Here is a 144179-nt window from a genome sequence, read left to right as displayed (position 1 = left end):
TATAGTGCTAGTTCAACTCTAGTCTAAAATTATTTGTACAAGCTTATAGAGCTAGTTCAACTCTAGTGTAAAATTGTTTGAACTAGCTAATAGAGCTAGTTCAACTGTAGTCTAAAATTATTTGTACTAGGCTATAGAGCTAGGTCAACTCTAGTGTAAAATTATTTGAACTAGCTTATATAGCTAGTTCAACTCTAGTGTAAAATTATTAGTACAAGCTTATAGAGCTAGTTCACCTCTAGTGTAAAATTACTTGTACTAGGCTATAGAGCTAGTTCAACTCTAGTGTAAAATTATTTGACCTAGCTTATAGTGCTAGTTCAACTCTAGTGTAAATTATTTGAACTAGCTTATAGAGCTAGTTCAACTCTAGTCTAAAATTATTTGTACTAGGTTATAGAGCTAGGTCAACTCTAGTGTAAAATTATTTGAACTAGCTTATAGAGCTAGTTCAACTCTAGTCTAAAATTATTTGTACAAGCTTATAGAGCTAGTTCAACTCTAGTGTAAAATTATTTGTACTAGACTATAGAGATAGTCAACTCTAGTGTGAAATTATTTGAACTAGCTTATAGAGCTAGTTCAACTCTAGTCTAAAATTATTTGTACAAGCTTATAGAGCTAGTTCAACGCTAGTGTAAAATTGTTTGAACTAGCTTATAGAGCTAGTTCAACTCTAGTCTAAAATTATTTGTACTAGGCTATAGAGCTAGGTCAACTCTACTGTAAAATTATTTGAACTAGCTTATAGAGATAGTTCAACTCTAGTGTAAATTATTAGTACAAGCTTATAGAGCTAGTTCAACTCTAGTGTAAAATTACTTGTACTAGGCTATAGAGCTAGTTCAACTCCAGTGTAAGAGTATTTGAACTAGCTTATAGAGCTAGTTCAACTCTACTGTAAAATTATTTGTACTAGGCTATAGAGCTAGTTCAACTCTAGTGTAAAATTATTTGAACTAGCTTATAGAGCTAGTTCAAATCTAGTGTAAAATTATTTGACCTAGCTTATAGTGCTAGTTCAACTCTAGTGTAAAATTATTTGAACTAGCTTATACAGCTAGTTCAACTCTAGTCTAAAATTATTTGTACACGCTTATAGAGCTAGTTAAACTCAAGTGTAAAATTATTTGTACTAGGCTATAGGGCTAGTTCAACTGTAGTGTAAAATTATTTGATCTAGCTTATAGAGATAGTTCAACTCTAGTGTAAAATTATTTGTACTAGGATATAGAGCTAGTTCAACTCTAGTGTAAAATTAATTGAACTAGCTAATAGAACTAGTTCAACTCTAGTGTAAAATTATTTGTACTAGACTATAGAGGTAGTTCAACTCCAGTGTAAATTTATATGTACAAGCTTATAGAGCTAATTCAACTCTAGTGTAAAAAATTTTGAACTAGCTTATAGAGCTAGTTCAACTCTAGTCTAAAATTATTTGTACTAGGCTATAGAGCTAGGTCAACTCTAGTGTAAAATTATTTGAACTAGCTTATAGAGCTAGTTCAACTCTATTATAAAATTATTAGTACAAGCTTATAGAGCTAGTTCAACTCTAGTGTAAAATTACTTGTACTAGGCTATAGAGCTAGTTCAACTCCAGTGTAAGAGTATTTGAACTAGCTTATAGAGCTAGTTCAATTCTAGTGTAAAATTATTTGTACTAGGCTATAGAGCTAGTTCAACTCTAGTGTAAAATTATTTGAACTAGCTTATAGAGCTAGTTCAACTCTAGTGTAAAATTATTTGACCTAGCTTATAGTGCTAGTTCAACTCTAGTGTAAAATTATTTGAACTAGCTTATAGAGATAGTTCAACTCTAGTGTAAAATTATTTGTACTAGGATATAGAGCTAGTTCAACTCTAGTGTAAAATTAATTGAACTAGCTAATAGAACTAGTTCAACTCTAGTGTAAAATTATTTGTACTAGACTATAGAGGTAGTTCAACTCCAGTGTAAAATTATATGTACAAGCTCATAGAGCTAGTTCAACTCTAGTGCAAAATTATTTGTAATAGGCTATAGAGCTAGTTCAACTATAGTGTAAAATTATTTGTACTAGACTATAGAGCTAGTTCAACTCTAGTGTAAAATTATTTGTACAAGCTTATAAAGGTAGTTCAACTCTAGTGTAAAATTAGTTGTAATAGGCTATAGATCTAGTTCAACTCTAGTGTAAAATTATTTGAACTAGCTTATAGAGCTAGTTCAACTCTAGTGTGAAATTATTTGAACAAGCTTCTAGAGCTAGTTCAACTCTAGTGTAAAATTATTTGAACTAGCTTATAGAGCTAGTTCAACTCTAGTGTAAAATTATTTGTACTAGGCTATACAGCTAGTTCAACTCTAGTTTAAAATTATTTGTACAAGCTTATAGAGCGAGTTCAACTCTATTGTAAAATTATTTGTACAAGCTTATAGTGCTAGTTCAACTCTAGTGTAAAATTGTTTGAACTAGCTTATAGAGCTAGTTCAACTCTAGTCTAAAATTATTTGTACAAGCTTATAGAGCTTGTTCAACTCTAGTGTAAAATTATTTGTACTAGACTATAGAGCTAGTCAACTCTAGTGTGAACTTATTTGAACTAGCTTATAGAGCTAGTTCAACTCTAGTCTAAAATTATTTGTACAAGCTTATAGAGCTAGTTCAACTCTAGTGTAAAAAATTTTGAACTAGCTTATAGAGCTAGTTCAACTCTAGTCTAAAATTATTTGTACTAGGCTAGAGAGCTAGGTCAACTCTAGTGTAAAATTTTTTGAACTAGCTTATATAGCTAGTTCAACTCTAGTATAAAATTATTAGTACAAGCTTATAGAGCTAGTTCAACTCTAGTGTAAAATTACTTGTACTAGGCTATAGAGCTAGTTCAACTCCAGTGTAAGAGTATTTGAACTAGCTTATAGAGCTAGTTCAATTCTAGTGTAAAATTATTTGTACTAGGCTATAGAGCTAGTTCAACTCTAGTGTAAAATTATTTGAACTAGCTTATAGAGCTAGTTCAACTCTAGTGTAAAATTATTTGACCTAGCTTATAGTGCTAGTTCAACTCTAGTGTAAAATTATTTGAACTAGCTTATAGAGCTAGTTCAACTCTAGTCTAAAATTATTTGTACAAGCTTATAGAGCTAGTTCAACTCAAGTGTAAAATTATTTGTACTAGGCTATAGAGCTAGTTCAACTGTAGTGTAAAATTATTTGAACTAGCTTATAGAGATAGTTCAACTCCAGTGTAAAATTATTTGTACTAGGCTATAGACCTAGTTCAACTCTAGTGTAAAATCATTTGAACTAGCTTATAGAGCTAGTTCAACTCTAGTGTAAAATTATTTGACCTAGCTTATAGTGCTAGTTCAACTCTAGTCTAAAATTATTTGTACAAGCTTATAGAGCTAGTTCAACTCTAGTGTAAAATTGTTTGAACTAGCTAATAGAGCTAGTTCAACTGTAGTCTAAAATTATTTGTACTAGGCTATAGAGCTAGGTCAACTCTAGTGTAAAATTATTTGAACTAGTTTATATAGCTAGTTCAACTCTAGTGTAAAATTATTAGTACAAGCTTATAGAGCTAGTTCACCTCTAGTGTAAAATTACTTGTACTAGGCTATAGAGCTAGTTCAACTCTAGTGTAAAATTATTTGACCTAGCTTATAGTGCTAGTTCAACTCTAGTGTAAATTATTTGAACTAGCTTATAGAGCTAGTTCAACTCTAGTCTAAAATTATTTGTACTAGGTTATAGAGCTAGGTCAACTCTAGTGTAAAATTATTTGAACTAGCTTATAGAGCTAGTTCAACTCTAGTCTAAAATTATTTGTACAAGCTTATAGAGCTAGTTCAACTCTAGTGTAAAATTATTTGTACTAGACTATAGAGATAGTCAACTCTAGTGTGAAATTATTTGAACTAGCTTATAGAGCTAGTTCAACTCTAGTCTAAAATTATTTGTACAAGCTTATAGAGCTAGTTCAACGCTAGTGTAAAATTGTTTGAACTAGCTTATAGAGCTAGTTCAACTCTAGTCTAAAATTATTTGTACTAGGCTATAGAGCTAGGTCAACTCTACTGTAAAATTATTTGAACTAGCTTATAGAGATAGTTCAACTCTAGTGTAAATTATTAGTACAAGCTTATATAGCTAGTTCAACTCTAGTGTAAAATTACTTGTACTAGGCTATAGAGCTAGTTCAACTCGAGTGTAAGAGTATTTGAACTAGCTTATAGAGCTAGTTCAACTCTAGTGTAAAATTATTTGTACTAGGCTATAGAGCTAGTTCAACTCTAGTGTAAAATTATTTGAACTAGCTTATAGAGCTAGTTCAAATCTAGTGTAAAATTATTTGACCTAGCTTATAGTGCTAGTTCAACTCTAGTGTAAAATTATTTGAACTAGCTTATACAGCTAGTTCAACTCTAGTCTAAAATTATTTGTACACGCTTATAGAGCTAGTTAAACTCAAGTGTAAAATTATTTGTACTAGGCTATAGGGCTAGTTCAACTATAGTGTAAAATTATTTGATCTAGCTTATAGAGATAGTTCAACTCTAGTGTAAATTACTTGTACTAGGATATAGAGCTAGTTCAACTCTAGTGTAAAATTAATTGAACTAGCTAATAGAACTAGTTCAACTCTAGTGTAAAATTATTTGTACTAGACTATAGAGGTAGTTCAACTCCAGTGTAAAATTATATGTACAAGCTTATAGAGCTAATTCAACTCTAGTGTAAAAATTTTTGAACTAGCTTATAGAGCTAGTTCAACTCTAGTCTAAAATTATTTGTACTAGGCTATAGAGCTAGGTCAACTCTAGTGTAAAATTATTTGAACTAGCTTATAGAGCTAGTTCAACTCTAGTATAAAATTATTAGTACAAGCTTATAGAGCTAGTTCAACTCTAGTGTAAAATTACTTGTACTAGGCTATAGAGCTAGTTCAACTACAGTGTAAGAGTATTTGAACTAGCTTATAGAGCTAGTTCAATTCTAGTGTAAAATTATTTGTAATAGGCTATAGAGCTAGTTCAACTCTAGTGTAAAATTATTTGAACTAGCTTATAGAGCTAGTTCAACTCTAGTGTAAAATTATTTGACCTAGCTTATAGTGCTAGTTCAACTCTAGTGTAAAATTATTTGAACTAGCTTATAGAGCTAGTTCAACTCTAGTCTAAAATTATTTGTACAAGCTTATAGAGCTAGTTCAACTCAAGTGTAAAATTATTTGTACTAGGCTATAGAGCTAGTTCAACTGTAGTGTAAAATTATTTGAACTAGCTTATGGAGATAGTTCAACTCCAGTGTAAAATTATTTGTACTAGGCTATAGACCTAGTTCAACTCTAGTGTAAAATTATTTGAACTAGCTTATAGAGCTAGTTCAACTCTAGTGTAAAATTATTTGACCTAGCTTATAGTGCTAGTTCAACTCTAGTCTAAAATTATTTGTACAAGCTTATAGAGCTAGTTCAACTCTAGTGTAAAATTGTTTGAACTAGCTAATAGAGCTAGTTCAACTCTAGTCTAAAATTATTTGTACTAGGCTATAGAGCTAGGTCAACTCTAGTGTAAAATTATTTGAACTAGCTTATATAGCTAGTTCAACTCTAGTGTAAAATTATTAGTACAAGCTGATAGAGCTAGTTCACCTCTAGTGTAAAATTACTTGTACTAGGCTATAGAGCTAGTTCAACTCTAGTGTAAAATTATTTGACCTAGCTTATAGTGCTAGTTCAACTCTAGTGTAAAATTATTTGAACTAGCTTATAGAGCTAGTTCACCTCTAGTGTAAAATTACTTGTACTAGGCTATAAAGCTAGTTCAACTCTAGTGTAAAATTATTTGACCTATCTTATAGTGCTAGTTCAACTCTAGTGTAAAATTATTTGAACTAGCTTATAGAGCTAGTTCAACTCTAGTCTAAAATTATTTGTACAAGCTTATAGAGCTAGTTCAACTCAAGTGTAAAATTATTTGTACTAGGCTATAGAGCTAGTAGAACTGTAGTGTAAAATTATTTGAGCTAGCTTATAGAGCTAGTTCAACTCTAGTGTAAAATTATATGTACTAGACTATAGAGGTAGTTCAACTCCAGTGTAAAATTATATGTACAAGCTTATAGAGCTAGTTCAACTCTAGTGTAAAATTATTTGTACTAGGCTATAGAGCTAGTTCAACTGTAGTGTAAAATTATTTGTACTAGACTATAGAGCTAGTTCAACTCTAGTGTAAAATTATTTGTACAAGCTTATAGAGGTAGTTCAACTCTAGTGTAAAATTTTTTGTAATAGGCTATAGATCTAGTTCAACTCTAGTGTAAAATTATTTGAATTAGCTTGTAGAGCTAGTTTAACTCTAGTGTAAAATTATTTGAACAAGCTTATAGAGCTAGTTCAACTCTAGAGTAAAATTATTTGAACTAGCTTATAGAGCTAGTTCAACTCTAGTCTAAAATTATTGGTACAAGCTTAGAGAGCTAGTTCAACTCTAGTGTAAAATTATTTGAACTAGCTTATAGAGCTAGTTCAACTCTAGTCTAAAATTATTTGTACAAGCTTATAGAGCTAGTTCAACTCTAGTGTAAAATTATTTGTACTAGACTATAGAGCTAGTCAACTCTAGTGTAAAATTATTTGAACTAGCTTATAGAGCTAGTTCAACTCTAGTATAAAATCATTTGTACAATCTTATAGAGCTAGTTCAACTCTAGTGTAAAATTGTTTGAACTAGCTTATAGAGCTAGTTCAACTCTAGTCTAAAATTATTTGTACTAGGCTATAGAGCTAGGTCAACTCTAGTGTAAAATTATTTGAACTAGCTTATAGAGCTACTTCAACTCTAGTGTAAAATTATTAGTACAAGCTTATAGAGCTAGTTCACCTCTAGTGTAAAATTACTTGTACTATGCTATAGAGCTAGTTCAACTCTAGTGTAAAATTATTTGAACTAGCTTACAGAGCTAGTTCAACTCTAGTCTAAAATTATTTGTACAAGCTTATATATCTAGTTCAACTCTAGTGTAAAATTATTTGCACTAGGCTATAGAGCTAGTTCAACTCTAGTGTAAAATTATTTGAACTAGCTTATAGAGCTAGTTTAACTCTAGTGTAAAATTATTTGAACAAGCTTATAGAGCTAGTTCAACTCTAGTCTAAAATTATTTGTACTAGCTTATAGAGCTAGTTCAACTCTAGTCTAAAATTATTGGTAGATGCTTATACAGCTAGTTCAACTCTAGTGTAAAATTATTTGTACTAGGCTATAGAGCTAGTTCAACTGTAGTGTAAAATGATTTGAACTAGCTAATAGAGCTAGTTCAACTCTAGTCTAAAATTATTTGTACAAGCTTATAGAGCTAGTTCAACTCCAGTGTAAGAGTATTTGAACTAGCTTATAGAGCTAGTTCAACTCTAGTGTAAAATTATTTGTACTAGGCTATAGAGCTAGTTCAACCCTAGTGTAAAATTATTTGAACTAGCTTATAGAGCTAGTTCAACTCTAGTCTAAAATTATTTGTACAAGCTTATAGAGCTAGTTCAACTCAAGTGTAAAATTATTGGTACTAGGCTATAGAGCTAGTTCAACTGTAGTGTAAAATTATTTGAACTAGCTTATAGAGATAGTTCAACTCTAGTGTAAAATTATTTGTACTAGGCTATAGAGCTAGTTCAACTCTAGTGTAAAATTAATTGAACTAGCTTATAGAGCTAGTTCAACTCTAGTGTATACTTATTTGTACTAGACTATAGAGGTAGGCTATAGCATAGTTCAACTCTAGTGTAAAATTATTTGTAACTAGCTTATACAACTAGTCCAACTCTAGTCTAAAATTAATGGTACAAGCTTATACAACTAGTTCAACTCTAGTGTAAAATTATTTGTACTAGGCTATAGAGCTAGTTCAACTGTAGTGTAAAATGATTTGAACTAGCTAGTAGAGCTAGTTCAACTCTAGTCTAAAATTATTTCTACAAGCTTATAGAGCTAGTTCAACTCCAGTGTAAGAGTATTTGAACTAGCTTATAGAGCTAGTTCAACTCTAGTGTAAAATTATTTGAACTAGCTTATAGAGATAGTTCAACTCTAGTGTAAAATTATTTGGACTAGGCTATAGAGCTAGTTCAACTCTAGTGTAAAATTATTCGAACTAGCTCATAGAGCTAGTTCAACTCTAGTGTAAAATTATTTGTACTAGGCTATAGAGCTAGTACAACCCTAGTGTAAAATTATTAGAACTAGCTTATAGAGGTAGTTCAACTCTAGTGTAAAATTATTTGTAATAGGCTTATAGAGCTAGTTCCACTCTAGTGTAAAATTATTTGACCTAGCTTATAGTTTTAGTTCAACTCTAGTGTAAAATTATTCGAACTAGCTTATAGAGCTAGTTCAACTCTAGCTAGTCTAAAATTATTTGTACAAGCTTATAGAGCTAGGTCAACTCAAGTGTAAAATTATTTGTACTAGGCTATAGAGCTAGTTCAACTGTAGTGTAAAATTATTTGAACTAGCTTATAGAGATAGTTCAACTCTAGTGTAAAATTATTTGAACTAGCTTATAGAGATAGTTCAACTCTAGTGTAAAATTAATTGAACTAGCTTATGGAGCTAGTTCAACTCTAGTGTAAACTTATTTGTACTAGACTATAGAGGTAGTTCAACTCCAGTGTAAAATTATATGTACAAGCTTATAGAGCTAGTTCAACTCTAGTCTAAAATTATTTGTACAAGCTTATAGAGCTAGTTCAACGCTAGTGTAAAATTGTTTGAACTAGCTTATAGAGCTAGTTCAACTCTAGTCTAAAATTATTTGTACTAGGCTATAGAGCTAGGTCAACTCTACTGTAAAATTATTTGAACTAGCTTATAGAGATAGTTCAACTCTAGTGTAAATTATTAGTACAAGCTTATATAGCTAGTTCAACTCTAGTGTAAAATTACTTGTACTAGGCTATAGAGCTAGTTCAACTCCAGTGTAAGAGTATTTGAACTAGCTTATAGAGCTAGTTCAACTCTAGTGTAAAATTATTTGTACTAGGCTATAGAGCTAGTTCAACTCTAGTGTAAAATTATTTGAACTAGCTTATAGAGCTAGTTCAAATCTAGTGTAAAATTATTTGACCTACCTTATAGTGCTAGTTCAACTCTAGTGTAAAATTATTTGAACTAGCTTATACAGCTAGTTCAACTCTAGTCTAAAATTATTTGTACACGCTTATAGAGCTAGTTAAACTCAAGTGTAAAATTATTTGTACTAGGCTATAGGGCTAGTTCAACTATAGTGTAAAATTATTTGATCTAGCTTATAGAGATAGTTCAACTCTAGTGTAAAATTACTTGTACTAGGATATAGAGCTAGTTCAACTCTAGTGTAAAATTAATTGAACTAGCTAATAGAACTAGTTCAACTCTAGTGTAAAATTATTTGTACTAGACTATAGAGGTAGTTCAACTCCAGTGTAAAATTATATGTACAAGCTTATAGAGCTAATTCAACTCTAGTGTAAAAATTTTTGAACTAGCTTATAGAGCTAGTTCAACTCTAGTCTAAAATTATTTGTACTAGGCTATAGAGCTAGGTCAACTCTAGTGTAAAATTATTTGAACTAGCTTATAGAGCTAGTTCAACTCTAGTATAAAATTATTAGTACAAGCTTATAGAGCTAGTTCAACTCTAGTGTAAAATTACTTGTACTAGGCTATAGAGCTAGTTCAACTACAGTGTAAGAGTATTTGAACTAGCTTATAGAGCTAGTTCAATTCTAGTGTAAAATTATTTGTAATAGGCTATAGAGCTAGTTCAACTCTAGTGTAAAATTATTTGAACTAGCTTATAGAGCTAGTTCAACTCTAGTGTAAAATTATTTGACCTAGCTTATAGTGCTAGTTCAACTCTAGTGTAAAATTATTTGAACTAGCTTATAGAGCTAGTTCAACTCTAGTCTAAAATTATTTGTACAAGCTTATAGAGCTAGTTCAACTCAAGTGTAAAATTATTTGTACTAGGCTATAGAGCTAGTTCAACTGTAGTGTAAAATTATTTGAACTAGCTTATGGAGATAGTTCAACTCCAGTGTAAAATTATTTGTACTAGGCTATAGACCTAGTTCAACTCTAGTGTAAAATTATTTGAACTAGCTTATAGAGCTAGTTCAACTCTAGTGTAAAATTATTTGACCTAGCTTATAGTGCTAGTTCAACTCTAGTCTAAAATTATTTGTACAAGCTTATAGAGCTAGTTCAACTCTAGTGTAAAATTGTTTGAACTAGCTAATAGAGCTAGTTCAACTCTAGTCTAAAATTATTTGTACTAGGCTATAGAGCTAGGTCAACTCTAGTGTAAAATTATTTGAACTAGCTTATATAGCTAGTTCAACTCTAGTGTAAAATTATTAGTACAAGCTGATAGAGCTAGTTCACCTCTAGTGTAAAATTACTTGTACTAGGCTATAGAGCTAGTTCAACTCTAGTGTAAAATTATTTGACCTAGCTTATAGTGCTAGTTCAACTCTAGTGTAAAATTATTTGAACTAGCTTATAGAGCTAGTTCACCTCTAGTGTAAAATTACTTGTACTAGGCTATAAAGCTAGTTCAACTCTAGTGTAAAATTATTTGACCTATCTTATAGTGCTAGTTCAACTCTAGTGTAAAATTATTTGAACTAGCTTATAGAGCTAGTTCAACTCTAGTCTAAAATTATTTGTACAAGCTTATAGAGCTAGTTCAACTCAAGTGTAAAATTATTTGTACTAGGCTATAGAGCTAGTAGAACTGTAGTGTAAAATTATTTGAGCTAGCTTATAGAGCTAGTTCAACTCTAGTGTAAAATTATATGTACTAGACTATAGAGGTAGTTCAACTCCAGTGTAAAATTATATGTACAAGCTTATAGAGCTAGTTCAACTCTAGTGTAAAATTATTTGTACTAGGCTATAGAGCTAGTTCAACTGTAGTGTAAAATTATTTGTACTAGACTATAGAGCTAGTTCAACTCTAGTGTAAAATTATTTGTACAAGCTTATAGAGGTAGTTCAACTCTAGTGTAAAATTTTTTGTAATAGGCTATAGATCTAGTTCAACTCTAGTGTAAAATTATTTGAATTAGCTTGTAGAGCTAGTTTAACTCTAGTGTAAAATTATTTGAACAAGCTTATAGAGCTAGTTCAACTCTAGAGTAAAATTATTTGAACTAGCTTATAGAGCTAGTTCAACTCTAGTCTAAAATTATTGGTACAAGCTTAGAGAGCTAGTTCAACTCTAGTGTAAAATTATTTGAACTAGCTTATAGAGCTAGTTCAACTCTAGTCTAAAATTATTTGTACAAGCTTATAGAGCTAGTTCAACTCTAGTGTAAAATTATTTGTACTAGACTATAGAGCTAGTCAACTCTAGTGTAAAATTATTTGAACTAGCTTATAGAGCTAGTTCAACTCTAGTATAAAATCATTTGTACAATCTTATAGAGCTAGTTCAACTCTAGTGTAAAATTGTTTGAACTAGCTTATAGAGCTAGTTCAACTCTAGTCTAAAATTATTTGTACTAGGCTATAGAGCTAGGTCAACTCTAGTGTAAAATTATTTGAACTAGCTTATAGAGCTACTTCAACTCTAGTGTAAAATTATTAGTACAAGCTTATAGAGCTAGTTCACCTCTAGTGTAAAATTACTTGTACTATGCTATAGAGCTAGTTCAACTCTAGTGTAAAATTATTTGAACTAGCTTACAGAGCTAGTTCAACTCTAGTCTAAAATTATTTGTACAAGCTTATATATCTAGTTCAACTCTAGTGTAAAATTATTTGCACTAGGCTATAGAGCTAGTTCAACTCTAGTGTAAAATTATTTGAACTAGCTTATAGAGCTAGTTTAACTCTAGTGTAAAATTATTTGAACAAGCTTATAGAGCTAGTTCAACTCTAGTCTAAAATTATTTGTACTAGCTTATAGAGCTAGTTCAACTCTAGTCTAAAATTATTGGTAGATGCTTATACAGCTAGTTCAACTCTAGTGTAAAATTATTTGTACTAGGCTATAGAGCTAGTTCAACTGTAGTGTAAAATGATTTGAACTAGCTAATAGAGCTAGTTCAACTCTAGTCTAAAATTATTTGTACAAGCTTATAGAGCTAGTTCAACTCCAGTGTAAGAGTATTTGAACTAGCTTATAGAGCTAGTTCAACTCTAGTGTAAAATTATTTGTACTAGGCTATAGAGCTAGTTCAACCCTAGTGTAAAATTATTTGAACTAGCTTATAGAGCTAGTTCAACTCTAGTCTAAAATTATTTGTACAAGCTTATAGAGCTAGTTCAACTCAAGTGTAAAATTATTGGTACTAGGCTATAGAGCTAGTTCAACTGTAGTGTAAAATTATTTGAACTAGCTTATAGAGATAGTTCAACTCTAGTGTAAAATTATTTGTACTAGGCTATAGAGCTAGTTCAACTCTAGTGTAAAATTAATTGAACTAGCTTATAGAGCTAGTTCAACTCTAGTGTATACTTATTTGTACTAGACTATAGAGGTAGGCTATAGCATAGTTCAACTCTAGTGTAAAATTATTTGTAACTAGCTTATACAACTAGTCCAACTCTAGTCTAAAATTAATGGTACAAGCTTATACAACTAGTTCAACTCTAGTGTAAAATTATTTGTACTAGGCTATAGAGCTAGTTCAACTGTAGTGTAAAATGATTTGAACTAGCTAGTAGAGCTAGTTCAACTCTAGTCTAAAATTATTTCTACAAGCTTATAGAGCTAGTTCAACTCCAGTGTAAGAGTATTTGAACTAGCTTATAGAGCTAGTTCAACTCTAGTGTAAAATTATTTGAACTAGCTTATAGAGATAGTTCAACTCTAGTGTAAAATTATTTGGACTAGGCTATAGAGCTAGTTCAACTCTAGTGTAAAATTATTCGAACTAGCTCATAGAGCTAGTTCAACTCTAGTGTAAAATTATTTGTACTAGGCTATAGAGCTAGTACAACCCTAGTGTAAAATTATTAGAACTAGCTTATAGAGGTAGTTCAACTCTAGTGTAAAATTATTTGTAATAGGCTTATAGAGCTAGTTCCACTCTAGTGTAAAATTATTTGACCTAGCTTATAGTTTTAGTTCAACTCTAGTGTAAAATTATTCGAACTAGCTTATAGAGCTAGTTCAACTCTAGCTAGTCTAAAATTATTTGTACAAGCTTATAGAGCTAGGTCAACTCAAGTGTAAAATTATTTGTACTAGGCTATAGAGCTAGTTCAACTGTAGTGTAAAATTATTTGAACTAGCTTATAGAGATAGTTCAACTCTAGTGTAAAATTATTTGTACTAGGCTATAGAGCTAGTTCAACTCTAGTGTAAAATTAATTGAACTAGCTTATGGAGCTAGTTCAACTCTAGTGTAAACTTATTTGTACTAGACTATAGAGGTAGTTCAACTCCAGTGTAAAATTATATGTACAAGCTTATAGAGCTAGTTCAACTCTAGTGTAAAATTATTTGCACTAGGCTATAGAGCTAGTTCAACTATAGTGTAAAATTATTTGTACTAGACTATAGAGCTAGTTCAACTCTAGTGTAAAATTATTTGTACAAGCTTATAGAGGTAGTTCAACTCTAGTGTAAAATTATTTGTAATAAGCTATAGAGCTAGTTCAACTCTAGTGTAAAATTATTTGAACTAGCTTATAGAGCTAGTTTAACTCTAGTGTAAAATTATTTGAACAAGCTTAGAGAGCTAGTTCAACTCTAGTCTAAAATTATTTGTACTAGCTTATAGAGCTAGTTCAACTCTAGTCTAAAATTATTGGTACAATCTTATACAGCTAGTTCAACTCTAGTGTAAAATTATTTGTACTAGGCTATAGAGCTAGTTCAACTGTAGTGTAAAATGATTTGAACTAGCTAATAGAGCTAGTTCAACTCTAGTCTAAAATTATTTCTACAAGCTTATAGAGCTAGTTCAACTCCAGTGTAAGAGTATTTGAACTAGCTTATAGAGCTAGTTCAACTCTAGTGTAAAATTATTTGTACTAGGCTATAGAGCTAGTTCAACCCTAGTGTAAAATTATTTGAACTAGCTTATAGAGCTAGTTCAACTCTAGTGTAAAATTATTTGACCTAGCTTATAGTTTTAGTTCAACTCTAGTGTAAAATTATTCGAACTAGCTTATAGAGCTAGTTCAACTCTAGTCTAAAATTATTTGTACAAGCTTATAGAGCTAGTTCAACTCAAGTGTAAAATTATTGGTACTAGGCTATAGAGCTAGTTCAACTGTAGTGTAAAATTATTTGAACTAGCTTATAGAGATAGTTCAACTCTAGTGTAAAATTATTTGTACTAGGCTATAGAGCTAGTTCAACTCTAGTGTAAAATTAATTGAACTAGCTTATAGAGCTAGTTCAACTCTAGTGTAAAATTATTTCTACTAGGCTATAGAGCTAGTTCAACTGTAGTGTAAAATTATTTAAACTAGCTTATAGAGATAGTTCAACTCTAGTGTAAAATTATTTGTACTAGGCTATAGAGCTAGCTCAACTCTAGTGTAAAATTATTCGAACTAGCTCATAGAGCTAGTTCAACTCCAGTGTAAAATTATTTGTACTAGGCTATAGAGCTAGTTCAACCCTAGTGTAAAATTATTAGAACTATCTTATAGAGGTAGTTCAACTCTAGTGTAAAATTATTTGTAATAGGCTTATAGAGCTAGTTCAACTCTAGTGTAAAATTATTTGACCTAGCTTATACTGTTAGTTCAACTCTAGTGTTAAATTATTCGAACTAGCTTATAGAGCTAGTTCAACTCTAGCTAGTCTAAAATTATTTGTACAAGCTTATAGAGCTAGTTCAACTCAAGTGTAAAATTATTTGTACTAGGCTATAGAGCTAGTTCAACTGTAGTGTAAAATTATTTGAACTAGCTTATAGAGATAGTTCAACTCTAGTGTAAAATTATTTGTACTAGGCTATAGAGCTAGTTCAACTCTACTGTAAAATTAATTGAACTAGCTTATGGAGCTAGTTCAACTCTAGTGTAAACTTATTTATACTAGACTATAGAGGTAGTTCAACTCCAGTGTAAAATTATATGTACAAGCTTATAGAGCTAGTTCAACTCTAGTGTAAAATTATTTGCACTAGGCTACAGAGCTAGTTCAACTGTAGTGTAAAATTATTCGTACTAGACTATAGAGCTAGTTCAACTCTAGTGTAAAATTATTTGTACAAGCTTATAGAGGTAGTTCAACTCTAGTGTAAAATTATTTGTAATAGGCTATAGAGCTAGTTCAACTCTAGTGTAAAATTATTTGAACTAGCTTATAGAGCTAGTTTAACTCTAGTGTAAAATTATTTGAACAAGCTTAGAGAGCTAGTCCAACTCTAGTCTAAAATTATTTGTACTAGCTTATAGAGCTAGTTCAACTCTAGTCTAAAATTATTGGTACAAGCTTATACAGCTAGTTCAACTCTAGTGTAAAATTATTTGTACTAGGCTATAGAGCTAGTTCAACTGTAGTGTAAAATGATTTGAACTAGCTAATAGAGCTAGTTCAACTCTAGTCTAAAATTATTTGTACAAGCTTATAGAGCTAGTTCAACTCCAGTGTAAGAGTATTTGAACTAGCTTATAGAGCTAGTTCAACTCTAGTGTAAAATTATTTGTACTAGGCTATAGAGCTAGTTCAACCCTAGTGTAAAATTATTTGAACTAGCTTATAGAGCTAGTTCAACTCTAGTGTAAAATTATTTGACCTAGCTTATAGTGTTAGTTCAACTCTTGTGTAAAATTATTCAAACTAGCTTATAGAGCTAGTTCAACTCTAGTCTAAAATTATTTGTACAAGCTTAATGAGCTAGTTCAACTCAAGTGTAAAATTATTTGTACTAGGCTATAGAGCTAGTTCAACTGTAGTGTAAAATTATTTGAACTAGCTTATAAAGATAGTTCAACTCTAGTGTAAAATTATTTGTACTAGGCTATAGAGCTAGTTCAACTCTAGTGTAAAATTAATTGAACTAGCTTATAGAGCTAGTTCAACTCTAGTGTAAACTTATTTGTACTAGACTATAGAGGTAGTTCAACTCCAGTGTAAAATTATATGTACAAGCTTATAGAGCTAGTTCAACTCTAGTGTAAAATTATTTGTACTAGGCTATAGAGCTAGTTCAACTGTAGTGTAAAATTATTTGTACTAGACTACAGAGCTAGTTCAACTCTAGTGTAAAATTATTTGTACAAGCTTATAGAGGTAGTTCAACTCTAGTGTAAAATTATTTGTAATAGGCTATAGAGCTAGTTCAACTCTAGTGTAAAATTATTTGAACTAGCTTATAGAGCTAGTTTAAATCTAGTGTAAAATTATTTGAACAAGCTTATAGAGCTAGTTCAACTCTAGTCTAAAATTATTTGTACTAGCTTATACAGCTAGTTCAACTCTAGTCTAAAATTATTGGTACAAGCTTATACAGCTAGTTCAACTCTAGTGTAAAATTATTTGTACTAGGCTATAGAGCTAGTTCAACTGTAGTGTAAAATGATTTCAACTAGCTAATAGAGCTAGTTCAACTCTAGTCTAAAATTATTTCTACAAGCTTATAGAGCTAGTTCAACTCCAGTGTAAGAGTATTTGAACTAGCTTATAGAGCTAGTTCAACTCTAGTGTAAAATTATTTGTACTAGGCTATAGAGCTAGTTCAACCCTAGTGTAAAATTATTTGAACTAGCTTATAGAGCTAGTTCAACTCTAGTGTAAAATTATTTGACCTAGCTTATAGTTTTAGTTCAACTCTAGTGTAAAATTATTCGAACTAGCTTATAGAGCTAGTTCAACTCTAGTCTAAAATTATTTGTACAAGCTTATAGAGCTAGTTCAACTCAAGTGTAAAATTATTGGTACTAGGCTATAGAGCTAGTTCAACTGTAGTGTAAAATGATTTGAACTAGCTAATAGAGTTAGTTCAACTCTAGTCTAAAATTATTTGTACAAGCTTATAGAGCTAGTTCAACTCCAATGTAAGAGTATTTGAACTAGCTTATAGAGATAGTTCAACTCTAGTGTAAAATTATTTGTACTAGGCTATAGAGCTAGTTCAACTCTACTGTAAAATTAATTGAACTAGCTTATGGAGCTAGTTCAACTCTAGTGTAAACTTATTTGTACTAGACTATAGAGGTAGTTCAACTCCAGTGTAAAATTATATGTACAAGCTTATAGAGCTAGTTCAACTCTAGTGTAAAATTATTTGCACTAGGCTATAGAGCTAGTTCAACTGTAGTGTAAAATTATTCGTACTAGACTATAGAGCTAGTTCAACTCTAGTGTAAAATTATTTGTACAAGCTTATAGAGGTAGTTCAACTCTAGTGTAAAATTATTTGTAATAGGCTATAGAGCTAGTTCAACTCTAGTGTAAAATTATTTGAACTAGCTTATAGAGCTAGTTTAACTCTAGTGTAAAATTATTTGAACAAGCTTAGAGAGCTAGTTCAACTCTAGTCTAAAATTATTTGTACTAGCTTATAGAGCTAGTTCAACTCTAGTCTAAAATGATTGGTACAAGCTTATACAGCTAGTTCAACTCTAGTGTAAAATTATTTGTACTAGGCTATAGAGCTAGTTCAACTGTAGTGTAAAATGATTTGAACTAGCTAATAGAGCTAGTTCAACTCTAGTCTAAAATTATTTGTACAAGCTTATAGAGCTAGTTCAACTCCAGTGTAAGAGTATTTGAACTAGCTAGTAGAGCTAGTTCAACTCTAGTGTAAAATTATTTGTACTAGGCTATAGAGCTAGTTCAACCCTAGTGTAAAATTATTTGAACTAGCTTATAGAGCTAGTTCAACTGTAGTGTAAAATTATTTGAACTAGCTTATAGAGATAGTTCAACTCTAGTGTAAAATTATTTGTACTAGGCTATAGAGCTAGTTCAACTCTAGTGTAAAATTAATTGAACTAGCTTATAGAGCTAGTTCAACTCTAGTGTAAACTTATTTGTACTAGACTATAGAGGTAGTTCAACTCCAGTGTAAAATTATATGTACAAGCTTATAGAGCTAGTTCAACTCTAGTGTAAAATTATTTGTACTAGGCTATAGAGCTAGTTCAACTGTAGTGTAAAATTATTTGTACTAGACTATAGAGCTAGTTCAACTCTAGTGTAAAATTATTTGTACAAGCTTATAGAGGTAGTTCAACTCTAGTGTAAAATTATTTGTAATAGGCTATAGAGCTAGTTCAACTCTAGTGTAAAATTATTTGAACTAGCTTATAGAGCTAGTTTAACTCTAGTGTAAAATTATTTGAACAAGCTTATAGAGCTAGTTCAACTCTAGTCTAAAATTATTTGTACTAGCTTATACAGCTAGTTCAACTCTAGTCTAAAATTATTGGTACAAGCTTATACAGCTAGTTCAACTCTAGTGTAAAATTATTTGTACTAGGCTATAGAGCTAGTTCAACTATAGTGTAAAATGATTTGAACTAGCTAATAGAGCTAGTTCAACTCTAGTCTAAAATTATTTCAACAAGCTTATAGAGCTAGTTCAACTCCAGTGTAAGAGTATTTGAACTAGCTTATAGAGCTAGTTCAACTCTAGTGTAAAATTATTTGTACTAGGCTATAGAGCTAGTTCAACCCTAGTGTAAAATTATTTGAACTAGCTTATAGAGCTAGTTCAACTCTAGTGTAAAATTATTTGACCTAGCTTATAGTTTTAGTTCAACTCTAGTGTAAAATTATTCGAACTAGCTTATAGAGCTAGTTCAACTCTAGTCTAAAATTATTTGTTCACGCTTATAGAGCTAGTTCAACTCAAGTGTAAAATTATTGGTACTAGGCTATAGAGCTAGTTCAACTGTAGTGTAAAATGATTTGAACTAGCTAATAGAGTTAGTTCAACTCTAGTCTAAAATTATTTGTACAAGCTTATAGAGCTAGTTCAACTCCAGTGTAAGAGTATTTGAACTAGCTTATAGAGCTAGTTCAACTCTAGTGTAAAATTATTTGTACTAGGCTATAGAGCTAGTTCAACCCTAGTGTAAAATTATTTGAACTAGGTTATAGAGCTAGTTCAACTCTAGTGTAAAATTATTTGACCTAGCTTATAGTGTTAGTTCAACTCTAGTGTAAAATTATTCGAACTAGCTTATAGAGCTAGTTCAACTCTAGTCTAAAATTATTTGTTCACGCTTATAGAGCTAGTTCAACTCAAGTGTGAAATTATTTGTACTAGGCTATAGAGCTAGTTCAACTGTAGTGTAAAATTATTTGAACTAGCTTATAGAGATAGTTCAACTCTAGTGTAAAATTATTTGAACTAGCTTATAGAGATAGTTCAACTCTAGTGTAAAATTATTTGTACTAGGCTATAGAGCTAGTTCAACTCTAGTGTAAAATTAATTGAACTAGCTTATAGAGCTAGTTCAACTCTAGTGTATACTTATTTGTACTAGACTATAGAGGTAGTTCAACTCCAGTGTAAAATTATATGTACAAGCTTATAGAGCTAGTTCAACTCTAGTGTAAAATTATTTCTACTAGGCTATAGAGCTAGTTCAACTGTAGTGTAAAATTATTTAAACTAGCTTATAGAGATAGTTCAACTCTAGTGTAAAATTATTTGTACTAGGCTATAGAGCTAGTTCAACTCTAGTGTAAAATTATTCGAACTAGCTCATAGAGCTAGTTCAACTCTAGTGTAAAATTATTTGTACTAGGCTATAGAGCTAGTTCAACCCTAGTGTAAAATTATTTGAACTAGCTTATAGAGGTAGTTCAACTCTAGTGTAAAATTATTTGTAATAGGCTTATAGAGCTAGTTCAACTCTAGTGTAAAATTATTTGACCTAGCTTATAGTGTTAGTTCAACTCTAGTGTAAAATTATTCGAACTAGCTTATAGAGCTAGTTCAACTCTAGCTAGTCTAAAATTATTTGTACAAGCTTATAGAGCTAGTTCAACTCAAGTGTAAAATTATTTGTACTAGGCTATAGAGCTAGTTCAACTGTAGTGTAAAATTATTTGAACTAGCTTATAGAGATAGTTCAACTCTAGTGTAAAATTATTTGTACTAGGCTATAGAGCTAGTTCAACTCTACTGTAAAATTAATTGAACTAGCTTATGGAGCTAGTTCAACTCTAGTGTAAACTTATTTGTACTAGACTATAGAGGTAGTTCAACTCTAGTGTAAAATTATATGTACAAGCTTATAGAGCTAGTTCAACTCTAGTGTAAAATTATTTGCACTAGGCTATAGAGCTAGTTCAACTGTAGTGTAAAATTATTTGTACTAGACTATAGAGCTAGTTCAACTCTAGTGTAAAATTATTTGTACAAGCTTATAGAGGTAGTTCAACTCTAGTGTAAAATTATTTGTAATAGGCTATAGAGCTAGTTCAACTCTAGTGTAAAATTATTTGAACTAGCTTATAGAGCTAGTTTAACTCTAGTGTAAAATTATTTGAACAAGCTTAGAGAGCTAGTTCAACTCTAGTCTAAAATTATTTGTACTAGCTTATAGAGCTAGTTCAACTCTAGTCTAAAATTATTGGTACAAGCTTATACAGCTAGTTCAACTCTAGTGTAAAATTATTTGTACTAGGCTATAGAGCTAGTTCAACTGTAGTGTAAAATGATTTGAACTAGCTAATAGAGCTAGTTCAACTCTAGTCTAAAATTATTTGTACAAGCTTATAGAGCTAGTTCAACTCCAGTGTAAGAGTATTTGAACTAGCTTATAGAGCTAGTTCAACTCTAGTGTAAAATTATTTGTACTAGGCTATAGAGCTAGTTCAACCCTAGTGTAAAATTATTTGAACTAGCTTATGGAGCTAGTTCAACTCTAGTGTAAAATTATTTGACCTAGCTTATAGTGTTAGTTCAACTCTAGTGTAAAATTATTCGAACTAGCTTATAGAGCTAGTTCAACTCTAGTCTAAAATTATTTGTACAAGCTTATAGAGCTAGTTCAACTCAAGTGTAAAATTATTTGTACTAGGCTATAGAGCTAGTTCAACTGTAGTGTAAAATTATTTGAACTAGCTTATAGAGATAGTTCAACTCTAGTGTAAAATTATTTGTACTAGGCTATAGAGCTAGTTCAACTCTAGTGTAAAATTAATTGAACTAGCTTATAGAGCTAGTTCAACTCTAGTGTAAACTTATTTGTACTAGACTATAGAGGTAGTTCAACTCCAGTGTAAAATTATATGTACAAGCTTATAGAACTAGTTCAACTCTAGTGTAAAATTATTTGTACTAGGCTATAGAGCTAGTTCAACTGTAGTGTAAAATTATTTGTACTAGACTATAGAGCTAGTTCAACTCTAGTGTAAAATTATTTGTACTAGGCTATAGAGCTAGTTCAACTGTAGTGTAAAATGATTTGAACTAGCTAATAGAGCTAGTTCAACTCTAGTCTAAAATTATTTCTACAAGCTTATAGAGCTAGTTCAACTCCAGTGTAAGAGTATTTGAACTAGCTTATAGAGCTAGTTCAACTCTAGTGTAAAATTATTTGTACTAGGCTATAGAGCTAGTTCAACCCTAGTGTAAAATTATTTGAACTAGCTTATAGAGCTAGTTCAACTCTAGTGTAAAATTATTTGACCTAGCTTATAGTTTTAGTTCAACTCTAGTGTAAAATTATTCGAACTAGCTTATAGAGCTAGTTCAACTCTAGTCTAAAATTATTTGTACAAGCTTATAGAGCTAGTTCAACTCAAGTGTAAAATTATTGGTACTAGGCTATAGAGCTAGTTCAACTGTAGTGTAAAATGATTTGAACTAGCTAATAGAGCTAGTTCAACTCTAGTCTAAAATTATTTGTACAAGCTTATAGAGCTAGTTCAACTCCAGTGTAAGAGTATTTGAACTAGCTTATAGAGCTAGTTCAACTCTAGTGTAAAATTATTTGTACTAGGCTATAGAGCTAGTTCAACCCTAGTGTAAAAATATTTGAACTAGCTTATAGAGCTAGTTCAACTCTAGTGTAAAATTATTTGACCTAGCTTATAGTGTTAGTTCAACTCTAGTGTAAAATTATTCGAACTAGCTTATAGAGCTAGTTCAACTCTAGTCTAAAATTATTTGTACAAGCTTATAGAGCTAGTTCAACTCAAGTGTGAAATTATTTGTACTAGGCTATAGAGCTAGTTCAACTGTAGTGTAAAATTATTTGAACTAGCTTATAGAGATAGTTCAACTCTAGTGTAAAATTATTTGTACTAGGCTATAGAGCTAGTTCAACTCTAGTGTAAAATTAATTGAACTATCTTATAGAGCTAGTTCAACTCTAGTGTACACTTATTTGTACAAGACTATAGAGGTAGTTCAACTCCAGTGTAAAATTATATGTACAAGCTTATAGAGCTAGTTCAACTCTAGTGTAAAATTATTTGTACTAGGCTATAGAGCTAGTTCAACTGTAGTGTAAAATTATTTGTACTAGACTATAGAGCTAGTTCAACTCTAGTATAAAATTATTTGTACAAGCTTATAGAGGTAGTTCAACTGTAGTGTAAAATTATTTGTAATAGGCTATAGAGCTAGTTCAACTCTAGTGTAAAATTATTTGAACTAGCTTATAGAGCTAGTTTAACTCTAGTGTAAAATTATTTGAACAAGCTTATAGAGCTAGTTCAACTCGAGTCTAAAATTATTTGTACTAGCTTATACAGCTAGTTCAACTCTAGTCTAAAATTATTGGTACAAGTTTATACAGCTAGTTCAACTCTAGTGTAAAATTATTTGTACTAGGCTATAGAGCTAGTTCAACTGTAGTGTAAAATGATTTGAACTAGCTAATAGAGCTAGTTCAACTCTAGTCTAAAATTATTTCTACAAGCTTATAGAGCTAGTTCAACTCCAGTGTAAGAGTATTTGAACTAGCTTATAGAGCTAGTTCAACTCTAGTGTAAAATTATTTGTACTAAGCTATAGAGCTAGTTCAACCCTAGTGTAAAATTATTTGAACTAGCTTATAGAGCTATTTCAACTCTAGTGTAAAATTATTTGACCTAGCTTATAGTTTTAGTTCAACTCTAGTGTAAAATTATTCGAACTAGCTTATAGAGCTAGTTCAACTCTAGTCTAAAATTATTTGTACAAGCTTATAGAGCTAGTTCAACTCAAGTGTAAAATTATTGGTACTAGGCTATAGAGGTAGTTCAACTGTAGTGTAAAATTATTTGAACTAGCTTATAGAGATAGTTCAACTCTAGTGTAAAATTATTTGTACTAGGCTATAGAGCTAGTTCAACTCTAGTGTAAAATTAATTGAACTAGCTTATAGAGCTAGTTCAACTCTAGTGTATACGTATTTGTACTAGACTATAGAGGTAGTTCAACTCCAGTGTAAAATTATATGTACAAGCTTATAGAGCTAGTTCAACTCTAGTGTAAAATTATTTCTACAAGGCTATAGAGCTAGTTCAACTGTAGTGTAAAATTATTTAAACTAGCTTATAGAGATAGTTCAACTCTAGTGTAAAATTATTTGTACTAGGCTATAGAGCTAGTTCAACCCTAGTGTAAAATTATTAGAACTAGCTTATAGAGGTAGTTCAACTCTAGTGTAAAATTATTTGTAATAGGCTTATAGAGCTAGTTCAACTCTAGTGTAAAATTATTTGACCTAGCTTATAGTGTTAGTTCAACTCTAGTGTAAAATTATTCGAACTAGCTTATAGAGCTAGTTCAACTCTAGCTAGTCTAAAATTATTTGTACAAGCTTATAGAGCTAGTTCAACTCAAGTGTAAAATTATTTGTACTAGGCTATAGAGCTAGTTCAACTGTAGTGTAAAATTATTTGAACTAGCTTATAGAGATAGTTCAACTCTAGTGTAAAATTATTTGTACTAGGCTATAGAGCTAGTTCAACTCTAGTGTAAAATTAATTGAACTAGCTTATGGAGCTAGTTCAACTCTAGTGTAAACTTATTTGTACTAGACTATAGAGGTAGTTCAACTCCAGTGTAAAATTATATGTACAAGCTTATAGAGCTAGTTCAACTCTAGTGTAAAATTATTTGTACAAGCTTATAGAGGTAGTTCAACTCTAGTGTAAAATTATTTGTAATAGGCTATAGAGCTAGTTCAACTCTAGTGTAAAATTATTTGAACTAGCTTATAGAGCTAGTTTAACTCTAGTGTAAAATTATTTGAACAAGCTTAGAGAGCTAGTTCAACTCTAGTCTAAAATTATTTGTACTAGCTTATAGAGCTAGTTCAACTCTAGTCTAAAATTATTGGTACAAGCTTATACAGCTAGTTCAACTCTAGTGTAAAATTATTTGTACTAGGCTATAGAGCTAGTTCAACTGTAGTGTAAAATGATTTGAACTAGCTAATAGAGCTAGTTCAACTCTAGTCTAAAATTATTTGTACAAGCTTATACAGCTAGTTCAACTCTAGTGTAAAATTATTTGTACTAGGCTATAGAGCTAGTTCAACTGTAGTGTAAAATGATTTGAACTAGCTAATAGAGCTAGTTCAACTCTAGTCTAAAATTATTTGTACAAGCTTGTAGAGCTAGTTCAACTCCAGTGTAAGAGTATTTGAACTAGCTTATAGAGCTAGTTCAACTCTAGTGTAAAATTATTTGTACTAGGCTATAGAGCTAGTTCAACCCTAGTGTAAAATTATTTGAACTAGCTTATAGAGCTAGTTCAACTCTAGTGTAAAATTATTTGACCTAGCTTATAGTGTTAGTTCAACTCTAGTGTAAAAAATTTCGAACTAGCTTATAGAGCTAGTTCAACTCTAGTCTAAAATTATTTGTACAAGCTTATAGAGCTAGTTCAACTCAAGTGTAAAATTATTTGTACTAGGCTATAGAGCTAGTTCAACTGTAGTGTAAAATTATTTGAACTAGCTTATAAAGATAGTTCAACTCTAGTGTAAAATTATTTGTACTAGGCTATAGAGCTAGTTCAACTCTAGTGTAAAATTAATTGAACTAGCTTATAGAGCTAGTTCAACTCTAGTGTAAACTTATTTGTACTAGACTATAGAGGTAGTTCAACTCCAGTGTAAAATTATATGTACAAGCTTATAGAGCTAGTTCAACTCTAGTGTAAAATTATTTCTACTAGGCTATTGAGCTAGTTCAACTGTGGTGTAAAATTATTTGAACTAGCTTATAGAGATAGTTCAACTCTAGTGTAAAATTATTTGTACTAGGCTATAGAGCTAGTTCAACTCTAGTGTAAAATTATTTGAACTAGCTTATAGAGCTAGTTCAACTATAGTGTAAAATTATTTGTACTAGGCTATAGAGCTAGTTCAACCCTAGTGTAAAATTATTAGAACTAGCTTATAGAGGTAGTTCAACTCTAGTGTAAAATTATTTGTAATATGCTTATAGAGCTAGTTCAACTCTAGTGTAAAATTATTTGTACTAGGCTATAGAGCTAGTTCAACCCTAGTGTAAAATTATTAGAACTAGCTTATAGAGGTAGTTCAACTCTAGTGTAAAATTATTTGTAATAGGCTTATAGAGCTAGTTCAACTCTAGTGTAAAATTATTTGTACTAGGCTATAGAGCTAGTTCAACCCTAGTGTAAAATTATTAGAACTAGCTTATAGAGGTAGTTCAACTCTAGTGTAAAATTATTTGTAATAGGCTTATAGAGCTAGTTCAACTCTAGTGTAAACTTATTTGACCTAGCTTATAGTGTTAGTTCAACTCTAGTGTAAAATTATTCGAACTAGCTTATAGAGCTAGTTCAACTCTAGCTAGTCTAAAATTATTTGTACAAGCTTATAGAGCTAGTTCAACTCAAGTGTAAAATTATTTGTACTAGGCTATAGAGCTAGTTCAACTGTAGTGTAAAATTATTTGAACTAGCTTATAGAGATAGTTCAACTCTAGTGTAAAATTATTTGTACTAGGCTATAGAGCTAGTTCAACTCTAGTGTAAAATTAATTGAACTAGCTTGTGGAGCTAGTTCAACTCTAGTGTAAACTTATTTGTACTAGACTATAGAGGTAGTTCAACTCCAGTGTAAAATTATATGTACAAGCTTATAGATCTAGTTCAACTCTAGTGTAAAATTATTTGCACTAGGCTATAGAGCTAGTTCAACTGTAGTGTAAAATTATTTGTACTAGACTATAGAGCTAGTTCAACTCTAGTGTAAAATTATTTGTACAAGCTTATAGAGGTAGTTCAACTCTAGTGTAAATTTTTTTGTAATAGGCTATAGAGCTAGTTCAACTCTAGTGTAAAATTATTTGAACTAGCTTATAGAGCTAGTTTAACTCTAGTGTAAAATTATTTGAACAAGCTTAGAGAGCTAGTTCAACTCTAGTCTAAAATTATTTGTACTAGCTTATAGAGCTAGTTCAACTCTAGTCTAAAATTATTGGTACAAGCTTATACAGCTAGTTCAACTCTAGTGTAAAATTATTTGTACTAGGCTATAGAGCTAGTTCAACTGTAGTGTAAAATGATTTGAACTAGCTAATAGAGCTAGTTCAACTCTAGTCTAAAATTATTTGTACAAGCTTATAGAGGTAGTTCAACTCCAGTGTAAGAGTATTTGAACTAGCTTATAGAGCTAGTTCAACTCTAGTGTAAAATTATTTGTACTAGGCTATAGAGCTAGTTCAACCCTAGTGTAAAATTATTTGAACTAGCTTATAGAGCTAGTTCAACTTTAGTGTAAAATTATTTGACCTAGCTTATAGTGTTAGTTCAACTCTAGTGTAAAATTATTCGAACTAGCTTATAGAGCTAGTTCAACTCTAGTCTAAAATTATTTGTACAAGCTTATAGAGCTAGTTCAACTCAAGTGTAAAATTATTTGTACTAGGCTATAGAGCTAGTTCAACTGTAGTGTAAAATTATTTGAACTAGCTTATAGAGATAGTTCAACTCTAGTGTAAAATTATTTGTACTAGGCTATAGAGCTAGTTCAACTCTAGTGTAAAATTAATTGAACTAGCTTATAGAGCTAGTTCAACTCTAGTGTAAACTTATTTGTACTAGACTATAGAGGTAGTTCAACTCCAGTGTAAAATTATATGTACAAGCTTATAGAGCTAGTTCAACTCTAGTGTAAAATTATATCTACTAGGCTATAGAGCTAGTTCAACTGTGGTGTAAAATTATTTGAACTAGCTTATAGAGATAGTTCAACTCTAGTGTAAAATTATTTGTACTAGGCTATAGAGCTGGTTCAACTCTAGTGTAAAATTATTTGAACTAGCTTATAGAGCTAGTTCAACTCTAGTGTAAAATTATTTGTACTAGGCTATAGAGCTAGTTCAACCCTAGTGTAAAATTATTAGAACTAGCTTATAGAGGTAGTTCAACTCTAGTGTAAAATTATTTGTAATAGGCTTATAGAGCTAGTTCAACTCTAGTGTAAAATTATTTGTACTAGGCTATAGAGCTAGTTCAACCCTAGTGTAAAATTATTAGAACTAGCTTATAGAGGTAGTTCAACTCTAGTGTAAAATTATTTGTATTAGGCTTATAGTGCTAGTTCAACTCTAGTGTAAAATTATTTGACCTAGCTTATAGTGTTAGTTCAACTCTAGTGTAAAATTATTCGAACTAGCTTATAGAGCTAGTTCCACTCTAGCTAGTCTAAAATTATTTGTACAAGCTTATAGAGCTAGTTCAACTCAAGTGAAAAATTATTTGTACTAGGCTATAGAGCTAGTTCAACTGTAGTGTAAAATTATTTGAACTAGCTTATAGAGATAGTTCAACTCTAGTGTAAAATTATTTGTACTAGGCTATAGAGCTAGTTCAACTCTAGTGTAAAATTAATTGAACTAGCTTATGGAGCTAGTTCAACTCTAGTGTAAACTTATTTGTACTAGACTATAGAGGTAGTTCAACTCCAGTGTAAAATTATATGTACAAGCTTATAGAGCTAGTTCAACTCTAGTGTAAAATTATTTGCACTAGGCTATAGAGCTAGTTCAACTGTAGTGTAAAATTATTTGTACTAGACTATAGAGCTAGTTCAACTCTAGTGTAAAATTATTTGTACAAGCTTATAGAGGTAGTTCAACTCTAGTGTAAAATTATTTGTAATAGGCTATAGAGCTAGTTCAACTCTAGTGTAAAATTATTTGAACTAGCTTATAGAGCTAGTTTAACTCTAGTGTAAAATTATTTGAACAAGCTTAGAGAGCTAGTTCAACTCTAGTCTAAAATTATTTGTACTAGCTTATAGAGCTAGTTCAACTCTAGTCTAAAATTATTGGTACAAGCTTATACAGCTAGTTCAACTCTAGTGTAAAATTATTTGTACTAGGCTATAGAGCTAGTTCAACTGTAGTGTAAAATGATTTGAAGTAGCTAATAGAGCTAGTTCAACTCTAGTCTAAAATTAATTGTACAAACTTATAGAGGTAGTTCAACTCCAGTGTATGAGTATTTGAACTAGCTGATAGAGCTAGTTCAACTCTAGTGTAAAATTATTTGTACTAGGCTATAGAGCTAGTTCAACCCTAGTGTAAAATTATTTGAACTAGCTTATAGAGCTAGTTCAACTCTAGTGTAAAATTATTTGACCTAGCTTATAGTGTTAGTTCAACTCTAGTGTAAAATTATTCGAACTAGCTTATAGAGCTAGTTCAACTCTAGTCTAAAATTATTTGTACAAGCTTATAGAGCTAGTTCAACTCAAGTGTAAAATTATTTGTACTAGGCTATAGAGCTAGTTCAACTGTAGTGTAAAATTATTTGAACTAGCTTATAGAGATAGTTCAACTCTAGTGTAAAATTATTTGTACTAGGCTATAGAGCTAGTTCAACTCTAGTGTAAAATTAATTGAACTAGCTTATAGAGCTAGTTCAACTCTAGTGTAAACTTATTTGTACTAGACTATAGAGGTAGTTCAACTCCAGTGTAAAATTATATGTACAAGCTTATAGAGCTAGTTCAACTCTAGTGTAAAATTATTTCTACTAGGCTATAGAGCTAGTTCAACTGTAGTGTAAAATTATTTGAACTAGCTTATAGAGATAGTTCAACTCTAGTGTAAAATTATTTGTACTAGGCTATAGAGCTAGTTCAACTCTAGTGTAAAATTATTTGAACTAGCTTATAGAGCTAGTTCAACTCTAGTGTAAAATTATTTGTACTAGGCTATAGAGCTAGTTCAACCCTAGTGTATAATTATTAGAACTAGCTTATAGAGGTAGTTCAACTCTAGTGTAAAATTATTTGTAATAGGCTTATAGAGCTAGTTCAACTCTAGTGTAAAATTATTTGTACTAGGCTATAGAGCTAGTTCAACCCTAGTGTAAAATTATTAGAACTAGCTTATAGAGGTAGTTCAACTCTAGTGTAAAATTATTTGTAATAGGCTTATAGAGCTAGTTCAACTCTAGTGTAAAATTATTTGACCTAGCTTATAGTGTTAGTTCAACTCTAGTGTAAAATTATTCGAACTAGCTTATAGAGCTAGTTCAACTCTAGCTAGTCTAAAATTATTTGTACAAGCTTATAGAGCTAGTTCAACTCAAGTGTAAAATTATTTGTACTAGGCTATAGAGCTAGTTCAACTGTAGTGTAAAATTATTTGAACTAGCTTATAGAGATAGTTCAACTCTAGTGTAAAATTATTTGTACTAGGCTATAGAGCTAGTTCAACTCTAGTGTAAAATTAATTGAACTAGCTTATGGAGCTAGTTCAACTCTAGTGTAATCTTATTTTTACTAGACTATAGAGGCAGTTCAACTCTAGTGTAAAATTATATGTACAAGCTTATAGAGCTAGTTCAACTCTAGTGTAAAATTATTTGCACTAGGCTATAGAGCTAGTTCAACTGTAGTGTAAAATTATTTGTACTAGACTATAGAGCTAGTTCAACTCTAGTGTAAAATTATTTGTACAAGCTTATAGAGGTAGTTCAACTCTAGTGTAAAATTATTTGTAATAGGCTATAGAGCTAGTTCAACTCTAGTGTAAAATTATTTGAACTAGCTTATAGAGCTAGTTTAACTCTAGTGTAAAATTATTTGAACAAGCTTAGAGAGCTAGTTCAACTCTAGTCTAAAATTATTTGTACTAGCTTATAGAGCTAGTTCAACTCTAGTCTAAAATTATTGGTACAAGCTTATACAGCTAGTTCAACTCTAGTGTAAAATTATTTGTACTAGGCTATAGAGCTAGTTCAACTGTAGTGTAAAATGATTTGAACTAGCTAATAGAGCTAGTTCAACTCTAGTCTAAAATTGTTTGTACAAGCTTATAGAGGTAGTTCAACTCCAGTGTAAGAGTATTTGAACTAGCTTATAGAGCTAGTTCAACTCTAGTGTAAAATTATTTGTACTAGGCTAAAGAGCTAGTTCAACCCTAGTGTAAAATTATTTGAACTAGCTTATAGAGCTAGTTCAACTCTAGTGTAAAATTATTTGACCTAGCTTATAGTGTTAGTTCAACTCTAGTGTAAAATTATTCGAACTAGCTTATAGAGCTAGTTCAACTCTAGTCTAAAATTATTTGTACAAGCTTATAGAGCTAGTTCAACTCAAGTGTAAAATTATTTGTACTAGGCTATAGAGCTAGTTCAACTGTAGTGTAAAATTATTTGAACTAGCTTATAGAGATAGTTCAACTCTAGTGTAAAATTATTTGTACTAGGCTATAGAGCTAGTTCAACTCTAGTGTAAAATTAATTGAACTAGCTTATAGAGCTAGTTCAACTCTAGTGTAAACTTATTTGTACTAGACTATAGAGGTAGTTCAACTCCAGTGTAAAATTATATGTACAAGCTTATAGAGCTAGTTCAACTCTAGTGTAAAATTATTTCTACTAGGCTATAGAGCTAGTTCAACTGTAGTGTAAAATTATTTGAACTAGCTTATAGAGATAGTTCAACTCTAGTGTAAAATTATTTGTACTAGGCTATAGAGCTAGTTCAACTCTAGTGTAAAATTATTTGAACTAGCTTATAGAGCTAGTTCAACTCTAGTGTAAAATTATTTGTACTAGGCTATATAGCTAGTTCAACCCTAGTGTAAAATTATTAGAACTAGCTTACAGAGGTAGTTCAACTCTAGTGTAAAATTATTTGTAATAGGCTTATAGAGCTAGTTCAACTCTAGTGTAAAATTATTTGACCTAGCTTATAGTGTTAGTTCAACTCCAGTGTAAAATTATTCGAACTAACTTATAGAGCTAGTTCAACTCTAGTCTAAAATTATTTGTACACACTTATAGAGCTAGTTCAACTCAAGTGTAAAATTATTTGTACTAGGCTATAGAGCTAAATCAACTGTAGTGTAAAATTATTTGAACTAGCTTATAGAGATAGTTCAACTCTAGTGTAAAATTATTTGTAATAGGCTATAGAGCTAGTTCAACTCTAGTGTAAAATTAATTGAACTAGCTTATAGAGCTAGTTCAACTCTAGTGTAAACTTATTTGTACTAGACTATAGAGGTAGTTCAACTCCAGTGTAAAATTATATGTACAAGCTTATAGAGCTAGTTCAACTCTAGTGTAAAATTATTTCTACTAGGCTATAGAGCTAGTTCAACTGTAGTGTAAAATTATTTGAACTAGCTTATAGAGATAGTTCAACTCTAGTGTAAAATTATTTGTACTAGGCTATAGAGCTAGTTCAACTCTAGTGTAAAATTATTTGAACTAGCTTATAGAGCTAGTTCAACTCTAGTGTAAAATTATTTGTACTAGGCTATAGAGCTAGTTCAACCCTAGTGTAAAATTATTAGAACTAGCTTATAGAGATAGTTCAACTCTAGTGTAAAATTATGTGTAATAGGCTTATAGAGCTAGTTCAACTCTAGTGTAAAAAATTTTGACCTAGCTTATAGTGTTAGTTCAACTCTAGTGTAAAATTATTCGAACTAGCTTATAGAGCTAGTTCAACTCTAGTCTAAAATTATTTGTACAAGCTTATAGAGCTAGTTCAACTCAAGTGTAAAATTATTTGTACTAGGCTATAGAGCTAATTCAACTGTACTGTAAAATTATTTGAACTAGCTTATAGAGATAGTTCTACTCTTGTGTAAAATTATTTGTACTAGGCTATAGAGCTAGTTCAACTCTAGTGTAAAATTAATTGAACTAGCTTATAGAGCTAGTTCAACTCTAGTGTAAACTTATTTGTACTAGACTATAGAGGTAGTTCAACTCCAGTGTAAAATTATATGTACAAGCTTATAGAGCTAGTTCAACTCTAGTGTAAAATTATTTGTACTAGGCTATAGAGCTAGTTCAACTGTAGTGTAAAATTATTTGTACAACACTATAGAGCTAGTTCAACTCTAGTGTAAAATTATTTGTACAAGCTTGTAGAGGTAGTTCAACTCTAGTGTAAAATTATTTGTAATAGGGTATAGAGCTAGTTCAACTCTAGTGTAAAATTATTTGAACTAGCTTATAGAGCTAGTTTAACTCTAGTGTAAAATTATTTGAACAAGCTTATAGAGCTAGTTCAACTCTAGTCTAAAATTATTTGTACTAGCTTATAGAGCTAGTTCAACTCTAGTCTAAAATTATGGTACAAGCTTATACAGCTAGTTCAACTCTAGTGTAAAATTATTTGTACTAGGCTATAGAGCTAGTTCAACTGTAGTGTAAAATGATTTGAACTAGCTAATAGAGCTAGTTCAACTCTAGTCTAAAATTATTTGTACAAGCTTATAGAGCTAGTTCAACTCCAGTGTAAGAGTATTTGAACTAGCTTATAGAGCTAGTTCAACTCTAGTGTAAAATTATTTGTACTAGGCTATAGAGCTAGTTCAACCCTAGTGTAAAAATATTTGAACTAGCTTATAGAGCTAGTTCAACTCTAGTGTAAAATTATTTGACCTAGCTTATAGTGTTAGTTCAACTCTAGTGTAAAATTATTCGAACTAGCTTATAGAGCTAGTTCAACTTTAGTCTAAAATTATTTGTACAAGCTTATAGAGCTAGTTCAACTCAAGTGTAGAATTATTTGTACTAGGCTATAGAGCTAGTTCAACTGTAGTGTAAAATTATTTGAACTAGCTTATAGAGATAGTTCAACTCTAGTGTAAAATTATTTGTACTAGGCTATAGAGCTAGTTCAACTCTAGTGTAAAATTATTTGAACTAGCTTATAGAGATAGTTCAACTCTAGTGTAAAATTATATGTACAAGCTTATAGAGCTAGTTCAACTCTAGTGTAAAATTATTTCTACTAGGCTATAGAGCGAGTTCAACTGTAGTGTAAAATTATTTGAACTAGCTTATAGAGATAGTTCAACTCTAGTGTAAAATTATTTGTACTAGGATATAGAGCTAATTCAGCTCTAGTGTAAAATTATTTGAACTAGCTTATAGAGCTAGTTCAACTCTAGTGTAAAATTATTTGTACTAGGCTATAGATCTAGTTCAACCCTAGGGTAAAATTAATTGAACTAGCTTATAGAGCTAGTTCAACTCTAGTGTAAACTTATTTGTACTAGACTATACAGGTAGTACAACTCCAGTGTAAAATTATATGTACAAGCTTATAGAGCTAGTTCAACTCTAGTGTAAAATTATTTCTACTAGGCTATAGAGCTAGTTCAACTGTAGTGTAAAATTATATGAACTAGCTTATAGAGATAGTTCATTTCTAGTGTAAAATTATTTGTACTAGGCTATAGAGCTAGTTCAACTCTAGTGTAAAATTATTTGAACTAGCTTATAGAGCTTGTTCAACTCTAGTGTAAAATTATTTGTACTAGGCTATAGAGCTAGTTCAACCCTAGTGTAAAATTATTAGAACTAGCTTATAGAGGTAGTTCAACTGTAGTGTAAAATTATTTGTAATAGGCTTATAGAGCTAGTTCAACTCTAGTGTAAAATTATTTGACCTAGCTTATAGTGTTAGTTCAACTCTAGTGTAAAATTATTCGAACTAACTTATAGAGCTAGTTCAACTCTAGTCTAAAATTATTTGTACACGCTTATAGAGCTAGTTCAACTCAAGTGTAAAATTATTTGTACTAGGCTATAGAGCTAGTTCAACTGTAGTGTAAAATTATTTGAACTAGCTTATAGAGATAGTTCAACTCTAGTGTAAAATTATTTGTAATAGGCTATAGAGCTAGTTCAACTCTAGTGTAAAATTAATTGAACTAGCTTATAGAGCTAGTTCAACTCTAGTGTAAACTTATTTGTACTAGACTATAGAGGTAGTTCAACTCCAGTGTAAAATTATATGTACAAGCTTATAGAGCTAGTGCAACTCTAGTGTAAAATTATTTGTACTAGGCTATAGAGCTAGTTCAACTGTAGTGTAAAATTATTTGTACTAGACTATAGAGCTAGTTCAACTCTAGTGTAAAATTATTTGTACAAGCTTGTAGAGGTAGTTCAACTCTAGTGTAAAATTATTTGTAATAGGCTATAGAGCTAGTTCAACTCTAGTGTAAAATTATTTGAACTAGCTTATAGAGCTAGTTTAACTCTAGTGTAAAATTATTTGAACAAGCTTATAGAGCTAGTTCAACTCTAGTCTAAAATTATTTGTACTAGCTTATAGAGCTAGTTCAACTCTAGTCTAAAATTATGGTACAAGCTTATACAGCTAGTTCAACTCTAGTGTAAAATTATTTGTACTAGGCTATAGAGCTAGTTCAACTGTAGTGTAAAATGATTTGAACAAGCTAATAGAGCTAGTTCAACTCTAGTCTAAAATTATTTGTACAAGCTTATAGAGCTAGTTCAACTCCAGTGTAAGAGTATTTGAACTAGCTTATAGAGCTAGTTCAACTCTAGTGTAAAATTATTTGTACTAGGCTATAGAGCTAGTTAACCCTAGTGTAAAATTTTTTGAACTAGCTTATAGAGCTAGTTCAACTCTAGTGTAAAATTATTTAAACCTAGCTTATAGTGTTAGTTCAACTCTAGTGTAAAATTATTCGAACTAGCTTATAGAGCTAGTTCAACTTTAGTCTAAAATTATTTGTACAAGCTTATAGAGCTAGTTCAACTCAAGTGTAGAATTATTTGTACTAGGCTATAGAGCTAGTTCAACTGTAGTGTAAAATTATTTGAACTAGCTTATAGAGATAGTTCAACTCTAGTGTAAAATTATTTGTACTAGGCTATAGAGCTAGTTCAACTCTAGTGTAAAATTAATTGAACTAGCTTATAGAGCTAGTTCAACTCTAGTGTAAACTTATTTGTACTAGACTATAGAGGTAGTTCAACTCCAGTGTAAAATTATATGTACAAGCTTATAGAGCTAGTTCAACTCTAGTGTAAAATTATTTCTACTAGGCTATAGAGCGAGTTCAACTGTAGTGTAAAATTATTTGAACTAGCTTATAGATATAGTTCAACTCTAGTGTAAAATTATTTGTACTAGGATATAGAGCTAGTTCAGCTCTAGTGTAAAATTATTTGAACTAGCTTATAGAGCTAGTTCAACTCTAGTGTAAAATTATTTGTACTAGGCTATAGATCTAGTTCAACCCTAGGGTAAAATTAATTGAACTAGCTTATAGAGCTAGTTCAACTCTAGTGTAAACTTATTTGTACTAGACTATACAGGTAGTACAACTCCAGTGTAAAATTATATGTACAAGCTTATAGAGCTAGTTCAACTCTAGTGTAAAATTATTTCTACTAGGCTATAGAGCTAGTTCAACTGTAGTGTAAAATTATATGAACTAGCTTATAGAGATAGTTCAACTCTAGTGTAAAATTATTTGTACTAGGCTATAGAGCTAGTTCAACTCTAGTGTAAAATTATTTGAACTAGCTTATAGAGCTAGTTCAACTCTAGTGTAAAATTATTTGTACTAGGCTATAGAGCTAGTTCAACCCTAGTGTAAAATTATTAGAACTAGCTTATAGAGGTAGTTCAACTCTAGTGTAAAATTATTTGTAATAGGCTTATAGAGCTAGTTCAACTCTAGTGTAAAATTATTTGACCTAGCTTATAGTGTTAGTTCAACTCTAGTGTAAAATTATTCGAACTAACTTATAGAGCTAGTTCAACTCTAGTCTAAAATTATTTGTACACGCTTATAGAGCTAGTTCAACTCAAGTGTAAAATTATTTGTACTAGGCTATAGAGCTAGTTCAACTGTAGTGTAAAATTATTTGAACTAGCTTATAGAGATAGTTCAACTCTAGTGTAAAATTATTTGTAATAGGCTATAGAGCTAGTTCAACTCTAGTGTAAAATTAATTGAACTAGCTTATAGAGCTAGTTCAACTCTAGTGTAAACTTATTTGTACTAGACTATAGAGGTAGTTCAACTCCAGTGTAAAATTATATGTACAAGCTTATAGAGCTAGTGCAACTCTAGTGTAAAATTATTTGTACTAGGCTATAGAGCTAGTTCAACTGTAGTGTAAAATTATTTGTACTAGACTATAGAGCTAGTTCAACTCTAGTGTAAAATTATTTGTACAAGCTTGTAGAGGTAGTTCAACTCTAGTGTAAAATTATTTGTAATAGGCTATAGAGCTAGTTCAACTCTAGTGTAAAATTATTTGAACTAGCTTATAGAGCTAGTTTAACTCTAGTGTAAAATTATTTGAACAAGCTTATAGAGCTAGTTCAACTCTAGTCTAAAATTATTTGTACTAGCTTATAGAGCTAGTTCAACTCTAGTCTAAAATTATGGTACAAGCTTATACAGCTAGTTCAACTCTAGTGTAAAATTATTTGTACTAGGCTATAGAGCTAGTTCAACTGTAGTGTAAAATGATTTGAACTAGCTAATAGAGCTAGTTCAACTCCAGTCTAAAATTATTTGTACAAGCTTATAGAGCTAGTTCAACTCCAGTGTAAGAGTATTTGAACTAGCTTATAGAGCTAGTTCAACTCTAGTGTAAAATTATTTGAACTAGGCTATAGAGCTAGTTCAACCCTAGTGTAAAATTATTTGAACTAGCTTATAGAGCTAGTTCAACTCTAGTGTAAAATTATTTGACCTAGCTTATTGTGTTAGTTCAACTCTAGTGTAAAATTATTCGAACTAGCTTATAGGGCTAGTTCAACTTTAGTCTAAAATTATTTGTACAAGCTTATAGAGCTAGTTCAACTCAAGTGTAGAATTATTTGTACTAGGCTATAGAGCTAGTTCAACTGTAGTGTAAAATTATTTGAACTAGCTTATAGAGATAGTTCAACTCTAGTGTAAAATTATTTGTACTAGGCTATAGAGCTAGTTCAACTCTAGTGTAAAATTAATTGAACTAGCTGATAGAGCTAGTTCAACTCTAGTGTAAACTTATTTGTACTAGACTATAGAGGTAGTTCAACTCCAGTGTAAAATTATATGTACAAGCTTATAGAGCTAGTTCAACTCTAGTGTAAAATTATTTCTACTAGGCTATAGAGCGAGTTCAACTGTAGTGTAAAATTATTTGAACTAGCTTATAGAGATAGTTCAACTCTAGTGTAAAATTATTTGTACTAGGATATAGAGCTAGTTCAACTCTAGTGTAAAATTATTTGAACTAGCTTATAGAGCTAGTTCAACTCTAGTGTAAAATTATTTGTACTAGGCTATAGATCTAGTTCAACCCTAGTGTAAAATTAATTGAACTAGCTTATAGAGCTAGTTCAACTCTAGTGTAAACTTATTTGTACTAGACTATACAGGTAGTACAACTCCCGTGTAAAATTATATGTACAAGCTTATAGAGCTAGTTCAACTCTAGTGTAAAATTATTTCTACTAGGCTATAGAGCTAGTTCAACTGTAGTGTAAAATTATATGAACTAGCTTATAGAGATAGTTCAACTCTAGTGTAAAATTATTTGTACTAGGCTATAGAGCTAGTTCAACTCTAGTGTAAAATTATTTGAACTAGCTTATAGAGCTAGTTCAACTCTAGTGTAAAATTATTTGTACTAGGTTATAGAGCTAGTTCAACCCTAGTGTAAAATTATTAGAACTAGCTTATAGAGGTAGTTCAACTCTAGTGTAAAATTATTTGTAATAGGCTTATAGAGCTAGTTCAACTCTAGTGTAAAATTATTTGACCTAGCTTACAGTGTTAGTTCAACTCTAATGTAAAATTATTCGAACTAACTTATAGAGCTAGTTCAACTCTAGTCTAAAATTGTTTGTACACGCTTATAGAGCTAGTTCAACTCAAGTGTAAAATTATTTGTACTAGGCTATAGAGCTAGTTCAACTGTAGTGTAAAATTATTTGAACTAGCTTATAGAGATAGTTAAACTCTAGTGTAAAATTATTTGTAATAGGCTATAGAGCTAGTTCAACTCTAGTGTAAAATTAATTGAACTAGCTTATAGAGCTAGTTCAACTCTAGTGTAAACTTATTTGTACTAGACTATAGAGGTAGTTCAACTCCAGTGTAAAATTATATGTACAACCTTATAGAGCTAGTTCAACTCTAGTGTAAAATTATTTGTACAAGGCTATAGAGCTAGTTCAACTGTAATGTAAAATTATTTGTACTAGACTATAGAGCTAGTTCAACTCTAGTGTAAAATTATTTGTACAAGCTTGTAGAGGTAATTCAACTCTAGTGTAAAATTATTTGTAATAGGCTATAGAGCTAGTTCAACTCTAGTGTAAAATTATTTGAACTAGCTTATAGAGCTAGTTTAACTCTAGTGTAAAATTATTTGAACAAGCTTATAGTGTTAGTTCAACTCTAGTGTAAAATTATTCGAACTAACTTATAGAGCTAGTTCAACTCTAGTCTAAAATTATTTGTACACGCTTATAGAGCTAGTTCAACTCAAGTGTAAAATTATTGGTACTAGGCTATAGAGCTAGTTCAACTGTAGTGTAAAATTATTTGTACTAGACTATAGAGCTAGTTCAACTCTAGTGTAAAATTATTTGTACAAGCTTGTAGAGGTAGTTCAACTCTAGTGTAAAATTATTTGTAATAGGCTATAGAGCTAGTTCAACTCTAGTGTAAAATTATTTGAACTAGCTTATAGAGCTAGTTCAACTCTAGTGTAAAATTATTTGACCTAGCTTATAGTGTTAGTTCAACTCTAGTGTAAAATTATTCGAACTAACTTATAGAGCTAGTTCAACTCTAGTCTAAAATTATTTGTACACGCTTATAGAGCTAGTTCAACTCAAGTGTAAAATTATTTGTACTATGCTATAGAGCTAGTTCAACTGTAGTGTAAAATTATTTTAACTAGCTTATAGAGATAGTTCAACTCTAGTGTAAAATTATTTGTAATAGGCTATAGAGCTAGTTCAACTCTAGTGTAAAATTAATTGAACTAGCTTATAGAGCTAGTTCAACTCTAGTGTAAACTTATTTGTACTAGACTATAGAGGTAGTTCAACTCCAGTGTAAAATTATATGTACAAGCTTATAGAGCTAGTTCAACTCTAGTGTAAAATTATTTGTACTAGGCTATAGAGCTAGTTCAACTGTAGTGTAAAATTATTTGTACTAGACTATAGAGCTAGATCAACTCTAGTGTAAAATTATTTGTACAAGCTTGTAGAGGTAGTTCAACTCTAGTGTAAAATTATTTGTAATAGGCTATAGAGCTAGTTCAACTCTAGTGTAAAATTATTTAAACTAGCTTATAGAGCTAGTTTAACTCTAGTGTAAAATTATTTGAACAAGCTTATAGAGCTAGTTCAACTCTAGTCTAAAATTATTTGTACTAGCTTATAGAGCTAGTTCAACTCTAGTCTAAAATTATGGTACAAGCTTATACAGCTAGTTCAACTCTAGTGTAAAATTATTTGTACTAGGCTATAGAGCTAGTTCAACTGTAGTGTAAAATGATTTGAACTAGCTTATAGAGCTAGTTCAACTCTAGTGTAAGAGTATTTGAACTAGCTTATAGAGCTAGTTCAACTCTAGTGTAAAATTATTTGTACTTGGCTATAGAGCTAGTTCAACCCTAGTGTAAAATTATTTGAACTAGCTTATAGAGCTAGTTCAAATCTAGTGTAAAATTATTTGACCTAGCTTATAGTGTTAGTTCAACTCTAGTGTAAAATTATTCGAACTAGCTTATAGAGCTAGTTCAACTTTCGTCTAAAATTATTTGTACAAGCTTATAGAGCTAGTTCAACTCAAGTGTAGAATTATTTGTACTAGGCTATAGAGCTAGTTCAACTGTCGTGTAAAATTATTTGAACTAGCTTATAGAGATAGTTCAACTCTAGTGTAAAATTATTTGTACTAGGCTATAGAGCTAGTTCAACTCTAGTGTAAAATTAATTGAACTAGCTTATAGAGCTAGTTCAACTCTAGTGTAAAATTATTTGACCTAGACTATAGAGGTAGTTCAACTCCAGTGTAAAATTATTCGAACTAACTTATAGAGCTAGTTCAACTCTAGTCTAAAATTATTTGTACACGCTTATAGAGCTAGTTCAACTCAAGTGTAAAATTATTTGTACTAGGCTATAGAGCTAGTTCAACTGTAGTGTAAAATTATTTGAACTATCTTATAGAGATAGTTCAACTCTAGTGTAAAATTATTTGTAATAGGCTATAGAGCTAGTTCAACTCTAGTGTAAAATTAATTGAACTAGCTTATAGAGCTAGTTCAACTCTAGTGTAAACTTATTTGTACTAGACTATAGAGGTAGTTCAACTCCAGTGTAAAATTATATGTACAAGCTTATAGAGCTAGTTCAACTCTAGTGTAAAATTATTTGTACTAGGCTATAGAGCTAGTTCAACTGTAGTGTAAAATTATTTGTACTAGACTATAGAGCTAGTTCAACTCTAGTGTAAAATTATTTGTACAAGCTTGTAGAGGTAGTTCAACTCTAGTGTAAAATTATTTGTAATAGGCTATAGAGCTAGTTCAACTCTAGTGTAAAATTATTTGAACTAGCTTATAGAGCTAGTTTAACTCTAGTGTAAAATTATTTGAACAAGCTTATAGTGTTAGTTCAACTCTAGTGTAAAATTATTCGAACTAACTTATAGAGCTAGTTCAAGTCTAGTCAAAAATTATTTGTACACGCTTATAGAGCTAGTTCAACTCAAGTGTAAAATTATTTGTACTAGGCTATAGAGCTAGTTCAACTGTACTGTAAAATTATTTGTACTAGACTATAGAGCTAGTTCAACTCTAGTGTGAAATTATTTGTACAAGCTTGTAGAGGTAGTTCAACTCTAGTGTAAAATTATTTGTAATAGGCTATAGAGCTAGTTCAACTCTAGTGTAAAATTATTTGAACTAGCTTATAGAGCTAGTTCAACTCTAGTGTAAAATTATTGGACCTAGCTTATAGTGTTAGTTCAACTCTAGTGTAAAATTATTCGAACTAACTTATAGAGCTAGTTCAACTCTAGTCTAAAATTATTTGTACACGCTTATAGAGCTAGTTCAACTCAAGTGTAGAATTATTTGTACTAGGCTATAGAGCTAGTTCAACTGTAGTGTAAAATTATTTGAACTAGCTTATAGAGATAGTTCAACTCTAGTGTAAAATTATTTGTACTAGGCTATAGACCTAGTTCAATTCTAGTGTAAAATTAATTGAACTAGCTTATAGAGCTAGTTCAACTCTAGTGTAAACTTATTTGAACTAGACTATAGAGGTAGTTCAACTCCAGTGTAAAATTATATGTACAAGCTCATAGAGCTAGTTCAACTCTAGTGTAAAATTATTTCTACTAGGCTATAGAGCGAGTTCAACTGTAGTGTAAAATTATTTGAACTAGCTTATAGAGATAGTTCAACTCTAGTGTAAAATTATTTGTACTAGGATATAAAGCTAGTTCAACTCTAGTGTAAAATTATTTGAACTAGCTTATAGAGCTAGTTCAACTCTAGTGTAAAATTATTTGTACTAGGCTATAGATCTAGTTCAAGCCTAGTGTAAAATTAATTGAACTAGCTTATAGAGCTAGTTCAACTCTAGTGTAAACTTATTTGTACTAGACTATACAGGTTGTACAACTCCAGTGTAAAATTATATGTACAAGCTTATAGAGCTAGTTCAACTCTAGTGTAAAATTATTTCTACTAGGCTATAGAGCTAGTTCAACTGTAGTGTAAAATTATATGAACTAGCTTATAGAGATAGTTCAACTCTAGTGTAAAATTATTTGTACTAGGCTATAGAGCTAGTTCAACTCTAGTGTAAAATTATTTGAACTACCTTATAGAGCTAGTTCAACTCTAGTGTAAAATTATTTGTACTAGGCTATAGAGCTAGTTCAACCCTAGTGTAAAATTATTAGAACTAGCTTATAGAGGTAGTTCAACTCTAGTGTAAAATTATTTGTAATAGGCTTATAGAGCTAGTTCAACTCTAGTGTAAAATTATTTGACCTAGCTTATAGTGTTAGTTCAACTCTAGTGTAAAATTATTCGAACTAACTTATAGAGCTAGTTCAACTCTAGTCTAAAATTATTTGTACACGCTTATAGAGCTAGTTCAACTCAAGTGTAAAATTATTTGTACTAGGCTATAGAGCTAGTTCAACTGTAGTGTAAAATTATTTGAACTAGCTTATAGAGATAGTTCAACTCTAGTGTAAAATTATTTGTAATAGGCTATAGAGCTAGTTCAACTCTAGTGTAAAATTAATTGAACTAGCTTATAGAGCTAGTTCAACTCTAGTGTAAACTTATTTGAACTAGACTATAGAGGTAGTTCAACTCCAGTGTAAAATTATATGTACAAGCTTATAGAGCTAGTTCAACTCTAGTGTAAAATTATTTCTACTAGGCTATAGAGCTAGTTCAACTGTAGTGTAAAATTATTTGAACTAGCTTATAGAGATAGTTCAACTCTAGTGTTAAATTATTTGTACTAGGCTATAGAGCTAGTTCAACTCTAGTGTAAAATTATTTGAACTAGCTTATAGAGCTAGTTCAACTCTAGTGTAAAATTATTTGTACTAGGCTATAGAGCTAGTTCAACCCTAGTGTAAAATTATTAGAACTAGCTTATAGAGATAGTTCAACTCTAGTGTAAAATTATTTGTAATAGGCTATAGAGCTAGTTCAACTCTAGTGTAAAATTAATTGAACTAGCTTATAGAGCTAGTTCAACTCTAGTGTAAACTTATTTGTACTAGACTATAGAGGTAGTTCAACTCCAGTGTAAAATTATATGTACAAGCTTATAGAGCTAGTTCAACTCTAGTGTAAAATTATTTGTACTAGGCTATAGAGCTAGTTCAACTGTAGTGTAAAATTATTTGTACTAGACTATAGAGGTAGTTCAACTCTAGTGTAAAATTATTTGTACAAGCTTGTAGAGGTAGTTCAACTCTAGTGTAAAATTATTTGTAATAGGCTATAGAGCTAGTTCAACTCTAGTGTAAAATTATTTGAACTAGCTTATAGAGCTAGTTTAACTCTAGTGTAAAATTATTTGAACAAGCTTATAGAGCTAGTTCAACTCTAGTCTAAAATTATTTGTACTAGCTTATAGAGCTAGTTCAACTCTAGTCTAAAATTATGGTACAAGCTTATACAGCTAGTTCAACTCTAGTGTAAAATTATTTGTACTAGGCTATAGAGCTAGTTCAACTGTAGTGTAAAATGATTTGAACTAGCTAATAGAGCTAGTTCAACTCTAGTCTAAAATTATTTGTACAAGCTTATAGAGCTAGTTCAACTCCAGTGTAAGAGTATTTGAACTAGCTTATAGAGCTAGTTCAACTCTAGTGTAAAATTATTTGTACTAGGCTATAGAGCTAGTTCAACCCTAGTGTAAAATTATTTGAACTAGCTTATAGAGCTAGTTCAATTCTAGTGTAAAATTATTTGACCTAGCTTATAGTGTTAGTTCAACTCTAGTGTAAAATTATTCGAACTAGCTTATAGAGCTAGTTCAACTTTAGTCTAAAATTATTTGTACAAGCTTATAGAGCTAGTTCAACTCAAGTGTAGAATTATTTGTACTAGGCTATAGAGCTAGTTCAACTGTAGTGTAAAATTATTTGAACTAGCTTATAGAGATAGTTCAACTCTAGTGTAAAATTATTTGTACTAGGCTATAGAGCTAGTTCAACTCTAGTGTAAAATTAATTGAACTGGCTTATAGAGCTAGTTCAACTCTAGTGTAAACTTATTTGTACTAGACTATAGAGGTAGTTCAACTCCAGTGTAAAATTATATGTACAAGCTTATAGAGCTAGTTCAACTCTAGTGTAAAATTATTTCTACTAGGCTATAGAGCGAGTTCAACTGTAGTGTAAAATTATTTGAACTAGCTTATAGAGATAGTTCAACTCTAGTGTAAAATTATTTGTACTAGGATATAGAGCTAGTTCAACTCTAGTGTAAAATTATTTGAACTAGCTTATAGAGCTAGTTCAACTCTAGTGTAAAATTATTTGTACTAGGCTGTAGATCTAGTTCAACCCTAGTGTAAAATTAATTGAACTAGCTTATAGAGCTAGTTCAACTCTAGTGTAAACTTATTTGTACTAGACTATACAGGTAGTGCAACTCCAGTGTAAAATTATATGTACAAGCTTATAGAGCTAGTTCAACTCTAGTGTAAAATTATTTCTACTAGGCTATAGAGCTAGTTCAACTGTAGTGTAAAATTATATGAACTAGCTTATAGAGATAGTTCAACTCTAGTGTAAAATTATTTGTACTAGGCTATAGAGCTAGTTCAACTCTAGTGTAAAATTATTTGAACTAGCTTATAGAGCTAGTTCAACTCTAGTGTAAAATTATTTCTACTAGGCTGTAGAGCTTGTTCAACCCTAGTGTAAAATTATTAGAACTAGCTTATAGAGATAGTTCAACTCTAGTGTAAAATTATTTGTAATAGGCTTATAGAGCTAGTTCAACTCTAGTGTAAAATTATTTGACCTAGCTTATAGTGTTAGTTCAACTCTAGTGTAAAATTATTCGAACTAACTTATAAAGCTAGTTCAACTCTAGTCTAAAATTATTTGTACACACTTATAGAGCTAGTTCAACTCAAGTGTAAAATTATTTGTAATAGGCTATAGAGCTAGTTCAACTGTAGTGTAAAATTATTTGAACAAGCTTATAGAGATAGTTCAACTCTAGTGTAAAATTATTTGTAATAGGCTATAGAGCTAGTTCAACTCTAGTGTAAGATTATTCGACCTAGCTTATAGTGTTAGTTCAACTCTAGTGTAAAATTATTCGAACTAGCTTATAGAGCTAGTTCAACTCTAGTCTAAAATTATGTGTACAAGCTTATAGAGCTAGTTCAACTCAAGTGTAAAATTATTTGTACTAGGCTATAGAGCTAGTTCAACTGTAGTGTAAAATTATTTGAACTAGCTTATAGAGATAGTTCAACTCTAGTGTAAAATTATTTGTACTAGGCTATAGAGCTAGTTCAACTCTAGTGTAAAATTAATTGAACTAGCTTATGGAGCTAGTTCAACTCTAGTGTAAACTTATTTGTACTAGACTATAGAGGTAGTTCAACTCAAGTGTAAAATTATATGTACAAGCTTATAGAGCTAGTTCAACTCTAGTGTAAAATTATTTGTACTAGGCTATAGAGCTAGTTCAACTGTGGTGTAAAATTATTTGTACTAGACTATAGAGCTAGTTCAACTCTAGTGTAAAATTATTTGTACAAGCTTGTAGAGGTAGTTCAACAATAGTGTAAAATTATTTGTAATAGGCTATAGAGCTAGTTCAACTCTAGTGTAAAATTATTTGAACTAGCTTATAGAGCTAGTTTAACTCTAGTGTAAAATTATTTGAACAAGCTTATAGAGCTAGTTCAACTCTAGTCTAAAATTATTTGTACTAGCTTATAGATCAAGTTCAACTCTAGTCTAAAATTATTGGTACAAGCTTATACAGCTAGTTCAACTCTAGTGTAAAATTATTTGTACTAGGCTATAGAGCTAGTTCAATTGTAGTGTAAAATGATTTGAACTAGCTAATAGAGCTAGTTCAACTCTAGTCTAAAATTATTTGTACAAGCTTATAGAGCTAGTTCAACTCCAGTGTAAGAGTATTTGAACTAGCTTATAGAGCTAGTTCAACTGTAGTGTAAAATTATTTGAACTAGCTTATAGAGATAGTTCAACTCTAGTGTAAAATTATTTGTACTAGGGTATAGAGCTAGTTCAACTCTAGTGTAAAATTACTTGAACTAGCTTATAGAGCTAGTTCAACTCTAGTGTAAACTTATTTGTACTAGACTATAGAGGTAGTTCAACTCTAGTGTAAAATTATATGTACATGCTTATAGAGCTAGTTCAACTCTAGTGTAAAATTATTTCTACTAGGCTATAGAGCTAGTTCAACTGTAGTGTAAAATTATTTGAACTAGCTTATAGAGATAGTTCAACTCTAGTGTAAAATTATTTGTACTAGGCTATAGAGCTAGTTCAACTCTAGTGTAAAATTATTTGAACTAGCTTATAGAGCTAGTTCAACTCTAGTGTAAAATTATTTGTACTAGGCTATAGAGCTAGTTCAACCCTAGTGTAAAATTATTAGAACTAGCTTATAGAGGTAGTTCAACTCTAGTGTAAAATTATTTGTAATAGGCTTATAGAGCTAGTTCAACTCTAGTGTAAAATTATTTGACCTAGCTTATAGTGTTAGTTCAACTCTAGTGTAAAATTATTCGAACTAACTTATAGAGCTAGTTCAAATCTAGTCTAAAATTATTTGTACACGCTTATAGAGCTAGTTCAACTCAAGTGTAAAATTATTTGTACTAGGCTATAGAGCTAGTTCAACTGTAGTGTAAAATTATTTGAACTAGATTATAGAGATAGTTCAACTCTAGTGTAAAATTATTTGTAATAGGCTATAAAGCTAGTTCAACTCTAGTGTAAAATTAATTGAACTAGCTTATAGAGCTAGTTCAACTCTATTGTAAACTTATTTGTACTAGACTATAGAGATAGTTCAACTCCAGTGTAAAATTATATGTACAAGCTTATAGAGCTAGTTCAACTCTAGTGTAAAATTATTTGTACTAGGCTATATAGCTAGTTCAACTGTAGTGTAAAATTATTTGAACTAGCTTATAGAGATAGTTCAACTCTAGTGTAAAATTATTTGTACTAGGCTATAGAGCTAGTTCAACCCTAGTGTAAAATTATTAGAACTAGCTTATAGAGGTAGTTCAACTCTAGTGTAAAATTATTTGTAATAGGCTTATAGAGCTAGTTCAACTCTAGTGTAAAATTATTTGACCTAGCTTATAGTGTTAGTTCAACTCTAGTGTAAAATTATTCGGACTAGCTTATAGAGCTAGTTCAACTCTAGTCTAAAATTATGTGTACAAGCTTATAGAGCTAGTTCAACTCAAGTGTAAAATTTTTTGTACTAGGCCATAGAGCTAGTTCAACTGTAGTGTAAAATTATTTGAACTAGCTTATAGAGATAGTTCAACTCTAGTGTAAAATTATTTGTACTAGACTATAGAGGTAGTTCAACTCCAGTGTAAAATTATATGTACAAGCTTATAGAGCTAGTTCAACTCTAGTGTGAAATTATTTGTACTAGGCTATAGAGCTAGTTCAACTTTAGTGTAAAATTAATTGAACTAGCTTATAGAGCTAGTTCAACTCTAGTGTAAACTTATTTGTACTAGACTATAGAGGTAGTTCAACTCCAGTGTAAAATTATATGTACAAGCTTATAGAGCTAGTTCAACTCTAGTGTAAAATTATTTGTACTAGGCTATAGAGCTAGTTCAACTGTAGTGTAAAATTATTCGTACTAGACTATAGAGCTAGTTCAACTCTAGTGTAAAATTATTTGTACAAGCTTGTAGAGGTAGTTCAACTCTAGTGTAAAATTATTTATAATAGGCTATAGAGCTAGTTCAACTCTAGTGTAAAATTATTTGAACTAGCTTATAGAGCTAGTTTAACTCTAGTGTAAAATTATTTGAACAAGCTTATAGAGCTAGTTCAACTCTAGTCTAAAATTATTTGTACTAGCTTATAGATCAAGTTCAACTCTAGTCTAAAATTATTTGTACTAGGCTATAGAGCTAGTTCAACTGTAGTGTAAAATGATTTGAACTAGCTAATAGAGCTAGTTCAACTCTAGTCTAAAATTATTTGTACAAGCTTATAGAGCTAGTTCAACTCCAGTGTAAGAGTATTTGAACTAGCTTATAGAGCTAGTTCAACTGTAGTGTAAAATTATTTGAACTAGCTTATAGAGATAGTTCAACTCTAGTGTATAATTATTTGTACTAGGCTATAGAGCTAGTTCAACTCTAGGGTAAAATTAATTGAACTAGCTTATAGAGCTAGTTCAACTCTAGTGTAAACTTATTTGTACTAGACTATAGAGGTAGTTCAACTCCAGTGTAAAATTATATGTACAAGCTTATATAACTAGTTCAACTCTAGTGTAAAATTATTTCTACTAGGCTATAGAGCTAGTTCAACTGTAGTGTAAAATTATTTGAACTAGCTTATAGAGATAGTTCAACTCTAGTGTAAAATTATTTGTACTAGGCTATAGAGCTAGTTCAACTCTAGTGTAAAATTATTTGAACCAGCTTATAGAGCTAGTTCAACTCTAGTGTAAAATTATTTGTACTAGGCTATAGAGCTAGTTCAACCCTAGTGTAAAATTATTAGAACTAGCTTATAGAGGTAGTTCAACTCTAGTGTAAAATTATTTGTAATAGGCTGATCGAGCTAGTTCAACTCTAGTGTAAAATTATTTGACCTAGCTTATAGTGTTAGTTCAACTCTAGTGTAAAATTATTCGAACTAGCTTATAGAGCTAGTTCAACTCTAGTCTAATATTATTTGTACAAGCTTATAGAGCTAGTTCAACTCAAGTGTAAAATTATTTGTACTAGGCTATAGAGCTAGTTCAACTGTAGTGTAAAATTATTTGAACTAGCTTATAGAGATAGTTCAACTCTAGTGTAAAATTATTTGTAATAGGCTATAGAGCTAGTTCAACTCTAGTGTAAAATTAATTGAACTAGCTTATAGAGCTAGTTCAACTCTATTGTAAACTTATTTGTACTAGACTATAGAGGTAGTTCAACTCTAGTGTAAAATTATATGTACAAGCTTATAGAGCTAGTTCAACTCTAGTGTAAAATTATTTCTACTAGGCTATAGAGCTAGTTCAACTGTAGTGTAAAATTATTTGAACTAGCTTATAGTGATAGTTCAACTCTAGTGTAAAAGTATTTGTACTAGGCTATAGAGCTAGTTCAACTCTAGTGTAAAATTATTTGAACTAGCTTATAGAGCTAGTTCAACTCTAGTGTAAAATTATTTGTACTAGGCTATAGAGCTAGTTCAACCCTACTGTAAAATTATTAGAACTAACTTATAGAGGTAGTTCAACTCTAGTGTAAAATTATTTGTAATAGGCTTATAGAGCTAGTTCAACTCTAGTGTAAAATTATTTGACCTAGCTTATAGTGTTAGTTCAACTCTAGGGTAAAATTATTCGAACTAGCTTATAGAGCTAGTTCAACTCTAGTCTAAAATTATTTGTACAAGCTTATAGAGCTAGTTCAACTCAAGTGTAAAATTATTTGTACTAGGCTATAGAGCTAGTTCAACTGTAGTGTAAAATTATTTGACCTAGCTTATAGAGATAGTTCAACTCTAGTGTAAAATTATTTGTAATAGGCTATAGAGCTAGTTCAACTCTAGTGTAAAATTAATTGAACTAGCTTATAGAGCTAGTTCAACTCTAGTGTAAACTTATTTGTACTAGACTATAGAGGTAGTTCAACTCTAGTGTAAAATTATATGTACAAGCTTATAGAGCTAGTTCAACTCTAGTGTAAAATTATTTCTACTAGGCTATAGAGCTAGTTCAACTGTAGTGTAAAATTATTTGAACTAGCTTATAGAGATAGTTCAACTCTAGTGTAAAATTATTTGTACTAGGCTATAGAGCTAGTTCAACTCTAGTGTAAAATTATTTGAACTAGCTTATAGAGCTAGTTCAACTCTAGTGTAAAATTATTTGTACTAGGCTATTGAGCTAGTTCAACCCTAGTGTAAAATTATTAGAACTAGCTTATAGAGGTAGTTCAACTCTAGTGTAAAATTATTTGTAATAGGCTTATAGAGCTAGTTCAACTCTATTGTAAAATTATTTGACCTAGCTTATAGTGTTAGTTCAACTCTAGTGTAAAATTATTCGAACTAACTTATAGAGCTAGTTCAACTCTAGTCTAAAATTATTTGTACACGCTTATAGAGCTAGTTCAACTCAAGTGTAAAATTATTTGTACTAGGCTATAGAGCTAGTTCAACTGTAGTGTAAATTATTTGAACTAGCTTATAGAGATAGTACAACTCTAGTGTAAAATTATTTGTAATAGGCTATAGAGCTAGTTCAACTCTAGTGTAAAATTAATTGAACTAGCTTATAGAGCTAGTTCAACTCTAGTGTAAACTTATTTGTACTAGACTATAGAGGTAGTTCAACTCCAGTGTAAAATTATATGTACAAGCTTATAGAGCTAGTTCAACTCTAGTGTAAAATTATTTCTACTAGGCTATAGAGCTAGTTCAACTGTAGTGTAAAATTATTTGAACTAGCTTATAGAGATAGTTCAACTCTAGTGTCAAATTATTTGTACTAGGCTATAGAGCTAGTTCAACTCTAGTGTAAAATAATTTGAACTAGCTTATAGAGCTAGTTCAACTGTAGTGTAAAATTATTTGTACTAGGCTATAGAGCTAGTTCAACCCTAGTGTAAAGTTATTAGAACTAGCTTATAGAGATAGTTCAACTCTAGTGTAAAATTATTTGTAATAGGCTTATAGAGCTAGTACAACTCTAGTGTAAAATTATTTGACCTAGCTTATAGTGTTAGTTCAACTCTAGTGTAAAATTATTCGAACTAGCTTATAGAGCTAGTTCAACTCTAGTCTAAAATTATTTGTACAAGCTTATAGAGCAAGTTCAACTCAAGTGTAAAATTATTTGTACTAGGCTATAGAGCTAGTTCAACTGTAGTGTAAAATTATTTGAACTAGCTTATAGAGATAGTTCAACTCTAGTGTAAAATTATTTGTACTAGGCTATAGAGCTAGTTCAACTCTAGTGTAAAATTAGTTGAACTAGCTTATAGAGCTAGTTCAACTCTAGTGTAAACTTATTTGTACTAGACTATAGAGGTAGTTCAACTCCAGTGTAAAATTATATGTACAAGCTTATAGAGCTTGTTCAACTCTAGTGTAAAATTATTTGTACTAGGCTATAGAGCTAGTTCAACTGTAGTGTAAAATTATTTGTACTAGACTATAGCGCTAGTTCAACTCTAGTGTAAAATTATTTGTACAAGCTTGTAGAGGTAGTTCAACTCTAGTGTAAAATTATTTGTACTAGGCTATAGAGCTAGTTCAACCCTACTGTAAAATTATTAGAACTAACTTATAGAGGTAGTTCAACTCTAGTGTAAAATTATTTGTAATAGGCTTATAGAGCTAGTTCAACTCTAGTGTAAAATTATTTGACCTAGCTTATAGTGTTAGTTCAACTCTAGGGTAAAATTATTCGAACTAGCTTATAGAGCTAGTTCAACTCTAGTCTAAAATTATTTGTACAAGCTTATAGAGCTAGTTCAACTCAAGTGTAAAATTATTTGTACTAGGCTATAGAGCTAGTTCAACTGTAGTGTAAAATTATTTGAACTAGCTTATAGAGATAGTTCAACTCTAGTGTAAAATTATTTGTACTAGGCTATAGAGCTAGTTCAACTCTAGTGTAAAATTAATTGAACTAGCTTATAGAGCTAGTTCAACTCTAGTGTAAACTTATTTGTACTAGACTATACAGGTAGTACAACTCAAGTGTAAAATTATATGTACAAGCTTATAGAGCTAGTTCAACTCTAGTGTAAAATTATTTCTACAAGGCTATAGAGCTAGTTCAACTGTAGTGTAAAATTATTTGAATTAGCTTATAGAGATAGTTCAACTCTACTGTAAAATTATTTGTACTAGGCTATAGAGCTAGTTCAACTCTAGTGTAAAATTATTTGAACTAGCTTATAGAGCTAGTTCAACTCTAGTGTAAAATTATTTGTAGTAGGCTATTGAGCTAGTTCAACCCTAGTGTAAAATTATTAGAACTAGCTTATAGAGGTAGTTCAACTCTAGTGTAAAATTATTTGTAATAGGCTTATAGAGCTAGTTCAACTCTAGTGTAAAATTATTTGACCTAGCTTATAGTGTTAGTTCAACTCTAGTGTAAAATTATTCGAACTAACTTATAGAGCTAGTTCAACTCTAGTCTAAAATTATTTGTACACGCTTATAGAGCTAGTTCAACTCAAGTGTAAAATTATTTGTACTAGGCTATAGAGCTAGTTCAACTGTAGTGTAAATTATTTGAACTAGCTTATAGAGATAGTACAACTCTAGTGTAAAATTATTTGTAATAGGCTATAGAGCTAGTTCAACTCTAGTGTAAAATTAATTGAACTAGCTTATAGAGCTAGTTCAACTCTAGTGTAAACTTATTTGTACTAGACTATAGAGGTAGTTCAAATCCAGTGTAAAATTATATGTACAAGCTTATAGAGCTAGTTCAACTCTAGTGTAAAATTATTTCTACTAGGCTATAGAGCTAGTTCAACTTTAGTGTAAAATTATTTGAACTAGCTTATAGAGATAGTTCAACTCTAGTGTCAAATTATTTGTACTAGGCTATAGAGCTAGTTCAACTCTAGTGTAAAATAATTTGAACTAGCTTATAGAGCTAGTTCAACTCTAGTGTAAAATTATTTGTACTAGGCTATAGAGCTAGTTCAACCCTAGTGTAAAATTATTAGAACTAGCTTATAGAGATAGTTCAACTCTAGTGTAAAATTATTTGTAATAGGCTTATAGAGCTAGTACAACTCTAGTGTAAAATTATTTGACCTAGCTTATAGTGTTAGTTCAACTCTAGTGTAAAATTATTCGAACTAGCTTATAGAGCTAGTTCAACTCTAGTCTAAAATTATTTGTACAAGCTTATAGAGCTAGTTCAACTCAAGTGTAAAATTATTTGTACTAGGCTATAGAGCTAGTTCAACTGTAGTGTAAAATTATTTGAACTAGCTTATAGAGATAGTTCAACTCTAGTGTAAAATTATTTGTACTAGGCTATAGAGCTAGTTCAACTCTAGTGTAAAATTAATTGAACTAGCTTATAGACCTAGTTCAACTCTAGTGTAAACTTATTTGTACTAGACTATAGAGGTAGTTCAACTCCAGTGTAAAATTATATGTACAAGCTTATAGAGCTTGTTCAACTCTAGTGTAAAATTATTTGTACTAGGCTATAGAGCTAGTTCAACTGTAGTGTAAAATTATTTGTACTAGGCTATAGAGCTAGTTCAACTCTAGTGTAAAATTAATTGAACTAGCTTATAGAGCTAGTTCAACTCTAGTGTAAACTTATTTGTACTAGACTATACAGGTAGTACAACTCCAGTGTAAAATTATATGTACAAGCTTATAGAGCTAGTTCAACTCTAGTGTAAAATTATTTCTACAAGGCTATAGAGCTAGTTCAACTGTAGTGTAAAATTATTTGAATTAGCTTATAGAGATAGTTCAACTCTACTGTAAAATTATTTGTACTAGGCTATAGAGCTAGTTCAACTCTAGTGTAAAATTATTTGAACTAGCTTATAGAGCTAGTTCAACTCTAGTGTAAAATTATTTGTAGTAGGCTATTGAGCTAGTTCAACCCTAGTGTAAAATTATTAGAACTAGCTTATAGAGGTAGTTCAACTCTAGTGTAAAATTATTTGTAATAGGCTTATAGAGCTAGTTCAACTCTAGTGTAAAATTATTTGACCTAGCTTATAGTGTTAGTTCAACTCTAGTGTAAAATTATTCGAACTAACTTATAGAGCTAGTTCAACTCTAGTCTAAAATTATTTGTACACGCTTATAGAGCTAGTTCAACTCAAGTGTAAAATTATTTGTACTAGGCTATAGAGCTAGTTCAACTGTAGTGTAAATTATTTGAACTAGCTTATAGAGATAGTACAACTCTAGTGTAAAATTATTTGTAATAGGCTATAGAGCTAGTTCAACTCTAGTGTAAAATTAATTGAACTAGCTTATAGAGCTAGTTCAACTCTAGTGTAAACTTATTTGTACTAGACTATAGAGGTAGTTCAAATCCAGTGTAAAATTATATGTACAAGCTTATAGAGCTAGTTCAACTCTAGTGTAAAATTATTTCTACTAGGCTATAGAGCTAGTTCAACTTTAGTGTAAAATTATTTGAACTAGCTTATAGAGATAGTTCAACTCTAGTGTCAAATTATTTGTACTAGGCTATAGAGCTAGTTCAACTCTAGTGTAAAATAATTTGAACTAGCTTATAGAGCTAGTTCAACTCTAGTGTAAAATTATTTGTACTAGGCTATAGAGCTAGTTCAACCCTAGTGTAAAATTATTAGAACTAGCTTATAGAGATAGTTCAACTCTAGTGTAAAATTATTTGTAATAGGCTTATAGAGCTAGTACAACTCTAGTGTAAAATTATTTGACCTAGCTTATAGTGTTAGTTCAACTCTAGTGTAAAATTATTCGAACTAGCTTATAGAGCTAGTTCAACTCTAGTCTAAAATTATTTGTACAAGCTTATAGAGCTAGTTCAACTCAAGTGTAAAATTATTTGTACTAGGCTATAGAGCTAGTTCAACTGTAGTGTAAAATTATTTGAACTAGCTTATAGAGATAGTTCAACTCTAGTGTAAAATTATTTGTACTAGGCTATAGAGCTAGTTCAACTCTAGTGTAAAATTAATTGAACTAGCTTATAGAGCTAGTTCAACTCTAGTGTAAACTTATTTGTACTAGACTATAGAGGTAGTTCAACTCCAGTGTAAAATTATATGTACAAGCTTATAGAGCTTGTTCAACTCTAGTGTAAAATTATTTGTACTAGGCTATAGAGCTAGTTCAACTGTAGTGTAAAATTATTTGTACTAGACTATAGATCTAGTTCAACTCTAGTGTAAAATTATTTGTACAAGCTTGTAGAGGTAGTTCAACTCTAGTGTAAAATTATTTGTAATAGGCTATAGAGCTAGTTCAACTCTAGTGTAAAATTATTTGAACTAGCTTATAGAGCTAGTTTAACTCTAGTGTAAAATTATTTGAACAAGCTTATAGAGCTAGTTCAACTCTAGTCTAAAATTATTTGTACTAGCTTATAGAGCTAGTTCAACTCTAGTCTAAAATTATTGGTACAAGCTTATACAGCTAGTTCAACTCTAGTGTAAAATTATTTGTACTAGGCTATAGAGCTAGTTCAACTGTAGTGTAAAATGATTTGAACTAGCTAATAGAGCTAGTTCAACTCTAGTATAAAATTATTTGTACAAGCTTATAGAGCTAGTTCAACTCCAGTGTAAGAGTATTTGAACTAGCTTATAGAGCTAGTTCAACTCTAGTGTAAAATTTGATTGTACTAGGCTATAGAGCTAGTTCAACCCTAGTGTAAAATTATTTGAACTAGATTATAGAGCTAGTTCAACTCTAGTGTAAAATTATTTGACCTAGCTTATAGTGTTAGTTCAACTCTAGTGTAAAATTATTCGAACTAGCTTATAGAGCTAGTTCAACTTTAGTATAAAATTATTTGTACAAGCTTATAGAGCTAGTTCAACTCAAGTGTAGAATTATTTGTACTAGGCTATAGAGCTAGTTCAACTGTAGTGTAAAATTATTTGAACTAGCTTATAGAGATAGTTCAACTCTAGTGTAAAATTATTTGTACTAGGCTATAGAGCTAGTGCAACTCTAGTGTAAAATTAATTGAACTAGCTTATAGAGCTAGTTCAACTCTAGTGTAAACTTATTTGTACTAGACTATAGAGGTAGTTCAACTCCAGTGTAAAATTATATGTACAAGCTTATAGAGCTAGTTCAACTCTAGTGTAAAATTATTTCTACTAGGCTATAGAGCGAGTTCAACTGTAGTGTAAAATTATTTGAACTAGCTTATAGAGATAGTTCAACTCTAGTGTAAAATTATTTGTACTAGGATATAGAGCTAGTTCAACTCTAGTGTAAAATTATTTGAACTAGCTTATAGAGCTAGTTCAACTCTAGTGTAAAATTATTTGTACTAGGCTATAGATCTAGTTCAACCCTAGTGTAAAATTAATTGAACTAGCTTATAGAGCTAGTTCAACTCTAGTGTAAACTTATTTGTACTAGACTATACAGGTAGTACAACTCCAGTGTAAAATTATATGTACAAGCTTATAGAGCTAGTTCAACTCTAGTGTAAAATTATTTCTACTAGGCTATAGAGCTAGTTCAACTGTAGTGTAAAATTATTTGAACTAGCTTATAGAGATAGTTCAACTCTAGTGTAAAATTATTTGTAATAGGCTATAGAGCTAGTTCAACTCTAGTGTAAAATTATTTGAACTAGCTTATAGAGCTAGTTCAACTCTAGTGTAAAATTATTTGTACTAGGCTATAGAGCTAGTTCAACCCTAGTGTAAAATTATTAGAACTAGCTTATAGAGGTAGTTAACCTCTAGTGTAAAATTATTTGTAATAGGATTAAAGAGCTAGTTCAACTCTAGTGTAAAATTATTTGACCTAGCTTATAGTGTTAGTTCAACTCTAGTGTAAAATTATTCGAACTAACTTATAGAGCTAGTTCAACTATAGTCTAAAATTATCTGTACACGCTTATAGAGCTAGTTCAACTCAAGTGTAAAATTATTTGTACTAGGCTATAGAGCTAGTTCAACTATAGTGTAAAATTATTTGAACTAGCTTATAGAGATAGTTCAACTCTAGTGTAAAATTATTTGTACTAGGCTATAGAGCTAGTTCAACTCTAGTGTAAAATTAGTTGAACTAGCTTATAGAGCTAGTTCAACTCTAGTGTAAACTTATTTGTACTAGACTATAGAGGTAGTTCAACTCCAGTGTAAAATTATATGTACAAGCTTATAGAGCTTGTTCAACTCTAGTGTAAAATTATTTGTACTAGGCTATAGAGCTAGTTCAACTGTAGTGTAAAATTATTTGTACTAGACTATAGCGCTAGTTCAACTCTAGTGTAAAATTATTTGTACAAGCTTGTAGAGGTAGTTCAACTCTAGTGTAAAATTATTTGTACTAGGCTATAGAGCTAGTTCAACCCTACTGTAAAATTATTAGAACTAACTTATAGAGGTAGTTCAACTCTAGTGTAAAATTATTTGTAATAGGCTTATAGAGCAAGTTCAACTCTAGTGTAAAATTATTTGACCTAGCTTATAGTGTTAGTTCAACTCTAGGTTAAAATTATTCGAACTAGCTTATAGAGCTAGTTCAACTCTAGTCTAAAATTATTTGTACAAGCTTATAGAGCTAGTTCAACTCAAGTGTAAAATTATTTGTACTAGGCTATAGAGCTAGTTCAACTGTAGTGTAAAATTATTTGAACTAGCTTATAGAGATAGTTCAACTCTAGTGTAAAATTATTTGTACTAGGCTATAGAGCTAGTTCAACTCTAGTGTAAAATTAATTGAACTAGCTTATAGAGCTAGTTCAACTCTAGTGTAAACTTATTTGTACTAGACTATACAGGTAGTACAACTCCAGTGTAAAATTATATGTACAAGCTTATAGAGCTAGTTCAACTCTAGTGTAAAATTATTTCTACAAGGCTATAGAGCTAGTTCAACTGTAGTGTAAAATTATTTGAATTAGCTTATAGAGATAGTTCAACTCTACTGTAAAATTATTTGTACTAGGCTATAGAGCTAGTTCAACTCTAGTGTAAAATTATTTGAACTAGCTTATAGAGCTAGTTCAACTCTAGTGTAAAATTATTTGTAGTAGGCTATTGAGCTAGTTCAACCCTAGTGTAAAATTATTAGAACTAGCTTATAGAGGTAGTTCAACTCTAGTGTAAAATTATTTGTAATAGGCTTATAGAGCTAGTTCAACTCTAGTGTAAAATTATTTGACCTAGCTTATAGTGTTAGTTCAACTCTAGTGTAAAATTATTCGAACTAACTTATAGAGCTAGTTCAACTCTAGTCTAAAATTATTTGTACACGCTTATAGAGCTAGTTCAACTCAAGTGTAAAATTATTTGTACTAGGCTATAGAGCTAGTTCAACTGTAGTGTAAATTATTTGAACTAGCTTATAGAGATAGTACAACTCTAGTGTAAAATTATTTGTAATAGGCTATAGAGCTAGTTCAACTCTAGTGTAAAATTAATTGAACTAGCTTATAGAGCTAGTTCAACTCTAGTGTAAACTTATTTGTACTAGACTATAGAGGTAGTTCAAATCCAGTGTAAAATTATATGTACAAGCTTATAGAGCTAGTTCAACTCTAGTGTAAAATTATTTCTACTAGGCTATAGAGCTAGTTCAACTTTAGTGTAAAATTATTTGAACTAGCTTATAGAGATAGTTCAACTCTAGTGTCAAATTATTTGTACTAGGCTATAGAGCTAGTTCAACTCTAGTGTAAAATAATTTGAACTAGCTTATAGAGCTAGTTCAACTCTAGTGTAAAATTATTTGTACTAGGCTATAGAGCTAGTTCAACCCTAGTGTAAAATTATTAGAACTAGCTTATAGAGATAGTTCAACTCTAGTGTAAAATTATTTGTAATAGGCTTATAGAGCTAGTACAACTCTAGTGTAAAATTATTTGACCTAGCTTATAGTGTTAGTTCAACTCTAGTGTAAAATTATTCGAACTAGCTTATAGAGCTAGTTCAACTCTAGTCTAAAATTATTTGTACAAGCTTATAGAGCTAGTTCAACTCAAGTGTAAAATTATTTGTACTAGGCTATAGAGCTAGTTCAACTGTAGTGTAAAATTATTTGAACTAGCTTATAGAGATAGTTCAACTCTAGTGTAAAATTATTTGTACTAGGCTATAGAGCTAGTTCAACTCTAGTGTAAAATTAATTGAACTAGCTTATAGAGCTAGTTCAACTCTAGTGTAAACTTATTTGTACTAGACTATAGAGGTAGTTCAACTCCAGTGTAAAATTATATGTACAAGCTTATAGAGCTTGTTCAACTCTAGTGTAAAATTATTTGTACTAGGCTATAGAGCTAGTTCAACTGTAGTGTAAAATTATTTGTACTAGACTATAGAGCTAGTTCAACTCTAGTGTAAAATTATTTGTACAAGCTTGTAGAGGTAGTTCAACTCTAGTGTAAAATTATTTGTAATAGGCTATAGAGCTAGTTCAACTCTAGTGTAAAATTATTTGAACTAGCTTATAGAGCTAGTTTAACTCTAGTGTAAAATTATTTGAACAAGCTTATAGAGCTAGTTCAACTCTAGTCTAAAATTATTTGTACTAGCTTATAGAGCTAGTTCAACTCTAGTCTAAAATTATTGGTACAAGCTTATACAGCTAGTTCAACTCTAGTGTAAAATTATTTGTACTAGGCTATAGAGCTAGTTCAACTGTAGTGTAAAATGATTTGAACTAGCTAATAGAGCTAGTTCAACTCTAGTATAAAATTATTTGTACAAGCTTATAGAGCTAGTTCAACTCCAGTGTAAGAGTATTTGAACTAGCTTATAGAGCTAGTTCAACTCTAGTGTAAAATTATTTGTACTAGGCTATAGAGCTAGTTCAACCCTAGTGTAAAATTATTTGAACTAGATTATAGAGCTAGTTCAACTCTAGTGTAAAATTATTTGACCTAGCTTATAGTGTTAGTTCAACTCTAGTGTAAAATTATTCGAACTAGCTTATAGAGCTAGTTCAACTTTAGTATAAAATTATTTGTACAAGCTTATAGAGCTAGTTCAACTCAAGTGTAGAATTATTTGTACTAGGCTATAGAGCTAGTTCAACTGTAGTGTAAAATTATTTGAACTAGCTTATAGAGATAGTTCAACTCTAGTGTAAAATTATTTGTACTAGGCTATAGAGCTAGTGCAACTCTAGTGTAAAATTAATTGAACTAGCTTATAGAGCTAGTTCAACTCTAGTGTAAACTTATTTGTACTAGACTATAGAGGTAGTTCAACTCCAGTGTAAAATTATATGTACAAGCTTATAGAGCTAGTTCAACTCTAGTGTAAAATTATTTCTACTAGGCTATAGAGCGAGTTCAACTGTAGTGTAAAATTATTTGAACTAGCTTATAGAGATAGTTCAACTCTAGTGTAAAATTATTTGTACTAGGATATAGAGCTAGTTCAACTCTAGTGTAAAATTATTTGAACTAGCTTATAGAGCTAGTTCAACTCTAGTGTAAAATTATTTGTACTAGGCTATAGATCTAGTTCAACCCTAGTGTAAAACTAATTGAACTAGCTTATAGAGCTAGTTCAACTCTAGTGTAAACTTATTTGTACTAGACTATACAGGTAGTACAACTCCAGTGTAAAATTATATGTACAAGCTTATAGAGCTAGTTCAACTCTAGTGTAAAATTATTTCTACTAGGCTATAGAGCTAGTTCAACTGTAGTGTAAAATTATTTGAACTAGCTTATAGAGATAGTTCAACTCTAGTGTAAAATTATTTGTACTAGGCTATAGAGCTAGTTCAACTCTAGTGTAAAATTATTTGAACTAGCTTATAGAGCTAGTTCAACTCTAGTGTAAAATTATTTGTACTAGGCTATAGAGCTAGTTCAACCCTAGTGTAAAATTATTAGAACTAGCTTATAGAGGTAGTTAACCTCTAGTGTAAAATTATTTGTAATAGGATTAACGAGCTAGTTCAACTCTAGTGTAAAATTATTTGACCTAGCTTATAGTGTTAGTTCAACTCTAGTGTAAAATTATTCGAACTAACTTATAGAGCTAGTTCAACTCTAGTCTAAAATTATCTGTACACGCTTATAGAGCTAGTTCAACTCAAGTGTAAAATTATTTGTACTAGGCTATAGAGCTAGTTCAACTATAGTGTAAAATTATTTGAACTAGCTTATAGAGATAGTTCAACTCTAGTGTAAAATTATTTGTACTAGGCTATAGAGCTAGTTCAACTCTAGTGTAAAATTATTTGAACTAGCTTATAGAGCTAGTTCAACTCTAGTGTAAAATTATTTGTACTAGGCTATAGAGCTAGTTCAACCCTAGTGTAAAATTATTAGAACTAGCTTATAGAGGTAGTTAACCTCTAGTGTAAAATTATTTGTAATAGGATTAAAGAGCTAGTTCAACTCTAGTGTAAAATTATTTGACCTAGCTTATAGTGTTAGTTCAACTCTAGTGTAAAATTATTCGAACTAACTTATAGAGCTAGTTCAACTCTAGTCTAAAATTATCTGTACACGCTTATAGAGCTAGTTCAACTCAAGTGTAAAATTATTTGTACTAGGCTATAGAGCTAGTTCAACTATAGTGTAAAATTATTTGAACTAGCTTATAGAGATAGTTCAACTCTAGTGTAAAATTATTTGTAATAGGCTATAGAGCTAGTTCATCTCTAGTGTAAAATTAATTGAACTAGCTTATAGAGCTAGTTCAACTCTAGTGTAAACTTATTTGTACTAGACTATAGAGGTAGTTCAACTCCAGTGTAAAATTATATGTACAAGCTTATAGAGCTAGTTCAACTCTAGTGTAAAATTATTTCTACTAGGCTATAGAGCTAGTTCAACTGTAGTGTAAAATTATTTGAACTAGCTTATAGAGATAGTTCAACTCTAGTGTAAAATTATTTGTACTAGGCTATAGAGCTAGTTCAACTCTAGTGTAAAATTATTTGAACTAGCTTATAGAGCTAGTTCAACTCTAGTGTAAAATTATTTGTACTAGGCTATAGAGCTAGTTCAACCCTAGTGTAAAATTATTAGAACTAGCTTATAGAGATAGTTCAACTCTAGTGTAAAATTATTTGTAATAGGCTTATAGAGCTAGTTCAACTCTAGTGTAAAATTATTTGACCTAGCTTATAGTGTTAGTTCAACTCTAGTGTAAAATTATTCGAACTAGCTTATAGAGCTAGTTCAACTCTAGTCTAAAATTATTTGTACAAGCTTATAGAGCTAGTTCAACTCAAGTGTAAAATTATTTGTACTAGGCTATAGAGCTAGTTCAACTGTAGTGTAAAATTATTTAAACTAGCTTATAGAGATAGTTCAACTCTAGTGTATAATTATTTGTACTAGGCTATAGAGCTAGTTCAACTCTAGTGTAAAATTAATTGAACTAGCTTATAGAGCTAGTTCAACTCTAGTGTAAACTTATTTGTACTAGACTATAGAGGTAGTTCAACTCAAGTGTAAAATTATATGTACAAGCTTATAGAGCTAGTTCAACTCTAGTGTAAAATTATTTGTACTAGGCTATAGAGCTAGTTCAACTGTAGTGTAAAATTATTTGTACTAGACTATAGAGCTAGTTCAACTCTAGTGTAAAATTATTTGTACAAGCTTGTAGAGGTAGTTCAACTCTAGTGTAAAATTATTTGTCATAGGCTATAGAGCTAGTTCAACTCTAGTGTAAAATTATTTGAACTAGCTTATAGAGCTAACTCTAGTGTAAAATTATTTGAACAAGCTTATAGAGCTAGTTCAACTCTAGTCTAAAATTATTTGTACTAGCTTATAGAGCTAGTTCAACTCTAGTCTAAAATTATTGGTACAAGCTTATACAGCTAGTTCAACTCTAGTGTAAAATTATTTGCACTAGGCTATAGAGCTAGTTCAACTCTAGTGTAAAATGATTTGAACTAGCTAATAGAGCTAGTTCAACTCTAGTCTAAAATTATTTGTACAAGCTTATAGAGCTAGTTCAACTCCAGTGTAAGAGTATTTGAACTAGCTTGTAGAGCTAGTTCAACTCTAGTGTAAAATTATTTGTACTAGGCTATAGAGCTAGTTCAACCCTAGTGTAAAATTATTTGAACTAGCTTATAGAGCTAGTTCAACTCTAGTGTAAAATTATTTGACCTAGCTTATAGTGTTAGTTCAACTCTAGTGTAAAATTATTCGAACTAGCTTATAGAGCTAGTTCAACTCTAGTGTAAAATTATTTGTACTAGGATATAGAGCTAGTTCAACTCTAGTGTAAAATTATTTGAACTAGCTTATAGAGCTAGTACAACTCTAGTGTAAAATTATTTGTACTAGGCTATAGATCTAGTTCAACCCTAGTGTAAAATTAATTGAACTAGCTTATAGAGCTAGTTCAACTCTAGTGTAAACTTATTTGTACTAGACTATACAGGTAGTACAAATCCAGTGTAAAATTATATGTACAAGCTTATAGAGCTAGTTCAACTCTAGTGTAAAATTATTTCTACTAGGCTATAGAGCTAGTTCAACTGTAGTGTAAAATTATTTGAACTAGCTTATAGAGATAGTTCAAGTCTAGTGTAAAATTATTTGTACTAGGCTATAGAGCTAGTTAAACTCTAGTGTAAAATTATTTGAACTAGCTTATAGAGCTAGTTCAACTCTAGTGTAAAATTATTTGTACTAGGCTATAGAGCTAGTTCAACCCTAGTGTAAAATTATTAGAACTAGCTTATAGAGATGGTTCAACTCTAGTGTAAACTTATTTGTAATAGGCTTATAGAGCTAGTTCAACTCTAGTGTAAAATTATTTGACCTAGCTTATAGTGTTATTTCAACTCTAGTGTAAAATTATTCGAACTAGCTTATAGAACTAGTTCAACTCTAGTCTAAAATTATTTGTACAAGCTTATAGAGCTAGTTCAACTCAAGTGTAAAATTATTTGTACTAGGCTATAGAGCTAGTTCAACTGTAGTGTAAAATTATTTGAACTAGCTTATAGAGATAGTTCAACTCTAGTGTAAAATTATTTGTACTAGGCTATAGAGCTAGTTCAACTCTAGTCTAAAATTAATTGAACTAGCTTATAGAGCTAGTTCAACTCTAGTGTAAACTTATTTGTACTAGACTATAGAGGTAGTTCAACTCATGTGTAAAAATATATGTACAAGCTTATAGAGCTAGTTCAACTCTAGTGTAAAATTATTTCTACTAGGCTATAGAGCTAGTTCAACTGTAGTGTAAAATTATTTGTACTAGACTATAGAGCTAGTTCAACTCTAGTGTAAAATTATTTGTACAAGCTTGTAGAGGTAGTTCAACTCTAGTGTAAATTTTTTTGTCATAGGCTATAGAGCTAGTTCAACTCTAGTGTAAAATTATTTTAACTAGCTTATAGAGCTAGTTTAACTCTAGTGTAAAATTATTTGAACAAGCTTATAGAGCTAGTTCAACTCAAGTGTAAAATTATTTGTACTAGGCTATAGAGCTAGTTCAACTGTAGTGTAAAATTATTTGAACTAGCTTATAGAGATAGTTCAACTCTAGTGTAAAATTATTTGTACTAGGCTATAGAGCTAGTGCAACTCTAGTGTAAAATTAATTGAACTAGCTTATAGAGCTAGTTCAAATCTAGTGTAAACTTATTTGTACTAGACTATAGAGGTAGTTCAACTCAGTGTAAAATTATATGTACAAGCTTATAGAGCTAGTTCAACTCTAGTGTAAAATTATTTCTACTAGGCTATAGAGCGAGTTCAACTGTAGTGTAAAATTATTTGAACTAGCTTATAGAGATAGTTCAACGCTAGTGTAAAATTATTTGTACTAGGATATAGAGCTAGTTCAACTCTAGTGTAAAATTATTTGAACTAGCTTATAGAGCTAGTTCAACTCTAGTGTAAAATTATTTGTACTAGGCTATAGATCTAGTTCAACCCTAGTGTAGAATTAATTGAACTAGCTTATAGAGCTAGTTCAATTCTAGTGTAAACTTATTTGTACTAGACTATACAGGTAGTACAACTCCAGTGTAAAATTATATGTACAAGCTTATAGAGCTAGTTCAACTCTAGTGTAAAATTATTTCTACTAGGCTATAGAGCTAGTTCAACTGTAGTGTAAAATTATTTGAACTAGCTTATAGAGATAGTTCAACTCTAGTGTAAAATTATTTGTACTAGGCTAAAGAGCTAGTTCAACTCTAGTGTAAAATTATTTGAACTAGCTTATAGAGCTAGTTCAACTCTAGTGTAAAATTATTTGTACTAGGCTATAGAGCTAGTTCAACCCTAGTGTAAAATTATTAGAACTAGCTTATAGAGGTAGTTCAACTCTAGTGTAAAATTATTTGTAATAGGCTTATAGAGCTAGTTCAACTCTAGTGTAAAATTATTTGACCTAGCTTATAGTGTTAGTTCAACTCTAGTGTAAAATTATTCGAACTAGCTTATAGAGCTAGTTCAACTCTAGTCTAAAATTATTTGTACAAGCTTATAGAGCTAGTTCAACTCAAGTGTAAAATTATTTGTACTAGGCTATAGAGCTAGTTCAACTGTAGTGTAAAATTATTTGAACTAGCTTATAGAGATAGTTCAACTCTAGTGTAAAATTATTTGTACTAGGCTATAGAGCTAGTTCAACTCTAGTGTAAAATTAATTGAACTAGCTTATAGAGCTAGTTCAACTCTAGTGTAAACTTATTTGTACTAGACTATAGAGGTAGTTCAACTCAAGTGTAAAATTATATGTACAAGCTTATAGAGCTAGTTCAACTCTAGTGTAAAATTATTTGTACTAGGCTATAGATCAAGTTCAACCCTAGTGTAAAATTAATTGAACTAGCTTATAGAGCTAGTTCAACTCTAGTGTAAACTTATTTGTACTAGACTATACAGGTAGTACAACTCCAGTGTAAAATTATATGTACAAGCTTATAGAGCTAGTTCAACTCTAGTGTAAAATTATTTGTACTAGGCTATAGAGCTAGTTCAACCCTAGTGTAAAATTATTAGAACTAGCTTATAGAGATAGTTCAACTCTAGTGTAAAATTATTTGTAATAGGCTTATAGAGCTAGTTCAACTCTAGTGTAAAATTATTTGACCTAGCTTATAGTGTTAGTTCAACTCTAGTGTAAAATTATTCGAACTAGCTTATAGAGCTAGTTCAACTCTAGTCTAAAATTATTTGTACAAGCTTATAGAGCTAGTTCAACTCAAGTGTAAAATTATTTGTACTAGGCTATAGAGCTAGTTCAACTGTAGTGTAAAATTATTTGAACTAGCTTATAGAGATAGTTCAACTCTAGTGTAAAATTATTTGTACTAGGCTATAGAGCTAGTTCAACTCTAGTGTAAAATTAATTGAACTAGCTTATAGAGCTAGTTCAACTCTAGTGTAAACTTATTTGTACTAGACTATAGAGGTAGTTCAACTCAAGTGTAAAATTATATGTACAAGCTTATAGAGCTAGTTCAACTCTAGTGTAAAATTATTTGTACTAGGCTATAGATCAAGTTCAACCCTAGTGTAAAATTAATTGAACTAGCTTATAGAGCTAGTTCAACTCTAGTGTAAACTTATTTGTACTAGACTATACAGGTAGTACAACTCCAGTGTAAAATTATATGTACAAGCTTATAGAGCTAGTTCAACTCTAGTGTAAAATTATTTCTACTAGGCTATAGAGCTAGTTCAACTGTAGTGTAAAATTATTTGAACTAGCTTATAGAGATAGTTCAACTCTAGTGTAAAATTATTTGTACTAGGCTATAGAGCTAGTTCAACTCTAGTGTAAAATTATTTGTACTAGGCTATAGATCTAGTTCAACCCTAGTGTAAAATTAATTGAACTAGCTTATAGAGCTAGTTCAACTCTAGTGTAAACTTATTTGTACTAGACTATACAGGTAGTACAACTCAAGTGTAAAATTATATGTACAAGCTTATAGAGCTAGTTCAACTCTAGTGTAAAATTATTTCTACTAGGCTATAGAGCTAGTTCAACTGTAGTGTAAAATTATTTGATCTAGCTTATAGAGATAGTTCAACTCTAGTGTAAAATTATTTGTACTAGGCTATAGAGCTAGTTCAACTCTAGTGTAAAATTATTTGAACTAGCTTATAGAGCTAGTTCAACTCTAGTGTAAAATTATTTGTACTAGGCTATAGAGCTAGTTCAACCCTAGTGTAAAATTATTAGAACTAGCTTATAGAGGTAGTTCAACTCTAGTGTAAAATTATTTGTAATAGGATTATAGAGCTAGTTCAACTCTAGTGTAAAATTATTTGACCTAGCTTATAGTGTTAGTTCAACTCTAGTGTAAAATTATTCGAACTAACTTATAGAGCTAGTTCAACTCTAGTCTAAAATTATCTGTACACGCTTATAGAGCTAGTTCAACTCAAGTGTAAAATTATTTGTACTAGGCTATAGAGCTAGTTCAACTATAGTGTAAAATTATTTGAACTAGCTTATAGAGATAGTTCAACTCTAGTGTAAAATTATTTGTAATAGGCTATAGAGCTAGTTCAACTCTAGTGTAAAATTAATTGAACTAGCTTATAGAGCTAGTTCAACTCTAGTGTAAACTTATTTGTACTAGACTATAGAGGTAGTTCATCTCCAGTGTAAAATTATATGTACAAGCTTATAGAGCTAGTTCAAATCTAGTGTAAAATTATTTGAACTAGCTAATAGAGCTAGTTCAACTCTGGTGTAAAATTATTTGAACTAGCTTATAGAGATAGTTCAACTCTAGTGTAAAATTATTTGTACTAGGCTATAGAGCTAGTTCAACTCTAGTGTAAAATTATTTGAACTAGCTTATAGAGCTAGTTCAACTCTAGTGTAAAATTATTTGTACTAGGCTATAGAGCTAGTTCAACCCTAGTGTAAAATTATTAGAACTAGCTTATAGAGATAGTTCAACTCTAGTGTAAAATTATTTGTAATAGGCTTATAGAGCTAGTTCAACTCTAGTGTAAAATTATTTGACCTAGCTTATAGTGTTAGTTCAACTCTAGTGTAAAATTATTCGAACTAGCTTATAGAGCTAGTTCAACTCTAGTCTAAAATTATTTGTACAAGCTTATAGAGCTAGTTCAACTCAAGTGTAAAATTATTTGTACTAGGCTATAGAGCTAGTTCAACTGTAGTGTAAAATTATTTGAACTAGCTTATAGAGATAGTTCAACTCTAGTGTAAAATTATTTGCACTAGGCTATAGAGCTAGTTCAACTCTAGTGTAAAATTAATTGAACTAGCTTATAGAGCTAGTTCAACTCTAGTGTAAACTTATTTGTACTAGACTATAGATGTAGTTCAACTCAAGTGTAAAATTATATGTACAAGCTTATAGAGCTAGTTCAACTCTAGTGTAAAATTATTTGTACTAGGCTATAGATCTAGTTCAACCCTAGTGTAAAATTAATTGAACTAGCTTATAGAGCTAGTTCAACTCTAGTGTAAACTTCTTTGTACTAGACTATACAGGTAGTACAACTCCAGTGTAAAATTATATGTACAAGCTTATAGAGCTAGTTCAACTCTAGTGTAAAATTATTTCTACTAGGCTATAGAGCTAGTTCAACTGTAGTGTAAAATTATTTGAACTAGCTTATAGAGATAGTTCAACTCTAGTGTAAAATTATTTGTACTAGGCTATAGAGCTAGTTCAACTCTAGTGTAAAATTATTTGAACTAGCTTATAGAGCTAGTTCAACTCTAGTGTAAAATTATTTGTACTAGGCTATAGAGCTAGTTCAACCCTAGTGTAAAATTATTAGAACTAGCTTATAGAGGTAGTTCAACTCTAGTGTAAAATTATTTGTAATAGGATTATAGAGCTAGTTCAACTCTAGTGTAAAATTATTTGACCTAGCTTATAGTGTTAGTTCAACTCTAGTGTAAAATTATTCGAGCTAACTTATAGAGCTAGTTCAACTCTAGTCTAAAATTATCTGTACACGCTTATAGAGCTAGTTCAACTCAAGTGTAAAATTATTTGTACTAGGCTATAGAGCTAGTTCAACTATAGTGTAAAATTATTTGAACTAGCTTATAGAGATAGTTCAACTCTAGTGTAAAATTATTTGTAATAGGCTATAGAGCTAGTTCAACTCTAGTGTAAAATTAATTGAACTAGCTTATAGAGCTAGTTCAACTCTAGTGTAAACTTATTTGTACTAGACTATAGAGGTAGTTCATCTCCAGTGTAAAATTATATGTGCAAGCTTATAGAGCTAGTTCAACTCTAGTGTAAAATTATTTCTACTAGGCTATAGAGCTAGTTCAACTGTAGTGTAAAATTATTTGAACTAGCTTATAGAGATAGTTCAACTCTAGTGTAAAATTATTTGTACTAGGCTATAGAGCTAGTTCAACTCTAGTGTAAAATTATTTGAACTAGCTTATAGAGCTAGTTCAACTCTAGTGTAAAATTATTTGTACTAGACTATAGAGCTAGTTCAACCCTAGTGTAAAATTATTAGAACTAGCTTATAGAGATAGTTCAACTCTAGTGTAAAATTATTTGTAATAGGCTTATAGAGCTAGTTCAACTCTAGTGTAAAATTATTTGACCTAGCTTATAGTGTTAGTTCAACTCTAGTGTAAAATTATTCGAACTAGCTTATAGAGCTAGTTCAACTCTAGTCTAAAATTATTTGTACAAGCTTATAGAGCTAGTTCAACTCAAGTGTAAAATTATTTGTACTAGGCTATAGAGCTAGTTCAACTGTAGTGTAAAATTATTTGAACTAGCTTATAGAGATAGTTCAACTCTAGTGTAAAATTATTTGTACTAGGCTATAGAGCTAGTTCAACTCTAGTGTAAAATTAATTGAACTAGCTTATAGAGCTAGTTCAACTCTAGTGTAAACTTATTTGTACTAGACTATAGAGGTAGTTCAACTCAAGTGTAAAATTATATGTACAAGCTTATAGAGCTAGTTCAACTCTAGTGTAAAATTATTTGTACTAGGCTATAGAGCTAGTTCAACTGTAGTGTAAAATTATTTGTACTAGACTATAGAGCTAGTTCAACTCTAGTGTAAAATTATTTGTACAAGCTTGTAGAGGTAGTTCAACTCTAGTGTAAAATTATTTGAACTAGCTTATAGAGCTAGTTTAACTCTAGTGTAAAATTATTTGAACAAGCTTATAGAGCTAGTTCAACTCTAGTCTAAAATTATTTGTACTAACTTATAGAGCTAGTTCAACTCTAGTCTAAAATTATTGGTACAAGCTTATACAGCTAGTTCAACTCTAGTGTAAAATTATTTGTACTAGGCTATAGAGCTAGTTCAACTCTAGTGTAAAATGATATGAACTAGCTAATAGAGCTAGTTCAACTCTAGTCTAAAATTATTTGTACAAGCTTATAGAGCTAGTTCAACTCCAGTGTAAGAGTATTTGAACTAGCTTGTAGAGCTAGTTCAACTCTAGTGTAAAATTATTTGTACTAGGCTATAGAGCTAGTTCGACCCTAGTGTAAAATTATTTGAACTAGCTTATAGAGCTAGTTCAACTCTAGTGTAAAATTATTTGACCTAGCTTATAGTGTTAGTTCAACTCTAGTGTAAAATTATTCGAACTAGCTTATAGAGCTAGTTCAACTCTAGTGTAAAATTATTTGTACTAGCTTATAGAGCTAGTTCAACTCTAGTGTCAAATTATTTGTACTAGGCTATAGATCTAGTTCAACCCTAGTGTAAAATTAATTGAACTAGCTTATAGAGCTAGTTCAACTCTAGTGTAAACTTATTTGCACTAGACTATACAGGTAGTACAACTCCAGTGTAAAATTATATGTACAAGCTTATAGAGCTAGTTCAACTCTAGTGTAAAATTATTTCTACTAGGCTATAGAGCTAGTTCAACTGTAGTGTAAAATTATTTGAACTAGCTTATAGAGATAGTTCAACTCTAGTGTAAAATTATTTGTACTAGGCAATAGAGCTAGTTCAACTCTAGTGTAAAATTATTTGAACTAGCTTATAGAGCTAGTTCAACTCTAGAGTAAAATTATTTGTACTAGGCTATAGAGCTAGTTCAACCCTAGTGTAAAATTATTACAACTAGCTTATAGAGGTAGTTCAACTCTAGTGTAAAATTATTTGTAATAGGATTATAGAGCTAGTTCAACTCTAGTGTAAAATTATTTGACCTAGCTTATAGTGTTAGTTCAACTCTAGTGTAAAATTATTTGAACTAACTTATAGAGCTAGTTCAACTCTAGTCTAAAATTATCTGTACACGCTTATAGAGCTAGTTCAACTCAAGTGTAAAATTATTTGTACTAGGCTATAGAGCTAGTTCAACTGTAGTGTAAAATTATTTGTACTAGACTATAGAGCTAGTTCAACTCTAGTGTAAAATTATTTGTACAAGCTTATAGAGGTAGTTCAACTCTAGTGTAAAATTATTTGTAATAGGCTATAGAGCTAGTTCAACTCTAGTGTAAAATTATTTGAACTAGCTTATAGAGCTAGTTTAACTCTAGTGTAAAATTATTTGAACAAGCTTATAGAGCTAGTTCAACTCTAGTCTAAAATTATTTGTACTAGCTTATACAGCTAGTTCAACTCTAGTCTAAAATTATTGGTACAAGCTTATACAGCTAGTTCAACTCTAGTGTAAAATTATTTGTACTAGGCTATAGAGCTAGTTCAACTATAGTGTAAAATGATTTGAACTAGCTAATAGAGCTAGTTCAACTCTAGTCTAAAATTATTTCAACAAGCTTATAGAGCTAGTTCAACTCCAGTGTAAGAGTATTTGAACTAGCTTATAGAGCTAGTTCAACTCTAGTGTAAAATTATTTGTACTAGGCTATAGAGCTAGTTCAACCCTAGTGTAAAATTATTTGAACTAGCTTATAGAGCTAGTTCAACTCTAGTGTAAAATTATTTGACCTAGCTTATAGTTTTAGTTCAACTCTAGTGTAAAATTATTCGAACTAGCTTATAGAGCTAGTTCAACTCTAGTCTAAAATTATTTGTTCACGCTTATAGAGCTAGTTCAACTCAAGTGTAAAATTATTGGTACTAGGCTATAGAGCTAGTTCAACTGTAGTGTAAAATGATTTGAACTAGCTAATAGAGTTAGTTCAACTCTAGTCTAAAATTATTTGTACAAGCTTATAGAGCTAGTTCAACTCCAGTGTAAGAGTATTTGAACTAGCTTATAGAGCTAGTTCAACTCTAGTGTAAAATTATTTGTACTAGGCTATAGAGCTAGTTCAACCCTAGTGTAAAATTATTTGAACTAGGTTATAGAGCTAGTTCAACTCTAGTGTAAAATTATTTGACCTAGCTTATAGTGTTAGTTCAACTCTAGTGTAAAATTATTCGAACTAGCTTATAGAGCTAGTTCAACTCTAGTCTAAAATTATTTGTTCACGCTTATAGAGCTAGTTCAACTCAAGTGTGAAATTATTTGTACTAGGCTATAGAGCTAGTTCAACTGTAGTGTAAAATTATTTGAACTAGCTTATAGAGATAGTTCAACTCTAGTGTAAAATTATTTGTACTAGGCTATAGAGCTAGTTCAACTCTAGTGTAAAATTATTTGAACTAGCTTATAGAGCTAGTTCAACTCTAGTGTAAAATTATTTGTACTAGGCTATAGAGCTAGTTCAACCCTAGTGTAAAATTATTAGAACTAGCTTATAGAGGTAGTTCAACTCTAGTGTAAAATTATTTGTAATAGGATTATAGAGCTAGTTCAACTCTAGTGTAAAATTATTTGACCTAGCTTATAGTGTTAGTTCAACTCTAGTGTAAAATTATTCGAGCTAACTTATAGAGCTAGTTCAACTCTAGTCTAAAATTATCTGTACACGCTTATAGAGCTAGTTCAACTCAAGTGTAAAATTATTTGTACTAGGCTATAGAGCTAGTTCAACTATAGTGTAAAATTATTTGAACTAGCTTATAGAGATAGTTCAACTCTAGTGTAAAATTATTTGTACTAGGCTATAGAGCTAGTTCAACTCTAGTGTAAAATTAATTGAACTAGCTTATAGAGCTAGTTCAACTCTAGTGTAAACTTATTTGTACTAGACTATAGAGGTAGTTCAACTCAAGTGTAAAATTATATGTACAAGCTTATAGAGCTAGTTCAACTCTAGTGTAAAATTATTTGTACTAGGCTATAGAGCTAGTTCAACTGTAGTGTAAAATTATTTGTACTAGACTATAGAGCTAGTTCAACTCTAGTGTAAAATTATTTGTACAAGCTTGTAGAGGTAGTTCAACTCTAGTGTAAAATTATTTGAACTAGCTTATAGAGCTAGTTTAACTCTAGTGTAAAATTATTTGAACAAGCTTATAGAGCTAGTTCAACTCTAGTCTAAAATTATTTGTACTAACTTATAGAGCTAGTTCAACTCTAGTCTAAAATTATTGGTACAAGCTTATACAGCTAGTTCAACTCTAGTGTAAAATTATTTGTACTAGGCTATAGAGCTAGTTCAACTCTAGTGTAAAATGATATGAACTAGCTAATAGAGCTAGTTCAACTCTAGTCTAAAATTATTTGTACAAGCTTATAGAGCTAGTTCAACTCCAGTGTAAGAGTATTTGAACTAGCTTGTAGAGCTAGTTCAACTCTAGTGTAAAATTATTTGTACTAGGCTATAGAGCTAGTTCGACCCTAGTGTAAAATTATTTGAACTAGCTTATAGAGCTAGTTCAACTCTAGTGTAAAATTATTTGACCTAGCTTATAGTGTTAGTTCAACTCTAGTGTAAAATTATTCGAACTAGCTTATAGAGCTAGTTCAACTCTAGTGTAAAATTATTTGTACTAGCTTATAGAGCTAGTTCAACTCTAGTGTCAAATTATTTGTACTAGGCTATAGATCTAGTTCAACCCTAGTGTAAAATTAATTGAACTAGCTTATAGAGCTAGTTCAACTCTAGTGTAAACTTATTTGCACTAGACTATACAGGTAGTACAACTCCAGTGTAAAATTATATGTACAAGCTTATAGAGCTAGTTCAACTCTAGTGTAAAATTATTTCTACTAGGCTATAGAGCTAGTTCAACTGTAGTGTAAAATTATTTGAACTAGCTTATAGAGATAGTTCAACTCTAGTGTAAAATTATTTGTACTAGGCAATAGAGCTAGTTCAACTCTAGTGTAAAATTATTTGAACTAGCTTATAGAGCTAGTTCAACTCTAGAGTAAAATTATTTGTACTAGGCTATAGAGCTAGTTCAACCCTAGTGTAAAATTATTACAACTAGCTTATAGAGGTAGTTCAACTCTAGTGTAAAATTATTTGTAATAGGATTATAGAGCTAGTTCAACTCTAGTGTAAAATTATTTGACCTAGCTTATAGTGTTAGTTCAACTCTAGTGTAAAATTATTTGAACTAACTTATAGAGCTAGTTCAACTCTAGTCTAAAATTATCTGTACACGCTTATAGAGCTAGTTCAACTCAAGTGTAAAATTATTTGTACTAGGCTATAGAGCTAGTTCAACTGTAGTGTAAAATTATTTGTACTAGACTATAGAGCTAGTTCAACTCTAGTGTAAAATTATTTGTACAAGCTTATAGAGGTAGTTCAACTCTAGTGTAAAATTATTTGTAATAGGCTATAGAGCTAGTTCAACTCTAGTGTAAAATTATTTGAACTAGCTTATAGAGCTAGTTTAACTCTAGTGTAAAATTATTTGAACAAGCTTATAGAGCTAGTTCAACTCTAGTCTAAAATTATTTGTACTAGCTTATACAGCTAGTTCAACTCTAGTCTAAAATTATTGGTACAAGCTTATACAGCTAGTTCAACTCTAGTGTAAAATTATTTGTACTAGGCTATAGAGCTAGTTCAACTATAGTGTAAAATGATTTGAACTAGCTAATAGAGCTAGTTCAACTCTAGTCTAAAATTATTTCAACAAGCTTATAGAGCTAGTTCAACTCCAGTGTAAGAGTATTTGAACTAGCTTATAGAGCTAGTTCAACTCTAGTGTAAAATTATTTGTACTAGGCTATAGAGCTAGTTCAACCCTAGTGTAAAATTATTTGAACTAGCTTATAGAGCTAGTTCAACTCTAGTGTAAAATTATTTGACCTAGCTTATAGTTTTAGTTCAACTCTAGTGTAAAATTATTCGAACTAGCTTATAGAGCTAGTTCAACTCTAGTCTAAAATTATTTGTTCACGCTTATAGAGCTAGTTCAACTCAAGTGTAAAATTATTGGTACTAGGCTATAGAGCTAGTTCAACTGTAGTGTAAAATGATTTGAACTAGCTAATAGAGTTAGTTCAACTCTAGTCTAAAATTATTTGTACAAGCTTATAGAGCTAGTTCAACTCCAGTGTAAGAGTATTTGAACTAGCTTATAGAGCTAGTTCAACTCTAGTGTAAAATTATTTGTACTAGGCTATAGAGCTAGTTCAACCCTAGTGTAAAATTATTTGAACTAGGTTATAGAGCTAGTTCAACTCTAGTGTAAAATTATTTGACCTAGCTTATAGTGTTAGTTCAACTCTAGTGTAAAATTATTCGAACTAGCTTATAGAGCTAGTTCAACTCTAGTCTAAAATTATTTGTTCACGCTTATAGAGCTAGTTCAACTCAAGTGTGAAATTATTTGTACTAGGCTATAGAGCTAGTTCAACTGTAGTGTAAAATTATTTGAACTAGCTTATAGAGATAGTTCAACTCTAGTGTAAAATTATTTGTACTAGGCTATAGAGCTAGTTCAACTCTAGTGTAAAATTATTTGAACTAGCTTATAGAGCTAGTTCAACTCTAGTGTAAAATTATTTGTACTAGGCTATAGAGCTAGTTCAACCCTAGTGTAAAATTATTAGAACTAGCTTATAGAGGTAGTTCAACTCTAGTGTAAAATTATTTGTAATAGGATTATAGAGCTAGTTCAACTCTAGTGTAAAATTATTTGACCTAGCTTATAGTGTTAGTTCAACTCTAGTGTAAAATTATTCGAGCTAACTTATAGAGCTAGTTCAACTCTAGTCTAAAATTATCTGTACACGCTTATAGAGCTAGTTCAACTCAAGTGTAAAATTATTTGTACTAGGCTATAGAGCTAGTTCAACTATAGTGTAAAATTATTTGAACTAGCTTATAGAGATAGTTCAACTCTAGTGTAAAATTATTTGTAATAGGCTATAGAGCTAGTTCAACTCTAGTGTAAAATTAATTGAACTAGCTTATAGAGCTAGTTCAACTCTAGTGTAAACTTATTTGTACTAGACTATAGAGGTAGTTCATCTCCAGTGTAAAATTATATGTGCAAGCTTATAGAGCTAGTTCAACTCTAGTGTAAAATTATTTCTACTAGGCTATAGAGCTAGTTCAACTGTAGTGTAAAATTATTTGAACTAGCTTATAGAGATAGTTCAACTCTAGTGTAAAATTATTTGTACTAGGCTATAGAGCTAGTTCAACTCTAGTGTAAAATTATTTGAACTAGCTTATAGAGCTAGTTCAACTCTAGTGTAAAATTATTTGTACTAGACTATAGAGCTAGTTCAACCCTAGTGTAAAATTATTAGAACTAGCTTATAGAGATAGTTCAACTCTAGTGTAAAATTATTTGTAATAGGCTTATAGAGCTAGTTCAACTCTAGTGTAAAATTATTTGACCTAGCTTATAGTGTTAGTTCAACTCTAGTGTAAAATTATTCGAACTAGCTTATAGAGCTAGTTCAACTCTAGTCTAAAATTATTTGTACAAGCTTATAGAGCTAGTTCAACTCAAGTGTAAAATTATTTGTACTAGGCTATAGAGCTAGTTCAACTGTAGTGTAAAATTATTTGAACTAGCTTATAGAGATAGTTCAACTCTAGTGTAAAATTATTTGTACTAGGCTATAGAGCTAGTTCAACTCTAGTGTAAAATTAATTGAACTAGCTTATAGAGCTAGTTCAACTCTAGTGTAAACTTATTTGTACTAGACTATAGAGGTAGTTCAACTCAAGTGTAAAATTATATGTACAAGCTTATAGAGCTAGTTCAACTCTAGTGTAAAATTATTTGTACTAGGCTATAGAGCTAGTTCAACTGTAGTGTAAAATTATTTGTACTAGACTATAGAGCTAGTTCAACTCTAGTGTAAAATTATTTGTACAAGCTTGTAGAGGTAGTTCAACTCTAGTGTAAAATTATTTGAACTAGCTTATAGAGCTAGTTTAACTCTAGTGTAAAATTATTTGAACAAGCTTATAGAGCTAGTTCAACTCTAGTCTAAAATTATTTGTACTAACTTATAGAGCTAGTTCAACTCTAGTCTAAAATTATTGGTACAAGCTTATACAGCTAGTTCAACTCTAGTGTAAAATTATTTGTACTAGGCTATAGAGCTAGTTCAACTCTAGTGTAAAATGATATGAACTAGCTAATAGAGCTAGTTCAACTCTAGTCTAAAATTATTTGTACAAGCTTATAGAGCTAGTTCAACTCCAGTGTAAGAGTATTTGAACTAGCTTGTAGAGCTAGTTCAACTCTAGTGTAAAATTATTTGTACTAGGCTATAGAGCTAGTTCGACCCTAGTGTAAAATTATTTGAACTAGCTTATAGAGCTAGTTCAACTCTAGTGTAAAATTATTTGACCTAGCTTATAGTGTTAGTTCAACTCTAGTGTAAAATTATTCGAACTAGCTTATAGAGCTAGTTCAACTCTAGTGTAAAATTATTTGTACTAGCTTATAGAGCTAGTTCAACTCTAGTGTCAAATTATTTGTACTAGGCTATAGATCTAGTTCAACCCTAGTGTAAAATTAATTGAACTAGCTTATAGAGCTAGTTCAACTCTAGTGTAAACTTATTTGCACTAGACTATACAGGTAGTACAACTCCAGTGTAAAATTATATGTACAAGCTTATAGAGCTAGTTCAACTCTAGTGTAAAATTATTTCTACTAGGCTATAGAGCTAGTTCAACTGTAGTGTAAAATTATTTGAACTAGCTTATAGAGATAGTTCAACTCTAGTGTAAAATTATTTGTACTAGGCAATAGAGCTAGTTCAACTCTAGTGTAAAATTATTTGAACTAGCTTATAGAGCTAGTTCAACTCTAGAGTAAAATTATTTGTACTAGGCTATAGAGCTAGTTCAACCCTAGTGTAAAATTATTACAACTAGCTTATAGAGGTAGTTCAACTCTAGTGTAAAATTATTTGTAATAGGATTATAGAGCTAGTTCAACTCTAGTGTAAAATTATTTGACCTAGCTTATAGTGTTAGTTCAACTCTAGTGTAAAATTATTTGAACTAACTTATAGAGCTAGTTCAACTCTAGTCTAAAATTATCTGTACACGCTTATAGAGCTAGTTCAACTCAAGTGTAAAATTATTTGTACTAGGCTATAGAGCTAGTTCAACTATAATGTAAAATTATTTGAAATAGCTTATAGAGGTAGTTCAACTCTAGTGTAAAATTATTTGTACTAGGCTATATAGCTAGTTCAACTCTAGTGTAAAACTAATTGAACTAGCTTATAGAGCTAGTTCAACTCTAGTGTAAAGTTATTTGTACTAGACTATAGAGGTAGTTCAACTCAGTGTAAAATTATATGTACAAGCTTATAGAGCTAGTTCAACTCTAGTGTAAAATTATTTCTACTAGGCTATAGAGCGAGTTCAACTGTAGTGTAAAATTATTTGAACTAGCTTATAGAGATAGTTCAACTCTAGTGTAAAATTATTTGTACTAGGATATAGAGCAAGTTCAACTCTAGTGTAAAATTATTTGAACTAGCTTATAGAGCTAGTTCAACTCTAGTGTAAAATTATTTGTACTAGGCTATAGATCTAGTTCAACCCTAGTGTAAAATTAATTGAACTAGCTTATAGAGCTAGTTCAACTCTAGTGTAAACTTATTAGTACTAGACTATACAGGTAGTACAACTCCAGTGTAAAATTATATGTACAAGCTTATAGAGCTAGTTCAACTCTAGTGTAAAATTATTTCTACTAGGCTATAGAGCTAGTTCAACTGTAGTGTAAAATTATTTGAACTAGCTTATAGAGATAGTTCAACTCTAGTGTAAAATTATTTGTACTAGGCTATAGAGCTAGTTCAACTCTAGTGTAAAATTATTTGAACTAGCTTATAGAGCTAGTTCAACTCTAGTGTAAAATTATTTGTACTAGGCTATAGAGCTAGTTCAACCCTAGTGTAAAATTATTAGAACTAGCTTATAGAGGTAGTTAGTGTAAAATTATTTGTAATAGGATTATAGAGCTAGTTCAACTCTAGTGTAAAATTATTTGACCTAGCTTATAGTGTTAGTTCAACTCTAGTGTAAAATTATTCGAACTAACTTATAGAGCTAGTTCAACTCTAGTCTAAAATTATCTGTAAACGCTTATAGAGCTAGTTCAACTCAAGTGTAAAATTATTTGTACTAGGCTATAGAGCTAGTTCAACTATAGTGTAAAATTATTTGAACTAGCTTATAGAGATAGTTCAACTCTAGTGTAAAATTATTTGTAATAGGCTATAGAGCTAGTTCAACTCTAGTGTAAAATTAATTGAACTAGCTTATAGAGCTAGTTCAACTCTAGTGTAAACTTATTCGAACTAGCTTATAGAGCTAGTTCAACTTTAGTCTAAAATTATTTGTACAAGCTTATAGAGCTAGTTCAACTCAAGTGTAGAATTATTTGTACTAGGCTATAGAGCTAGTTCAACTTTAGTGTAAAATTATTAGAACTAGCTTATAGAGCTAGTTCAACTCTAGTGTAATATTATTTGTACTAGGCTATAGAGCTAGTTCAACCCTAGTGTAAAATTATTTGACCTAGCTTATAGTGCTAGTTCAACTCTAGTGTAAAATTATTCGAACTAGCTTATAGAGCTAGTTCAACTTTAGTCTAAAATTATTTGTACAAGCTTATAGAGCTAGTTCAACTCAAGTGTAGAATTATTTGCACTAGGCTATAGAGCTAGTTCAACTGTAGTGTAAAATTATTTGAACTAGCTTATAGAGATAGTTCAACTCTAGTGTAAAATTATTTGTACTAGGCTATAGAGCTAGTTCAACTCTAGTGTAAAATTATTTGAACTAGCTTATAGAGCTAGTTCAACTCTAGTGTAAAATTATTTGTACTAGGCTATAGAGCTAGTTCAACCCTAGTGTAAAATTATTAGAACTAGCTTATAGAGATAATTCAACTCTAGTGTAAAATTATTTGTAATAGGCTTATAGAGCTAGTTCAACTCTAGTGTAAAATTATTTGACCTAGCTTATAGTGTTAGTTCAACTCTAGTGTAAAATTATTCGAACTAGCTTATAGAGCTAGTTCAACTCTAGTCTAAAATTATTTGTACAAGCTTATGGAGCTAGTTCAACTCAAGTGTAAAATTATTTGTACTAGGCTATAGAGCTAGTTCAACTGTAGTGTAAAATTATTTGAACTAGCTTATAGAGATAGTTCAACTCTAGTGTAAAATTATTTGTACTAGGCTATAGAGCTAGTTCAACTCTAGTGTAAAATTAATTGAACTAGCTTATAGAGCTAGTTCAACTCTAGTGTAAACTTATTTGTACTAGACTATAGAGGTAGTTCAACTCAAGTGTAAAATTATATGTACAAGCTTATAGAGCTAGTTCAACTCTAGTGTAAAATTATTTGTACTAGGCTATAGAGCTAGTTCAACTGTAGTGTAAAATTATTTGTACTAGACTATAGAGCTAGTTCAACTCTAGTGTAAATTTTTTTGTACAAGCTTGTAGAGGTAGTTCAACTCTAGTGTAAAATTATTTGTCATGGGCTATAGAGCTAGTTCAACTCTAGTGTAAAATTATTTGAACTAGCTTATAGAGCTAGTTTAACTCTAGTGTAAAATTATTTGAACAAGCTTATAGAGCTAGTTCAACTCTAGTCTAAAATTATTTGTACTAGCTTATAGAGCTAGTTCAACTCTAGTCTAAAATTATTGGTACAAGCTTAGACAGCTAGTTCAACTCTAGTGTAAAATTATTTGTACTAGGCTATAGAGCTAGTTCAACTCTAGTGTAAAATGATTTAAACTAGCTAATAGAGCTAGTTCAACTCTAGTCTAAAATTATTTGTACAAGCTTATAGAGCTAGTTCAACTCCAGTGTAAGAGTATTTGAACTAGCTTGTAGAGCTAGTTCAACTCTAGTGTAAAATTATTTGTAGTAGGCTATAGAGCTAGTTCAACCCTAGTGTAAAATTATTTGAACTAGCTTATAGAGCTAGTTCAACTCTAGTGTAAAATTATTTGACCTAGCTTATAGTGTTAGTTCAACTCTAGTGTAAAATTATTCGAACTAGCTTATAGAGCTAGTTCAACTCTAGTGTAAAATTATTTGTAATGGATATAGAGCTAGTTCAACTCGAGTGTAAAATTATTTGAACTAGCTTACAGAGCTAGTTCAACTCTAGTGTAAAATTATTTGTACTAGGCTATAGATCTAGTTCAACCCTAGTGTAAAATTAATTGAACTAGCATATAGAGCTAGTTCAACTCTAGTGTAAACTTATTTGTACTAGACTATAGAGGTAGTTCAACTCCAGTGTAAAATTATATGAACAAGCTTATAGAGCTAGTTCAACTCTAGTGTAAAATTATTTCTACTAGGCTATAGAGCTAGTTCAACTGTAGTGTAAAATTATTTGAACTAGCTTATAGAGATAGTTCAAGTCTAGTGTAAAATTATTTGTACTAGGCTATAGAGCGAGTTCAACTCTAGTGTAAAATTATTCGAACTAGCTTATAGAGCTAGTTCAACTCTAGTGTAAAATTATTTGTACTAGGATATAGAGCTAGTTCAACTCTAGTGTAAAATTATTTGAACTAGCTTATAGAGCTAGTTCAACTCTAGTGTAAAATTATTTGTACTAGGCTATAGATCTAGTTCAACCCTAGTGTAAAATTAATTGAACTAGCTTATAGAGCTAGTTCAACTCTAGTGTAAACTTATTTGTACTAGACTATACAGGTAGTACAACTCCAGTGTAAAATTATATGTACAAGCTTATAGAGCTAGTTCAACTCTAGTGTAAAATTATTTCTACTAGGCTATAGAGCTAGTTCAACTGTAGTGTAAAATTATTTGAACTAGCTTATAGAGATAGTTCAACTCTAGTGTAAAATTATTTGTACTAGGCTATAGAGCTAGTTCAACTCTAGTGTAAAATTATTTGAACTAGCTTATAGAGCTAGTTCAACTCTAGTGTAAAATTATTTGTACTAGGCTATAGAGCTAGTTCAACCCTAGTGTAAAATTATTAGAACTAGCTTATAGAGGTAGTTCAACTCTAGTGTAAAATTATTTGTAATAGGATTATAGAGCTAGTTCAACTCTAGTGTAAAATTATTTGACCTAGCTTATAGTGTTAGTTCAACTCTAGTGTAAAATTATTCGAACTAACTTATAGAGCTAGTTCAACTCTAGTCTAAAATTATCTGTACACGCTTATAGAGCTAGTTCAACTCAAGTGTAAAATTATTTGTACTAGGCTATAGAGCTAGTTCAACTATAGTGTAAAATTATTTGAACTAGCTTATAGAGATAGTTCAACTCTAGTGTAAAATTATTTGTACTAGGCTATAGAGCTAGTTCAACTCTAGTGTAAAACTAATTGAACTAGCTTACAGAGCTAGTTCAACTCTAGTGTAAATTTATTTGTACTAGACTATAGAGGTAGTTCAACTCCAGTGTAAAATTATATGTACAAGCTTATAGAGCTAGTTCAACTCTAGTGTAAAATTATTTCTACTTGGCTATAGAGCTAGTTCAACTGTAGTGTAAAATTATTTGAACTAGCTTATAGAGATAGTTCAACTCTAGTGTAAAATTATTTGTACTAGGCTATAGAGCTAGTTCAACTCTAGTGTAAAATTATTTGTACTAGGCTATAGAGCTAGTTCAACTGTAGTGTAAAATTATTTGAACTAGCTTATAGAGATAGTTCAACTCTAGTGTAAAATTATTTGTACTAGGCTATAGACCTAGTTCAACTCTAGTGTAAAATTAATTGAACTAGCTTATAAAGCTAGTTCAACTCTAGTGTAAACTTATTTGTACTAGACTATAGAGGTAGTTCAACTCCAGTGTAAAATTATATGTACAAGCTTATAGAGCTAGTTCAACTCTAGTCTAAAATTATTTGTACTAGACTATAGAGCTAGTTCAACTCTAGTGTAAAATTATTTGTGCTAGGCTATAGAGCTAGTTCAACTGTAGTGTAAAATTATTTGAACTAGCTTATAGAGATAGTTCAACTCTAGTGTAAAATTATTTGTACTAGGCTATAGAGCTAGTTCAACTCTAGTGTAAAATTAATTGAACTAGCTTATAGAGCTAGTTCAACACTAGTATAAACTTATTTGTACTAGACTATAGAGGTAGTTCAACTCAAGTGTAAAATTATATGTACAAGCTTATAGAGCTAGTTCAACTCTAGTGTAAAATTATTTGTACTAGGCTATAGAGCTAGTTCAACTGTAGCGTAAAATTATTTGTACTAGACTATAGAGCTAGTTCAACTCTAGTGTAAAATTATTTGTACAAGCTTGTAGAGGTAGTTCAACTCTAGTGTAAAAATTTTTGTCATAGGCTATAGAGCTAGTTCAACTCTAGTGTAAAATTATTTTAACTAGCTTATAGAGCTAGTTTAACTCTAGTGTAAAATTATTTGAACAAGTTTATAGAGCTAGTTCAACTCTAGTCTAAAATTATTTGTACTAGCTTATAGAGCTAGTTCAACTCTAGTCTAAAATTATTTGTACAAGCTTATAGAGCTAGTTCAACTCCAGTGTAAGAGTATTTGAACTAGCTTATAGAGCTAGTTCAACTCTAGTGTAATATTATTTGTACTAGGCTATAGAGCTAGTTCAACCCTAGTGTAAAATTATTTGACCTAGCTTATAGTGTTAGTTCAACTCTAGTGTAAAATTATTCGAACTAGCTTATAGAGCTAGTTCAACTTTAGTCTAAAATTATTTGTACAAGCTTATAGAGCTAGTTCAACTCAAGTGTAGAATTATTTGTACTAGGCTATAGAGCTAGTTCAACTGTAGTGTAAAATTATTTGAACTAGCTTATAGAGATAGTTCAACTCTCGTGTAAAATTATTTGTACTAGGCTATAGAGCTAGTTCAACTCTAGTGTAAACTTATTTGTACTAGACTATAGAGGTAGTTCAACTGAAGTGTAAAACTATATGTACAAGCTTATAGAGCTAGTTCAACTCTAGTGTAAAATTATTTCGACTAGGCTATAGAGCGAGTTCAACTGTAGTGTAAAATTATTTGAACTAGCTTATAGTGATAGTTCAACTCTAGTGTAAAATTATTTGTACTAGGATATACAGCTAGTTCAACTCTAGTGTAAAATTATTTGAACTAGCTTATAGAGCTAGTTCAACTCTAGTGTAAAATTATTTGTACTAGGCTATAGAGATAGTTCAACCCTAGTGTAAAATTATTTGAACTAGCTTATAGAGGTAGTTGAACTCTAGTGTAAAATTATTTGTAATAGGCTTATAGAGCTAGTTCAACTCTAGTGTAAAATTATTTGACCTAGCTTATAGTGTTAGTTCAACTCTACTGTAAAATTATTCGAACTAGCTTATAGAGCTAGTTCAACTCTAGTCTAAAATTATTTGTACAAGCTTATAGAGCTAGTTCAACTCAAGTGTAAAATTATTTGTACTAGGCTATAGAGCTAGTTCAACTGTAGTGTAAAATTATTTGAACTAGCTTATAGAGATAGTTCAACTCTAGTGTAAAATTATTTGTACTAGGCTATAGAGCTAGTTCAACTCTAGTCTAAAATTAATTGAACTAGCTTATAGAGCTATTTCAACTCTAGTGTAAACTTATTTGTACTAGACTATAGAGGTAGTTCAACTCCAGTGTAAAATTATATGTACAAGCTTATAGAGCTAGTTCAACTCTAGTGTAAAATTATTTGTACTAGACTATAGAGCTAGTTCAACTCTAGTGTAAAATTATTTGTACAAGCTTATAGAGGTAGTTCAACTCTAGTGTAAAATTATTTGTAATAGGCTTTAGAGCTAGTTCAACTCTAGTGTAAAATTATTTGAACTAGCTTATAGAGCTAGTTTAACTCTAGTGTAAAATTATTTGAACAAGCTTATAGAGCTAGTTCAACTCTAGTCTAAAATTATTTGTACTAGCTTATAGAGCTAGTTCAACTCTAGTCTAAAATAATGGTACAAGCTTATACAGCTAGTTCAACTCTAATGTAAAATTATTTGTACTAGGCTATAGAGCTAGTTCAACTGTAGTGTAAAATGATTTGAACTAGCTAATAGAGCTAGTTCAACTCTAGTCTAAAATTATTTGTACAAGCTTATAGATCTAGTTCAACTCCAGTGTAAGAGTATTTGAACTAGCTTGTAGAGCTAGTTCAACTCTAGTGTAAAATTATTTGTACTAGGCTATAGAGCTAGTTCAACCCTAGTGTAAAATTATTTGAACTAGCTTATAGAGCTAGTTCAACTCTAGTGTAAAATTATTTGACCTAGCTTATAGTGTTAGTTCAACTCTAGTGTAAAATTATTCGAACTAGCTTATAGAGCTAGTTCAACTCTAGTCTAAAATTATTTGTACAAGCTTATAGAGCTAGTTCAACTCAAGTGTAAAATTATTTGTACTAGGCTATAGAGCTAGTTCAACTGTAGTGTAAAATTATTTGAACTAGCTTATAGAGATAGTTCAACTCTAGTGTAAAATTATTTGTACTAGGATATAGAGCTAGTTCAATTCTAGTGTAAAATTATTTGAACTAGCTTATAGAGCTAGTTCAACTCTAGTGTAAAATTATTTGTACTAGGCTATAGAGCTAGTTCAACCCTAGTGTAAAATTATTTGAACTAGCTTATAGAGGTAGTTCAACTCTAGTGTAAAATTATTTGTAATAGGCTTATAGAGCTAGTTCAACTCTAGTGTAAAATTATTTGACCTAGCTTATAGTGTTAATTCAACTCTAGTGTAAAATTCTTCGAACTAGCTTATAGAGCTAGTTCAACTCTAGTCTAAAATTATTTGTACAAGCTTATAGAGCTAGTTCAACTCAAGTGTAAAATTATTTGTACTAGGCTATAGAGCTAGTTCAACTGTAGTGTAAAATTATTTGAACTAGCTTATAGAGATAGTTCAACTCTAGTGTAAAATTATTTGTACTAGGCTATAGAGCTAGTTCAACTCTAGTGTAAAATTAATTGAACTAGCTTATAGAGCTAGTTCAACTCTAGTGTAAACTTATTTGTACTAGACTATAGAGGTAGTTCAACTCCAGTGTAAAATTATATGTACAAGCTTATAGAGCTAGTTCAACTCTAGTGTAAAATTATTTGTACTAGACTATAGAGCTAGTTCAACACTAGTGTAAAATTATTTGTACAAGCTTATAGAGGTAGTTCAACTCTAGTGTAAAATTATTTGTAATAGGCTATAGAGCTAGTTCAACTCTATTGTAAAATTATTTGACCTAGCTTATAGAGCTAGTTTAACTCTAGTGTAAAATTATTTGAACAAGCTTATAGAGCTAGTTCAACTCTAGTCTAAAATTATTTGTACTAGCTTATAGAGCTAGTTCAACTCTAGTCTAAAATTATTGGTACAAGCTTATACAGCTAGTTCAACTCTAGTGTAAAATTATTTTAACTAGCTTATAGATCTAGTTTAACTCTAGTGTAAAATTATTTGAACAAGCTTATAGAGCTAGTTCAACTCTAGTCTAAAATTATTTGTACTAGCTTATAGAGCTAGTTCAACTCTAGTCTAAAATTATTTGTACAAGCTTATAGAGCTAGTTCAACTCCAGTGTAAGAGTATTTGAACTAGCTTATAGAGCTAGTTCAACTCTAGTGTAATATTATTTGTACTAGGCTATAGAGCTAGTTCAACTCTAGTGTAAAATTATTTGACCTAGCTTATAGTGTTAGTTCAACTCTAGTGTAAAATTATTCGAACTAGCTTATAGAGCTAGTTCAACTTTAGTCTAAAATTATTTGTACAAGCTTATAGAGCTAGTTCAACTCAAGTGTAGAATTATTTGTACTAGGCTATAGAGCTAGTTCAACTGTAGTGTAAAATTATTTGAACTAGCTTATAGAGATAGTTCAACTCTAGTGTAAAATTATTTGTACTAGGCTATAGAGCTAGTTCAACTCTAGTGTAAAATTAATGGAACTAGCTTATAGAGCTAGTTCAACTCTAGTGTAAACTTATTTTTACTAGACTATAGAGGTAGTTCAACTGCAGTGTAAAATTATATGTACAAGCTTATAGAGCTAGTTCAACTCTAGTGTAAAATTATTTCTACTAGGCTATAGAGAGAGCTCAACTGTAGTGTAAAATTATTTGAACTAGCTTATAGAGATAGTTCAACTCTAGTGTAAAATTATTTGTACTAGGATATACAGCTAGTTCAACTCTAGTGTAAAATTATTTGAACTAGCTTATAGAGCTAGTTCAACTCTAGTGTAAAATTATTTGTACTAGGCTATAGAGCTAGTTCAACCCTAGTGTAAAATTATTTGAACTAGCTTATAGAGGTAGTTCAACTCTAGTGTAAAATTATTTGTAATAGGCTTATAGAGCTAGTTCAACTCTAGTGTAAAATTATTTGACCTAGCTTATAGTGTTAGTTCAACTCTAGTGTAAAATTATTTGAACTAGCTTATAGAGCTAGTTCAACTCTAGTCTAAAATTATTTGTACAAGCTTATAGAGCTAGTTCAACTCAAGTGTAAAATTATTTGTACTAGGCTATAGAGCTAGTTCAACTGTAGTGTAAAATTATTTGAACTAGCTTATAGAGATAGTTCAACTCTAGTGTAAAATTATTTGTACTAGGATATAGAGCTAGTTCAACTCTAGTGTAAAATTATTTGAACTAGCTTATAGAGCTAGTTCAACTCTAGTGTAAAATTATTTGTACTAGGCTATAGAGCTAGTTCAACCCTAGTGTAAAATTATTTGAACTAGCTTATAGAGGTAGTTCAACTCTAGTGTAAAATTATTTGTAATAGGCTTATAGAGATAGTTCAACTCTAGTGTAAAATTATTTGACCTAGCTTATAGTGTTAATTCAACTCTAGTGTAAAATTCTTCGAACTAGCTTATAGAGCTAGTTCAACTCTAGTCTAATATTATTTGTACAAGCTTATAGAGCTAGTTCAACTCAAGTGTAAAATTATTTGTACTAGGCTATAGAGCTAGTTCAACTGTAGTGTAAAATTATTTGAACTAGCTTATAGAGATAGTTCAACTCTAGTGTAAAATTATTTGTACTAGGCTATAGAGCTAGTTCAACTCTAGTGTAAAATTAATTGAACTAGCTTATAGAGCTAGTTCAACTCTAGTGTAAACTTATTTGTACTAGACTATAGAGGTAGTTCAACTCCAGTGTAAAATTATATGTACAAGCTTATAGAGCTAGTTCAACTCTAGTGTAAAATTATTTGTACTAGACTATAGAGCTAGTTCAACTCTAGTGTAAAATTATTTGTACAAGCTTATAGAGGTAGTTCAACTCTAGTGTAAAATTATTTGTAATAGGCTATAGAGCTAGTTCAACTCTATTGTAAAATTATTTGAACTAGCTTATAGAGCTAGTTTAACTCTAGTGTAAAATTATTTGAACAAGCTTATAGAGCTAGTTCAACTCTAGTCTAAAATTATTTGTACTAGCTTATAGAGCTAGTTCAACTCTAGTCTAAAATTATTGGTACAAGCTTATACAGCTAGTTCAACTCTAGTGTAAAATTATTTTAACTAGCTTATAGAGCTAGTTTAACTCTAGTGTAAAATTATTTGAACAAGCTTATAGAGCTAGTTCAACTCTAGTCTAAAATTATTTGTACTAGCTTATAGAGCTAGTTCAACTCTAGTCTAAAATTATTTGTACAAGCTTATAGAGCTAGTTCAACTCCAGTGTAAGAGTATTTGAACTAGCTTATAGAGCTAGTTCAACTCTAGTGTAATATTATTTGTACTAGGCTATAGAGCTAGTTCAACCCTAGTGTAAAATTATTTGACCTAGCTTATAGTGTTAGTTCAACTCTAGTGTAAAATTATTCGAACTAGCTTATAGAGCTAGTTCAACTTTAGTCTAAAATTATTTGTACAAGCTTATAGAGCTAGTTCAACTCAAGTGTAGAATTATTTGTACTAGGCTATAGAGCTATTTCAACTGTAGTGTAAAATTATTTGAACTAGCTTATAGAGATAGTTCAACTCTAGTGTAAAATTATTTGTACTAGGCTATAGAGCTAGTTCAACTCTAGTGTAAAATTAATGGAACTAGCTTATAGAGCTAGTTCAACTCTAGTGTAAACTTATTTGTACTAGACTATAGAGGTAGTTCAACTGCAGTGTAAAATTATATGTACAAGCTTATAGAGCTAGTTCAACTCTAGTGTAAAATTATTTCTACTAGGCTATAGAGCGAGTTCAACTGTAGTGTAAAATTATTTGAACTAGCTTATAGAGATAGTTCAACTCTAGTGTAAAATTATTTGTACTAGGATATACAGCTAGTTCAACTCTAGTGTAAAATTATTTGAACTAGCTTATAGAGCTAGTTCAACTCTAGTGTAAATTTATTTGTACTAGGCTATAGAGCTAGTTCAACCCTAGTGTAAAATTATTTGAACTAGCTTATAGAGGTAGTTCAACTCTAGTGTAAAATTATTTGTAATAGGCTTATAGAGCTAGTTCAACTCTAGTGTAAAATTTTCTGACCTAGCTTATAGTGGTAGTTCAACTCTAGTGTAAAATTATTCGAACTAGCTTATAGAGCTAGTTCAACTCTAGTCTAAAATTATTTGTACAAGCTTATAGAGCTAGTTCAACTCAAGTGTAAAATTATTTGTACTAGGCTATAGAGCTAGTTCAACTGTAGTGTAAAATTATTTGAACTAGCTTATAGAGATAGTTCAACTCTAGTGTAAAATTATTTGTACTAGGCTATAGAGCTAGTTCAACTCTAGTCTAAAATTAATTGAACTAGCTTATAGAGCTAGTTCAACTCTAGTGTAAACTTATTTGTACTAGACTATAGAGGTAGTTCAACTCCAGTGTAAAATTATATGTACAAGCTTATAGAGCTAGTTCAACTCTAGTGTAAAATTATTTGTACTAGACTATAGAGCTAGTTCAACTCTAGTGTAAAATTATTTGTACAAGCTTATAGAGGTAGTTCAACTCTAGTGTAAAATTATTTGTAATAGGCTATAGAGCTAGTTCAACTCTAGTGTAAAATTATTTGAACTAGCTTATAGAGCTGTTTTAACTCTAGTGTAAAATTATTTGAACAAGCTTATAGAGCTAGTTCAACTCTAGTCTAAAATTATTTGTACTAGCTTATAGAGCTAGTTCAACTCTAGTCTAAAATTATGGTACAAGCTTATACAGCTAGTTCAACTCTAGTGTAAAATTATTTGTACTAGGCTATAGAGCTAGTTCAACTGTAGTGTAAAATGATTTGAACTAGCTAATAGAGCTAGTTCAACTCTAGTCTAAAATTATTTGTACAAGCTTATAGATCTAGTTCAACTCCAGTGTAAGAGTATTTGAACTAGCTTGTAGAGCTAGTTCAACTCTAGTGTAAAATTATTTGTACTAGGCTATAGAGCTAGTTCAACCCTAGTGTAAAATTATTTGAACTAGCTTATAGAGCTAGTTCAACTCTAGTGTAAAATTATTTGACCTAGCTTATAGTGTTAGTTCAACTCTAGTGTAAAATTATTCGAACTAGCTTATAGAGCTAGTTCAACTCTAGTCTAAAATTATTTGTACAAGCTTATAGAGCTAGTTCAACTCAAGTGTAAAATTATTTGTACTAGGCTATAGAGCTAGTTCAACTGTAGTGTAAAATTATTTGAACTAGCTTATAGAGATAGTTCAACTCTAGTGTAAAATTATTTGTACTAGGATATAGAGCTAGTTCAACTCTAGTGTAAAATTATTTGAACTAGCTTATAGAGCTAGTTCAACTCTAGTGTAAAATTATTTGTACTAGGCTATAGAGCTAGTTCAACCCTAGTGTAAAATTATTTGAACTAGCTTATAGAGGTAGTTCAACTCTAGTGTAAAATTATTTGTAATAGGCTTATAGAGCTAGTTCAACTCTAGTGTAAAATTATTTGACCTAGCTTATAGTGTTAATTCAACTCTAGTGTAAAATTCTTCGAACTAGCTTATAGAGCTAGTTCAACTCTAGTCTAAAATTATTTGTACAAGCTTATAGAGCTAGTTCAACTCAAGTGTAAAATTATTTGTACTAGGCTATAGAGCTAGTTCAACTGTAGTGTAAAATTATTTGAACTAGCTTATAGAGATAGTTCAACTCTAGTGTAAAATTATTTGTACTAGGCTATAGAGCTAGTTCAACTCTAGTCTAAAATTAATTGAACTAGCTTATAGAGCTAGTTCAACTCTAGTGTGAACTTATTTGTACTAGACTATAGAGGTAGTTCAACTCCAGTGTAAAATTATATGTACAAGCTTATAGAGCTAGTTCAACTCTAGTGTAAAATTATTTGTACTAGACTATAGAGCTAGTTCAACTCTAGTGTAAAATTATTTGTACAAGCTTATAGAGGTAGTTCAACTCTAGTGTAAAATTATTTGTAATAGGCTATAGAGCTAGTTCAACTCTAGTGTAAAATTATTTGAACTAGCTTATAGAGCTAGTTTAACTCTAGTGTAAAATTATTTGAACAAGCTTATAGAGCTAGTTCAACTCTAGTCTAAAATTATTTGTACTAGCTTATAGAGCTAGTTCAACTCTAGTCTAAAATTATGGTACAAGCTTATACAGCTAGTTCAACTCTAGTGTAAAATTATTTGTACTAGGCTATAGAGCTAGTTCAACTGTAGTGTAAAATGATTTGAACTAGCTAATAGAGCTAGTTCAACTCTAGTCTAAAATTATTTGTACAAGCTTATAGATCTAGTTCAACTCCAGTGTAAGAGTATTTGAACTAGCTTGTAGAGCTAGTTCAACTCTAGTGTAAAATTATTTGTACTAGGCTATAGAGCTAGTTCAACCCTAGTGTAAAATTATTTGAACTAGCTTATAGAGCTAGTTCAACTCTAGTGTAAAATTATTTGACCTAGCTTATAGTGTTAGTTCAACTCTAGTGTAAAATTATTCGAACTAGCTTATAGAGCTAGTTCAACTCTAGTCTAAAATTATTTGTACAAGCTTATAGAGCTAGTTCAACTCAAGTGTAAAATTATTTGTACTAGGCTATAGAGCTAGTTCAACTGTAGTGTAAAATTATTTGAACTAGCTTATAGAGATAGTTCAACTCTAGTGTAAAATTATTTGTACTAGGATATAGAGCTAGTTCAACTCTAGTGTAAAATTATTTGAACTAGCTTATAGAGCTAGTTCAACTCTAGTGTAAAATTATTTGTACTAGGCTATAGAGCTAGTTCAACCCTAGTGTAAAATTATTTGAACTAGCTTATAGAGGTAGTTCAACTCTAGTGTAAAATTAATTGTAATAGGCTTATAGAGCTAGTTCAACTCTAGTGTAAAATTATTTGACCTAGCTTATAGTGTTAATTCAACTCTAGTGTAAAATTCTTCGAACTAGCTTATAGAGCTAGTTCAACTCTAGTCTAAAATTATTTGTACAAGCTTATAGAGCTAGTTCAACTCTAGTGTAAAATTATTTGTACTAGGCTATAGAGCAAGTTCAACTGTAGTGTAAAATTATTTGAACTAGCTTATAGAGATAGTTCAACTCTAGTGTAAAATTATTTGTACTAGGCTATAGAGCTAGTTCAACTCTAGTGTAAAATTAATTGAACTAGCTTATAGAGCTAGTTCAACTCTAGTGTAAACTAATTGAACTAGCTTATAGAGCTAGTTCAACTCTAGTGTAAATTTATTTGTACTAGACTATAGAGGTAGTTCAACTCCAGTGTAAAATTATATGTACAAGCTTATAGAGCTAGTTCAACTCTAGTGTAAAATTATTTCTACTAGGCTATAGAGCTAGTTCAACTGTAGTGTAAAATTATTTGAACTAGCTTATAGAGATAGTTCAACTCTAGTGTAAAATTATTTGTACTAGGATATAGAGCTAGTTCAACTCTAGTGTAAAATTATTTGAACTAGCTTATAGAGCTAGTTCAACTCTAGTGTAAAATTATTTGTACTAGGCTATAGAGCTAGTTCAACCCTAGTGTAAAATTATTTGAACTAGCTTATAGAGGTAGTTCAACTCTAGTGTAAAATTATTTGTAATAGGCTTATAGAGCTAGTTCAACTCTAGTGTAAAATTATTTGACCTAGCTTATAGTGTTATTTCAACTCTAGTGTAAAATTATTCGAACTAGCTTATAGAGCTAGTTCAACTCTAGTCTAAAATTATTTGTACAAGCTTATTGAGCTAGTTCAACTCAAGTGTAAAATTATTTGTACTAGGCTATAGAGCTAGTTCAACTGTAGTGTAAAATTATTTGAACTAGCTTATAGAGATAGTTCAACTCTAGTGTAAAATTATTTGTACTAGGATATAGAGCTAGTTCAACTCTAGTGTAAAATTATTTCAACTAGCTTATAGAGCTAGTTTAACTCTAGTGTAAAATTATTTGAACAAGCTTATAGAGCTAGTTCAACTCTAGTCTAAAATTATTTGTACTAGCTTATAGAGCTAGTTCAACTCTAGTCTAAAATTATTGGTACAAGCTTATACAGCTAGTTCAACTCTTTGGTTAAAATTATTTGTACTAGGCTATAGAGCTAGTTCAACTGTAGTGTAAAATGATTTGAACTAGCTAATAGAGCTAGTTCAACTCTAGTCTAAAATATTTGTACAAGCTTATAGAGCTAGTTCAACTCCAGTGTAAGAGTATTTGAACTACCTTGTAGAGCTAGTTCAACTCTAGTGTAAAATTATTTGTACTAGGCTATAGAGCTAGTTCAACCCTAGTGTAAAATTATTTGAACTAGCTTATAGAGCTAGTTCAACTCTAGTGTAAAATTATTTGACCTAGCTTATAGTGTTAGTTCAACTCTAGTGTAAAATTATTCGAACTAGCTTATAGAGCTAGTTCAACTCTAGTCTAAAATTATTTGTACAAGCTTATAGAGCTAGTTCAACTCAAGTGTAAAATTATTTGTACTAGGCTATAGAGCTAGTTCAACTATAGTGTAAAATTATTTGAACTAGCTTATAGAGATAGTTCAACTCTAGTGTAAAATTATTTGTACTAGGCTATAGAGCTAGTTCAACCCTAGTGTAAAATTATTAGAACTAGCTTATAGAGGTAGTTCAACTCTAGTGTAAAATTATTTGTAATAGGCTACAGAGCTAGTTCAACTCTAGTGTAAAATTATTTGAACTAGCTTATAGAGCTAGTTTAACTCTAGTGTAAAATTATTTGAACTAGCTTATAGAGAGCTAGTTCAACTGTAGTGGAAATTTTTTTGAACTAGCTTATAGAGATAGTTCAACTCTAGTGTAAAATTATTTGTACTAGGCTATAGAGCTAGTTCAACCCTAGTGTAAAATTATTTGAACTAGCTTATAGAGGTAGTTCAACTCTAGTGTAAAATTATTTGTAATAGGCTTATAGAGCTAGTTCAACTCTAGTGTAAAATTATTTGACCTAGCTTATAGTGTTATTTCAACTCTAGTGTAAAATTATTCGAACTAGCTTATAGAGCTAGTTCAACTCTAGTGTAAAATTATTTGTACAAGCTTATTGAGCTAGTTCAACTCAAGTGTAAAATTATTTGTACTAGGCTATAGAGCTAGTTCAACTGTAGTGTAAAATTATTTGAACTAGCTTATAGAGATAGTTCAACTCTAGTGTAAAATTATTTGTACTAGGCTATAGAGCTAGTTCAACTCTAGTGTAAAATTATTTCCACTAGCTTATAGAGCTAGTTTAACTCTAGTGTAAAATTATTTGAACAAGCTTATAGAGCTAGTTCTACTCTAGTCTAAAATTATTTGTACTAGCTTATAGAGCTAGTTCAACTCTAGTCTAAAATTATTGGTACAAGCTTATACAGCTAGTTCAACTCTAGTGTAAAATTATTTGTACTAGGCTATAGAGCTAGTTCAACTCTAGTCTAAAATTATTTGTACTAGCTTATAGAGCTAGTTCAACTCTAGTCTAAAATTATTGGTACAAGCTTATACAGCTAGTTCAACTCTAGTGTAAAATTATTTGTACTAGGCTATAGAGCTAGTTCAACTGTAGTGTAAAATGATTTGAACTAGCTAATAGAGCTAGTTCAACTCTAGTCTAAAATATTTGTACAAGCTTATAGAGCTAGTTCAACTCCAGTGTAAGAGTATTTGAACTAGCTTGTAGAGCTAGTTCAAGTCTAGTGTAAAATTATTTGTACTAGGCTATAGAGCTAGTTCAACCCTAGTGTAAAATTATTTGAACTAGCTTATAGAGCTAGTTCAACTCTAGTGTAAAATTATTTGACCTAGCTTATAGTGTTAGTTCAACTCTAGTGTAAAATTATTCGAACTAGCTTATAGAGCTAGTTCAACTCTAGTCTAAAATTATTTGTACAAGCTTATAGACCTAGTTCAACTCAAGTGTAAAATTATTTGTACTAGGCGATAGAGCTAGTTCAACTATAGTGTAAAATTATTTGAACTAGCTTATAGAGCTAGTTCAACTCTAGTCTAAAATTATTTGTACAAGCTTATTGAGCTAGTTCAACTCAAGTGTAAAATTATTTGTACTAGGCTATAGAGCTAGTTCAACTGTAGTGTAAAATTATTTGAACTAGCTTATAGAGATAGTTCAACTCTAGTGTAAAATTATTTGTACTAGGCTATAGAGCTAGTTCAACTCTAGTGTAAAATTATTTCAACTAGCTTATAGAGCTAGTTTAACTCTAGTGTAAAATTATTTGAACAAGCTTATAGAGCTAGTTCAACTCTAGTCTAAAATTATTTGTACTAGCTTATAGAGCTAGTTCAACTCTAGTCTAAAATTATTGGTACAAGCTTATACAGCTAGTTCAACTCTAGTGTAAAATTATTTGTACCAGGCTATAGAGCTAGTTCAACTGTAGTGTAAAATGATTTGAACTAGCTAATAGAGCTAGTTCAACTCTAGTCTAAAATATTTGTACAAGCTTATAGAGCTAGTTCAACTCCAGTGTAAGAGTATTTGAACTACCTTGTAGAGCTAGTTCAACTCTAGTGTAAAATTATTTGTACTAGGCTATAGAGCTAGTTCAACCCTAGTGTAAAATTATTTGAACTAGCTTATAGAGCTAGTTCAACTCTAGTGTAAAATTATTTGACCTAGCTTATAGTGTTAGTTCAACTCTAGTGTAAAATTATTCGAACTAGCTTATAGAGCTAGTTCAACTCTAGTCTAAAATTATTTGTACAAGCTTATAGACCTAGTTCAACTCAAGTGTAAAATTATTTGTACTAGGCGATAGAGCTAGTTCAACTATAGTGTAAAATTATTTGAACTAGCTAATAGAGATAGTTCAACTCTAGTGTAAAATTATTTGTACTAGGCTATAGAGCTAGTTCAACCCTAGTGTAAAATTATTAGAACTAGCTTATAGAGGTAGTTCAACTCTAGTGTAAAATTATTTGTAATAGGCTATAGAGCTAGTTCAACTCTAGTGTAAAATTATTTGAACTAGCTTATAGAGCTAGTTTAACTCTAGTGTAAAATTATTTGAACTAGCTTATAGAGAGCTAGTTCAACTTTAGTGGAAAAAATTTTGAACTAGCTTATAGAGATAGTTCAACTCTAGTGTAAAATTATTTGTACTAGGCTATAGAGCTAGTTCAACCCTAGTGTAAAATTATTTGAACTAGCTTACAGAGGTAGTTCAACTCTAGTGTAAAATTATTTGTAATAGGCTTATAGAGCTAGTTCAACTCTAGTGTAAAATTATTTGACCTAGCTTATAGTGTTATTTCAACTCTAGTGTAAAATTATTCGAACTAGCTTATAGAGCTAGTTCAACTCTAGTCTAAAATTATTTGTACAAGCTTATTGAGCTAGTTCAACTCAAGTGTAAAATTATTTGTACTAGGCTATAGAGCTAGTTCAACTGTAGTGTAAAATTATTTGAACTAGCTTATAGAGATAGTTCAACTCTAGTGTAAAATTATTTGTACTAGGCTATAGAGCTAGTTCAACTCTAGTGTAAAATTATTTCAACTAGCTTATAGAGCTAGTTTAACTCTAGTGTAAAATTATTTGAACAAGCTTATAGAGCTAGTTCAACTCTAGTCTAAAATTATTTGTACTAGCTTATAGAGCTAGTTCAACTCTAGTCTAAAATTATTGGTACAAGCTTATACAGCTAGTTCAACTCTAGTGTAAAATTATTTGTACCAGGCTATAGAGCTAGTTCAACTGTAGTGTAAAATGATTTGAACTAGCTAATAGAGCTAGTTCAACTCTAGTCTAAAATATTTGTACAAGCTTATAGAGCTAGTTCAACTCCAGTGTAAGAGTATTTGAACTACCTTGTAGAGCTAGTTCAACTCTAGTGTAAAATTATTTGTACTAGGCTATAGAGCTAGTTCAACCCTAGTGTAAAATTATTTGAACTAGCTTATAGAGCTAGTTCAACTCTAGTGTAAAATTATTTGACCTAGCTTATAGTGTTAGTTCAACTCTAGTGTAAAATTATTCGAACTAGCTTATAGAGCTAGTTCAACTCTAGTCTAAAATTATTTGTACAAGCTTATAGAGCTAGTTCAACTCAAGTGTAAAATTATTTGTACTAGGCTATAGAGCTAGTTCAACTATAGTGTAAAATTATTTGAACTAGCTTATAGAGATAGTTCAACTCTAGTGTAAAATTATTTGTACTAGGCTATAGAGCTAGTTCAACCCTAGTGTAAAATTATTAGAACTAGCTTATAGAGGTAGTTCAACTCTAGTGTAAAATTATTTGTAATAGGCTATAGAGCTAGTTCAACCCTAGTGTAAAATTATTAGAACTAGCTTATAGAGGTAGTTCAAATCTAGTGTAAAATTATTTGTAATAGGCTATAGAGCTAGTTCAACTCTAGTGGAAATTTTTTTGAACTAGCTTATAGAGCTAGTTTAACTCTAGTGTAAAATTATTTGAACTAGCTTATAGAGAGCTAGTTCAACTGTAGTGGAAAATTATTTGAACTAGCTTATAGAGATAGTTCAACTCTAGTGTAAAATTATTTGTACTAGGCTATAGAGCTAGTTCAACCCTAGTGTAAAATTATTTGAACTAGCTTATAGAGGTAGTTCAACTCTAGTGTAAAATTATTTGTAATAGGCTTATAGAGCTAGTTCAACTCTAGTGTAAAATTATTTGACCTAGCTTATAGTGTTATTTCAACTCTAGTGTAAAATTATTCGAACTAGCTTATAGAGCTAGTTCAACTCTAGTCTAAAATTATTTGTACAAGCTTATTGAGCTAGTTCAACTCAAGTGTAAAATTATTTGTACTAGGCTATAGAGCTAGTTCAACTGTAGTGTAAAATTATTTGAACTAGCTTATAGAGATAGTTCAACTCTAGTGTAAAATTATTTGTACTAGGCTATAGAGCTAGTTCAACTCTTGTGTAAAATTAATTGAACTAGCTTATAGAGCTAGTTCAACTCTAGTGTAAACTTATTCGTACTAGACTATAGAGGTAGTTCAACTCCAGTGTAAAATTATATTTACAAGCTTATAGAGCTAGTTCAACTCTAGTGTAAAATTATTTGTACTAGGCTATAGAGCTAGCTCAACTCTAGTGTAAAATTATTTGACCTAGCTTATAGTGTTAGTTCAACTCTAGTGTAAAATTATTTCTACTAGGCTATAGAGCTAGTTCAACTGTAGTGTAAAATTATTTGAACTAGCTTATAGAGATAGTTCAACTCTAGTGTAAAATTATTTGTACTAGGCTATAGAGCTAGTTCAACTCTAGTGTAAAATTATTTGAACTAGCCTATAGAGCTAGTTCAACTCTAGTGTAAAATTATTTGTACTAGGCTATAGAGCTAGTTCAACCCTAGTGTAAAATTATTAGAACTAGCTTATAGAGGTAGTTCAACTCTAGTGTCAAATTATTTGTAATAGGCTATAGAGCTAGTTAACTCTAGTGTAAAATTATTTGAACTAGCTTATAGAGCTAGTTTAACTCTAGTGTAAAATTATTTGAACTAGCTTATAGAGAGCTAGTTCAACTGTAGTGTAAAATTATTTGAACTAGCTTATAGAGATAGTTCAACTCTAGTGTAAAATTATTTGTACTAGGCTATAGAGCTAGTTCAACCCTAGTGTAAAATTATTTGAACTAGCTTATAGAGGTAGTTCAACTCTAGTGTAAAATTATTTGTAATAGGCTTATAGAGCTAGTTCAACTCTAGTGTAAAATTATTTGACCTAGCTTATAGTGTTATTTCAACTCTAGTGTAAAATTATTCGAACTAGCTTATAGAGCTAGTTCAACTCTAGTCTAAAATTATTTGTACAAGCTTATTGAGCTAGTTCAACTCAAGTGTAAAATTATTTGTACTAGGCTATAGAGCTAGTTCAACTGTAGTGTAAAATGATTTGAACTAGCTAATAGAGCTAGTTCAACTCTAGTCTAAAATATTTGTACAAGCTTATAGAGCTAGTTCAACTCCAGTGTAAGAGTATTTGAACTAGCTTGTAGAGCTAGTTCAACTCTAGTGTCAAATTATTTGTACTAGGCTATAGAGCTAGTTCAACCCTAGGGTAAAATTATTTGAACTAGCTTATAGAGCTAGTTCAACTCTAGTGTAAAATTATTTGACCTAGCTTATAGTGTTAGTTCAACTCTAGTGTAAAATTATTCGAACTAGCTTATAGAGCTAGTTCAACTCTAGTCTAAAATTATTTGTACAAGCTTATAGAGCTAGTTCAACTCAAGTGTAAAATTATTTGTACTAGGCTATAGAGCTAGTTCAACTATAGTGTAAAATTATTTGAACTAGCTTATAGAGATAGTTCAACTCTAGTGTAAAATTATTTGTACTAGGCTATAGAGCTAGTTCAACCCTAGTGTAAAATTATTAGAACTAGCTTATAGAGGTAGTTCAACTCTAGTGTAAAATTATTTGTAATAGGCTATAGAGCTAGTTCAACCCTAGTGTAAAATTATTAGAACTAGCTTATAGAGGTAGTTCAAATCTAGTGTAAAATTATTTGTAATGGGCTATAGAGCTAGTTCAACTCTAGTGGAAATTTTTTTGAACTAGCTTATAGAGCTAGTTTAACTCTAGTGTAAAATTATTTGAACTAGCTTATAGAGAGCTAGTTCAACTGTAGTGGAAAATTATTTGAACTAGCTTATAGAGATAGTTCAACTCTAGTGTAAAATTATTTGTACTAGGCTATAGAGCTAGTTCAACCCTAGTGTAAAATTATTTGAACTAGCTTATAGAGGTAGTTCAACTCTAGTGTAAAATTATTTGTAATAGGCTTATAGAGCTAGTTCAACTCTAGTGTAAAATTATTTGTACTAGGCTATAGAGCTAGTTCAACCCTAGTGTAAAATTATTTGAACTAGCTTATAGAGGTAGTTCAAGTCTAGTGTAAAATTATTTGTAATAGGCTTATAGAGCTAGTTCAACTCTAGTGTAAAATTATTTGACCTAGCTTATAGTGTTATTTCAACTCTACTGTAAAATTATTCGAACTAGCTTATAGAGCTAGTTCAACTCTAGTCTAAAATTATTTGTACAAGCTTATTGAGCTAGTTCAACTCAAGTGTAAAATTATTTGTACTAGGCTATAGAGCTAGTTCAACTGTAGTGTAAAATTATTTGAACTAGCTTATAGAGATAGTTCAACTCTAGTGTAAAATTATTTGTACTAGGCTATAGAGCTAGTTCAACTCTTGTGTAAAATTAATTGAACTAGCTTATAGAGCTAGTTCAACTCTACTGTAAACTTATTCGTACTAGACTATAGAGGTAGTTCAACTCCAGTGTAAAATTATATGTACAAGCTTATAGAGCTAGTTCAACTCTAGTGTAAAATTATTTGTACTAGGCTATAGAGCTAGCTCAACTCTAGTGTAAAATTATTTGACCTAGCTTATAGTGTTAGTTCAACTCTAGTGTAAAATTATTCGAACTAGCTTATAGAGCTAGTTCAACTCTAGTCTAAAATTATTTGTACAAGCTTATAGAGCTAGTTCAACTCAAGTGTAAAATTATTTGTACTAGGCTATAGAGCTAGTTCAACTATAGTGTAAAATTATTTGAACTAGCTTATAGAGATAGTTCAACTCTAGTGTAAAATTATTTGTACTAGGCTATAGAGCTAGTTCAACCCTAGTGTAAAATTATTAGAACTAGCTTATAGAGGTAGTTCAACTCTAGTGTAAAATTATTTGTAATAGGCTACAGAGCTAGTTCAACTCTAGTGTAAAATTATTTGAACTAGCTTATAGAGCTAGTTTAACTCTAGTGTAAAATTATTTGTACTAGGCTATAGAGCTAGTTCAACTCTAGTGTAAAATTAATTGAACTAGCTTATGGAGCTAGTTCAACTCTAGTGTAAACTTATTTGTACTAGACTATAGAGGTAGTTCAACTCCAGTGTAAAATTATATGTACAAGCTTATAGAGCTAGTTCAACTCTAGTGTAAAATTATTTCTACTAGGCTATAGAGCTAGTTCAACTGTAGTGTAAAATTATTTGAACTAGCTTATAGAGATAGTTCAACTCTAGTGTAAAATTATTTGTATTAGGCTATAGAGCTAGTTCAACCCTAGTGTAAAATTATTAGAACTAGCTTATAGAGGTAGTTCAACTCTAGTGTAAAATTATTTGTAATAGGCTATAGAGCTAGTTAACTCTAGTGTAAAATTATTTGAACTAGCTTATAGAGCTAGTTTAACTCTAGTGTAAAATTATTTGAACTAGCTTATAGAGAGCTAGTTCAACTGTAGTGTAAAATTATTTGAACTAGCTTATAGAGATAGTTCAACTCTAGTGTAAAATTATTTGTACTAGGCTATAGAGCTAGTTCAACCCTAGTGTAAAATTATTTGAACTAGCTTATAGAGGTAGTTCAACTCTAGTGTAAAATTATTTGTAATAGGCTTATAGAGCTAGTTCAACTCTAGTGTAAAATTATTTGACCTAGCTTATAGTGTTATTTCAACTCTAGTGTAAAATTATTCGAACTAGCTTATAGAGCTAGTTCAACTCTAGTCTAAAATTATTTGTACAAGCTTATTGAGCTAGTTCAACTCAAGTGTAAAATTATTTGTACTAGGCTATAGAGCTAGTTCAACTGTAGTGTAAAATGATTTGAACTAGCTAATAGAGCTAGTTCAACTCTAGTCTAAAATATTTGTACAAGCTTATAGAGCTAGTTCAACTCCAGTGTAAGAGTATTTGAACTAGCTTGTAGAGCTAGTTCAACTCTAGTGTAAAATTATTTGTACTAGGCTATAGAGCTAGTTCAACCCTAGTGTAAAATTATTTGAACTAGCTTATAGAGCTAGTTCAACTCTAGTGTAAAATTATTTGACCTAGCTTATAGTGTTAGTTCAACTCTAGTGTAAAATTATTCGAACTAGCTTATAGAGCTAGTTCAACTCTAGTCTAAAATTATTTGTACAAGCTTATAGAGCTAGTTCAACTCAAGTGTAAAATTATTTGTACTAGGCTATAGAGCTAGTTCAACTATAGTGTAAAATTATTTGAACTAGCTTATAGAGATAGTTCAACTCTAGTGTAAAATTATTTGTACTAGGCTATAGAGCTAGTTCAACCCTAGTGTAAAATTATTAGAACTAGCTTATAGAGGTAGTTCAACTCTAGTGTAAAATTATTTGTAATAGGCTATAGAGCTAGTTCAACCCTAGTGTAAAATTATTAGAACTAGCTTATAGAGGTAGTTCAAATCTAGTGTAAAATTATTTGTAATAGGCTATAGAGCTAATTCAACTCTAGTGGAAATTTTTTTGAACTAGCTTATAGAGCTAGTTTAACTCTAGTGTAAAATTATTTGAACTAGCTTATAGAGAGCTAGTTCAACTGTAGTGGAAAATTATTTGAACTAGCTTATAGAGATAGTTCAACTCTAGTGTAAAATTATTTGTACTAGGCTATAGAGCTAGTTCAACCCTAGTGTAAAATTATTTGAACTAGCTTATAGAGGTAGTTCAACTCTAGTGTAAAATTATTTGTAATAGGCTTATAGAGCTAGTTCAACTCTAGTGTAAAATTATTTGACCTAGCTTATAGTGTTATTTCAACTCTAGTGTAAAATTATTCGAACTAGCTTATAGAGCTAGTTCAACTCTAGTCTAAAATTATTTGTACAAGCTTATTGAGCTAGTTCAACTCAAGTGTAAAATTATTTGTACTAGGCTATAGAGCTAGTTCAACTGTAGTGTAAAATTATTTGAACTAGCTTATAGAGATAGTTCAACTCTAGTGTAAAATTATTTGTACTAGGCTATAGAGCTAGTTCAACTCTTGTGTAAAATTAATTGAACTAGCTTATAGAGCTAGTTCAACTCTAGTGTAAACTTATTCGTACTAGACTATAGAGGTAGTTCAACTCCAGTGTAAAATTATATGTACAAGCTTATAGAGCTAGTTCAACTCTAGTGTAAAATTATTTGTACTAGGCTATAGAGCTAGCTCAACTCTAGTGTAAAATTATTTGACCTAGCTTATAGTGTTAGTTCAACTCTAGTGTAAAATTATTCGAACTAGCTTATAGAGCTAGTTCAACTCTAGTCTAAAATTATTTGTACAAGCTTATAGAGCTAGTTCAACTCAAGTGTAAAATTATTTGTACTAGGCTATAGAGCTAGTTCAACTCTAGTGTAAAACTAATTGAACTAGCTTATAGAGCTAGTTCAAGTCTAGTGTAAACTTATTTGTACTAGACTATAGAGGTAGTTCAACTCCAGTGTAAAATTATATGTACAAGCTTATAGAGCTAGTTCAACTCTAGTGTAAAATTATTTCTACTAGGCTATAGAGCTAGTTCAACTGTAGTGTAAAATTATTTGAACTAGCTTATAGAGATAGTTCAACTCTAGTGTAAAATTATTTGTACTAGGCTATAGAGCTAGTTCAACTCTAGTGTAAAATTATTTGAACTAGCCTATAGAGCTAGTTCAACTCTAGTGTAAAATTATTTGTACTAGGCTATAGAGCTAGTTCAACCCTAGTGTAAAATTATTAGAACTAGCTTATAGAGGTAGTTCAACTCTAGTGTAAAATTATTTGTAATAGGCTATAGAGCTAGTTAACTCTAGTGTAAAATTATTTGAACTAGCTTATAGAGCTAGTTTAACTCTAGTGTAAAATTATTTGAACTAGCTTATAGAGAGCTAGTTCAACTGTAGTGTAAAATTATTTGAACTAGCTTATAGAGATAGTTCAACTCTAGTGTAAAATTATTTGTACTAGGCTATAGAGCTAGTTCAACCCTAGTGTAAAATTATTTGAACTAGCTTATAGAGGTAGTTCAACTCCAGTGTAAAATTATTTGTAATAGGCTTATAGAGCTAGTTCAACTCTAGTGTAAAATTATTTGACCTAGCTTATAGTGTTATTTCAACTCTAGTGTAAAATTATTCGAACTAGCTTATAGAGCTAGTTCAACTCTAGTCTAAAATTATTTGTACAAGCTTATTGAGCTAGTTCAACTCAAGTGTAAAATTATTTGTACTAGGCTATAGAGCTAGTTCAACTGTAGTGTAAAATGATTTGAACTAGCTAATAGAGCTAGTTCAACTCTAGTCTAAAATATTTGTACAAGCTTATAGAGCTAGTTCAACTCCAGTGTAAGAGTATTTGAACTAGCTTGTAGAGCTAGTTCAACTCTAGTGTAAAATTATTTGTACTAGGCTATAGAGCTAGTTCAACCCTAGTGTAAAATTATTTGAACTAGCTTATAGAGCTAGTTCAACTCTAGTGTAAAATTATTTGACCTAGCTTATAGTGTTAGTTCAACTCTAGTGTAAAATTATTCGAACTAGCTTATAGAGCTAGTTCAACTCTAGTCTAAAATTATTTGTACAAGCTTATAGAGCTAGTTCAACTCAAGTGTAAAATTATTTGTACTAGGCTATAGAGCTAGTTCAACTATAGTGTAAAATTATTTGAACTAGCTTATAGAGATAGTTCAACTCTAGTGTAAAATTATTTGTACTAGGCTATAGAGCTAGTTCAACCCTAGTGTAAAATTATTAGAACTAGCTTATAGAGGTAGTTCAACTCTAGTGTAAAATTATTTGTAATAGGCTATAGAGCTAGTTCAACCCTAGTGTAAAATTATTAGAACTAGCTTATAGAGGTAGTTCAAATCTAGTGTAAAATTATTTGTAATAGGCTATAGAGCTAGTTCAACTCTAGTGGAAATTTTTTTGAACTAGCTTATAGAGCTAGTTTAACTCTAGTGTAAAATTATTTGAACTAGCTTATATTGAGCTAGTTCAACTGTAGTGGAAAATTATTTGAACTAGCTTATAGAGATAGTTCAACTCTAGTGTAAAATTATTTGTACTAGGCTATAGAGCTAGTTCAACCCTAGTGTAAAATTATTTGAACTAGCTTATAGAGGTAGTTCAACTCTAGTGTAAAATTATTTGTAATAGGCTTATAGAGCTAGTTCAACTCTAGTGTAAAATTATTTGTACTAGGCTATAGAGCTAGTTCAACCCTAGTGTAAAATTATTTGAACTAGCTTATAGAGGTAGTTCAAGTCTAGTGTAAAATTATTTGTAATAGGCTTATAGAGCTAGTTCAACTCTAGTGTAAAATTATTTGACCTAGCTTATAGTGTTATTTCAACTCTAGTGTAAAATTATTCGAACTAGCTTATAGAGCTAGTTCAACTCTAGTCTAAAATTATTTGTACAAGCTTATTGAGCTAGTTCAACTCAAGTGTAAAATTATTTGTACTAGGCTATAGAGCTAGTTCAACTGTAGTGTAAAATTATTTGAACTAGCTTATAGAGATAGTTCAACTCTAGTGTAAAATTATTTGTACTAGGCTATAGAGCTAGTTCAACTCTTGTGTAAAATTAATTGAACTAGCTTATAGAGCTAGTTCAACTCTAGTGTAAACTTATTCGTACTAGACTATAGAGGTAGTTCAACTCGAGTGTAAAATTATATGTACAAGCTTATAGAGCTAGTTCAACTCTAGTGTAAAATTATTTGTACTAGGCTATAGAGCTAGCTCAACTCTAGTGTAAAATTATTTGACCTAGCTTATAGTGTTAGTTCAACTCTAGTGTAAAATTATTCGAACTAGCTTATAGAGCTAGTTCAACTCTAGTCTAAAATTATTTGTACAAGCTTATAGAGCTAGTTCAACTCAAGTGTAAAATTATTTGTACTAGGCTATAGAGCTAGTTCAACTCTAGTGTAAAACTAATTGAACTAGCTTATAGAGCTAGTTCAACTCTAGTGTAAACTTATTTGTACTAGACTATAGAGGTAGTTCAACTCCAGTGTAAAATTATATGTACAAGCTTATAGAGCTAGTTCAACTCTAGTGTAAAATTATTTCTACTAGGCTATAGAGCTAGTTCAACTGTAGTGTAAAATTATTTGAACTAGCTTATAGAGATAGTTCAACTCTAGTGTAAAATTATTTGTACTAGGCTATAGAGCTAGTTCAACCCTAGTGTAAAATTATTAGAACTAGCTTATAGAGGTAGTTCAACTCTAGTGTAAAATTATTTGTAATAGGCTATAGAGCTAGTTAACTCTAGTGTAAAATTATTTGAACTAGCTTACAGAGCTAGTTTAACTCTAGTGTAAAATTATTTGAACTAGCTTATAGAGAGCTAGTTCAACTGTAGTGTAAAATTATTTGAACTAGCTTATAGAGATAGTTCAACTCTAGTGTAAAATTATTTGTACTAGGCTATAGAGCTAGTTCAACCCTAGTGTAAAATTATTTGAACTAGCTTATAGAGGTAGTTCAACTCTAGTGTAAAATTATTTGTAATAGGCTTATAGAGCTAGTTCAACTCTAGTGTAAAATTATTTGACCTAGCTTATAGTGTTATTTCAACTCTAGTGTAAAATTATTCGAACTAGCTTATAGAGCTAGTTCAACTCTAGTCTAAAATTATTTGTACAAGCTTATTGAGCTAGTTCAACTCAAGTGTAAAATTATTTGTACTAGGCTATAGAGCTAGTTCAACTGTAGTGTAAAATGATTTGAACTAGCTAATAGAGCTAGTTCAACTCTAGTCTAAAATATTTGTACAAGCTTATAGAGCTAGTTCAACTCCAGTGTAAGAGTATTTGAACTAGCTTGTAGAGCTAGTTCAACTCTAGTGTAAAATTATTTGTACTAGGCTATAGAGCTAGTTCAACCCTAGTGTAAAATTATTTGAACTAGCTTATAGAGCTAGTTCAACTCTAGTGTAAAATTATTTGACCTAGCTTATAGTGTTAGTTCAACTCTAGTGTAAAATTATTCGAACTAGCTTATAGAGCTAGTTCAACTCTAGTCTAAAATTATTTGTACAAGCTTATAGAGCTAGTTCAACTCAAGTGTAAAATTATTTGTACTAGGCTATAGAGCTAGTTCAACTATAGTGTAAAATTATTTGAACTAGCTTATAGAGATAGTTCAACTCTAGTGTAAAATTATTTGTACTAGGCTATAGAGCTAGTTCAACCCTAGTGTAAAATTATTAGAACTAGCTTATAGAGGTAGTTCAAGTCTAGTGTAAAATTATTTGTAATAGGCTTATAGAGCTAGTTCAACTCTAGTGTAAAATTATTTGACCTAGCTTATAGTGTTATTTCAACTCTAGTGTAAAATTATTCGAACTAGCTTATAGAGCTAGTTCAACTCTAGTCTAAAATTATTTGTACAAGCTTATTGAGCTAGTTCAACTCAAGTGTAAAATTATTTGTACTAGGCTATAGAGCTAGTTCAACTGTAGTGTAAAATTATTTGAACTAGCTTATAGAGATAGTTCAACTCTAGTGTAAAATTATTTGTACTAGGCTATAGAGCTAGTTCAACTCTTGTGTAAAATTAATTGAACTAGCTTATAGAGCTAGTTCAACTCTAGTGTAAACTTATTTGTACTAGACTATAGAGGTAGTTCAACTCCAGTGTAAAATTATATGTACAAGCTTATAGAGCTAGTTCAACTCTAGTGTAAAATTATTTCTACTAGGCTATAGAGCTAGTTCAACTGTAGTGTAAAATGATTTGAACTAGCTAATAGAGCTAGTTCAACTCTAGTCTAAAATATTTGTACAAGCTTATAGAGCTAGTTCAACTCCAGTGTAAGAGTATTTGAACTAGCTTATAGAGCTAGTTCAACTCTAGTGTAAAATTATTTGTACTAGGCTATAGAGCTAGTTCAACCCTAGTGTAAAATTATTTGAACTAGCTTATAGAGCTAGTTCAACTCTAGTGTAAAATTATTTGACCTAGCTTATAGTGTTAGTTCAACTCTAGTGTAAAATTATTCGAACTAGCTTATAGAGCTAGTTCAACTCTAGTCTAAAATTATTTGTACAAGCTTATAGAGCTAGTTCAACTCAAGTGTAAAATTATTTGTACTAGGCTATAGAGCTAGTTCAACTATAGTGTAAAATTATTTGAACTAGCTTATAGAGATAGTTCAACTCTAGTGTAAAATTATTTGTACTAGGCTATAGAGCTAGTTCAACCCTAGTGTAAAATTATTAGAACTAGCTTATAGAGGTAGTTCAAGTCTAGTGTATTTGTAATAGGCTTATAGAGCTAGTTCAACTCTAGTGTAAAATTATTTGACCTAGCTTATAGTGTTATTTCAACTCTAGTGTAAAATTATTCGAACTAGCTTATAGAGCTAGTTCAACTCTAGTCTAAAATTATTTGTACAAGCTTATTGAGCTAGTTCAACTCAAGTGTAAAATTATTTGTACTAGGCTATAGAGCTAGTTCAACTGTAGTGTAAAATTATTTGAACTAGCTTATAGAGATAGTTCAACTCTAGTGTAAAATTATTTGTACTAGGCTATAGAGCTAGTTCAACTCTTGTGTAAAATTAATTGAACTAGCTTATAGAGCTAGTTCAACTCTAGTGTAAACTTATTCGTACTAGACTATAGAGGTAGTTCAACTCCAGTGTAAAATTATATGTACAAGCTTATAGAGCTAGTTCAACTCTAGTGTAAAATTATTTGTACTAGGCTATAGAGCTAGCTCAACTCTAGTGTAAAATTATTTGACCTAGCTTATAGTGTTAGTTCAACTCTAGTGTAAAATTATTCGAACTAGCTTATAGAGCTAGTTCAACTCTAGTCTAAAATTATTTGTACAAGCTTATAGAGCTAGTTCAACTCAAGTGTAAAATTATTTGTACTAGGCTATAGAGCTAGTTCAACTCTAGTGTAAAACTAATTGAACTAGCTTATAGAGCTAGTTCAACTCTAGTGTAAACTTATTTGTACTAGACTATAGAGGTAGTTCAACTCCAGTGTAAAATTATATGTACAAGCTTATAGAGCTAGTTCAACTCTAGTGTAAAATTATTTCTACTAGGCTATAGAGCTAGTTCAACTGTAGTGTAAAATTATTTGAACTAGCTTATAGAGATAGTTCAACTCTAGTGTAAAATTATTTGTACTAGGCTATAGAGCTAGTTCAACCCTAGTGTAAAATTATTAGAACTAGCTTATAGAGGTAGTTCAACTCTAGTGTAAAATTATTTGTAATAGGCTATAGAGCTAGTTAACTCTAGTGTAAAATTATTTGAACTAGCTTATAGAGCTAGTTTAACTCTAGTGTAAAATTATTTGAACTAGCTTATAGAGAGCTAGTTCAACTGTAGTGTAAAATTATTTGAACTAGCTTATAGAGATAGTTCAACTCTAGTGTAAAATTATTTGTACTAGGCTATAGAGCTAGTTCAACCCTAGTGTAAAATTATTTGAACTAGCTTATAGAGGTAGTTCAACTCTAGTGTAAAATTATTTGTAATAGGCTTATAGAGCTAGTTCAACTCTAGTGTAAAATTATTTGACCTAGCTTATAGTGTTATTTCAACTCTAGTGTAAAATTATTCGAACTAGCTTATAGAGCTAGTTCAACTCTAGTCTAAAATTATTTGTACAAGCTTATTGAGCTAGTTCAACTCAAGTGTAAAATTATTTGTACTAGGCTATAGAGCTAGTTCAACTGTAGTGTAAAATGATTTGAACTAGCTAATAGAGCTAGTTCAACTCTAGTCTAAAATATTTGTACAAGCTTATAGAGCTAGTTCAACTCCAGTGTAAGAGTATTTGAACTAGCTTGTAGAGCTAGTTCAACTCTAGTGTAAAATTATTTGTACTAGCCTATAGAGCTAGTTCAACCCTAGTGTAAAATTATTTGAACTAGCTTATAGAGCTAGTTCAACTCTAGTGTAAAATTATTTGACCTAGCTTATAGTGTTAGTTCAACTCTAGTGTAAAATTATTCGAACTAGCTTATAGAGCTAGTTCAACTCTAGTCTAAAATTATTTGTACAAGCTTATAGAGCTAGTTCAACTCAAGTGTAAAATTATTTGTACTAGGCTATAGAGCTAGTTCAACTATAGTGTAAAATTATTTGAACTAGCTTATAGAGATAGTTCAACTCTAGTGTAAAATTATTTGTACTAGGCTATAGAGCTAGTTCAACCCTAGTGTAAAATTATTAGAACTAGCTTATAGAGGTAGTTCAACTCTAGTGTAAAATTATTTGTAATAGGCTATAGAGCTAGTTCAACCCTAGTGTAAAATTATTAGAACTAGCTTATAGAGGTAGTTCAAATCTAGTGTAAAATTATTTGTAATAGGCTATAGAGCTAGTTCAACTCTAGTGGAAATTTTTTTGAACTAGCTTATAGAGCTAGTTTAACTCTAGTGTAAAATTATTTGAACTAGCTTATAGAGAGCTAGTTCAACTGTAGTGGAAAATTATTTGAACTAGCTTATAGAGATAGTTCAACTCTAGTGTAAAATTATTTGTACTAGGCTATGGAGCTAGTTCAACCCTAGTGTAAAATTATTTGAACTAGCTTATAGAGGTAGTTCAACTCTAGTGTAAAATTATTTGTAATAGGCTTATAGAGCTAGTTCAACTCTAGTGTAAAATTATTTGACCTAGCTTATAGTGTTATTTCAACTCTAGTGTAAAATTATTCGAACTAGCTTATAGAGCTAGTTCAACTCTAGTCTAAAATTATTTGTACAAGCTTATTGAGCTAGTTCAACTCAAGTGTAAAATTATTTGTACTAGGCTATAGAGCTAGTTCAACTGTAGTGTAAAATTATTTGAACTAGCTTATAGAGATAGTTCAACTCTAGTGTAAAATTATTTGTACTAGGCTATAGAGCTAGTTCAACTCTTGTGTAAAATTAATTGAACTAGCTTATAGAGCTAGTTCAACTCTAGTGTAAACTTATTCGTACTAGACTATAGAGGTAGTTCAACTCCAGTGTAAAATTATATGTACAAGCTTATAGAGCTAGTTCAACTCTAGTGTAAAATTATTTGTACTAGGCTATAGAGCTAGCTCAACTCTAGTGTAAAATTATTTGACCTAGCTTATAGTGTTAGTTCAACTCTAGTGTAAAATTATTCGAACTAGCTTATAGAGCTAGTTCAACTCTAGTCTAAAATTATTTGTACAAGCTTATAGAGCTAGTTCAACTCAAGTGTAAAATTATTTGTACTAGGCTATAGAGCTAGTTCAACTCTAGTGTAAAACTAATTGAACTAGCTTATAGAGCTAGTTCAACTCTAGTGTAAACTTATTTGTACTAGACTATAGAGCTAGTGCAACCCTAGTCTAAAATTATTTGTACAAGCTTATAGAGCTAGTTCAACTCTAGTGTAAAATTATTTCTACTAGGCTATAGAGCTAGTTCAACTGTAGTGTAAAATTATTTGAACTAGCTTATAGAGATAGTTCAACTCTAGTGTAAAATTATTTGTACTAGGCTATAGAGCTAGTTCAACCCTAGTGTAAAATTATTAGAACTAGCTTATAGAGCTAGTTCAACTCTAGTGTAAAATTATTTGTAATAGGCTATAGAGCTAGTTCAACCCTAGTGTAAAATTATTAGAACTAGCTTATAGAGGTAGTTCAACTCTAGTGTAAAATTATTTGTAATAGGCTATAGAGCTAGTTAACTCTAGTGTAAAATTATTTGAACTAGCTTATAGAGCTAGTTTAACTCTAGTGTAAAATTATTTGAACTAGCTTATACAGAGCTAGTTCAACTGTAGTGTAAAATTATTTGAACTAGCTTATAGAGATAGTTCAACTCTAGTGTAAAATTATTTGTACTAGGCTATAGAGCTAGTTCAACCCTAGTGTAAAATTATTTGAACTAGCTTATAGAGGTAGTTCAACTCTAGTGTAAAATTATTGTAATAGGCTTATAGAGCTAGTTCAACTCTAGTGTAAAATTATTTGACCTAGCTTATAGTGTTATTTCAACTCTAGTGTAAAATTATTCGAACTAGCTTATAGAGCTAGTTCAACTCTAGTCTAAAATTATTTGTACAAGCTTATTGAGCTAGTTCAACTCAAGTGTAAAATTATTTGTACTAGGCTATAGAGCTAGTTCAACTGTAGTGTAAAATTATTTGAACTAGCTTATAGAGATAGTTCAACTCTAGTGTAAAATTATTTGTACTAGGCTATAGAGCTAGTTCAACTCTTGTGTAAAATTAATTGAACTAGCTTATAGAGCTAGTTCAACTCTAGTGTAAACTTATTTGTACTAGACTATAGAGGTAGTTCAACTCCAGTGTAAAATTATATGTACAAGCTTATAGAGCTAGTTCAACTCTAGTGTAAAATTATTTGTACTAGGCTATAGAGCTAGTTCAACTCTAGTGTAAAATTATTTGTACTAGACTATAGAGCTAGTTCAACTCTAGTGTAAAATTATTTGTACAAGCTTATAGAGGTAGTTCAACTCTAGTGTAAAATTATTTGTAATAGGCTATAGAGCTAGTTCAACTCTAGTGTAAAATTATTTGAACTAGCTTATAGAGCTAGTTTAACTCTAGAGTAAAATTATTTGAACAAGCTTATAGAGCTAGTTCAACTCTAGTCTAAAATTATTAGTACTAGCTTATAGAGCTAGTTCAACTCTTGTCTAAAATTATTGGTACAAGCTTATACAGCTAGTTCAACTCTAGTGTAAAATTATTTGTACTAGGCTATAGAGCTAGTTCAATTGTAGTGTAAAATGATTTGAACTAGCTAATAGAGATAGTTCAACTCTAGTCTAAAATTATTTGTACAAGCTTATAGAGCTAGTTCAACTCCAGTGTAAGAGTATTTGAACTAGCTTGTAGAGCTAGTTCAACTCTAGTGTAAAATTATATGTACTAGGGTATAGAGCTAGTTCAACCGTAGTGTAAAATTATTTGAACTAGCTTATAGAGCTAGTTCAACTCTAGTGTAAAATTATTTGACCTAGCTTATAGTGTTAGTTCAACTCTAGTGTAAAATTATTCAAACTACCTTATAGAGCTAGTTCAACTCTAGTCTAAAATTATTTGTAGAAGCTTATAGAGCTAGTTCAACTCAAGTGTAAAATTATTTGTACTAGGCTATAGAGCTAGTTCAACTCTAGTGTAAAACTAATTGAACTAGCTTATAGAGATAGTTCAACTCTAGTGTAAACTTATTTGTACTAGACTATAGAGGTAGTTCAACTCCAGTTTAAAATTATATGTACAAGCTTATAGAGCTAGTTCAACTCTAGTGTAAAATTATTTCTACTAGGCTATAGAGCTAGTTCAACTGTAGTGTAAAATTATTTGAACTAGCTTATAGAGATAGTTCAACTCTAGTGTAAAATTATTTGTACTAGCCTATAGAGCTAGTTCTACTCTAGTGTAAAATTATTTGAACTAGCCTATAGAGCTAGTTCAACTCTAGTGTAAAATTATTTGTACTAGGCTATAGAGCTAGTTCAACCCTAGTGTAAAATTATTAGAACTAGCTTATAGAGGTAGTTCAACTCTAGTGTAAAATTATTTGTAATAGGCTATAGAGCTAGTTAACTCTAGTGTAAAATTATTTGAACTAGCTTATAGAGCTAGTTTAACTCTAGTGTAAAATTATTTGAACTAGCTTATAGAGAGCTAGTTCAACTGTAGTGTAAAATTATTTGAACTAGCTTATAGAGATAGTTCAACTCTAGTGTAAAATTATTTGTACTAGGCTATAGAGCTAGTGCAACCCTAGTGTAAAATTATTTGAACTAGCTTATAGAGGTAGTTCAACTCTAGTGTAAAATTATTTGTAATAGGCTTATAGAGCTAGTTCAACTCTAGTGTAAAATTATTTGACCTAGCTTATAGTGTTATTTCAACTCTAGTGTAAAATTATTCGAACTAGCTTATAGAGCTAGTTCAACTCTAGTCTAAAATTATTTGTACAAGCTTATTGAGCTAGTTCAACTCAAGTGTAAAATTATTTATACTAGGCTATAGAGCTAGTTCAACTGTAGTGTAAAATTATTTGAACTAGCTTATAGAGATAGTTCAACTCTAGTGTAAAATTATTTGTACTAGGCTATAGAGCTAGTTCAACTCTTGTGTAAAATTAATTGAACTATCTTATAGAGCTAGTTCAACTCTAGTGTAAACTTATTTGTACTAGACTATAGAGGTAGTTCAACTCCAGTGTAAAATTATATGTACAAGCTTATAGAGCTAGTTCAACTCTAGTGTAAAATTATTTGTACTAGGCTATAGAGCTAGTTCAACTCTAGTGTAAAATTATTTGTACTAGACTATAGAGCTAGTTCAACTCTAGTGTAAAATTATTTGTACAAGCTTATAGAGGTAGTTCAACTCTAGTGTAAAATTATTTGTAATAGGCTATAGAGCTAGTTCAACTCTAGTGTAAAATTATTTGAACTAGCTTATAGAGCTAGTTTAACTCTAGAGTAAAATTATTTGAACAAGCTTATAGAGCTAGTTCAACTCTAGTCTAAAATTATTAGTACTAGCTTATAGAGCTAGTTCAACTCTTGTCTAAAATTATTGGTACAAGCTTATACAGCTAGTTCAACTCTAGTGTAAAATTATTTGTACTAGGCTATAGAGCTAGTTCAATTGTAGTGTAAAATGATTTGAACTAGCTAATAGAGATAGTTCAACTCTAGTCTAAAATTATTTGTACAAGCTTATAGAGCTAGTTCAACTCCAGTGTAAGAGTATTTGAACTAGCTTGTAGAGCTAGTTCAACTCTAGTGTAAAATTATTTGTACTAGGGTATAGAGCTAGTTCAACCGTAGTGTAAAATTATTTGAACTAGCTTATAGAGCTAGTTCAACTCTAGTGTAAAATTATTTGACCTAGCTTATAGTGTTAGTTCAACTCTAGTGTAAAATTATTCGAACTACCTTATAGAGCTAGTTCAACTCTAGTCTAAAATTATTTGTAGAAGCTTATAGAGCTAGTTCAACTCAAGTGTAAAATTATTTGTACTAGGCTATAGAGCTAGTTCAACTCTAGTGTAAAACTAATTGAACTAGCTTATAGAGATAGTTCAACTCTAGTGTAAACTTATTTGTACTAGACTATAGAGGTAGTTCAACTCCAGTTTAAAATTATATGTACAAGCTTATAGAGCTAGTTCAACTCTAGTGTAAAATTATTTCTACTAGGCTATAGAGCTAGTTCAACTGTAGTGTAAAATTATTTGAACTAGCTTATAGAGATAGTTCAACTCTAGTGTAAAATTATTTGTACTAGCCTATAGAGCTAGTTCAACTCTAGTGTAAAATTATTTGAACTAGCCTATAGAGCTAGTTCAACTCTAGTGTAAAATTATTTGTACTAGGCTATAGAGCTAGTTCAACCCTAGTGTAAAATTATTAGAACTAGCTTATAGAGGTAGTTCAACTCTAGTGTAAAATTATTTGTAATAGGCTATAGAGCTAGTTAACTCTAGTGTAAAATTATTTGAACTAGCTTATAGAGCTAGTTTAACTCTAGTGTAAAATTATTTGAACTAGCTTATAGAGAGCTAGTTCAACTGTAGTGTAAAATTATTTGAACTAGCTTATAGAGATAGTTCAACTCTAGTGTAAAATTATTTGTACTAGGCTATAGAGCTAGTGCAACCCTAGTGTAAAATTATTTGAACTAGCTTATAGAGGTAGTTCAACTCTAGTGTAAAATTATTTGTAATAGGCTTATAGAGCTAGTTCAACTCTAGTGTAAAATTATTTGACCTAGCTTATAGTGTTATTTCAACTCTAGTGTAAAATTATTCGAACTAGCTTATAGAGCTAGTTCAACTCTAGTCTAAAATTATTTGTACAAGCTTATTGAGCTAGTTCAACTCAAGTGTAAAATTATTTGTACTAGGCTATAGAGCTAGTTCAACTGTAGTGTAAAATTATTTGAACTAGCTTATAGAGATAGTTCAACTCTAGTGTAAAATTATTTGTACTAGGCTATAGAGCTAGTTCAACTCTTGTGTAAAATTAATTGAACTATCTTATAGAGCTAGTTCAACTCTAGTGTAAACTTATTTGTACTAGACTATAGAGGTAGTTCAACTCCAGTGTAAAATTATATGTACAAGCTTATAGAGCTAGTTCAACTCTAGTGTAAAATTATTTGTACTAGGCTATAGAGCTAGTTCAACTGTAGTGTAAAATTATTTGTACTAGACTATAGAGCTAGTTCAACTCTAGTGTAAAATTATTTGTACAAGCTTATAGAGGTAGTTCAACTCTAGTGTAAAATTATTTGTAATAGGCTATAGAGCTAGTGCAACTCTAGTGTAAAATTATTTGAACTAGCTTATAGAGCTAGTTTAACTCTAGTGTAAAATTATTTGAACAAGCTTATAGAGCTAGTTCAACTCTAGTCTAAAATTATTTGTACTAGCTTATAGAGCTAGTTCAACTCTAGTCTAAAATTATTGGTACAAGCTTATACAGCTAGTTCAATTCTAGTGTAAAATTATTTGTACTAGGCTATAGAGCTAGTTCAACTGTAGTGTAAAATTATTTGAACTAGCTAATAGAGATTGTTCAACTCTAGTCTAAAATTATTTGTACAAGCTTATAGAGCTAGTTCAACTCCAGTGTAAGAGTATTTGAACTAGCTTGTAGAGCTAGTTCAACTCTAGTGTAAAATTATTTGTACTAGGCTATAGAGCTAGTTCAACCCTAGTGTAAAATTATTTGAACTAGCTTATAGAGCTAGTTCAACTCTAGTGTAAAATTATTTGACCTAGCTTATAGTGTTAGTTCAACTCTAGTGTAACATTATTCGAACTAGCTTATAGAGCTAGTTCAACTCTAGTCTAAAATTATTTGTACAAGCTTATAGAGCTAGTTCAACTCAAGTGTAAAATTATTTGTACTAGGCTATAGAGCTAGTTCAACTGTAGTGTAAAATTATTTGAACTAGCTTATAGAGATAGTTCAACTCTAGTGTAAAATTATTTGTACTAGGCTATAGAGCTAGTTCAACCCTAGTGTAAAATTATTTGAACTAGCTTATAGAGGTAGTTCAACTCTAGTGTAAAATTATTTGTAATAGGCTTATAGAGCTAGTTCAACTCTAGTGTAAAATTATTTGACCTAGCTTATAGTGTTATTTCAACTCTAGTGTAAAATTATTCGAACTAGCTTATAGAGCTAGTTCAACTCTAGTCTAAAATTATTTGTACAAGCTTATAGAGCTAGTTCAACTCAAGTGTAAAATTATTTGTACTAGGCCATAGAGCTAGTTCAACTGTAGTGTAAAATTATTTGAACTAGCTTATAGAGATAGTTCAACTCTAGTGTAAAATTATTTGTACTAGGCTATAGAGCTAGTTCAACTCTAGTGTAAAATTAATTGAACTAGCTTATAGAGCTAGTTCAACTCTAGTGTAAACTTATTTGTACTAGACTATAGAGGTAGTTCAACTCCAGTGTAAAATTATATGTACAAGCTTATAGAGCTAGTTCAACTGTAGTGTAAAATTATTTGTACTAGACTATAGAGCTAGTTCAACTCTAGTATAAAAATATTTGTACAAGCTTATAGAGGTAGTTCAACTCTAGTGTAAAATTATTTGTAATAGGCTATAGACCTAGTTCAACTCCAGTGTAAAATTATATGTACAAGCTTATAGAGCTAGTTCAACTGTAGTGTAAAATTATTTGAACTAGCTTATAGAGCTAGTTTAACTCTAGTGTAAAATTATTTGAACAAGCTTATAGAGCTAGTTCAACTCTAGTCTAAAATTATTTGTACTAGCTTATAGAGCTAGTTCAACTCTCGTCTAAAATTATTGGTACAAGCTTATACAGCTAGTTCAACTCTAGTGTAAAATTATTTGTACTAGGCTATAGAGCTAGTTCAACTGTAGTGTAAAATGATATGAACTAGCTAATAGAGCTAGTTCAACTCTAGTGTAAGAGTATTTGAACTAGCTTGTAGAGCTAGTTCAACTCCAGTGTAAAATTATTTGTGCAAGCTTATAGAGCTAGTTCAACTCCAGTGTAAGAGTATTTGAACTAGCTTGTAGAGCTAGTTCAACTCTAGTGTAAAATTATTTGTACTAGGCTATAGAGCTAGTTCAACCCTAGTGTAAAATTATTTGAACTAGCTTATAGAGCTAGTTCAACTCTAGTGTAAAATTATTTGACCAAGCTTATAGTGTTAGTTCAACTCTAGTGTAAAATTATTCGAACTAGCTTATAGAGCTAGTTCAACTCTAGTCTAAAATTATTTGTACAAGCTTATAGAGCTAGTTCAACTCTAGTGTAAAATTATTTGTACTAGGCTATCGAGCTAGTTCAACTGTAGTGTAAAATTATTTGAACTAGCTTATAGAGATAGTTCAACTCTAGTGTAAAATTATTTGTACTAGGCTATAGAGCTAGTTCAACTCTAGTGTAAAACTAATTGAACTAGCTTATAGAGCTAGTTCAACTCTAGTGTAAACTTATTTGTACTAGACTATAGAGGTAGTTCAACTCCAGTGTAAAATTATATGTATAAGCTTATAGAGCTAGTTCAACTCTAGTGTAAAATTATTTCTACTAGGCTATAGAGCTAGTTCAACTGTAGTGTAAAATTATTTGAACTAGCTTATAGAGATAGTTCAACTCTAGTGTAAAATTATTTGTACTAGGCTATAGAGCTAGTTCAACTCTAGTGTAAAACTAATTGAACTAGCTTATAGAGCTAGTTCAACTCTAGTGTAAACTTATTTGTACTAGACAATAGAGGTAGTTCAACTCCAGTGTAAAATTATATGTACAAGCTTATAGAGCTAGTTTAACTGTAGTGTAAAATTATTTGTACTAGACTATAGAGCTAGTTCAACTCTAGTGTAAAATTATTTCTACAAGCTTATAGAGGTAGTTCAACTCTAGTGTAAAATTATTTGTAATAGGCTATAGACCTAGTTCAACTCTAGTGTAAAATTATTTGAACTAGCTTATAGAGCTAGTTTAACTCTAGTGTAAAATTATTTGAACAAGCTTATAGAGCTAGTTCAACTCTAGTCTAAAATTATTTGTACTAGCTTATAGAGCTAGTTCAACTCTCGTCTAAAATTATTGGTACAAGCTTATACAGCTAGTTCAACTCTAGTGTAAAATTAATTGTACTAGGCTATAGAGCTAGTTCAACTGTAGTGTAAAATGATACGAACTAGCTAATAGAGCTAGTTCAACTCTAGTGTAAGAGTATTTGAACTAGCTTGTAGAGCTAGTTCAACTCCAGTGTAAAATTATTTGTGCAAGCTTATAGAGCTAGTTCAACTCCCGTGTAAGAGTATTTGAACTAGCTTGTAGAGCTAGTTCAACTCTAGTGTAAAATTATTTGTACTAGGCTATAGATCTAGTTCAACCCTAGTGTAAAATTATTTGAACTAGCTTATAGAGCTAGTTCAACTCTAGTGTAAAATTATTTGACCAAGCTTATAGTGTTAGTTCAACTCTAGTGTAAAATTATTCGAACTAGCTTATAGAGCTAGTTCGACTCTAGTCTAAAATTATTTGTACAAGCTTATAGAGCTAGTTCAACTCTAGTGTAAAATTATTTGTACTAGGCTATCGAGCTAGTTCAACTGTAGTGTAAAATTATTTGAACTAGCTTATAGAGATAGTTCAACTCTAGTGTAAAATTATTTGTACTAGGCTATAGAGCTAGTTCAACTCTAGTGTAAAACTAATTGAACTAGCTTATAGAGCTAGTTCAACTCTAGTGTAAACTTATTTGTACTAGACTATAGAGGTAGTTCAACTCCAGTGTAAAATTATATGTATAAGCTTATAGAGCTAGTTCAACTCTAGTGTAAAATTATTTCTACTAGGCTATAGAGCTAGTTCAACTGTAGTGTAAAATTATTTGAACTAGGTTTTAGAGATAGTTCAACTCTAGTGTAAAATTATTTGTACTAGGCTATAGAGCTAGTTCAACTCTAGTGTAAAAGTATTTGAACTAGCTTATAGAGCTAGTTCAACTCTAGTGTAAAATTATTTGTACTAGGCTATAGAGCTAGTTCAACCCTAGTGTAAAATTAGTAGAACTAGCTTATAGAGGTAGTTCAACTCTAGTGTAAAATTATTCGTAATATGCTATAGAGCTAGTTCGACTCTAGTGTAAAATTATTTGAACTAGCTTATAGAGCAAGTTTAACTCTAGTGTAAAATTATTTGAACAAGCTTATAGAGCTAGTTCAACTCTAGTGTAAAATTATATGTACAAGCTTATAGAGCTAGTTCAACTCTAGTGTAGAATTATTTGTAATAGGCTATAGAGCTAGTTCAACTCTAGTGTAAAATTATTTCAACTAGCTTATAGAGCTAGTTTAACTCTAGTGTAAAATTATTTGAACAAGCTTATAGAGCTAGTTCAACTCTAGTGTAAAATTATTTGTACAAGCTTATAGAGGTAGTTCAACTCTAGTGTAAAATTATTTGTAATAGGCTATAGAGCTAGTTCAACTCTAGTGTAAAATTATTTGAACTAGCTTATAGAGCTAGTTTAACTCTAGTGTAAAATTATTTGAACAAGCTTATAGAGCTAGTTCAACTCTAGTCTAAAATTATTTGTACTAGCTTATAGAGCTAGTTCAACTCTAGTCTAAAATTATTGGTACAAGCTTATACAGCTAGTTCAACTCTAGTGTAAAATTATTTGTACTAGGCTATAGAGCTAGTTCAACTGTAGTGTAAAATGATTTGAACTAGCTAATAGAGCTAGGTCAACTCTAGTCTAAAATTATTTGTACAAGCTTATAGAGCTAGTTCAACTCCAGTGTAAGAGTATTTGAACTAGCTTGTAGAGCTAGTTCAACTCTAGTGTAAAATTATTTGTACTAGGCTATAGAGCTAGTTCAACCCTAGTGTAAAATTATTTGAACTAGCTTATAGAGCTAGTTCAACTCTAGTGTAAAATTATTTGACCTAGCTTATAGTGTTAGTTCAACTCTAGTGTAAAATTATTCGAACTAGCTTATAGAGCTAGTAATACTCTAGTCTAAAATTATTTGTACAAGCTTATAGAGCTAGTTCAACGCAAGTGTAAAATTATTTGTACTAGGCTATAGAGCTAGTTCAACTGTAGTGTAAAATTATTTGAACTAGCTTATAGAGATAGTTCAACTCTAGTGTAAAATTATTTGTACTAGGCTATAGAGCTAGTTCAACTCTAGTGTAAAACTAATTGAACTAGCTTATAGAGCTAGTTCAACTCTAGTGTAAACTTATTTGTACTAGACTATAGAGGTAGTTCAACTCCAGTGTAAAATTATATGTACAAGCTTATAGAGCTAGTTCAACTCTAGTGTAAAATTATTTCTACTAGGCTATAGAGCTAGTTCAACTGTAGTGTAAAATGATTTGAACTAGCTAATAGAGCTAGTTCAACTCTAGTCTAAAATATTTGTACAAGCTTATAGAGCTAGTTCAACTCCAGTGTAAGAGTATTTGAACTAGCTTATAGAGCTAGTTCAACTCTAGTGTAAAATTATTTGTACTAGGCTATAGAGCTAGTTCAACCCTAGTGTAAAATTATTTGAACTAGCTTATAGAGCTAGTTTAACTCTAGTGTAAAATTATTTGACCTAGCTTATATTGTTAGTTCAACTCTAGTGTAAAATTATTCGAACTAGCTTATAGAGCTAGTAATACTCTAGTCTAAAATTATTTGTACAAGCTTATAGAGCTAGTTCAACGCAAGTGTAAAATTATTTGTACTAGGCTATAGAGCTAGTTCAACTGTAGTGTAAAATTATTTGAACTAGCTTATAGAGATAGTTCAACTCTAGTGTAAAATTATTTGTACTAGGCTATAGAGCTAGTTCAACTCTAGTGTAAAATTAATTGAACTAGCTTATAGAGCTAGTTCAACCCTAGTGTAAAATTATTTGTACTAGACTATAGAGGTAGTTAAACTCCAGTGTAAAATTATATGTACAAGCTTATAGAGCTAGTTCAACTCTACTGTAAAATTATTTGTACTAGGCTATAGAGCTAGTTCAACTGTAGTGTAAAATTATTTGAACTAGCTTATAGAGATAATTCAACTCTAGTGTAAAATTATTTGTACTAGGCTATAGAGCTAGTTCAACTCTAGTGTAAAATTATTTGAACTAGCTTATAGAGCTAGTTCAACTCTAGTTTAAAATTATTTGTACTAGGCTGTAGAGCTAGTTCAACTCTTGTGTAAAATTATTTGAACTAGCTTATAGAGGTAGTTCAGCTCTAGTGTAAAATTATTTGTAATAGGCTATAGAGCTAGTTCAACTCTAGTGTAAAATTATTTGAACTAGCTTATAGAGCTAGTTTAACTCTAGTGTAAAATTAGTTGAACAAGCTTATAGAGCTAGTTCAACTATAGTGTAAAATTATTTGAACTAGCTTATAGAGCTAGTTCAACTCTACTGTAAAATTATTTAAACTAGCTTACAGATCTAGTTCAACTCTAGTGTAAAATTATTTGTACTGGGCTATAGAGCTAGTTCAACCTCTAGTGTAAAATTATTTGAACTAGGATATAGAGCTAGTTCAACTATAGTGTAAAATTATTTGTACTAGACTATAGAGCTAGTTCAACTCTAGTGTAAAATTATTTGAACTAGGCTATAAAGCTAGTTCAACTCTCGTGTAAAATTATTTGAACTAGCTTATAGAGCTAGTTCAACTCTAGTCTAAAATTATTGGTACAAACTCATAAAGCTAGTTCAACTCTAGTGTAAAATTATTTGTACTAGGCTATAGAGCTAGGTCAACTCTAGTGTAAAATTATTTGAACTAGCTTAGAGAGCTACTTCAACTCTAGTGTAAAATTATTAGTACAAGCTTATAGAGCTACTTCAACTCTAGTGTAAAATTATTAGTACAAGCTTATAGAGCTAGTTCAACTCCAGTATAAGAGTATTTGAACTAGCTTATAGAGCTAGTTCAACTCTAGTGTAAAATTATTTGTACTAGGATATAGAGCTAGTTCAACCCTAGTGTAAAATTATTTGAACAAGCTTATAGAGCTAGTTCAACTCTAGTGTAAAATTATTTGAACTATCTTATAGAGCTAGTTCAACTTTAGTCTAAAATTATTGGTACAAGCTTATAGAGCTAGTTCAACTCTAGTGTAAAATTATTTGTACTAGGCTATAGAGCTAGTTCAACTGTAGTGTAAAATGATTTGAACTAGCTAATAGAGCTAGTTCAACTCTAGTTTAAAATTATTTGTACAAGCTTATAGAGCGAGTTCAACTCTATTGTAAAATTATTTCTACAAGCTTATAGAGCCAGTTCAACTCTAGTGTAAAATTATTTGAACTAGCTTATAGAGCTAGTTCAATTCTAGTGTAAAATTATTTGGACTAGCTTATAGAGCTAGTTCAACTCTAGTCTAAAATTATTTGTACAAGCTTATAGAGCCAGTTCAACTCTAGTGTAAAATTATGTGTACTAGGCTATAGAGCTATTTCAACTCTAGTGTAAAATTATTTGTACTAGGCTATAGAGCTAGTTCAACTCTAGTGTAAAACTAATTGAACTAGCTTATAGAGCTAGTTCAACTCTAGTGTAAACTTATTTGTACTAGACTATAGAGGTAGTTCAACTCCAGTATAAAATTATATGTACAAGCTTATAGAGCTAGTTCAACTCTAGTGTAAAATTATTTCTACTAGGCTATAGAGCTAGTTCAACTGTAGTGTAAAATGATTTGAACTAGCTAATAGAGCTAGTTCAACTCTAGTCTAAAATATTTGTACAAGCTTATAGAGCTAGTTCAACTCCAGTGTAAGAGTATTTGAACTAGCTTATAGAGCTAGTTCAACTCTAGTGTAAAATTATTTGTACTAGGCTATAGAGCTAGTTCAACCCTAGTGTAAAATTATTTGAACTAGCTTATAGAGCTAGTTTAACTCTAGTGTAAAATTATTTGACCTAGCTTATATTGTTAGTTCAACTCTAGTGTAAAATTATTCGAACTAGCTTATAGAGCTAGTAATACTCTAGTCTAAAATTATTTGTACAAGCTTATAGAGCTAGTTCAACGCAAGTGTAAAATTATTTGTACTAGGCTATAGAGCTAGTTCAACTGTAGTGTAAAATTATTTGAACTAGCTTATAGAGATAGTTCAACTCTAGTGTAAAATTATTTGTACTAGGCTATAGAGCTAGTTCAACTCTAGTGTAAAATTAATTGAACTAGCTTATAGAGCTAGTTCAACCCTAGTGTAAAATTATTTGTACTAGACTATAGAGGTAGTTAAACTCCAGTGTAAAATTATATGTACAAGCTTATAGAGCTAGTTCAACTCTACTGTAAAATTATTTGTACTAGGCTATAGAGCTAGTTCAACTGTAGTGTAAAATTATTTGAACTAGCTTATAGAGATAATTCAACTCTAGTGTAAAATTATTTGTACTAGGCTATAGAGCTAGTTCAACTCTAGTGTAAAATTATTTGAACTAGCTTATAGAGCTAGTTCAACTCTAGTTTAAAATTATTTGTACTAGGCTGTAGAGCTAGTTCAACTCTTGTGTAAAATTATTTGAACTAGCTTATAGAGGTAGTTCAGCTCTAGTGTAAAATTATTTGTAATAGGCTATAGAGCTAGTTCAACTCTAGTGTAAAATTATTTGAACTAGCTTATAGAGCTAGTTCAACTATAGTGTAAAATTATTTGAACTAGCTTATAGAGCTAGTTCAACTCTACTGTAAAATTATTTAAACTAGCTTACAGATCTAGTTCAACTCTAGTGTAAAATTATTTGTACTGGGCTATAGAGCTAGTTCAACCTCTAGTGTAAAATTATTTGAACTAGGATATAGAGCTAGTTCAACTATAGTGTAAAATTATTTGTACTAGACTATAGAGCTAGTTCAACTCTAGTGTAAAATTATTTGAACTAGGCTATAAAGCTAGTTCAACTCTCGTGTAAAATTATTTGAACTAGCTTATAGAGCTAGTTCAACTCTAGTCTAAAATTATTGGTACAAACTCATAAAGCTAGTTCAACTCTAGTGTAAAATTATTTGTACTAGGCTATAGAGCTAGGTCAACTCTAGTGTAAAATTATTTGAACTAGCTTAGAGAGCTACTTCAACTCTAGTGTAAAATTATTAGTACAAGCTTATAGAGCTACTTCAACTCTAGTGTAAAATTATTAGTACAAGCTTATAGAGCTAGTTCAACTCCAGTATAAGAGTATTTGAACTAGCTTATAGAGCTAGTTCAACTCTAGTGTAAAATTATTTGTACTAGGCTATAGAGCTAGTTCAACCCTAGTGTAAAATTATTTGAACAAGCTTATAGAGCTAGTTCAACTCTAGTGTAAAATTATTTGAACTATCTTATAGAGCTAGTTCAACTTTAGTCTAAAATTATTGGTACAAGCTTATAGAGCTAGTTCAACTCTAGTGTAAAATTATTTGTACTAGGCTATAGAGCTAGTTCAACTGTAGTGTAAAATGATTTGAACTAGCTAATAGAGCTAGTTCAACTCTAGTTTAAAATTATTTGTACAAGCTTATAGAGCGAGTTCAACTCTATTGTAAAATTATTTCTACAAGCTTATAGAGCCAGTTCAACTCTAGTGTAAAATTATTTGAACTAGCTTATAGAGCTAGTTCAATTCTAGTGTAAAATTATTTGGACTAGCTTATAGAGCTAGTTCAACTCTAGTCTAAAATTATTTGTACAAGCTTATAGAGCTAGTTCAACTCCAGTGTAAGAGTATTTGAACTAGCTTGTAGAGCTAGTTCAACTCTAGTGTAAAATTATTTGTACTAGGCTATAGAGCTAGTTCAACCCTAGTGTAAAATTATTTGAACTAGCTTATAGAGCTAGTTCAACTCTAGTGTAAAATTATTTGACCTAGCTTATAGTGTTAGTTCAACTCTAGTGTAAAATTATTCGAACTAGCTTATAGAGCTAGTAATACTCTAGTCTAAAATTATTTGTACAAGCTTATAGAGCTAGTTCAACGCAAGTGTAAAATTATTTGTACTAGGCTATAGAGCTAGTTCAACTGTAGTGTAAAATTATTTGAACTAGCTTATAGAGATAGTTCAACTCTAGTGTAAAATTATTTGTACTAGGCTATAGAGCTAGTTCAACTCTAGTGTAAAACTAATTGAACTAGCTTATAGAGCTAGTTCAACTCTAGTGTAAACTTATTTGTACTAGACTATAGAGGTAGTTCAACTCCAGTGTAAAATTATATGTACAAGCTTATAGAGCTAGTTCAACTCTAGTGTAAAATTATTTCTACTAGGCTATAGAGCTAGTTCAACTGTAGTGTAAAATGATTTGAACTAGCTAATAGAGCTAGTTCAACTCTAGTCTAAAATATTTTTACAAGCTTATAGAGCTAGTTCAACTCCAGTGTAAGAGTATTTGAACTAGCTTATAGAGCTAGTTCAACTCTAGTGTAAAATTATTTGTACTAGGCTATAGAGCTAGTTCAACCCTAGTGTAAAATTATTTGAACTAGCTTATAGAGCTAGTTTAACTCTAGTGTAAAATTATTTGACCTAGCTTATATTGTTAGTTCAACTCTAGTGTAAAATTATTCGAACTAGCTTATAGAGCTAGTAATACTCTAGTCTAAAATTATTTGTACAAGCTTATAGAGCTAGTTCAACGCAAGTGTAAAATTATTTGTACTAGGCTATAGAGCTAGTTCAACTGTAGTGTAAAATTATTTGAACTAGCTTATAGAGATAGTTCAACTCTAGTGTAAAATTATTTGTACTAGGCTATAGAGCTAGTTCAACTCTAGTGTAAAATTAATTGAACTAGCTTATAGAGCTAGTTCAACCCTAGTGTAAAATTATTTGTACTAGACTATAGAGGTAGTTAAACTCCAGTGTAAAATTATATGTACAAGCTTATAGAGCTAGTTCAACTCTACTGTAAAATTATTTGTACTAGGCTATAGAGCTAGTTCAACTGTAGTGTAAAATTATTTGAACTAGCTTATAGAGATAATTCAACTCTAGTGTAAAATTATTTGTACTAGGCTATAGAGCTAGTTCAACTCTAGTGTAAAATTATTTGAACTAGCTTATAGAGCTAGTTCAACTCTAGTTTAAAATTATTTGTACTAGGCTGTAGAGCTAGTTCAACTCTTGTGTAAAATTATTTGAACTAGCTTATAGAGGTAGTTCAGCTCTAGTGTAAAATTATTTGTAATAGGCTATAGAGCTAGTTCAACTCTAGTGTAAAATTATTTGAACTAGCTTATAGAGCTAGTTTAACTCTAGTGTAAAATTAGTTGAACAAGCTTATAGAGCTAGTTCAACTATAGTGTAAAATTATTTGAACTAGCTTATAGAGCTAGTTCAACTCTACTGTAAAATTATTTAAACTAGCTTACAGATCTAGTTCAACTCTAGTGTAAAATTATTTGTACTGGGCTATAGAGCTAGTTCAACCTCTAGTGTAAAATTATTTGAACTAGGATATAGAGCTAGTTCAACTATAGTGTAAAATTATTTGTACTAGACTATAGAGCTAGTTCAACTCTAGTGTAAAATTATTTGAACTAGGCTATAAAGCTAGTTCAACTCTCGTGTAAAATTATTTGAACTAGCTTATAGAGCTAGTTCAACTCTAGTCTAAAATTATTGGTACAAACTCATAAAGCTAGTTCAACTCTAGTGTAAAATTATTTGTACTAGGCTATAGAGCTAGGTCAACTCTAGTGTAAAATTATTTGAACTAGCTTAGAGAGCTACTTCAACTCTAGTGTAAAATTATTAGTACAAGCTTATAGAGCTACTTCAACTCTAGTGTAAAATTATTAGTACAAGCTTATAGAGCTAGTTCAACTCCAATATAAGAGTATTTGAACTAGCTTATAGAGCTAGTTCAACTCTAGTGTAAAATTATTTGTACTAGGCTATAGAGCTAGTTCAACCCTAGTGTAAAATTATTTGAACAAGCTTATAGAGCTAGTTCAACTCTAGTGTAAAATTATTTGAACTATCTTATAGAGCTAGTTCAACTTTAGTCTAAAATTATTGGTACAAGCTTATAGAGCTAGTTCAACTCTAGTGTAAAATTATTTGTACTAGGCTATAGAGCTAGTTCAACTGTAGTGTAAAATGATTTGAACTAGCTAATAGAGCTAGTTCAACTCTAGTTTAAAATTATTTGTACAAGCTTATAGAGCGAGTTCAACTCTATTGTAAAATTATTTCTACAAGCTTATAGAGCCAGTTCAACTCTAGTGTAAAATTATTTGAACTAGCTTATAGAGCTAGTTCAATTCTAGTGTAAAATTATTTGGACTAGCTTATAGAGCTAGTTCAACTCTAGTCTAAAATTATTTGTACAAGCTTATAGAGCCAGTTCAACTCTAGTGTAAAATTATGTGTACTAGGCTATAGAGCTATTTCAACTATAGTGTAAAATTATTTGAACTAGCTTATAGAGCTAGTTCAACTCTTCTGTAAAAAAATTAAACTAGCTTACAGATCTAGTTCAACTCTAGTGTAAAATTATTTGTACTAGGCTATAGAGCTAGTTCAAGTCTAGTGTAAAATTATTTGAACTAGGTTATAGAGCTAGTTCAACTGTAGTATAAAATTATTTGTACTAGACTATAGAGCTAGTTAAACTCTAGAGTAAAATTATTTGTACAATCTTATAGAGCTAGTTCAACTCTATTGTAAAATTAGTTGTACTAGGCGATAGAACTAGTTCAACTCTACTCTAAAATTATTAGAACCAGCTTATAGAGCTAGTTCAACTCTAGTGTAAAATTATTTGTACAAGCTTATAGAGCTAGTTCAACTCTAGTGTAAAATTGTTTGAACTAGCTTATAGAGGTAGTTCAACTCTAGTGTAAAATTATTTGTAATAGGCTATAGAGCTATTTCAACTCTAGTGTAAAATTATTTGAACTATCTTATAGAGCTAGTTTAACTCTAGTGTAAAATTATTTGAACAAGCTTATAGAGCTAGTTCAACTCTAGTCTAAAATTATTTGTACAAGCTTATAGAGCCAGTTCAACTCTAGTGTAAAATTATTTGTACTAGGCTATAGAGCTAGTTCAACTATAGTGTAAAATAATTTGAACTAGCTTATAGAGCTAGTTCAACTCTACTGTAAAAAATTTAAACTAGCTTATAGAGCTAGTTCAACTCTAGTGTAAAATTATTTGTACTAGGCTATAATGCTTGGTGAACTCTAGTGTAAAATTATTTGAACTAGCTTAGAGAGCTAGTTCAACTCTAGTGTAAAATTATTAGTACAAGCTTATAGAGCTAGTTCAACTCTAGTGTAAAATTACTTGTGCTAGGCTATAGAGCTAGTTCAACTCCAGAATAAGAGTATTTGAACTAGCTTATAGAGCTAGTTCAACTCTAGTGTAAAATTATTTGTACTAGGCTATAGAGCTAGTTCAACCCTAGTGTAAAATTATTTGAACAAGCTTCTTGAGCTAGTTCAACTCTAGTGTAAAATTATTTGAACTATCTTATAGAGCTAGTTCGACTCTAGTCTAAAATTATTGGTACAAGCTTATAGAGCTAGTTCAACTCTAGTGTAAAATTATTTGTACTAGGCTATAGAGCTAGTTCAACTGTAGTGTAAAATGATTTGAACTAGCTAATAGAGCTAGTTCAACTCTAGTTTAATATTATTTGTACAAGCTTATAGAGCGAGTTCAACTCTATTGTAAAATTATTTGTACAAGCTTATAGAGCCAGTTCAACTCTAGTGTAAAATTATTTGAACTAGCTTATAGAGCTAGTTCAATTCTAGTGTAAAATTATTTGGACTAGCTTATAGAGCTAGTTCAACTCTAGTCTAAAATTATTTGTACAAGCTTATAGAGCCAGTTCAACTCTAGTGGAAAATTATTTGTACTAGGCTATAGAGCTAGTTCAACTATAGTGTAAAATTATTTGAACTAGTTTATAGAGCTAGTTTAACACTACTGTAAAAAATTTAAACTAGCTTACAGATCTAGTTCAACTCTAGTGTAAAATTATTTGTACTAGGCTATAGAGCTAGTTCAAGTCTAGTGTAAAATTATTTGTACAAGCTTATAGAGCTAGTTCAACTCTAGTGTAAAATTATTTGTACTAGACTATAGAGCTAGTTCAACTCTAGTGTAAAATTATTTGTACAATCTTATAGAGCTAGTTCAACTCTATTGTAAAATTAGTTGTACTAGGCGCTAGAACTAGTTCAACTCTACTCTAAAATTATTTGTACTAGACTATAGAGCTAGTTCAACTCTAGTGTAAAATTATTTGTACAATCTTATAGAGCTAGTTCAACTCTATTGTAAAATTAGTTGTACTAGGCGCTAGAGCTAGTTCAACTCTAGTGTAAAATTATTTGACCTAGCTTATAGTGTTATTTCAACTCTAGTGTAAAATTATTCGAACCAGCTTATAGAGCTAGTTCAACTCTAGTGTAAAATTGTTTGAACTAGCTTATAGAGGTTGTTCAACTCTAGTGTAAAATTATTTGTAATAGGCTATAGAGCTAGTTCAACTCTAGTGTAAAATTATTTGAACTAGCTTATAGAGCTAGTTTAACTCTAGTGTAAAATTATTTGAACAAGCTTATAGAGCTAGTTCAACTCTAGTCTAAAATTATTTGAACTAGCTCATAGAGCTAGTTCAACTCTAGTCTAAAATTATTGGTACAAGCTTATACAGCTAGTTCAACTCTAGTGTAAAATTATTTGTACTAGGCTATAGGTCTAGTTCAACTGTAGTGTAAAATGATTTGAACTAGCTAATAGAGCTAGTTCAACTCTAGTTTAAAATTATTTGTTCAAGCTTATAGAGCGAGTTCAACTCTATTGTAAAATTGTTTGTACAAGCTTATAGAGCCAGTTCAACTCTAGTGTAAAATTATTTGAACTAGCTTATAGAGCTAGTTCAATTCTAGTGTAAAATTACTTGGACTCGCTTATAGAGCTAGTTCAACTGTAGTGTAAAATTATTTGTTCAAGCTTATAGAGCCAGTTCAACTCTAGTGTAAAATTATTTGTACTAGGCTATAGAGCTAGTTCAACTATAGTGTAAAATTATTTGAACTAGCTTATAGAGCTAGTTCAACTCTACTGTAAAATTATTTAAACTAGCTTACAGATCTAGTTCAACTCTAGTGTAAAATTATTTGTACTGAGCTATAGAGCTAGTTCAACCTCTAGTGTAAAATTATTTGAACTAGGTTATAGAGCTAGTTCAACTATAGTGTAAAATTATTTGTACTAGACTATAGAGCTAGTTCAACTCTAGTGTAAAATTATTTGAACTAGGCTATGGAGCTAGTTCAACTCTAGTGTAAAATTATTTGAACTAGCTTATAGAGCTAGTTCAACTCTAGTCTAAATTTATTGGTACAAACTCATAGAGCTAGTTCAACTCTAGTGTAAAATTATTTGAACTAGTTTATAGAGCTAGTTCAACTCTAGTGTAAAATTATTAGTACAAGCTTATAGAGCTAGTTCAACTCCAGTGTAAAATTATATGTACAAGCATATAGAGCTAGTTCAACTCTAGTGTAAAATTATTTGTACTAGGCTATAGAGCTAGTTCAACTGTAGTGTAAAATTATTTGTACTAGACTATAGAGCTAGTTCAACTCTAGTGTAAAATTATTTGTACAAGCTTATAGAGGTAGTTCAACTCTAGTGTAAAATTATTTGTAATAGGCTATAGAGCTAGTTCAACTCTAGTGTAAAATTATTTGAACTAGCTTATAGAGCTAGTTTAACTCTAGTGTAAAATTATTTGAACAAGCTTATAGAGCTAGTTCAACTCTAGTCTAAAATTATTTGTACTAGCTTATAGAGCTAGTTCAACTCTAGTCTAAAATTATTGGTACAAGCTTATACAGCTAGTTCAACTCTAGTGTAAAATTATTTGTACTAGGGTAAAGAGCTAGTTCAACTGTAGTGTAAAATGATTCGAACTAGCTAATAGAGCTAGTTCAACTCTAGTCTAAAATTATTTGTACAAGCTTATAGCGCTAGTTCAACTCCAGTGTAAGAGTATTTGAACTAGCTTATAGAGCTAGTTCAACTCTGGTGTAAAATTATTTGTACTAGGCTATAGAGCTAGTTCAACCCTAATGTAAAATTATTTGAACTAGCTTATAGAGCTAGTTCAACTCTAGTGTAAAATTACTTGTGCTAGGCTATAGAGCTAGTTCAACTCCAGAATAAGAGTATTTGAACTAGCTTATAGAGCTAGTTCAACTCTAGTGTAAAATTATTTGTACTAGGCTATAGAGCTAGTTCAACCCTAGTGTAAAATTATTTGAACAAGCTTCTAGAGCTAGTTCAACTCTAGTGTAAAATTATTTGAACTATCTTATAGAGCTAGTTCGACTCTAGTCTAAAATTATTGGTACAAGCTTATAGAGCTAGTTCAACTCTAGTGTAAAATTATTTGTACTAGGCTATAGAGCTAGTTCAACTGTAGTGTAAAATGATTTGAACTAGCTAATAGAGCTAGTTCAACTCTAGTTTAATATTATTTCTACAAGCTTATAGAGCGAGTTCAACTCTATTGTAAAATTATTTGTACAAGCTTATAGAGCCAGTTCAACTCTAGTGTAAAATTATTTGAACTAGCTTATAGAGCTAGTTCAATTCTAGTGTAAAATTATTTGGACTAGCTTATAGAGCTAGTTCAACTCTAGTCTAAAATTATTTGTACAAGCTTATAGAGCCAGTTCAACTCTAGTGGAAAAGTATTTGTACTAGGCTATAGAGCTAGTTCAACTATAGTGTAAAATTATTTGAACTAGCTTATAGAGCTAGTTTAACACTACTGTAAAAAATTTAAACTAGCTTACAGATCTAGTTCAACTCTAGTGTAAAATTATTTGTACTAGGCTATAGAGCTAGTCCAAGTCTAGTGTAAAATTATTTGTACAAGCTTATAGAGCTAGTTTAACTCTAGTGTAAAATTATTTGTACTAGACTATAGAGCTAGTTCAACTCTAGTGTAAAATTATTTGTACAATCTTATAGAGCTAGTTCAACTCTATTGTAAAATTAGTTGTACTAGGCGCTAGAACTAGTTCAACTCTACTCTAAAATTATTTGTACTAGACTATAGAGCTAGTTCAACTCTAGTGTAAAATTATTTGTACAATCTTATAGAGCTAGTTCAACTCTATTGTAAAATTAGTTGTACTAGGCGCTAGAGCTAGTTCAACTCTAGTGTAAAATTATTTGACCTAGCTTATAGTGTTATTTCAACTCTAGTGTAAAATTATTCGAACCAGCTTATAGAGCTAGTTCAACTCTAGTCTAAAATTATTTGTACAAGCTTATAGAGCTAGTTCAACTATAGTGTAAAATTGTTTGAACTAGCTTATAGAGGTTGTTCAACTCTAGTGTAAAATTATTTGTAATAGGCTATAGAGCTAGTTCAACTCTAGTGTAAAATTATTTGAACTAGCTTATAGAGCTAGTTTAACTCTAGTGTAAAATTATTTGAACAAGCTTATAGAGCTAGTTCAACTCTAGTCTAAAATTATTTGAACTAGCTCATAGAGCTAGTTCAACTCTAGTCTAAAATTATTGGTACAAGCTTATACAGCTAGTTCAACTCTAGTGTAAAATTATTTGTACTAGGCTATAGGTCTAGTTCAACTGTAGTGTAAGATGATTTGAACTAGCTAATAGAGCTAGTTCAACTCTAGTTTAAAATTATTTGTACAAGCTTATAGAGCGAGTTCAACTCTATTGTAAAATTGTTTGTACAAGCTTATAGAGCCAGTTCAACTCTAGTGTAAAATTATTTGAACTAGCTTATAGAGCTAGTTCAATTCTAGTGTAAAATTACTTGGACTCGCTTATAGAGCTAGTTCAACTGTAGTGTAAAATTATTTGTTCAAGCTTATAGAGCCAGTTCAACTCTAGTGTAAAATTATTTGTACTAGGCTATAGAGCTAGTTCAACTATAGTGTAAAATTATTTGAACTAGCTTATGGAGCTAGTTCAACTCTACTGTAAAATTATTTAAACTAGCTTACAGATCTAGTTCAACTCTAGTGTAAAATTATTTGTACTGAGCTATAGAGCTAGTTCAACCTCTAGTGTAAAATTATTTGAACTAGGTTATAGAGCTAGTTCAACTATAGTGTAAAATTATTTGTACTAGACTATAGAGCTAGTTCAACTCTAGTGTAAAATTATTTGAACTAGGCTATGGAGCTAGTTCAACTCTAGTGTAAAATTATTTGAACTAGCTTATAGAGCTAGTTCAACTCTAGTCTAAATTTATTGGTACAAACTCATAGAGCTAGTTCAACTCTAGTGTAAAATTATTTGAACTAGTTTATAGAGCTAGTTCAACTCTAGTGTAAAATTATTAGTACAAGCTTATAGAGCTAGTTCAACTCCAGTGTAAAATTATATGTACAAGCTTATAGAGCTAGTTCAACTCTAGTGTAAAATTATTTGTACTAGGCTATAGAGCTAGTTCAACTGTAGTGTAAAATTATTTGTACTAGACTATAGAGCTAGTTCAACTCTAGTGTAAAATTATTTGAACTAGCTTATAGAGCTAGTTTAACTCTAGTGTAAAATTATTTGAACAAGCTTATAGAGCTAGTTCAACTCTAGTCTAAAATTATTTGAACTAGCTCATAGAGCTAGTTCAACTCTAGTCTAAAATTATTGGTACAACTCTAGTCTAAAATTATTTGTACAACTCTAGTCTAAAATTATTTGAACTAGCTTATAGAGCTAGTTCAACTCTAGTGTGAAATTATTTGTACTAGGCTATAGAGCTAGTTCAACTCTAGTGTAAAATTATTTGAACTAACCTTATAGAGCTAGTTCAACTCTTGAGTAAAATTATTTAAACTAGCTTATAGAGCTAGTTCAACTCTAGTCTAAAATTATTTGTACAAGCTTATAAAGCTAGATCAACTCTAGTGTAAAATTATTTGAACTGGCTTATAGAGCTAGTTCAACTCTAGTCTAAAATTATTTGTACTAGGCTATAGAGCTAGTTCAAGTCTAGTGTAAAATTGTTTGAACTAGGCTATAGAGCTAGTTCAACTCTAGTCTAAAATTATTTGTACTAGGCTGTAGAGCTAGTTCAACTCTAGTCTAAAATTATTTGTACTAGGCTATAGACCTAGTTCAACTCTAGTGTAACATTATTTGTACTAGGCTATAGAGCTAGTTCAACTCTAGTGTAAAATTATTTGAACTAGCTTATAGAGCTAATTCAACTCTAGTGTAAAATTACTTGTACTAGGCTATAGAGCTAGTTCAACTGTAGTGTAAAATTATTTGAACTAGCTAATAGAGCTAGTTCAACTCTAGTTTAAATTTATTTGTACAAGCTTATAGAGCCAATTCAACTCTAGTGTAAAATTATTTGAACTAGGCTATAGAGCTAGTTCAACTCTAGTGTAAATTTATTTGTACAAGCTTATAGAGCTAGTTCAACTCTAGTGGAAAATTATTTAAACTAGCTTATAGAGCTAGTTCAACTCTAGTCTAAAATTATTTGTACAAGCTTATAAAGCTAGTTCAACTCTAGTGTAAAATTATTTGACCTAGCTTATAGAGCTAGTTCAACTCTAGTCTAAAATTATTTGTACTAGGCTATAGAGCTAGTTCAACTCTAGTGTAAAATTATTTGTACTAGACTATAGAGCTAGTCAACTCTAGTGTAAAATTATTTGTACAAGCTTATAGAGCTAGTTCAACTCTAGTGTAAAATTATTTGTACTAGGCTAGAGAGCTAGTTCAACTCAAGTGTAAAATTATTTGAACTAGCTTATAGAGCTAGTTCAACTCTCATCTAAAATTATTTGTACATGGCTATAGAGCTAGCTCAACTGTAGTGTAAAATTATTTGTACTAGACTATAGAGCTAGTCAACTCTAGTGTAAAATTATTTGTACAAGCTTATAGAGCTAGTTCAACTCTAGTGTAAAATTACTTGTACTAGGCTATAGAGCTAGTTCAACTCCAGTGTAAGAGTATTTGAACTAGCTTATAGAGCTAGTTCAACTCTAGTGGAAAATTATTTAAACTAGCTTATAGAGCTAGTTCAACTCTAGTCTAAAATTATTTGTACAAGCTTATAAAGCTAGTTCAACTCTAGTGAAAAATTATTTGACCTGGCTTATAGAGCTAGTTCAACTCTAGTGTAAAATTATTTGAACTAGCTAATAGAGCTAGTTCAACTCTATTTTAAAATTATTTGTACAAGCTTATAGAGCTAGTTCAACTCTCGTGTAGAAAAAATTCTACTAGGCTATAGAGCTAGTTCAACTCTAGTGTAAAATTATTTGAACTAGGCTATACAGCTCGTTCAACTCTAGTGTAAAATTATTTGAACTAGCTTAGAGAGCTAGTTCAACTCTAGTCCAAAATTATTTGTACTTGGCTATAGAGCTAGCTCAACTCTAGTGTAAAATTATTTGTACTAGACTATAGAGCTAGTCAACTCTAGTGTAAAATTATTTGTACAAGCTTATAGAGCTAGTTCAACTCTACTGTAAAATTACTTGTACTAGGCTATAGAGCTAGTTCAACTCCAGTGTAAGAGTATTTGAACTAGCTTATAGAGCTAGTTCAACTCTAGTGGAAAATTATTTAAACTAGCTTATAGAGCTAGTTCAACTCTAGTCTAAAATTATTTGTACAAGCTTATAAAGCTAGTTCAACTCTAGTGTAAAATTATTTGACCTAGCTTATAGAGCTAGTTCAACTCTAGTCTAAAATTATTTGTACTAGGCTATAGAGCTAGTTCAACTCTAGTGTAAAATTATTTGAACTAGCTTATAGAACTAGTTCAACTCTAGTGTAAAATTATTTCAACTAGTTGATAGTGCTAGTTCAACTCTAGTGTAAAATTATTTGAACTAGCTTACAGAGCTAGTTCAACTCTAGTGTAAAATTATTTGTACAAGCTTATAGAGCTAGTTCAACTCTAGTGTAAAATTATTTGAACTAGCTTATAGAGCTAGTTCAACTCTAGTGTAAATTTTTTTGTACAAGCTTATAGAGCTAGTTCAACTCTAGTGTAAAATTATTTGAACTAGCTTATAGAGCTAGTTCAACTCTAGTCTAAAATTATTTGTACAAGCTTATAGAGCTAGTTCAACTCTAGTGTAAAATTATTTGAACAAGCTTATAGAGCCAATTCAACTCTAGTGTAAAAAAATTTGAACTAGGCTATAGAGCTAGTTCAACTCTAGTGTAAATTTATTTGTACAAGCTTATAGAGCTAGTCAACTCTAGTGTAAAATTATTGTACACGCTTATAGAGCTAGTTCAACTCTAGTGTAAAATTATTTGTACTAGGCTATAGAGCTAGTTCAACTCTAGTGTAAAATTATTTGAACTAGCTTATAGAGCTAGTTGAACTCTAGTGTAAAATTATTTGTACAAGCTTATAGAGCTAGTTCTACTCTAGTGTAAAATTATTTGTACTAGGCTATAGAGCTAGTTCAACTGTAGTGTAAAATTATTTGAACTAGCTAATAGAGCTAGTTCAACTCTAATTGAAATTTATTTGTACAAGCTTATAGAGCCAATTCAACTCTAGTGTAAAATTATTTGAACTAGGCTATAGAGCTAGTTCAACTCTAGTGTAAAATTACTAGTACTAGGCTATAGAGCTAGTTCAACTGTAGTGTAAAATTATTTGAACTAGCTAATAGAGCTAATTCAACTCTAGTTTAAACTTATTTGTACAAGCTTATAGAGCCAATTCAACTCTAGTGGAAAATTATCTGAACTAGGCTATAGAGCTAGTTCAACTGTAGTGTAAATTTATTTGTACAAGCTTATAGAGCTAGTTCAACTCTAGTGGAAAATTATTTAAACTAGCTTATAGAGCTAGTTCAACTCTAGTCTAAAATTATTTGTACAAGCTTATAAAGCTAGTTCAACTCCAGTGTAAAATTATTTGACCTAGCTTATAGAGCTAGTTCAACTCTAGTGTAAAATTATTTGAACTAGCTTATAGAACTAGTTCAACTCTAGTGTAAAATTATTTCAACTAGCTGATAGTGCTAGTTCAACTCTAGTGTAAAATTATTTGAACTAGCTTACAGAGCTAGTTCAACTCTAGTCTAAAATTATTTGTACAAGCTTATAGAGCTAGTTCAACTCTAGTGTAAAATTATTTGAACTAGCTTATAGAGCTAGTTCAACTCTAGTGTAAAATTTTTTGTACAAGCTTATAGAGCTAGTTCAACTCTAGTGTAAAATTATTTGAACTAGCTTATAGAGCTAGTTCAACTCTAGTCTAAAATTATTTGTACAAGCTTATAGAGCTAGTTCAACTCTAGTGTAAAATTATTTGAACTAGCTTATAGAGCCAATTCAACTCTAGTGTAAAAAAATTTGAACTAGGCTATAGAGCTAGTTTAACTCTAGTGTAAATTTATTTGTACAAGCTTATAGAGCTAGTCAACTCTAGTGTAAAATTATTTGTACAAGCTTATAGAGCTAGTTCAACTCTAGTGTAAAATTATTTGTACTAGGCTATAGAGCTAGTTCAACTCTAGTGTAAAATTATTTGAACTAGCTTATAGAGCTAGTTGAACTCTAGTGTAAAATTATTTGTACAAGCTTATAGAGCTAGTTCTACTCTAGTGTAAAATTATTTGTACTATGCTATAGAGCTAGTTCAACTGTAGTGTAAAATTATTTGAACTAGCTAATAGAGCTAGTTCAACTCTAATTGAAATTTATTTGTACAAGCTTATAGAGCCAATTCAACTCTAGTGTAAAATTATTTGAACTAGGCTATAGAGCTAGTTCAACTCTAGTCTAAATTTATTTGTACAAGCTTATAGAGCTAGTTCAAATTTAGTGGAAAATTATTTAAACTATCTTATAGAGCTAGTTCGACTCTAGTCTAAAATTATTTGTACAAGCTTATAAAGCTAGATCAACTCTAGTGTAAATTTATTTGAACTAGCTTATAGAGCTAGTTCAACTCTAGTGTAAAATTACTAGTACTAGGCTATAGAGCTAGTTCAACTGTAGTGTAAAATTATTTCAACTAGCTAATAGAGCTAATTCAACTCTAGTTTAAACTTATTTGTACAAGCTTACAGAGCCAATTCAACTCTAGTGTAAAATTATTTGAACTAGGCTATAGAGCTAGTTCAACTGTAGTGAAAATTTATTTGTACAAGCTTATAGAGCTAGTTCAACTCTAGTGGAAAATTATTTAAACTAGCTTATAGAGCTAGTTCAACTCTAGTCTAAAATTATTTGTACAAGCTTATAAAGCTAGTTCAACTCTAGTGTAAAATTATTTGACCTAGCTTATAGAGCTAGTTCAACTCTAGTCTAAAATTATTTGTACTAGGCTATAGAGCTAGTTCAACTCTAGTGTAAAATTATTTGTACTAGGCTATAGAGCTAGTAAACTTTAGTGTAAAATTATTTGTACAAGCTTATAGAGCTAGTTCAACTCTAGTGTAAAATTATTTGTACTAGGCTAGAGAGCTAGTTCAACTCAAGTGTAAAATTATTTGAACTAGCTTATAGAGCTAGTTCAACTCTAGGGTTAAATTACTTGTACTAGGCTATAGAGCTAGTTCAACTCCAGTGTAAGAGTATTTGAACTAGCTTATAGAGCTAGTTCAACTCTAGTGTAAAATTATTTGTACTAGGCTATAGAGCTAGTTCAACTCTAGTGTAAAATTATTTGAACTAGCTTATAGAGCTAGTTCAACTCTAGTGTAAAATTATTTGAACTAGCTCATAGTGCTAGTTCAGCTCTAGTGTAAAATTATTTGAACTAGCTTATAGAGGTAGTTCAACTCTAGTCTAAAATTATTTGTACAAGCTTATATAGCTAGTTCAACTCTAGTGTAAAATTATTTGTACTAGGCTATAGAGCTAGTTCGACACTATTGTAAAATTATTTGAACTAACTTATAGAGCTAGCTCAACTCTAGTGTAAAATTATTTGAACTAGCTTATAGAGCTAGTTCAACTCTAGTGTAAAATTATTTCAACTAGCTTATAGAGCTAGTTCAACTCTAGTGTAACTTATTTGTACTAGGCTATAGAGCTAGTTCAACTCTAGTGTAAAATTATTTGTACAAGCTTATAGAGCTAGTTCAACTCTAGTGTAAAATTATTTGTACTAGGCTATAGAGCTAGTTCGATTCTAGTGTAAAATTATTTTAACTAGCTTACAGAGCTAGTTCAACTCTAGTGTAAAATTATTTGAACTAGCTTATACAGCTAGTTCAACTCTGGTGTAAAATTATTTGAACTAGCTTATAGAGCTAGTTCAACTCTAGTCTAAAATTATTTGTACAAGCTTATAGAGCTAGTTCAACTCTAGTGTAAAATTATTTGTACTAGGCTATAGAGCTAGTTCGACACTATTGTAAAATTATTTGAACTAACTTATAGAGCTAGCTCAACTCTAGTGTAAAATTATTGAATTAGCTTATAGAGCTAGTTCAACTCTGGTGTAAAATTATTTGAACTAGCTTATAGAGCTAGTTCAACTCTAGTCTAAAATTATTTGTACAAGCTTATAGAGCTAGTTCAACTCTAGTGTAAATTTATTTGAACTAGCTTATACAGCTAGTTCAACTCAAGTGTAAAATTATTTGAACTAGCATATAGAGCTAGTTCAACTCTAGTGTAAAATTATTTGAACTAGGTTATAAAGCTAGTTCAACTCAGTGTAAAATTATTTATACTAGACTATAGAGCTAGTTCAACTCTAGTGCAAAATTAGTTGTACAAGCTTATAGAGCTAGTTCAACTCTACTATAAAATTATATGTACTAGGCTATAGAGCTAGTTCAACTCTAGTGTAAAATTATTTGAACTAGCTTATAGAGCTAGTTCAACTCTAGTGTAAAATTATTTGAACTAACTTATAGAGCTACTTCAACTCTAGTGTAAAATTATTTGAACTAGCATATAGAGCTAGTTCAACTCTAGTGTAAAATTATTTCAACTAGCTTATAGAGCTAGTTCAACTCTAGTGTAACTTATTTGTACTAGGCTATAGAGCTAGTTCAACTCTAGTGTAAAATTATTTGTACAAGCTTATAGAGCTAGTTCAACTCTAGTGTAAAATTATTTTTACTAGGCTATAGAGCTAGTTCGATTCTAGTGTAAAATTATTTTAACTAGCTTATAGAGCTAGTTCAACTCTAGTGTAAAATTATTTGAACTAGCTTATACAGCTAGTTCAACTCTGGTGTAAAATTATTTGAACTAGCTTATAGAGCTAGTTCAACTCTAGTCTAAAATTATTTGTACAAGCTTATAGAGCTAGTTCAACTCTAGTGTAAAATTATTTGTACTAGGCTATAGAGCTAGCTCAATTCTAGTGTAAAATTATTTGAACTAGCTTATACAGCAAGTTCAACTCTAGTGTAAAATTATTTGAACGAGCTTATAGATCTAGTTCAACTCTAGTGTAAAATTATTTGTACTCGGCTATAGAGCTAGTTCAAGTCTAGTGTAAAATTATTTGAAATAGGTTACAGAGCTAGTTCATTTCGGTGTAAAATTATTTGTACTAGACTATAAAGCTAATTAACCTCTAGTGTAAAATTATTTGAACTAGGCTATAGAGCTAGTTCAACTGTAGTGTAAATTTATTTGTACAAGCTTATAGAGCTAGTTCAACTCAAGTGTAAAATTATTTGTACTAGGCTATAGAGCTAGTTCAACTGTAGTGTAAAATTATTTGAACTAGCTTATAGAGATAGTTCAACTCTAGTGTAAAATTATTTGTACTAGGCTATAGAGCTAGTTCAACTCTAGTGTAAAATTAATTGAACCAGCTTATAGAGCTAGTTCAACTGTAGTGTAAACTTATTTGTACTAGACTATAGAGGTAGTTCAACTCCAGTGTAAAATTATATGTACAGGCTTATAGAGCTAGTTCAACTCTAGTGTAAAATTATTTGTACTAGACTATAGAGCTAGTTCAACTCTAGTGTAAAATTATTTGTACAAGCTTATAGAGGTAGTTCAACTCTAGTGTAAAATTATTTGTAATAGGCTATAGAGCTAGTTCAACTCTAGTGTAAAATTATTTCAACTAGCTTATAGAGCTAGTTTAACTCTAGTCTAAAATTATTTGTACAAGCTTATAAAGCTAGTTCAACTCTAGTGTAAAATTATTTGACCTAGCTTATAGAGCTAGTTCAACTCTAGTCTAAAATTATTTGTACTAGGCTATAGAGCTAGTTCAACTCTAGTGTAAAATTATTTGTACTAGGCTATAGAGCTAGTCAACTCTAGTGTAAAATTATTTGTACAAGCTTATAGAGCTAGTTCAACTCTAGTGTAAAATTATTTGTACTAGGCTAGAGAGCTAGTTCAACTCAAGTGTAAAATTATTTGAACTAGCTTATAGAGCTAGTTCAACTCTAGGGTTAAATTACTTGTACTAGGCTATAGAGCTAGTTCAACTCCAGTGTAAGAGTATTTGAACTAGCTTATAGAGCTAGTTCAACTCTAGTGTAAAATTATTTGTACTAGGCTATAGAGCTAGTTCAACTCTAGTGTAAAATTATTTGAACTAGCTTATAGAGCTAGTTCAACTCTAGTGTAAAATTATTTGAACTAGCTCATAGTGCTAGTTCAACTCTAGTGTAAAATTATTTGAACTACCTTATAGAGCTAGTTCAACTCTAGTCTAAAATTATTTGTACAAGCTTATATAGCTAGTTCAACTCTAGTGTAAAATTATTTGTACTAGGCTATAGAGCTAGTTCGACACTATTGTAAAATTATTTGAACTAACTTATAGAGCTAGCTCAACTCTAGTGTAAAATTATTTGAATTAGCTTATAGAGCTAGTTCAACTCTGGTGTAAAATTATTTGAACTAGCTTATAGAGCTGGTTCAACTCTAGTCTAAAATTATTTGTACAAGCTTATAGAGCTAGTTCAACTCTAGTGTAAATTTATTTGAACTAGCTTATACAGCTAGCTCAACTCAAGTGTAAAATTATTTGAACTAGCTTATAGATCTAGTTCAACTCTAGTGTCAAATTATTTGTACTCGGCTATAGAGCTAGTTCAACTCTAGTGTAACTTATTTGTACTAGGCTATAGAGCTAGTTCAACTCTAGTGTAAAATTATTTGTACAAGCTTATAGAGCTAGTTCAACTCTAGTGTAAAATTATTTGTACTAGGCTATAGAGCTAGTTCGATTCTAGTGTAAAATTATTTTAACTAGCTTATAGAGCTAGTTCAACTCTAGTGTAAAATTATTTTGAACTAGCTTATACAGCTAGTTCAACTCTGGTGTAAAATTATTTGAACTAGCTTATAGAGCTAGTTCAACTCTAGTCTAAAATTATTTGTACAAGCTTATAGAGCTAGTTCAACTCTAGTGTAAAATTATTTGTACTAGGCTATAGAGCTAGTTCGACCTTATTGTAAAATTATTTGAACTAACTTATAGAGCTAGCTCAACTCTAGTGTAAAATTATTTGAATTAGCTTATAGAGCTAGTTCAACTCTGGTGTAAAATTATTTGAACTAGCTTATAGAGCTAGTTCAACTCTAGTCTAAAATTATTTGTACAAGCTTATAGAGCTAGTTCAACTCTAGTGTAAATTTATTTGAACTAGCTTATACAGCTAGTTCAACTCAAGTGTAAAATTATTTGAACTAGCATATAGATCTAGTTCAACTCTAGTGTCAAATTATTTGTACTCGGCTATAGAGCTAGTTCAACTCTAGTGTAAAATTATTTGAACTAGGTTATAGAGCTAGTTCAACTCAGTCTAAAATTATTTATACTAGACTATAGAGCTAGTTCAACTCTAGTGTAAAATTATTTGTACAAGCTTATAGAGCTAGTTCAACTCTACTATAAAATTATATGTAGTAGGCTATAGAGCTAGTTCAACTCTAGTGTAAAATTATTTGAACTAGCTTATAGAGCTAGTTCAACTCTAGTGTAAAATTATTTGAATTAACTTATAGAGCTACTTCAACTCTAGTGTAAAATTATTTGAACTAGCTTATAGAGCTAGTTCAACTCTAGTGTAAAATTATTTCAACTAGCTTATAGAGCTGGTTCAACTCTAGTGTAACTTATTTGTACTAGGCTATAGAGCTAGTTCAACTCTAGTGTAAAATTATTTGTACAAGCCTATAGAGCTAGTTCAACTCTAGTGTA

This window comes from Aegilops tauschii, chromosome 5, assembly GCF_002575655.3.
Source record: "Aegilops tauschii subsp. strangulata cultivar AL8/78 chromosome 5, Aet v6.0, whole genome shotgun sequence".
NCBI classification, from domain to species: Eukaryota; Viridiplantae; Streptophyta; class Magnoliopsida; order Poales; family Poaceae; genus Aegilops; species Aegilops tauschii.
Note: the sequence above shows the minus strand (reverse complement) of the source record.